The 140,698-nt window shown below is 40.8% G+C and overlaps 3 protein-coding genes across 5 annotated transcripts; all 3 read left to right on the forward strand.

Annotated features, from left to right (window-relative positions):
- The first annotated feature begins 16,040 nt into the window (after positions 1-16,040).
- MMAA (metabolism of cobalamin associated A) lies at positions 16,041-53,926 on the forward strand. 3 transcript variants are annotated; one of them, XM_064267547.1, is made up of 8 exons: positions 16,041-16,076; positions 17,879-17,922; positions 29,596-30,099; positions 32,905-33,027; positions 37,261-37,431; positions 40,896-40,981; positions 42,481-42,630; positions 53,553-53,926. In XM_064267547.1, exons 3-8 carry the CDS (start codon positions 29,655-29,657, stop codon positions 53,661-53,663), a joined length of 1,086 nt encoding a protein of 361 aa, XP_064123617.1. In that variant the 5' UTR covers positions 16,041-16,076; positions 17,879-17,922; positions 29,596-29,654; the 3' UTR covers positions 53,664-53,926. The 3 variants fall into 3 exon arrangements, with proteins under 3 accessions (XP_064123617.1, XP_064123615.1, XP_064123616.1); XM_064267545.1 differs by lacking the exon at positions 53,553-53,926 and adding an exon at positions 43,695-49,781; XM_064267546.1 differs by lacking the exons at positions 17,879-17,922; positions 53,553-53,926 and adding an exon at positions 43,695-49,781 and having other exon boundaries at positions 16,043-16,076.
- A 21,258-nt stretch (positions 53,927-75,184) lies between these two features.
- Positions 75,185-120,121, forward strand: C13H4orf51 (chromosome 13 C4orf51 homolog). The gene is made up of 4 exons (XM_023557101.2): positions 75,185-76,584; positions 94,793-94,869; positions 117,075-117,301; positions 119,946-120,121. The coding sequence occupies exons 1-4, from the start codon at positions 76,355-76,357 to the stop codon at positions 120,051-120,053; spliced, it is 642 nt and encodes a 213-aa protein (XP_023412869.1). The 5' UTR covers positions 75,185-76,354; the 3' UTR covers positions 120,054-120,121.
- Positions 120,122-120,297: 176 nt separating this feature from the next.
- Positions 120,298-121,063, forward strand: LOC135233038 (uncharacterized). The gene is made up of 2 exons (XM_064296151.1): positions 120,298-120,324; positions 120,413-121,063. Exons 1-2 carry the CDS (start codon positions 120,298-120,300, stop codon positions 121,061-121,063), a joined length of 678 nt encoding a protein of 225 aa, XP_064152221.1.
- The last annotated feature ends 19,635 nt before the right edge of the window (positions 121,064-140,698 follow it).

The following is a 140,698-nucleotide window of genomic DNA, read 5'->3' on the forward strand; positions in this document are numbered from 1 at the left end:
GAGATCATCATGAGTTGGAATTTACTCAATGGCAACTGGTTTTTTTTTTGTTTTTTCTTGGTTTTATAATCTCATCAATCCAAGGCAACAATTGTTAACTAGTTTTGCTCGTTTCCCCTAGTATATTTTTTTTCTAGAATTGTTTTTACATCATTGAGATCAATTTTATATTCCGACTTTTTCACTATTACATCATCTACATTTTCCATTATTAAAAACTTTTCATCAGTAGCATGTTTAAATGCTTTGATAACGTTCATTATATTCCTGCAATATTAGAATATAATTTCCGATGTCTTTGTATCATAAATCATGCTTCGATGAATTTCTTATCTTTCTGAGGGAACACCGTGGATCTCGAACTTTTCGGTGCTTCAGAAGCACCTGGAGGGCCCCATTACTAGAGTTTTTGATTCGATAAGTCTGGGGTGGGGCCAAATAATTGGCGTTTCTAACAGGTTCTGAGATGCTGATTCTGCTGGTCCAGGAACCACACTGAGAATCATGTAGGAACAGAACGTGTATTCTTGCTTCAATGAATGTCTAAAACATGATGCTTCTTCTGCCCAAGGTAGCTTATACCTTTGATGTTGAAGAAAAAGTAAACTAATACTTATCCCTGTTAGAAAACGAAGTAATGAGGCCTATTACAAGATTCTCTAAAATTTTCTAGGGACTGGTTTTTGCTGACCCATTTGTATTCCTGTGGAATCTTACTGAACAGTTGTCTGTCTGACCCTCCAGCTACATCATTATACAGCTGGTCTCATTTTTTTTGTAAGTCACCTGCTTGCATTTAATTCATTTCCTTTGGTGTTTTCCTTCCTCTGGGGAGTCTCTGACATCTGTCACACATACTTCCTTCTGAATACACAGGCTCATCTTTTATCTTTATTTTTGACTTTTATGAGTCAGTAACTCTTATCCTTTTTGTAGTTGTGATTTTTTTCATTCCTTAAGCTTCTAAAAGACGCTGTCGACTATGGTTCTTTGTGACTGCTTATTTTTTATTTTTTATGTGTTTATACCTTTGATTACATTCTGTTGACATTTATATTTAGCCTGAGCCTAAAGTCAAATACTAGTAGCACATGGTTGCTCACCTCATTGGCACCATCTTGTGGTGAAATTGTGTATCACGTGGGAAAATCTGCAGCCAGCACATAGTAAGACATGGTGCCATTATAGTACATTACATAGAGATAGGACTGAGATTGGAGCGGTGTAATAAATTGGAGAATCTGAAGTAATTCTGTTACTTTAGTAAGTGCACAGCAAAAACAGGAAATAGTAAAAAACAATGATTCAGTACGTGGACTCTGGAGTCTATTACATGAGCTCAAGCTTGGCTCCACCACTTGCTATCATGTGACCTCATCTCCTGAGCCTCAGTTTCTTCATAAGCGAAATGAGCATACCAGTAGTATCTACCTCACAGGGGTGTTGAGGGAAACAATTATTATTATGATAATAGCATAATGCCCATCATATAGTTCAATAATATCAGCTGTGATTTGGTAAACTATCATGGTTGGTTTTCCATTCATGTTCAGACCCAGCATAGAAAGAATACCAGAAAAGAAGACCTCTCCTGAAATTTTATATGGAATAACTATTTTTGGGATTGTCAGAAGTAGCATGAAGTTACAAACTGCAAAATGTAGTCATTGGACAAGCATTTATTTATTTATTAAGAGAAGGAAAACTTCTGGGAAAAGAGGTCTTCTAAAGTCGACTTACAAAGTGAAATTTGAAAATGATCTGGTTAAATTTACCAAAATTGATGGTCAAAATAAATAATTATGGGGGGAGCATAGTAAGTTAAGATTACTTTCTTTCAAGGGTGAAAGAAAACTTTTTAATATTAAAAATTATTTATAGTCCCAAATGCTTTCAAAGATCTTGTTGTTAGGTGTCGTCGAATAGGTACCAACTCGTAGAGACCTTATGTACAACAGAATCAAACACGGCCCCGTCCTGTGCCATGCTCACAATCGTTGCTATGTTTGAGCTCATTGTTCCAGCCACTGTGTCAATCCATCTCATTGAGGGCCTTCCTCTTTTTTACTGAGCCTCTACTGACCCTCTACTTTACCAAGTATGATGTCCTTCTCCGAGAACTGGTCTATTAAAGAGAAATTTATAATTTAAACAATCCTTGAAAGAGCCACACCTATGATAAATCTGGATGTTGAAATTTTTCCTATCAGAAAATTTAATTTTAATTATTCTATTGGAATAATGGATCCCTGGTGGTGCAGTGGTTAAGAGCTATGGCTGCCAACCAAAAGTTTGGCAGTTTGAATCCACCAGCCACTCCTTGGAAACCCTATAGGAAGTTCTACTCTGTCCTATAGGGTCGCCATGAGTCGGAATCGACTGGATGCAATGGGTTTGGTTTGGGTTTATTGGAATAACATAATGAAAAAGATACTTGAAATAAGTGAGAGTAGAAGAATGCATTTAAAGTGTTTTTCCTGCCTTTAATACCATGTGTCATCATTACATAGAATGAATGGGCAATCTCACCAGAACCAGAATCATACATTCAGTTTCCCGGCTGTCGTCTCCCCTAGATAGTTAGCACCGTTCAGTGAATTTTCATTATGCCATTACGCAAATTTAGTCTATGTTCATTATCTTTCTACTTATTAAATTCATAAAAATCTGTCCCGAAACAGATTTTCTATTTTGTCAACTACACCCACAGTCTTGCTCCCAGATTTTTTTAATCAGTATTTTCAGACTGTGAGGGAAGGAAAGCAAGATGTGGGAGTGATTTCATGAATTTTAAATATGTTGTAATTCTGTTTCAGTACAATCTTCAAGTATATAGCAACCGTCTGCAGTTGCTCCCAGCACACCCCAATCTCAGGGCAATGCCAGATTAGTGCAGTTGGTTAGAATGTGGCAGTGATACACCCAAAAGCAATTCCCCTGTGGATCAACTACTGCGCAGAGAAGAAAAATGTCTTCAATATCAGACTGAACTTCTAAGCCTAGCAGTCTGGAAAATCTATGATTTTAATTGTTGAGATTTGGGAATCTTCTAAAGGTCTTTCTATTATTATTTCTATTTTAATTTCATTGTGGTCAGAGAACATCTTTTTATGACTTGAATCCTTTTAAATTAATTGAGACTTGTTTTATACATCATAATACAATCTTTCTTGGTAAATGTTCTGTGTGCATATGAAAAGAGTGTGTACTGTGCTGTTGTTGGGTGGAGTGTTCTGTAAGTGTTAATTAGGTTCAGTTGGTTGATGTCTTGGTTTCTTAGTGCTGCTATAAGAGAAATACCAAAGTGGGCGGCTTTAACAAACAGAAATATATTTTCTCACAGTTTGGGAGGCTAGAAGTCCAAATTCAGGGCACCCATTCTAAAGGACGGCTCTCTCTATCTGCTCTAGGGGAAGGACCTTTTTTCTTTTCAGTTTCTGTTCCTTGATTCCTTGGTGATCCTCCTTTGTGCCTTCTTCTCTGTGCCTACTCTGCCCTTTTTATATATCAAAGGTGATTGACTTAAGCCACACCCTACACTGAATTGGTCTCATTAACATAACAGAGAGAATCCTTTTCCCAAATGGAATTACATGGGTTCAAGAATTATAACATATTTTTGGGGGACACAATTCAATCCATAACAGTTGCTAATACTATTCTTCTATATCCTTACTGATTTTCTGTCAAATTGTTCTATGAATTATCGAGAGAAAGGCACTAAAATCCTCAACTAAAATTGTGGATTTATATTTCTCCATGTAACCTTATCAGTTTTTGCTTTATGTATTTTGAAGCTCTGTTATTAGGTGCATAAGCATTTAGGATTGTTATGTTCTCTTGCTAAATCGATCCCTTTATCTTTATGAAATGACTTTCTTTATCCCTGGTAATATTCTTTGGTCTGAAATCTATTTTGGTATCATTATAAGCACACCAGCTTTCTTTTGACTAGTGTTAGCATCATGTAACTTTTTCCATTCTTTTAATTTTGTTGTGTCTTTATATTTAAACTGTGTGTGCACGTGTGTATGTGTGTGTCTGTGTTTAGGCAGCATATAGTTGAGTCTTGCCTTTTTAATCCAATCAATTTTTACCTTTTAATTGGGGTATGTAGACATTTATATTTTATGTGATTGTTCATATGATTAGGTTTAAATAAATTATCTTACCATTTGCTACTTGTCTCATCTGTTCTTTGTTCCTCCTTTCTTGACTTCTTTTGGGTTAATTGGATGTTTTTTATGATTCCATTTTATCTGTTTTATTGGCTTCTTAGCTATACCTTTCTGGTTATTTCAGTGGTTGCTTTGGCTTTATAACCAAACCAAACCTGTTGCTGTTGAGTCGATTTTGACTCATAGCGACCCTATAGGACAGAGCAGAACTGTCCCATAGGATTTCCAAGGAGTGGCTGGTGGATTCCAATTGCCAAACTTTTGGTTAGCAGCTGTAGCTCTTAACCACTGAGCCCCAGGGCTCCGTGGGTTTATAGTATATGTATTTAACTTATCACAACTTACCTTCAAGTTGTATTATACCACTTCGCACATAGTAAAAGAATCTTATATTTCTTCCCTCACAGCCTTTACTGCTATTGTTGCCATCATTTCATTTATATGTATGTATGTTATAAACCCTACCAAAAATCAAACTAAACCCATTGCTGTCGAGTCAATTCTGACTCATAGCAACCCTATAGGACAGAGTAGAACTACCCTATAGCATTTTTCAAGGAGCAGCTGGTAGATTTGAACTGCTGAACTTTTGATTAGCAGCCAAGCTCTGAACCAGTGTGCCACCAGAGCTCCATAAACTCCACAATACATTGTTATTATTTTTATTTAAATAATCAATTGTCTTTTATAGGAATTTAAATAAAAAGAAAAAAATCTTTATATTTATGTAGTTACCAGTTCTAGTGTTCACCATTTTTTTGGTACAGATTCATTTTTCCATATAGTATCAGCTTCCTTCTGCCTAAAGAACTTCATTTAACATTTCTTGTAGCGCAGGCCTACTGGCGATGCTTTCTTTCAGCTTTTATGTTTATAATTATATTTGCTTATATATTTTTATATATAGCTGAAAAAGTCACCTTGCTTTTGAAAAATATTTTTCACTGGGTATAGAATTCTAGGTTGACCTTTTTTTTTTTTCTTTCTTTCAGTACTTTAATGAGATTGCTCCAGTGCCCCCATGATGACGATGGGAGAAGACTCGGATTGAGGTGGACCAGAGGCAAATTCCCCATCTGAGCCTCTGGTTATAATGAAGGTGTGTGTGTGTGAGGGGGGCCCTGTATGGTTTCTAGTGGATACCAGAACAATCCACTCTGTCCTGACCAAGAAAAAGCCAGCCCCACCCCAACAAAACAAACTCTGTTGGTCATGGGAGTCTTGGTTAAGAGGGAAAACTCTCCCTTTCTCCAATCTCTAATCTGCTCCATGCAAGGGAAGTCACTAACACATTCTTTTCTCTACATGCCTGACTGTCCCATTCCCTTGCTGGGAAGAGACTTATTAAGCAAACTGCAAGCACAAATTTCTTTTGATAAAGGAATCATGGGGATGCAGGTACCACCACAGGATGGATGATGACTCAGATGGCCCTTACCACCGAATCACTCACCAATTATAGTGTGGAAAGACACTACCAAGAGCTGTAGGACTAGACATCAAGGACATAGTGGTCCCATGGGTATGGGCAAACAAGGTACTAGAGTGTGCCAAAAGCTCTGCCCCAGTGGTGGTCAAGCTCCTACCCGGCACAGTCCCCACCTACTTAAGCAATACCCCATCCTTGCAGAGGCCCAACAGGCACTAGGCAAAATCATCACCAGATACCTGAAACATGAACTGCTCAGACACCTCCATCCTGTTGGTGAAGAAGAAAAATGGAGAATACTAATTGGTTCAGGATCTGTGAGCCAACAGCCAGGTAACAGTCACAGTCCCCCCTGTACTTCCCAACCCATATACCCTTTTGTCGACCTTGTCACCCAGCTTTTCCAGGTTCACTGTGCTAGACCTGAAGGATGCCTTCTCTTGCATCCGAGTGGAGGATAAAAGTCAGAAACTCTTCACCTTTGAGTGGGAGGACTCAGGAACAGGACAGAAACAGCAGTTGTGGTGGGAAGTCCTCCTACAGGGCTTTAAAAACAGTCCAACTCTTTTAGGATCAGTTTTGGCCCAAGAAATGAGAAAACTGACCCTGACCTATGCTGTGCTCCTCCAATATGTGGATGTGGTGGTTAAGATTGTGTCAGCTTGGCTGGGTTATGATTTTGTGTTATATGTGATCACTCCCATGATTGAATCTGCTGTGAGTAGCCAATTAGTTGAAAGGGAGTTTCCTTGAAGGTGTGGCCTGCAACTGAAAATAAGCAGATGTTCTGGCTTTTTTGCTCATCCTGGATCCTGTGCTGCTTCCTGTTTATGTGACCTCTGGCTCTTGGGACGTGAGCTATCAGCTTACCTGCAGATCTTGGAATTCACCAATTTTCACAGCCTGAGAGCAGGAGCCCCACTCTCTGACATGCCAATCTTGTGTTCGCCAGCCCTGCAGCAATATGAATTGAGAGAAGTCTCTATCCTGATACACAGACTTGGGACATTTCTGCCTCTACAATCACACAAGCCATTTCCTTGATAAAAATCTCTCTCTGTGTATATTTATGCACTTTACTGGTTTTGCTTCTCTAGAGAACCCAGCCTAAGACAGTGGACAACCTACTCATCGCCAGTCACAGTAAATACGACTCAGTCCAGAACACCATGGAAGTTTTGAAATTCCTGGGAAATGCAGGGTATCGGGTCTCGGAAGAAAAAGCTCAGGTCAACCAAAAGGAGATGATTTATCTGGGTTTTAAAATCAGACTGGGAAAGCAAGAACTCCTCCCCACCTGAAAAGACACTACCTGTAGATTGGTGGCCCCTACCATCCAGAGACAGCTCTGAGGTTTTTTGGGAACAGCTGGTTTTGCCCCATCTGGATCCCAAATTTTGGACTTATTGCCAAACCTTTATACCGAGCCTTAACAGGAAGAGACACAGAATCCTTATGTCTTAGTCATCTAATGTTGTTGTAACAGAAATACCAAAAGTGGGTTGTTTTAACAAAAAGAAATTTTCTCTCTCACAGTCTAGTAGGCTACAAGTCCTAATTCAGGTCTTCGGCTCCAGGGGAATGCTTTCTCTCTCTGTCAGCTCTGGAAGAAGGTCTTTCACGTCAATCTTCCCCTGGACTAGGAGCTTCTCTTCGCAGGAACCCTGGGTCTATAGGATGCACTCTGCTCCTGCTGATTCTTTCTTGGTGGTATGAAGTCCCCAACTCTCTGTTTGCTTCCCTTTCCTTTTTATCTCTTGAGAGAGAAAACGTGGTGAAGGCCACACTCCAGGGAAACTCCCTTTACATTAGATCAGGGATGTGATCTGGTAAGGGTGTTACAATTCCACCCTAATCTTCTTTAACATAAAATTACAATCACAAAATGGAAGAAAATCACTGAATAGTGGGAATCATGGCCTAACCAAGTTAACACAGACAGACATTTTTAGGAGGACTTAATTCAATCCATGACAACAGACAATCACATAATACTGGGAAACATGGACTAATCAAGTTGACACACATTTTTAGGGGGGACACAATTCAATCCATAACAGTTACCCAACCTAGACTGGTTAAAAATCACTGATTGCTTTTACAGTGTCAATAATGATCATAGGTATATGCTCCTGCTGTTGTGTGCAATGTATTCCCACCTGCACGTCCTGGTTAAAAAGATCAAATGTTCAAGACCATGTCCAATATTTGCCCCCTCCCTGAGAACATGCCAAACAATTCTGAGCTGAGCTATGGTTCACAGTGAACCAATGTCCAAAAAGAAATGGAGGGAATAACACATAGGTCCCCAAGGTGCAGAAAATTCCATTGCCTCAAGCAGCTCACCTGGCACACCCTGTAGCTGTACATTAACATCCTGGTTCCCTCGGTTGACATGCCCCTAGCTTTACCTGGAAATCGGGGTTCCCCTTTCCTAAGCTGTTGCCCAGAACTTGAGGAAATCGGCAGAAACTGGCTTAGGTGCCATGTTGACATTCTGGATGACCTTTTAGCTCATTAAGTACTTCATACATAGTAGCTTTCTCGCCTCTGGATAGAGTTTAACTGCCATTTTCTAACCATGAGATGCATGAAGTTGTATGTAAATCCCATTGTGCCTGTGTAGTATGATTAAGCATGTTGCTGATGTAACTTGTATGGATTTCCTGCTTGTAAAAAGTAAAAAGTATCCTTCTCTCTTGCTCTCCCAGAGCAAATTTGGAGGCAGCAGCCCTGATTGTTCCCTAGTGCAACGAGAGAAACGTGCCTTTCTAATCCCACCCTGGCCTCTTGTTTATTGGCTGTAACGAGTTGGGCCGAGCAGAACCTGGGGTTTCCACCCAGCAATAGGAGCAGAAGCTCAAAAGAGACAAGTACCTTTCTCCAGAGGCAACAGAAAGAGGGCCTTCCACTACAGCCGGCACCCTGAATTCGAACTTCTAACCTCTTAAACTGGTAGAAAATACATTTTTGTTTGTAAAAGCCACCCATTTGTGGTATTTCTGTTACAGCAGCACTAGATAACTAAGATGGTACCAAATTATGGTTTCCAGTTCACTTATTTCAGCTTTGCTTTATGCTCCACTTGTTTAAGTATATCCAAAGAATTCATGTGGAATATGTTTATTTTTTTCTTAACCATATCTTTAAGAAACCAAGCTATTCAGACTATGAGAGCATAGTCTTTTACAAACCAAGCTAAACCAATCTACTTACACTGTGAGGGCATAACCAAAGCTGCTCACTTGGAGCCAAGTACCCCTATTTCAGGAAAACCGCTAAGGGAAAAATAACCAGCATCTTTTGTTTCCAGGGCTTGGCAAACTTAGAAAATAAAAGCAAGGTAAATGTCAAATTTCCATTTTCTTCACTAAATTTCAAGCAATGTATTCTACCAGGAACTGGCAGCAAGACTGACCTTCTTTTTGTTGTTGTTAGTTGCCGTTGAGTCAATTTCAACACGTGGAGCCCTATGGGTGCAGAGCAGAACTCCCCCATAGGGTTTTCAAGGCTGTGACTTTTCAGAATCTGATTGCCAGGCCTATCTTCTTAGGTGACTCTGGGTGGGTTGGAATATCCAACCTTCCAGCTAGTAGTTGAGTGCTCAATCATTTGGCAACCCAGGGATTCCAAGACTGGATCTACCCTACAGCAATCATTTGATGAGATAGTCTCTTTTCATTTGATATATGTAGTTCTACCAAATAAAAAGAAAGAACAAAAAATAGTCCTTTGAAAGCAGCACCCATACACATTGCCAGAGTGACAGATTACATTAAATTTTAGCAATAATTTACATAAAGTGTTTTAGTATCTTTGATATTATTTTTTTTACTAGTGTCTATCTTCCTCCTTTGCTTCTTTGGTTGCAAGGCCAATAACTTCTTCATTGCAAATATCTTTTTCAGACAACATAAATGGCAACCACACACGTGGACCCCTCCTGATGGGATAGGCAGGAATCAAATTGACTACATCTGTGGAAAGAAATGGTAGAAAAGCTCAATACTATCAGCCAGAACAAGGCCAAGGGCTGACTGCAGAGCAGACCATCAATTACTCGTATGCAAGTTTAATTTGATGCTGAAGAAAATTAGAATAAGTCACGAGGGTCAAAGTAAGGCCTTGAGTATATACCACCTGAATTTAGAGACGATCTCAAGGGTAGATTTGACATACTGAACACTAATGACTGAAGACCAGACAAGTTGTGAAATGACATCATCGACATCATACATGATGAAAGCAAACCCATTACCTAAAAAAAAAAAAAAAAATTACCTAGAGGTCATTAAAAACACAGGAAAGAAAGAAAAGACCAAAGTGATGTCAGAAGAGACTCTGAAACTTGCTCTTGAATATCGAGTAGCTAAAGCAAAAGGGAGAAATGATGAAGAAAAAGCTGAACAGAAGATTTCAAAGGGCAGCTGGAGAAGACATAATAAAGTATTATGACGGCATGTGCAAAGAGCTGGAGATAGAAAACCAAAAGATATTTCTCAAGCTGAAAGAACTGAAGAAAAAATTCAAGACTTGAGTTGCAATATTGAAGGATTCTATGGGAAAATATTGAATGACACAAGAAGCATCAAAAGAAGATGGAAGGAATACAAGGAATAATTATACCGAAAAGAACTGGTCGACATTCAATCATTTCAGAAGATAAACATATGATCAAGAATCGATGGTACTGAAGGAAGAAGTCCAAGCTGCACTGAAGACATTGGCAAAAAACAAGTTTCCAGGGATTGACAGAATATCAATTGAGATGTTTCAACAAACATGCAGCACTGGAAGCACTCACTCATCTGTGCCAAGAAATTCGGAAGACAGCTACCTGGCCAACTGACCGGAAGAGATCCATATTTATGCCTATTTCAAAGAAAGGTGATCCAACCAAATGCGTAAGTTTTTGAACAATATTATTAATACCACATGCAAGTAAAATTTTGCTAAAGATAATTCAAAAATGGTTGCAACAGTGTATTGACAGGGAACTGCCAGAAACTCAAGCTGGATTCAGAAGCGGATGTGGAATGAGGGGTATCATTGCTGATGTCGGGTGGATCCTGGCTGAAAGCAGAGAATACCAGAAAGATGTTTACCTGTGTTTAATTGACTACACAAAGGCATTTGACTGTGGATCATAACAGATTATGGATAGCATCTCGAGGAATGGGAATTCCAGACACTTAATTGTGCTTATATGAACCTGTACATAGGTCATTGAACAGAAAAGGGGATACTGCGTGGTTTAAAGCCAGGAAAAGTGTGCGCCAGGGTTGTATCCTTTCACCATACCTATTCAGTCTGTGTGCTGAGGAAATAATCCAAGAAGCTGGACTATATGAAGAAGGACAGGGCATCAGGATTGGAGAAAGACTCATTAACAATCTGCTTTGTGCAGATGCCACAGCCTTGCTTGCTGAAAAGTGAAGAAGAATTGAAGCACTTACTGATGAAGATCAAAGACCACAGCCTTCAGTATGGATTACGCCTCAACGTAAAAAAAAAACAAAGAAAACAAAAATGCTCACAACTGGACCAATAAGAAACATCATGATAAACGGAGAAAAGATTGAAGTTGTCAAGGATTTCATTTTACTTGGATCCACAATCAACACCATGGAAGCAGCAGTCAAGAAATCAAATGGCACATTGCATTACACAAATCTGCTGCAAAAGACCTCTTTAACGTATTAAAAATCAAAGATGTCACTTCAAGGACTAAGGTGTACCTGACTCAAGCCATGGTGTTTTCAACCACCTCATATGCATTTGAAGGCTGGACAATGAATAGGGAAGACGGAAGAAGAATTGATGCTTTGAGTTATGGTGTTGGCGAAGAATGTTGATTATACCACGGACTGCCAAAAGAACAAACAAACCTGTCTTGGGGACAGTACAGCCAGAATGCTCCTTAGAAGTGAGTATGGCAAGACTTTGTCTCACATACTTTGGATCGTTATCAGGAGAGACCAGTTCCTGGAGGACGTCATGTTTGGTAGAGAACACTGCCGTTGAAAAAGAGGAAGACTCTCAACAATGGGCTCAAGCATACCAATGATTGTGAGGATGGCCCAGGACTAGGCAGTGTTTCATTCTGTTGTATGTAGGGTTTCTGTGAGTCAGAACTGACCCGATGGCACCTAACAACAACAATTATCCTCCTTTTTTGCTCTCAGTACCACAAAGAGGTATTTGATATTTAAAAAAAAAAAAGTCTTGAGGAGACAGTATTGAATATAAGCATAGTAATTTTTTTTTTTTTAATTCATCACTTACCTGCATTCAGGAGAGATGGCTTGGAAATCTGAAGCTATCAGAAAATGAGCAAAATTTTGGTAACCAGGCACAGTTTTGTAATTCATTGTTGATGGACATTAACCAATTAATGGCTATGGAGAGTGTGTGTTTATCAATGAAAACAATATGTGAGCATAATAAACATGTAAGCACAAATAACACGTGAGCAAAATGGCTTACAAATGGACTTTCGATTTTGTGAGAGACAGCAATGAAGAACAATATTCATATGACTACATAATAAAATGTGGTCCCCAAAACTACACTCTTTGAACTAGTTGATAAATTGATATAAATTCCCACAATCTGACAGCAATACTTACCCTTTTTGCTCTCCTAGCTAAGCCAACACCCAGAACATTTACAAGGAAAAGACAATCACAGCAATTTCACTGTACCTCTTTTTTTACCTAGTATTGATTTGCTGCCACCTGCTGGAAGGCAGAAATGGGTTCCTAACGTCCTTAAAGGGCAAGGGTGAAAACTTTTAACTTGTAAAACTTTCCATATCCCATAAAATGAAACATAATTTAGGTACCTTTTGGCCGGAAAGAAATCAATAATTTTCAAATAATGAACTGCATGTAGAGGTGAGATTGCATTCTTTTCCATCTAAGAGAAATTAGATGGCATAGTTGCCATTTCCTGTGAAATGATTCCTTAAAATGGTAAGCTCCTCAGGTACAGATCATGTATTTGTATAAAGGTAATTAACCACTTCACTGGGGCTAACTGAGAAACTTAAGAGCTAAAGAACCTCTAGTAAATGGATATTAGTAAGACATAATAAGAAATCCGGTAACAGTAGTAATAATGATCGTGGTAGGCAGAATGGCCTCTCGGTGTCCGCGAACTAATTCTTAGTGTATGGAGAGTGGAGCCAAGAGCCACAGAGGATTATTCCTGGGCCTGGAAATTGAATGGAAATTGTCCAACTGGATTTTGAAATTACTTGGACAAGGGACTCCTTTTTTCCTTCCATTTTCTCCCTTTTTGAATGGGAATAACTACAACTGTTACTATACAAGACCCACTACTGTATTTGGGGAGCAGATAACTTGCTAGTTTCACAGGTCCACAGATGGAAAGAATTTTGTCCTAGGATGGATTATACCCTGAGCTTCACCCGTAACAATTTAGTTGATTTAGATGATGAAATTTGGTACTTTTGAGATTTAGATGAGATGATGCAAAGGGCTGAGAATCTGGGGGATATTGGGAGAGAATAAATGTATTTTGCATACTGATGGACAGGAATCTTTGAGGGCCAGGGAGCTGATCGTGGTAGGCAGAATAGAGGTCCTCCAAAGATGTTCATACCCTAATCACTGGAACCTGGGAACATGTTATTTTATGTGGCAAAAAGAACTCTGCAGATGTGTGGTTAAGGTTATGGAATTTGAGATGGCGAGATTATTTTGGATTATCTGATGGGCCCAACTTAATCACATAAATCCTTAAAAGCAGAGAACCTTTCTCAATCGTGAACAGCGTGATGCAATGTGAAAAGGATTTGACCCAATGCTGCTGGCTTTGAAGATGGAGGAAGGGGGCCATGAATCAAGACATACGTGCAGCCTCTAGGAGCTAGAAAAGACAAAGAAAGAGATTCTCCCCTAGAGCCTCCAGGAAAGAATGCAGCCGGCTGACACTTTGATTTCAGCCAGTGAGATCCAGGATGGACTTCAAACCTACAGAACTGTAAGAAGAAATCTGTCTTGTTTTAAACCCCTAAATTTGTGGCAATTTGTTACAGTAACAATTCAACACTAATACAATGATAATATTATTAGCTAGCAGCTACTACTGTCTAACGCTACTCGAAGTGTTTCTCATATAACTCACTTAAGAAAGGAATCTAAAGTACCTCTGAAAGCATACACCTTTTAGGAGAAAATATGTCCCTAAGATTAGTTCTTCCTTGGTCTTCTAAACTCACTACCCCCAATTCCTCTTTTTCCTATTCTCCCCTAAACCCGCCCAATCAGATTTCTGCCCCATCACTCTTTGAAACCACTGTGGAACTTCATGCTGCAAAATTTGTGACCTTCCAAGATTGACTTTATTCACCTGACTTTTGAACCACTCCTCTCTCTTGGTTCTTCTCCTACCTCAGTTGCCATTTTACAGTCTTCTTTGCTAAATCTTCCTCTTCCTCTGACCTGTAAAATGAGAGGTCTCTAGGGCCTGCTTCCTTTACTGGCTTCCTTGGTTGGTACAGTTTGTGCTTGCCTTCTAACCTAAAGGTTGGCAGTTCAAACCCACTCAGCAGCACCACAGAAGGCCTGGCAACCTGCTTCCATAAAGATTACAGCCAAGAAAACCCTATGGAGCAGTTCTACTCTGTAACACACATGGTCACAATGAGTTGGAATCAAATTGCTGGCAACAGTTTGTTTTTTTATGCTGATCACTCCCAAATTGAATGTCTAATAGGCATTTCAAATTTAACGTATCCAATTCCCACAGGCTTCCCCACTGCAGTGTGTTTGGTAAGGTGGAGGGTCAGCGGAAAAAGAGGAAGACCTGGAGAGGTGGACTGATGCGGTGGCTCCAACAGTGGGCTCAAGCATAGCAATGATTGTGAGGATGGTGCAGGACCGGGCAGTGTTTCATTCTTCATTCTGTTGTACATAGGGTTGCTATGAGTCAGAATCAACTTGATGGCACCTAATAACAACAAAACAATAACAAGCGACTCACTAAATATTTGCTGAAATACATGAACATTTTAAAAATTGTAACACATTGCCAAATTTCTATAAGAATTAACTAATGTTAAAATTGTAAGACAACATACACAGCATAGAGCAGTGATCATCGAATACATAATATACATTAACACCACTTTGATAAATGGGCCTTGGTAAGCAGCTTCAGCATGATGAGCCTTCAAGACTGAGGTCATTTCTCAAGTGATTTCCCACAGCTCTTAGATAAGGTACACCACTTCTTAAGGTCAGACTCTAAGAAAGCTACTATATAAATGAATTTTGTATTTTCTTATAAGTATGTTGTTGTTAGGTGCTGTTGGTTCCGACTCATAGTACCCTATAGAACAGGGTAGACTTGCCCCATAGGGTTTCTAAGGAGCAGCTGGTGGATTTGAACTGCTGACCTTTTGGTTAGCAGCTGAGCTCTTAACCACTGTTCAGCCAGGGCTCCCTGTAAAGATCACAGCCTTGGAAACTCCAGGGGGTAGTTCTACTCTATCCTACAGTGTGCCTTTGAGTCAGAATCAACTCCATGGTGAAGAGTTTTATCGCAAAAAAATATATAAAATAAAAATAAATTTTATTTTATTTAAATAAAGTTTTCCCTAAAAATACTATTAGAGTACACAATTCAGGTTTACTATTTATTACATAATCTTTTTTTTTTTTCCAGTTACTATTCTGAACCCGCAGTGAGTAGCAAATAATAAGCATGTTTGTTTTTCTCTCCATGTCAGGTAGAGCCTTTTCCCCTCGGGTGTCTCCCGAGAGCATACCCGCAGCAGTGAGAGTGGCACGTTAAAAAATATTAATACGAATGGCTGACTTTTAAGGAAAAAATAGTGGGTACTTCAGCCACTTAATACCACGCCACGGTTTAAAACCTTAAGCTGTATCTCGGCTGAACGTTGAGCATTTTTTCCAATGGGTTACAAGTGGCTTTGCAGAATTCGAGTGGCCCTAACTGCACCAGTTAGTTAGACGTTACTCGTTCGTCCACTATTTCACATTTTCACCGCCCGGTGAGCGGAAGAAGTGGCCACCGCGGGCTCCTGGAGGCTGCACTTGACTTCGTTTCACCGGGACGGCGAAACGCCAGGGCCGGGAGGAGGTGAACGTTATTTCTGAGCGTTGGAGGCGAAAGATCCAATCTGGACCTGCAGAAAGTAAAAGCAACCCCGAAGGCCGCATACCGCCCTCCCCGCTTCACTTTCGCGGGAACTTCCAAGTGCCCGGCTGACCTCCATGCCCGGCCGAAAGCCGGACTCTCACCGCAGCCACGTCTTCCGGGATCCTAGCCACGCCCCACGCCACCGCCAGCCCCCAGCCACACCCCTTAACCCGTGCGTCCGGCTGTCCGCGCTGCGCCTGCGCGCCTCCACGAGCGCGGGGCGGGGCGGACCAGGCGGAAGGGGCGGGGCGAAGCTGCCCTTCCGCGGCCTCAGGCGGGTGAGTATTGGGGGGCGGGAGCTGAGGGACGCGTTCTGTAGTTGGGGCCGCGCTCCCGCTTGGGTCGCGGGGGTGCGAAGGGGTAGTCTCGTTGTCGGGGGCGCCCTCTGCAGGATTGGGGTGGGGGAGGAAGAGGAGGATATTAAATAGATGATGTTGGGGGTGGTGCATAGTATGGGGACAGGCAAGTGTCGGCAAATGGGTTAAGAGGGAAAGTTCTTGTTTGGCTTTTCCCTAAAAAAGAAATGCCCTGTAAACAGTGTTTTAAATTTTCGTTACTTTGGGCAGGTTGATGAGCGGCTTTGGTAAGGAGACTCGTCCCTTGCCGCCCCCAAGCTCGGCAACTGGTTATTTTTAACCCCAGGCCGGGTTGGAAATGCACGGTAGTCCAGTGTTGTGTTGTTAGGTGCTGTCGTGTAGGTTCCGACTCATAGCGACCCTACAGGACAGAGTAGAACTGTCTCATAGGGTTTCCAAGGAGCGGCTGGCAGATCTGAACTATTGACCTTTTGGTTAGCAGCCGAGCTCTTAACCACTACACCACCAAGCCAATGTACACCAAAAAAACCAAACCTCCTGCCGTGGAGTCAATTCCAACTCATAGCAACCCTATAGGACAGAGTTAGAACTGCCCCATAGAGTTTCCAAGAAGCACCTGGCAGATTCGAACTGCCGACCCTTTGGTTGCAGCCATAGCACTTTACCACTATGCCACCAGGGTTTCCGAATCCAGTGTATGAAAGTATAAAAATACATGAGTATAATTCAAACTGGAAGCCACAAACAGTACCTCCAGGTTCTGTTATATACCGTGTTGGGGCAAGGGCTAGGTCACTTTCAACAGAGGACGTGCACTCATCAAATAGTATGTATTTCCGTATTTCCTCATTAGAAAATGAAAAGCAACCTAAGTCAAAATGATAGGATGGAATTTTTTTCTCATTTTATTACCTTAAGAGTAGTGTTGTATTACATATATTTTGGAAAAACAGAAATAAAAATTCTTCCAAGTAAGTAGAAAACTGAAAGTTTCCTGCAGGCTTGTTGTGTAGAATTCTTATTTTTGGATAGTCTACAAAGTCCAGAATATTCTTTTAAGTAGTAAACGCTTCATGTAGGTTTGTGTCCAAAGTGTCGTTAGGTCCTGTGAGTTCTTTTCTGACTCATCATGACCTGATGAACAACAGGATGAAACGCAGCCAGGTCCTGTGCTATCCTCACAATCCTTGCTGTTTGAGCCCATTGTTGCACCCACTATGTGTCAGTTAATCACATTGAGGGACTTCCTCTTTTTCATTGATTCCCTACTTTACAAATATGATATCCTTTTCCAGGGACTAGGCCCTCCTGATAACATGTCCAAGGTAGGTGAGATGAAATCTTGCTATCTTGGCTTCTAAGGGGCATTTTGGCCATACTTCCAAGACAGATTTGTTTGTTCTTGTGGCAGCCCATGGTATATTTAATATTCTTTGCCCATACCATAATTGAAAGGCATCTATTCTTCTTCGGTCTTTCCAATTCATTGTCCAGCTTTCACATGCATACGAGGCTCTTGGCTTGGGTCAGATGCACCTTAGTCCTCAAAGTGACATCTTTGCTTTTTAACACTTAACAGAGATCTTTTGCAGCAGATTTGCCCATATGCAATACAGCATTTGATTTCTTGACTGCTGCTTCCATGGGTGTGTAATTGTGGATCCAAGTAAAATGAAATCCTTGACAACTTCAGTATTTTCTCCCTGTATCATGATGTTGCTTATTGGTCCAGTCGTGAGAATTTTTGTTTCTTTTATATTAAGGTGTAATCCATACTGAAGGCCGCAGTCTTCTTCAATCTTCATCAGTAAGTACTTAAAGTCCTCTTCACTTTCAGCAAACAAGGTTGTGTCATCTGTAAATCACAGGTTGTTAGAATCTTCCTCCAATCCTGATGCAGCATTCTTCATCATACAGTCCAGCTTCTCTGATGATTTGCTCAGCATACAGATTGAATAAATATGGTGAAAGGATACAGCCCTGGCACATACCTTTCCTGATTTTAAGCCGCACAGTATCCCGTTGTTCTGTTCAAACAAACTGCCTCTTGGTCTATGTACAGGTTCCTCATGAGCACAATTAACTGTTCTGAAATTCCTATTCTTCGGAATGTTATCCATAATTTGTTGTGATTCACACAATCGAATGCCTTTGTGTAGTCAATAAAACACAGGTAAACATCTTTATTATATTCACTGCTTTCTGCCAGGATCTACCTGACATCAGCAACGATATCCCTCGTACCACATCCTCTTTTGAATCCTGCTTGAATTTCTGGCAGTTCCCTGTCTTTATACTGCTGCAACTGTTTTTGAATAATCGAGTGTAATTTTACTTGCATGTGATGTGAATGGAATTGTTAGATAATTTCCCCATTCCATTGGCTCCAAGTTCATCACTTACAAGTTCTACCTTCTACCAAACATTTGAACATAATTCAGACAGGTTCTTTGCCACTGCATAAAAAGCACAGCCCTTCCTCCCTTGTCCAATCACATGTTTATTATTTTCATTTAAAGCCTTACCAGAAGCACATTTAATGTTCACAATTCTAGCAGCACTCTGTTGCTGATCCCATATAAGACAGAGACTTTTCTCTATAGCTCTGCTCACTTCCTCAGAGCCCTTATCAGAGTCACTGTTGACATTCATAATTCTACCAACAGTTTCTTCAAGGCAATCTAGGCTTTTACTATTAGGTACCTTAAAACTTCCAGCTCTACCCATTACCCAATTCCAAAACCACTTCCACATTTTATGTATCTGTTACAGCAGCACCCCTCTTCTCGCTACCAAATTCTGTCTTAGTTATCTAGTACCGCTATAACAGAACTACCACAAATGGATGGCTTTAACAAACAGAAATTTATTTTCTCACAATTTAGGAGACTAGAAGCCAGAACTCAGAATGCCAACTCTAGAGGAAGGCTTTCTCTTTCTGTCTGCTCTGGAGGAAGCTCCTTGTCCCTTCAGCTTCTGCCCCTGCTTCCTGGGAGTACTGCATATGCCTCAGCATCTGTCTTACCCCATCTATCTCTATCCCCTCATTTGTTTAATCTCATATCGCAAGAGATTGACTCAAGATACACCCTACAGTAAACCTGCCTCATTAACCTAACAAAGACAACTCATTCCCAAATGGGATTATAACCACAGGCATAAACAAACAAACAAACCCCTTGCCATTGAGTCGATTCTGACTCATAGGACCCTATGGGATAGAGTAGAATTGCTCCATAGCATTTCCAAAGAGCAGGCTGGTGGATTTGAACTGCCAAACTTTTGGTTAGCAGCCAAGCTTTTAACCACTGCGCTACCAGGGCTCCAACCACAAGCATAGAGGTTAGGATTTACAACACATATTTTTGGGGGACACAATTGAATCTATGTCCAATATTGAATCTGTAACATAGGGTGTGGGAATTATTGGAGGAACTGGAGAAGAGTAAGGAGATCACATTCATGTTTCAAGATGAGTCTTGCTGTGAAGTCTGAGAGGAAGGGTTGGGGAGGAAGAAAGAAAAGTCCCTTACAGTTCATTAGCACCTGCTCAGTGCTGGTTCTGTGCCAGGCTGTCTCACACACACCATTTCATCTCATACTCATTGTGACCCTGATGTGTAGATCTTAGCGTTTCCATTTTGTAGATGAAGAAACTGACTATGAGAGACTGCCCAGGTCTAGGGTGGTAGCAATGGGAATCTAATGGTGATAAGATTTAGAAACATGGAAACTTCCCAAGCAGAAGAAAACCTAAAAGTAGAAATTGTAAAATCTGAGTCTTACTGGAAAAGTGATAAAAGGCGAAGTGGACAGAAAGCATTAGAGAATCCCTGCATGAATCCAGTGTGTGTTCTGTATTACTCTTATGTAACAGTGACCTATTTAAAACCTTGTTTAAAAGGCCACCCTACTCTACAAAAATTTCCTGAGATTATTAATTGAAAGGAGAAAGGAAAGCCTTCTGTGGGGGCAGTGGGAGATGGTAAAGAGATAAATGGCAGTTGACAGCTTCTCGTCAAGTCATGGTGATTAGAATGAGAAATGGAAACACATGGCCCACACTGCAGTGCCTCTGCATCGTGCTGCGACACAGACACTGACCTAATATATTGATTTTGGAAATCCTGTGTGCTTTTTCTTGCCAGAGTAGTTATTGAAATTGAGAATATTCATTGGATCAATTTCAAGACAAATACCCCAAGTCAGACTGGCTGCTGCTGAGCAAATTTTTAATGAAGGAAAACATCCATATATTGAAATCAGCCTTTGAAAAGAAAGCCCTGAAAATAAATATAAAATATATATATATATATATTTACTGTAAAATCTAGAAAAATGTATGTTTTCAAAACATTGATTAACTGACTAATCAGTGTAGTGGAATCATTGACCCATGCAAAATTACAGCATACGTTCATTCATTTCTTCTGTGAGCCATCATACACTGCGAATACAAAGATAACTCCCTGTCTAGAGAAAGACTGACATCTTAAAAAATGATCACAAAACTGTGATCAGCACTGTAATAGATTTGGCCAGTGCATGAAGGCAAGAGGAGGGAGTCGTGACTGGGGGTCGGAGAAAGGAGACCAGTGAACTATTAATAGAGGAGACTCTTGGTTCTTGAAGGCTGAGCAGGAATCTGTGAGATGATTAAAGGAGAGAAGAGCCTTCCAAACAAAGGAATATCAAGGACAATGGTCAAGGTGTATAAAAGAGTGTGACGTTTTCTGGGACCTTTGTGCAGATCAGAATAGAGCAATGTGGTAAAGGTGGGGGAGGAGAATGGATTAAGTTGGAGAGGTAGACAGGAGCACGCCTAGATAGTATGAAATGTTTATGTAATGGCTGTTTTCTTAGCTGGGTTGTAAACTTCACCAGCGTGTTACAAAGTGTGGCACAGTGTCTAGGATATAGTAGATTCTCAGTAAATATTTGTTGAATGAAAGGATGACTGAAATACAGAAAAAAAAATTTTTTTTTACCCTAAGGCAGAGGGAACCTTATAAATGTGTAAAGCAGAAGAGTAATATAATCAGATTTACATTTTATGAGGGTAAGTGGTGGTAAGGAAGATGAATTAATAATGGTTATAGAGGTGGCTGTAGTAGGTCAGAGTTTTTCAAGCTTAAGGTTATACCCATTGGTGGGTTGTAATCATCATTTTGAAAAATGGAATAGAATAGAAAAGACAGTATTAGAGTATCTAGCATGTAACAGCGGTAAGTATTGTTTTGTGAAACTTGTTTCAGTAATATGCATGTGTACTGAAGACTGGGATAGAAATGTGTTTCTTCCTAGGGACTGGATATACAATATATTTTTGAGGAAAACAAATGTTAATCTTAAAATGCTATTGTCCATGTGTACCTTCTTACAGGGGAGGGGACGCACTTACAGACCCACTTCAGTATTTTCACCTGCTTGACTATTAGGTTTTTTGTGACGTATTAATAAATTGACATCTGGTTTATTAAGAATGGAGGCCTGGTGGCACAGTCGTTAAGTGTTCGGCTGCTAACCAAAAGGTCAGCAGTTTGAATCCACCACCTGCTCCTTGGAAACCCTATGGGGCAGTTCCACTCTGTCGAATAGGGTCGCTATGAGTCGGAATTAGCTGATGGCAATGGGTTTTGTTTTGTTTTACTAAGAATGGCAGTGCTTTGAGGTATCTTACTGAATGTAGTAAATGCTACAGAACTTCTCTTGAATTTTGATAGTGCTCAGCTTACAAACTGTAGGATAAAACCAATACTTTCAGGAATCATGAAAATTAATTGAAACAGTTTGATTGGGTTATTGGCCAGGTTCTCTGATTTCTCGCCTTAAGAAAGCAGGGAAAGATAGCTTTGTTACGTGAGCTGGTGGGAATTCCTTCTTCCTACCTACGTGATATTGCCAGTTTAGCAGACTTAGTTTGTTCTGCCCTGTTGGCTTTTAGAAAATTTATGGGCTTCTTTAAAATCAGGTTGGTTGGATAAATTAGTGCATTTAAGTATATGATGAACTCACAGTTATCAGGTGTGAATTATTCTCTATGGAGTACAAAACAGATATTTAATTTGAAATGGTCCGCCCTGGCTCTGTCACCTAATACATTATTGGGATCTCCTACTGATAGATTATTTTTTCCTACTGATAAGGTTTGCAAGGCACTGTAACCTAATATTTCATTTTGGCTCACACACACAGAAAGTTAAAAAGATAAATAGCCTGCCATAATTATGGCATATTCAAATTTAAAGGGTTATTTATTTTCCTTTGTTTTGCCATGACGCCATGCCTCTTTTTTGTATAGAGCAGTCTAGAGTTGACACTATGGAGTTATGAAATCCAAAGTGTTTTCCAAGTGCCGTCACTAGTTCTGAGGCCTTGGTCACGCAACCTAATGTTGCCAAGCCTCACCTGGAACGGGATGTCATCTACTGTAGGATTGTTGTGAGGAAAGCTGAGGAAATGCATGCATAATGCCTTACACATAATAAGCGTTTTTCAGCGCTACTCTGCCATTACAGCCAAGAAGGTTTGGGGGCACCAAGAAATTAGCCCCCAGGCACAGTTTTGAAGGTGTCAAAACCTAGAATTATATACATCTGGATAGCATTTCGGTTTGGGCAAAAGAATGTTTAAAGTGGTATCAATTTCCTAGCTCTTTTCTTTTAAAGGCCTTTTAAGATTTGTATTGACATCAAAGGGCAGAGAACTTCACAATCCTACATTGTGATAAAGCCTGCAGCATGAAGTTTGTCAGATCGTTGGCATGAATTCCCTGAGAAAGACTGCAGTTAAATTTTTGTAAGAATTCACTGTTTTACATGTTAGAGCAATGTATGATACTGGTCATTAGCTCATTTTTATTCATCTCATTTATTTAGGGAGTGTTATTTGCTTGCATATTGTAAATGAGGCTCGTGTTACTGAATTTGGTTCTTTACAAACTTTCTGTTTTTCCGATTGGGGAGGTTGGTTAGATGTCAAAAAGTGCTTTGATTCAAAACAGGAAACTTAGAAGGCAGAATGTTTTTAGTAGAGGTTCTCAGATCACACAGGTTAAGATTGTTACTCAAATATAATGTATTCGATCAACGTAAGTATATATGCAGGGAGAGAGAGAGAGAGAGAGAAATTGATTGATTTTAAGAGACTGGCTGACGTAGCTGTGAGGGCTGGCAAGTCCAGAATCCAGAGGTCATAGAACAGGCTGGAAACTCTAGCAGTCTTGTGTCCAAAATGGGTGGGTCAGGTGGTGAGCTGGAAACTCCCACAGAATTTCTATTTATAGTCTTGTGTTTCTCCCTTGGGAAACCTCATTTTTTGCTCTTAAGGCCTTCACTTGACTAGAGGAGGCTGACCCACATTATGGACAGTAATCTGCTTTACTTAAGGTCAACTGATTTAATGTTAATCACATGTAAATACCTTTATAGCAATATCTAGACTAGTGTTTGACCAACTGGGCACCATAGCCCAGCTAAGTTGACACATAAAATTGGCTAACACAGTCCATCTCCTGTCTACATGGCACCTATACATATCTCCTTAAACCATATTCATCTCCAAATAAAGACAATAGCAAAGTCGTACTTCTGCCTACCATGATACAACTATCCTTTGTATAACTGAAAACGCACTGACACTTTCCCCAGGAAAGGATACAAAGTCTTTCGGTCATGTTTATTCTTCTCTTTGATATCCTGTAACTTAAATACTGTGAAGTAAAGTTAGTACATCTTATGTTATATGATAAGGGAATAAGAGAGGGAAGAAAGCAAAAATATTTGAGATTATATAAATATATGTATTATATGTAGTTGGTTGGCTGCTGTCAAGTTGGCTCCAACTCATGGTGACCCCATGTAAGACAGAGTAGAACAACTCCATAGGCTTTTTTTTTTTCCCTGAATTTTATTTATTTTGTGGTTGTCATTGAGAATATACACAGCAAAACATACACAAAGTCAACAGCTTCTACACGTACAGTTTGGTAACATGGATTACATTCTTCAGGTTACGCAGCTATTCTCACCCTCCTTTTCTGGGTTGTTCCTCCCTATCCCCTATCCCCACAGGTTCCTGTCTAATCTTTCAAACTCCATAGGGTTTTCTTGGCTGTAGTCTTTACAGAAGCAGTTCACCAGACCTTTCTTCCATGGGGCTGCTGAGTGGGTTGGAACTGTCAATCTTTTAGGTTAACAACCAATCACAAACTGCTTATACCAAACACACACGTATTTATACCTACACACACACACACACAAACATATTCATAAAAAATAAGGAAGAATAAATTGGTATAAAATTACACAACTGACCATTTCTCCTTCCAAGCAAAATGAACAACCAAGTGCAGTGCTTGAAGTTCTGCCCACTGCGGGGATTTTACTTCATCTCAAGGGGAGAGTAGTTATCTGCAGAGAATGACAGGGCTTTGCTTCAAAATCCTAAGGGCCTGCACTGTGATTTACCTATAGGGGCCTATCAAAGACTCCAAATACATCTCTATTGGCCGCTGACAACCCTAGCACCATTGGATTAGCTGGGTCATATGACCCAAGTGACAGAGCGGCTTACACGGCACCCTGGACCTGTTACAGAGTCTTCTCTCGTTCTGGGCCCCACTCAAAACTAACAGCTTTTCAGTTCGCTTGGTAAATGAGATAGAACAGTGAAGGTGTATTACTGGTCTTGCCAACTGAAACCAAATGCTTCTAGTGGCCTTTACTAACAGGAAATCACTACAGGATGGGTTCAGGGATCCACTGGACCCACTGTGAGATGGATCTGAGCTAGAACTCTATTAATAACTTGCCCTCCATATGCCTCCTACTCTGACCGGTGGACCACAGTCATGTTTTGCGTCTCCTGGGATTAGTGTCTGTTCAGAGCCAGTGTCTAGTAATTCCCTAAAAGTCTGATTACTTCCTTTTCCCCAGTGAACAGTCACTCTGGTGAAAGGTTGTAGATCCTTTGGGGGAAGACTGGGAGAAAGATTAATAGTATACATTTTTGGCAGTGTAGTGGGGTCCTTCCTCAAAGGGACCTGGCCTCCCCCTCATTCAAGAGATTGTGGGTTTGTAACTGGCTCAAGTCTTGGAATTGATTGAGGGGTCATGATTCTCTGTTTCAATGATTCACTGTTCACTTGATCTAGAACTCTTCTGCTTATTCAGACCAAGTAAATGTTTAGTATGCTTCCCATCTGTTTCATTTCTAGGGACACAGTGACCAACTTGCTAATACCATAGGTGTCTGCAAGTCAGGCTATTCTGATTACCTTTTTGTTTCTGATTACCTCTCTGTTACAATAACCATGCCCACCTTGTCATTGGTGCTTACGTGCTGCAACTTGGCCCCTGCCACCTTGGAATCCAATTATGTCCATTACATTTAGGTTCCTACTGTAATATCTGACCTCCAGAGAAGAGGGATCACAGAGCTTTTCACAGATGCTACAGCTCCCCTCACAAATTTATTCCTCGCAGTCACGTTAAAAGGTGTGTTATCTTGACACTCCAAGGGTAGATAGGCAGGTCTTAACATGATACATCCACTCTAACGTTCCAGTTTCCCTGAGCCTTTGGATACCTTCCTCTATAGTATACCAAGATAGTTCTGGCATTTCAACTTCATTTAGTATAGGCAACCTTTTGGTCCATGTTCCAGCCATCAAACCAAACTGTTAAGAGCCCTTCCTAACCCTTTGAGTTAATACATTGAATCCCAAATCTGCTTAATAGACCCATATCAATAAATTCGGCTGGATCTAACTTTATGTTCCTTTCACCATTATCCCACACCCTTAATATCTATCCCCACACTTATTCCCTGGATTTCTGTCTGTGTAAATTTTAAAAATGTTCTTTTGGAGTGTAGTGTACCGCCTCAGGGATCACACGTTGTACCTCACCTTTCCGGGCCTACTTTATTTATTTATTTATTTTTTCCTTTCTCTCAATATATCACTTTGCTCTTTTTTGAACAAAGCTTGTTTGGTGATAAGAGGTAGTCATGGTAACACTTGTTAATTAAAGAGCATATTTTAAATAGTTCTAATTTTCTCCTTGACTACATATGACAACAACTCCCTTATGGGCGAACAGGACTAGATTTAGAAATAGGGATCTTCTGTATCTTTGCCAGCATTCCCTCTTTTCTTTGGCTTCTCCTAATACCACCACCATCACTGTATAATGAAAACTTTTCTTACTCTCTTTGGGAGGTGAGGAGAGCTACTAATATGTTTCTCTTTTAGCCGAAGGACTTCTCTTTTATTCTAAAAATTTGTTAAGAAGGAATTCTGTAGTCAGAAGACCTGGGTGTAAGTTCTGGCTCTGCCAGTGGCTGACTCTGGTCACCTACCTCTCTCACTCTTCGTTTCCTATTCCAAGGGAAAAATAATTACTGTCCTACTGTCCTTACGGAATTGTTTAGGAGAATAAAGTATTTGAACTCTAGAGTGCCAGGCAATTGAGGAATAAAAAAAGTTCAGAACAGCAGCTTTTTTTGAGCAATTGCAATGAGCCAGGCTCCTTGTCAAGCTTTGAGTATTCTAACATGGACAGAAATGTCTTGAATCTGGCTTCTTTTTTCCATCCCTTAATGCCTTGCCTAAGTTCAAGTCCTTATTTCTTGTTTGACTCTTTGCTGGGGTTTCCTAAACTGGGGCTTGTGTTACCAGGGTCTCAATACTCTTGACCAGCTTCTTGAGTTTTCTCCTAAAAAACAAAGTTGATTATGCCACTCACCTCCATCAAAGTCTCTGCCATTTCCCCACTGCCAACAAGACACACTCTAGCCCATTGGCTTCATAACTTGGCCTCAGTTTACATCCCGGTCCAGCCACATCTGCTTTCACTAGTGCCATATACCGCAGGCTTCTCCCTCATTGAACTTCTCAATCTTTTCTGGTATGACTGGGAAAACAACAAATCCCAACCCTGCCTTTGCACATTTAAATCCTCAGCCTGGAAAGCCTGCCTCTTACTTCTTCAACTTATCCATTAAGACCAGACCTGACATTGACTCTTCCATGTTTTGTCCCTTCCACTTCCCAAGAAGAGTTAGTTCCTGTAATCTTTTGTATTCCTATAGCATTTTGTTCTTTCCTTGGACATGGTGTTTATTATTCTTTGAATTCTTGAACTGCCAGGATTATATTATACAGGATAAAATAATGAGGCAGTCCACCTAAGAAGGTATAGTGTGTTGAATGAGGGGACAAAAAGATATGTCCACATTCTAATCCCCAGGACCTGTGAATATAATCGTATTTGGACAAAGCATCTTTACAGATGTAATTAAGTTAAAGATCTCAAGATGAGTTCATCCTGGATTATTCCAGCAACCTCCAAATCCAATGAAACACACAGAGAAGAGGAGAAGGCCATGTGAAGACGAGACAGAGATTGGAGTTATATAGCCACGAGTCAAGGAGGGTGCTGGGAGGGGCGAGGAAGGATTCTCTCTAGAGCCTTCAGGAGGAGTGCGGCCCTGCTGACACCTTGGTTTTGGAATTCTGGCTCCCAGAACTGTGAGATTATAAATTGTTCATGTTTTAAGCTGCCATGTTTGTGGTAATTTGTTACAGCAGCCCTAGGAGACTATATAGACCAATGACTGGAACATAATAAAATGTCATTGTCATCACCATCAATACCGTTACCATCATCACTATTATTCTTATGACCTAGCGTGAGACCTGGAAAGTAGGATGCGCTCAGAAGATAGTGGTTGAATGAAAATACAGTTCTTGCCTATGAGCTTCTGGTATAGTGTTGGTGGCAGTGGTGCTGATGAGAGGAGTGCGCTTGAAGATGGCATTAGGAGAGCTTCCAAAGTAGATTCCCTCATAGTTTTTATGTTTTGTTCTAGATGTCATTTTGTGTGTTTGGGGGTAGGGGGTATGGATTTTTTAAATTGTTTTTTAGAAAAAAAATTTATACCTTTTTAATACATTGTCCTTTTAGCATAAGACTAATTTTGTAAAAGTCTTCAAAAACTGTGGAAGTCATAAAGTCCAAAAAACAAATAGTAAAAAAAATTTTCAAAGTTGTCTGGAAAACTGATGAGCAATTACAGTTTTAACAACAACAAAAAATCTTGACATATTTTTACTCTTTTCTTGTTAGTGTATTTATTAGCTAAAATTAATTTCATGCTGATTGGCCTTGAAGTACCATTTAGAGAAGTAGCTTAGAGCAATAATTTATTTTATTGTAGCTATGAAGTACTTGAAACCAAAATTTACAAATAATCATAAATCCATACTGGGTATTTAAAAAAAAAAACCATTACCATCAAGTTGATTCCAACTCATAGCAACCCTACAGGACAGAGTAAAACTGCCCCATAAAGTTTCCAAGGAGCCACTAGTGCATTCAGACTGCCGACCTTTTATATGTGTATTTGTCTGTAAATTTTAGCGTGCTGCAGGAAGCTAGATCTGTGACTTAATTATTACTAGTATTTTGTAAATTGGTGTTATAATAAGAGCTAATGTTGGTTGCGCTCTTATTATTTGTTGTATTGGGTACTATTCCGAGCCTTTTACATGAGTTAATTCATTTAGTTCTCACAGTCACCCTATTAGAGAGATACTCTTGTTATCTACCGTTTATTCAAGTGGAAACTGAGGCGCAGAGTGGTTAAGTAACTTGCCCAAGATCATTACAGCTAAGTGGCAGAGACTCATGGTGGCCGTTGCTGGAAACCTCTGCAGTATCCTGACGCTCAGTGCTCCGTGATACCATTAGAAGTGGAGAATGTCAGTAAATCTAAGTGAAGGATCCTCATCTGATTCCACAGTACTTCAAACTTCAGTGTGGTTACCTACGAAATTCTGGTGAATGGGACTGGGGATACGCCTCTTCAGTAAGCACCTAGGTGGTTCTCGTCATACCCTGAGATACACTACACGGCCCTCATGACTCACTTCACATGGAGGTTTTTTCTGATTGTTGTTTGCTTTAGCGAGGCCATTCTTTGCGTGTGTCTGTGGTCCTGGGGAAGTGTTAGTACCAATATGTATCTAAACTTATGCCTCAAGTACCCACACAACTAATGAATAAAAGCCAACACCAGAGAAATTGTTTTAAAACCCTTTGAATGAGTTTCAGAATAGAGTATATCTGACCTGAGGAAATAGTTAAGATGAATTTAAGGTCTATGTACAGAAGAAAATAAGCAAGATGTAAAATTTCTACCTGAATGAAGTTTTTTATTTAGGAGAACATTTTAATTTAAATTGCACTTTTACAGTGCAGTAGTAGTTCCATGTCTTGGGTTACGTTGAATATTAACTGTGGCCAAGAAGGGAGTCTTTCTTTAGTAAGAAAATTTTTTTATTGAACTACCATTTGTCCAAGAACCCTGAATACGTGTGTTTTGATAGACGGGAAAATATTATACTTAAAATTTACTGCTTAAGTATCTTAGTTGTGTATTGAACTGGTAAAAAATACGTTTTTCTTTCTTCTAGGGAGGTTACAAACCACATTGCGCCCAAAACTCCCAGTGTTTTCTTCGGACACAAACGACATGAATATTCCTGTGCTGCTACAACACTCTTACCAGCATCTCCTAAAAGGCCTTTTACGAACACCTTTCCGACGTTACCACTTCACCTTTCCCTCAAGTCCTTATCTTGGATCAGGAATCTTGTGTACTCAGCCATTTAGTTCTCTTGGATTCCATCATACAAAGTGGTTGCTGCTGTCAAATGGTGTAAAGAGAAAATTATGTGTACAAACAACCTTAAAGGAACACACAGAAGGACTTTCTGATAAAGAACAAAGATTTGTGGATAAACTTTACACCGGTTTAATCCAAGGACAAAGGGCCTGCTTAGCAGAGGCCATAACGCTTATAGAATCAACTCACAACAGGAAAAAAGAGTTGGCCCAGGTGCTTCTTCAGAAAGTATTAGCCTACCACAGAGAACAAGAACAATTAAATAAAGGGAAACCGTTAGCATTTCGAGTGGGTCAGTTTTTTTTTTTCTGTCACTCTGTCCAGTAAATATTACTTTAAATTTTCTCATCTTTTAAATAATTCTAGTTTGCCATCTAATGGGGAATTTTTTTTCATTTTCGAATGTTTGCATGAGTTTTAAATGCCTTTTCTTTGTAAAACATTAGTCTTGTTATGTTAAAAACAAAAACAAAAAACCATGACCATTTGAACCAAATATTTTAAGAGAAGAATATTTCTATTTTGGTGAGACTGTTGCTGTGGTTCCCAGGATGGAAAGATGCATAGGAAGAACTATTAATCAGTTTACTCATTATTTTTTGTAGTTTCTACTTAATAGCCTGCAGTAAATTTCTTATTTTTGTGGTTATATCAGCTACCATTATCCTTATCACTTTTCAAAATTTTATTCTTAGGTATTTCATTAGTCTTTCTATAGGCAAATCTCACTTCTTTCAAATACTTTCTATTAAGTATAAGAAACTCTGAGAGTTGTTCTAAACCCAGCCATCTCTATACCAAAATGTATTTTAAAGGAGAGACAATATCCACCTCCTCTCTTGTCTAAAAACATTGTATGGTCATTTGATTTCTTGAAAAATTGACTTGTTTCTTTAATTGTAAATCAGTTGTTTACATTTTTGGAATCCAGCATTTTAAAACAATTTATATATATTTGACCAGTGGGAATTAATAAGTCAGTTTGGGACTTATTAATTGAATGAGAGCTTTTCATGATCCCAACTCAGTAATTTGAACCAACCTTCCTGCTTTTTTTCCTGCTAGAGGGAACTTGAAATGGTAGACAAAGTGCAGAAATTTTATGGGGAATGAGTAAATACATTAAAAACTAACTGGCATTACATTCCCAGTAAAAAAAAAAAAAAAAAAACCCAGTGCCGTCAAGTCAATTCTGACTTATAGCGACCCTATATTTCTGTATTTTTATTTCAGGTTATTGGTGACACCTGCTGCCCTTGAGTTGATTCCCACTCATAGCAACCCTATAGAACAGAGCAAAACTGCCCCACAGGGTTTCCAAGGAGCAGATGGCGGATTCGAACTGCCAGCCTTTTGGTTAGCAGCCAAGCTCTTAATCACTGTGCCACCAGGGCTCCTTATTGGTTGATGAGCTATTTTTGAAATTATCTTTCAAGTGTTTATACCCTGTCACCCTAAAAACTATGGGGTTTTATTCGTAATACAGGGACTAAAACCTCATAGTTTTTAGGGTGACAGGGTATAAATGCTTGAAAGATAATTTCAAAAATAACCCATCAAGCAATATTTGTACTGGTCCACATTTTCCGTGCGTATTATTGTTCTGCCCCCACTGATGGGCACTTGAGCTCTTTTTGAGAACATTACATTGGGCAATATATAAATACATGCATACACACATATATGTATTCATTCTTTATGTGTCTAGACAGGCGCCCTGCTGGCACAGTGGTTAAGAGCTATGGCCTCTGACCAAAAGGTTGGCAGTTCGAGTTCACCAGTTGCCCCTTGGAAACCCTATGGGGCAGTTCTACTCTGTCCTATAAGGTCGCTATGAGTCAGAATCGACTCGACAGCAATGGGAAAAAGACAGAACAACAAACTCCCCAAGAGAAATTCTAGTTATGACAAAGTATTTATTTATCAGGTGTTAGGAAATCTTTGAAAATGTCCCAGAAATGTTTAGGGTCAGGCAGCCTCTAATTGCTAGCTGAGCTTGGGCTCATTGAAAGAAAGGGAATTCTTGGGGCAACTCACAAATTTGTGGTGCTATTCTGGCTCTTCCATGCTGGTCTTAGGAAGCCAAATAAACATGTGTCTTCATTGCAGTTATTTTATCACTGTCATAAACAACAGCGCCAAATGTTTATTCCCGTAAGATAGATGTTTAAGACAGGGACCTGCCCTGGGAATCGTGGTGAGGATTCAAGCGTAACCTTCCCATAGACCGTATGTACTTTGACTATAATTACAATTAAATGCCTATGGGCCCATGGTGTATATAAATGATTGAATATATGCTCTGCATCTCTTACTATATGCCAAGCAGTGTTCTAAACACAATGCGGGCATTAAATCGTTTAATCCTTACAGCGTCCTGAAGAGAGAAATACAGGCATTCTATCTATTTTATGGCAGAGGATACTGAGGCCTAGAAAGGTTAAGTGACTTGTGCCAGATTACACAGTTTGTAAGGCAGAGCTGGAATGAGAACCAGCTAGCTGGCTTCGGGGTTTGTGCTTTCACCTGCTGCGGTCTAACTCACCAAGTAGGGGGATTTTTTGCCTTTCTTTAGACTAATTATTTTTTTCAGGATTCAGTTTATATAATACTCCTTGCATTATGAGTGGAATAAAGGAAGAAAAAAAACCTTATGCATTATAAATATAAGATTATTTTCTTCATCGCTTGCAATTTCAAGAGTCATGAACTGACTTTCTAGCCGGAATAGAAAATGTGCAGAGTTGGGGTAGATGTAAGCGGCAGGCAGCTGCTGCAGAAGTTGAGCGCATTAACGGCATAAGCAGCGAAACCTATCCAGAAAGATCTACACTGTAGAGAAAAGGGAAAGCGTGTTTTATAATTTTTAAAAATAGATTCAGCGAACATACAGAACTCAAAATTATTTCTTTCCTAGATCCCTATTATTTGGGAATAGATACATGAATTTCATTTACTGCTTTGGGAAGCATTAAAATACATTAATGGTTTCAATTCGATCAATGAGGAAACATAGAAAGTAGTCAAAGAGTTCCTTCACTAGAACTTATCATAGTGCTAATCTCATTTGTTTCATTTAGTCCTTTTTCCATTTTAGGATTATCCGGGCCCCCTGGTGCTGGAAAATCAACATTTATAGAATATTTTGGAAAAATGCTTACTGAGAGAGGGCACAAAGTGTCTGTGCTAGCTGTGGATCCTTCTTCTTGTACTAGTGGTGGTAAGTATCGCTGGTTTTTTTTAATTGCAGAGCAGGGGGTAGGGGAGGGCCTCTGTCACAAGGTAGTGAGAATTGACTGAGTCGGGAGGCCTCTAATTGCTAGCTGAGCTTGGGCTGTCTGAGAGAAAGGTCTGCTGGGAAAGCTGGAGGCTGAGGGGGGGCCTGGGGAGCATTGAGCTCACAGGGGAGGTCAGGCTGTGAGTAGACCAGGAGTAGCCTGGGTGCTCAGAGAACTGAGAGAGCAGGTGCCAGAAGTGGAAGGTAATCAAAAGCAAACCCCAAAGCCCTTTAGCTGTCCTAAGGCCAGGCCTCTCCTTGCTCCTGCTGCTTTTCCTGGCTGCGTCAGCAGCCACTCAGTTCAGCAAACGGGTTCTTACTCATGCCTTATTCTACTCATATTGTTGTAATATCTCTTTTGCTAAACTTTAAAAAATAAAAAGTCTTACTGCTGTTTATAGCTTGTCGTATTAGCTTGCCATACAGCTTGCTCATATTATGTGTCCAGTTAAACAGAAAGCTCTTAGAAGGACCATCTAACTCACTGCTCTTTCCCTGACAGCAGTTACCATAGTACATCACACACAGTGTTCAGCAATTACTTACTGATTTGAGGTCATGCAGTCACTCAAAGTTTAATTTGCAGTATATCAGAGATGAAATGGATATAAGGTAGTCCCCTCATCATCCCCCCCGTCCTAGCCCCTGAAGGACCATTTAAAGGAAACAAAAACATACCGTATAAGTACCCAGGAAAGGTTTTTCTTCCCTTACCCCCTCTTTATGATTTCAGCTTCTTGTGTTCCAGTTGCTACTATAGGCAAGGCATTGTGCACAGAAGGTACTGTGTGTGTAATGGTGTAAGACACAGTCCTCCTGGCTTTATGGAGCTTCCTATCTTAGGAGGGAAACAGTCAAGTAAACACAGGCTATTACAATACAACATGTATTGTGAAGGGGTTGGGTACTTGGTAGAAATGTTTGGTTTGTATACTGTGGATTTAGTACTTAAAAATAAAGATGATGTAATCATATTTCAGGGGCTTTAGGTCATTAGAGCTAGAATCCCTGGGTGGTACAAATGCTTAAGCATTCAGCTACTAACTGAAAGGTTGGTGGTTCGAACGCCCCTAGAGGTACCTCAGAAGAAAGACGTGGTAGTCTACTTCCAAAAGGTCACAGCCATTGAAAACCCTATGGAGCGCAGTTCTATTCTAAAACACATGGGATCGCCGTGAATTGGCATGACTCAAGGGCAACTGGTTTAGTTTTCTGGTTTTAGGTCATTAGGGAGGTGGACAAGTCCTGTTACCACCCAGAGAGGAATTGAGCTCAGAACATTCAAAGCTTTGGGTTCACAGTAATAAAAAGTTAACTGTAAAATAAAACCTGTAGTCACACAGTTCAATGTAATGTCTAATTTATTTACTGCCTAAGAACTTAGTTAAAGGTAAGTATTCGAACAAGGAATTTTTCTTACAAGTGGCCCTCATTTTCATATAGGAGAGAAGGCTCTTTTTTTTGTACTTTTATAACATTCTAGAATACCTGCAGTAGAAAAAGAAAGTGATTACTTGAGAAAATAATAACTAGCAGGAGTGATGTCATAAGATAGTCAGTGATTAAAGTTGCATAGCTGTATGGTTTCTAACCTTTCTCAAACAAAAAATAAGGCCTTCTTTCTCAGGTAAGAAATATGTAGACTTTGAAAGAAAAAAAAAACACGAGAATAAACAGGGCACTACAAATCAATTTCTACCTTATTGGAATAGTACAGACATTTGAAAAATAATATTAAAATTTAAGAAGCATTAGTTTTTGGTCCATAGTCAATCCTTGCTGTGCCTTTGGGTTCACAGACCCCTTCTAATAACTTGGAGAACTCCCTGGGGGGTCTGCAGCCAACAGTTTGGAATTCACTGGCAGCGACAATTATATGGGAAAGTAACTTCATAATGTTTAGTTTAGTATGCTAGGATCTGTAGGGTAATGATTTAAAGTATAGCTTTGGCGGGTTGTTGACTTAAACAGAGATGATTTCATGCAGAAAATGAGTTTAGAAAAAAGTTTTACATAAAGTAAAGAAGATAATCGAGATATACGGTAGGTGTACGCTCTAGAATTAGAACCTATGAGAAGACTAATCTGGAGTCATAGGAGAAAAGGGCCTGTCTTTAGGGAGCTTCTCGATGTTTAGCATCAACTTCACGTGGACAAGTTAGCTCTTAAAACCCATTGCCATGGAGTCAATTCTGACTCATAGCGACCCTGGAGGACAGAGTAGAATTACCCCCACAGGGTTTCCAAGGAGCAGCTGGTAGATTCAAACTGCCGACCTTTTGGTTAGCAGCCAAGCTCTCAACTGTTGCCACCAGTTAGCTCTTAGGCAGAGTGAAAATAAAAATTCAGGCTCCTGCATCTTCAAATACATATGGCTAAAAAAAATGAATACTCATAGGGTTGCCATAGGTCCAAATCAACTCAATGGTAACTAACAACAAAGAAAAGAATAAGGGGTCTTCTCAGTAGTTCCAGGGCATTCAGTCTTCTAGAATTTACAAGTATTGATACTTGCTAAAATATAGCATTAAATCTTAAGACATAATCAGTTCTATTCCACTACTGAGTACGTACTATGAACACTCTGATGGGCTTTCAGTATACAAAATATGTAAGACCTAGTCTTACAAGCAAGGAATTTATGTCATGTTAAAGCAGAGTTTCTCAGCCTGGGCACTAAGGACACTTCAGGCTGGATGATTCTTGATTGTGAGGAGCTGTCAGCATTGTAAGATGTTTAGCAACATCGCTGGCCTCTACCTAGTAGATGCCAGCAGCACCCTAACCCCCAATTGTGACAACTACAGAAGATTTTAGACATTGACAAATGTCCCCTGGGGGGCAAAATCACCCCAAGTTGAGAACCAGTCTGTTTTCCATCCATTCACTCAGCTCACGTTGCTTTCAGTGGAGGCTCCAAAATTTTGAGGTAGTGAGGGCTTAAAGGGGTCCCTGAGTGGCACTGATTAAGAATTTGGCTACTAACCGAAAGATTGATGTTAGAGTCTACCTAGAGGTGCCTCCCAAGAAAGGCCTGGTTGTTCAATTAAACAGAAAGATCACAGCCTTTGAATAGCCTTTGGAGCATAGTTCTATGCTGAAACACAGAATCGACATAGTGGCAACTGTTAAGGGCTTAAAAGCAACAGACCAGGTGGAAGGGGCAACTTGAAGATGCGTTTGCCTAGCACTTTATATAAGGTTGAGAAAGTGTCATTTCTGCAAATAAAGGAATAGGGAGCAGAGAGTGCTGGTGGAGATGATAGAAGGGGAAGGGGACTTGAGTGCTCATTCACTCCAGGATGCTGTACAGAGATGGGCCTAGGGTAGGAGAGTTCCAGAAAGGCTTTATGAAGGAGCTAGGGCTTTAACTGATCATTGGAAAGCAGATAAGTTACATGTGTTTTTGGTAGTATCAGTTTTTGACTGATGTTCATTTGATTCTCCCAGTGGCTTATCTTTGTTATGTAGCTGAGGAAGGTGGAGTTTACAGGATAGTGAGGAATGGTGGAACCAGGATGCAGATGCTGGGCTTGACACATTTTAAATTACAAATGAGAAAAAGGACGAGATTACAGGTCTGGTGTGAGAGTGCAAACAAAGGATCGGAAGAAGTAAAGGTAACCATGTTAAGATGACAGTAAAGAGACCACCCTGGGTCAGTTTGGGACTAGTGGAAGTTGAAATTGGGAAGGTATGGTGGGGCTGGGCTCTGAAGGCCTTCAGTGCTAGGCCAAAGGATCTAGATTTGAACCTCTAGTCAGTGGGAAGCCATTGTAGGTTTTGAGGGACTTAACATGATAAAACATAGCCCTGGTGGCACTGTGGTTAAGCGCTCCACTGCAGAGGTTCCCGGTTCAAACCCATCAGCTGCTCCACAGGTGTGTGCTTCCATAAAGATTACCCCCTTGGAAGCTCGATGGGGCAGTTCTACTCTGTCCTGTAGGGTCTCGATGAGTCAGAATCAACTCAGCAGCAGTGGGTTTGGTTGGTTTGAAACATGATAAAAAGATTAATCTGGCATCATTGTACAATGTGAGTTGGAGAGAAAACTTAGTGATATCAAGTACAATTTGAGACTTCGGGAGAAATGTCATCAAGTACTTCCCCTGGGAACGGACTGACTGATTTTGGCCTTTATAACTCTTCCACGATTATAAAATGTATGTGTTTTAGGATCACTCTTAGGCGATAAAACCCGAATGACTGAGTTATCAAGAGATATGAACGCGTACATCAGGCCATCTCCCACTAGAGGGACTTTAGGAGGTGTGACAAGGACTACAAATGAAGCTATTCTGTTGTGTGAAGGAGGGGGATATGACATCATTCTTATTGAAACTGTGGGTGAGTGTGATTTTCTGTTTCATAAAAATAAAATACTGTTATAATGAAAGTTAAAGGTGAGTAACAAGTTCATTTTCTTCATTCATCTGATATTTATTAAAGGTATAATTAAATATAAGATATTATCCCAGACTCAGTAGGCTATAATCCCTATCCTCAAAGAGTTTCCCATTTAAAGGGTGAAAATAAGCCATGTATCTGAATAGCTGTTATACAAGGTGATATGTTATAAGTGACAGAGAACTATAAGCATTAGGATGACCTGTGGAAACAGTGCTTTAATACAACACCTATTTTGTTAGGAAACCCTGGTGGCATAGTGGTTAAGAGCTTGGCTGCTAACCAACGGGTCAGCAGTTCGAATCTACCAGATGCTCCTTGGAAACTCTGCAGGGCAGTTCTACTCTGTCCTATATGGTCGCTATAGTCGGAATTGACTCGGCGGCAACGGGTTTGGTTTGGGTTTTTTTTTTTTTTTTTATGTAAGCACATTTCACATGTCTACAGTATTCGCTAAGAAAATTAATATAGTTGGGTGCCTCTTGAACAATGGGCCTTGTTTTATTTCGTATTTGTAGCCCCAGAACATAGCTGTATGCAATGAGCGTACTAAGATGAAAACCCCAGGAAATTCACATGCTTGTGGAAAGACAAAATATTATGTTACTTTGTGTAAATGTTAATGACAGAGCCTAACCCAGATTTGGGGCATCAAGGAGGGCTTTCTGCAGGAGGTGACAACTGAGCTCCACTTTGAAGAAAAAAAATGGAGTTAAGCAAAGTATGGGATAAAGGGAATTTGTAAAGATGCAGAAGAGTGAGAAAACATAGCCCATTCAGAGAACTCGGGTTTGCTCAGGATACCTAGAACATGGCGTGTGAAGACAGGGAGTGAAGAGAGATGCGGCTGCAGCAGAAGGCCAGGGCCAGGTTGTCAAGGACCTTGCATGCCGTGCGTGCCACTGAGTTTGGACTTCACCCTGAAGTAGTGGGAAGCCATGGCAAGATTATAAGCAGGAGGGTAACAAAACCATGTATGCGTTTTGGAAAGATCCCTGGCAATAGAGTGTAGAATAATTAGAAGAGCTAGAGTAGAGTCAGGGAGACAGTAGGAGACTGTTTTACTAATCCCAGAAAGAGATAATGGGCCTGCACCAAGTAGTGGCAAATGGAATGGAGAAGACGAGATGGGTTGAAAAAACATTAAGGGTAAATGACTGAGGTCGAGAAGGGAGAGTGTTGATGTGTTGTGGAATTGTTAACCAATGTCATAAAACAATATGTGTACTAACTGTTTAATGAGAAACTAGTTTGTTCTGTAAACCTTCATCTAAACTACAATAAGAAAAAAAAAGGAACAACACCATTTACAATAGCATCAAAATTAAGAAATAATTTTGAATAAACTTGATAAGAACTATAAACAAGAAAAGAAAAAACAGGTAAATTGGCAGGACTTTATCCATGAATGGAAGAAGGAGATTAGGAAAGAAGAGGATAATAGAGAATTCTGGGGGAAAGGGCAGATTTGGAGAGGAGAAAATAATGAGTTCAATGGTGAATATATTAAATTTGAGGTACTTGTTTGATGTCCAAGTGACCGTGGGTCTCAAGAGAGAGGACTGAGTGAGAAATACAGATTTAGCAGTCATCAGCATAGTTCGTAGTGTCACAGTTCCAGCTATGAATTTGGTGAGACCAACAGGGGAAATATGTAGCAAAAACAGAAGATAACCAAGACTGGGACCTTAGAAATTCTGATATTTAAGAGTGGATGGGGGAAGAGATACCTGAGTGACAGTAGGAGAATCAAGGGACAAGGGTAGGGTCATAAAAACCAGTGTGTTACCTGAAAGTTGCATTTGGCTGTTTGTTTGAGAGACTCAAAATAGCAGTGGCTCAAACAAGAAAGGGGTTTATTTTCTCCTAAGTAAAAGAGGCCTGGAGACAGACAGTCCAGAGCAGGTGTGGTGGTTCTACCATGTCCTGAATGGTCCCAGGCTTCTTCTGTCTCTCTGTTGTCCATTCTTAGCACTTGGTTTCTATCCTCAAGGTTGCTCTTGGTTAAAAAGTGACTGATGAACGTCACTTCCATGTTCTAGGTAGAATTGGAGGAAGGGGGAGTAAGGAAGGCAGAGTAGGCACAAGAGGTTACCTCCCAGCTGGACTGGCCCTCTTTAAAGAACTTCCCTGGAAGCCCCAACTAATGACTTTTGCTTTTACACCTTAATCACCTGGAGGGAGCCTGGTGAGTGTGGTCATTCATCTGATACATTGATATTCCTAATAACAGTGGGATAAGAAATTAGGGAAGAATAGATACTGAACAGGGAGCTAGAAAGAATCCTCTGCCACACCAAGGAAGGAGAGAGTTTCAGGAGGAGTTTGTTGTGTCCGCAGTTTTAGTGGAGTGATCGATGTGGAAGCCAGATTTAAGTAGGTTGGAATTAATGTGAAGTGGGGAAGTGGAGACAGTGAGCATAAATTACTCTTTCCAGAAACTTGGCTATAAAGGGCAAGTGAGAAATATAGTGATAGTTAGAGGAGGATGTGAGTTTATGTTTTTTATCTTGTTTGATTTTAAGATGAGAAAGACCTGAATACAATTTATGTGGTGTGCCAAGGAATGAGAGTCTGTAGGCAAAAGGAAGGTTAGATAAAGAAGAATGAGGGCCCAAAAGAAGTGGAAAGGAAGGAGAGGTTACTCTTCAGCGGATACTTCCTACCCTGAGACAGGAGAGGAGGCGGTAAGGATGAGTTTACATTCATTTATCTGTGGAGCCGGAGAGGAAGAAGCTGAAGAAGTTTCTGCCTTCCTTCTGTGAAGTAGATGCCCTGTCATCAAGTGGGAAGATTATGGGAGAGTGAATGTCTCTAACAGCCACAGTGGGAAAGGAGACTGACTGAGGGCCTTTAGGGATTGCGTGTACCAGGCAGTGAGGAAGATGTAGTAGACGTTGGAGACCATGACTCTGTAGTGGCACCATTCACACAGTTGAGTGATTTTTCCAGCATGCTTTCAGAGGAGACAACACAGATGGTTGACTGATTAACATCTGAGGGTTCGTAGGGCTGGTGTAAGGATGAGGGGGCACAAAAGCTGAAAGCATTGACTAGAATGGTTTTAGATTAGAATCACAGTGTTCAAGCTGCTTAGTGATGAAAAGGAAAGCCAAGAAAGAGCTGTGAGAGTGAAGAGAGAATGGAGGGTGCTAGGTCCTCCATTTGACCAAAGAATGGGTCTCATGGGAGCAGGGGAAAGAACGAGCTAGGAAGGATAGCGGGCTTGCTGCTATGGAGGCATTTAATAAATTCTTCAGAGCTGGCGTATTTCAAGTGGTGACCAGGTTGAGGGTGTGACCGTGGGTATGAGTGAGTGAAGTGGAATGCAAATGATGGCCAGTGCAGTTGAGAAAGTCAAATAACTGAGTATTGTCGCGTATGGTTGTGATTTAAAATTTCAGGTGTGGGTCAATCGGAGTTTGCTGTCGCTGACATGGTTGACATGTTTGTTTTACTACTACCGCCAGCAGGAGGAGATGAATTGCAGGTAATTATTTTCTGGTTTTATTTTTCCAAAATGCAGAGTATATATCTCTGAAAGTACCAATTTCCAGAGTTGTATTTTGGTAAATAAAGTTGATAAAAGCATAGGGAAAGAAATGTCACTGGCTAAAACACCTGAGCCAAAGATAAATTCTGTATACTTTACATACATTAGTAGGAGAATGTACAACCTTGAACTAATCATAGAACTTAGATTTTTCCATTTGTAACATGGGAGTGAATGGAATATGTGGATAGCTCCAGCCAAAAGAGACCATGGTTGAATGGTTGTTCATAGTTGCTGTCAGTTTTGACTCATGGTGACCCCATGTGTGCCAGAGTAGAACTGTGCTACATAGGGTTTTCAGTCACTGATTTTTCAGAAGCAGATGGCCAGGCCTTTTTTCCAAGGTGCCTCTGGGTGAACTCAAACTTCCAGCCTTTCACTTAGCAGCCACAGGCCTTAGCTGTTTGCACCACCCAGGGATTCCATCTATGGCATACTTGGGTCAAAAGCTTCTCATAAGATATTACTTTGTTTTTAACTGGAATCCTACTAAAAAAAAAAGTTGCCATCAAGTTGATTCTGACTCACAGCGACCTTATAGGACCAAGTAGAACTACCCCATAGGGTTTCCAAGGAGCAGGTGTTGGATTCGAGCTGCTGACCTTTTGGTTAGCAGCCGCACTCTTACCCACTGTGCCACCAGGGCTCCTACTATCCTACTGTCATAGCTTATCTATTATAAAGTCGGATTTTCACTACAATCCCTTTGATTTGTATAATTTTAAAATAGTAACAGACAGTAGATGCTGTGATTTAGAAGCATTAACCATTGGGATTTAATGATTGAAAGTTGGGTTTGAAAACAATGTTTAATCTCAGTGGGGAAAAATCTGTATCTTCCAAATAAGGTGTGGGCTTTGGATTTCAGTCTTTATCTCTAATATTTTTATGCAACATAATTTAAAAGATTGGGGCATTTTTAGCCATAAGATTATTTTTCCTCAATTTGGAAATTGAAGAAAAAAAAATGCTATGTACCTTGAAAGAAAATTTTGAAGACTTTTTTTCAAGAAATGCACATTTTAGTGATATGTATGTTTTCTTTTTAAGCACCGTAATGATGGATGGTTGGTTGTGCAGCCTGCAGTGTTAGCTTGTGAGAAGTGGATCCATCATGAGATAATGTGAAGTGTCTCCTGTCATTCAATCCTATTGTGTGTTGTTGATACATTTATTCTAATTCTGAATGTATTTCAACATGTTAGCCTCTAAACCTGGAAGAAATATTACAGATGACTGTTCTAGTCCCAAAAGCCAGTGTTCTTTGAGTAATTGCTGTCGAGTAATTGTAGTCCCTGGCACCCAGGGCTTAAAAAGATGCAGAGAAAAAGTTCATGTAACGAATGACTTTCAGAATCTTAGCATTGAATTGATTGTCCCATTCTTATGCTGGTTATGATTAAGTTGTTTCTAGTGGCTCTACTTTTTCTCTTTAGGGTATCAAAAGGGGTATCATTGAGATGGCAGATCTGGTTGCTGTAACTAAATCCGATGGGGACTTGATTGTACCAGCTCGAAGGATACAAGCAGAATACGTGAGTGCCCTGAAGTTACTCCGCAAACGTTCCAAAGTCTGGAGACCAAAGGTTAGTTTGTATTCCATTCTGCATTTTCCCCCCGAGTGGACTGTGCCCATTCTAAGAGAGAATGTAAATCCCAAGCTTAACATATAATCAATCTTTGCTTGTATGTGAAGATTACAAGTTTAGAAATTATGACAAAGCCAGAGTGTGTAGTCATGATTTTAAATATAACTCTTCAACCGCTAGATGTCAAAAACTAGATGTGAGGTGATAGATTAGGGTGCTTCATGCTTGATTTGAGCCACTTGGAAGTGATAGCAAGTCCATTCTGAACAGAACCAGCCTTAAGATTATAGAGCTGTATGATTATAGAGCAATTAACGATTTGATTATCTGTGCTGGTGCTTGAGTAAGAGAGGAAAAGCTTGCAATATACTTCCCTTCCTGTTATGCTTGTTGGGTGCTGTTTTTAATAAGAAAAACCTGAAAAATTCTATAGCAAGTGATGCTGTAATATTAATGTGAACAGCTTTATCTGCAGGAGGATGCTATGTTATTAAAAAATAAGCTGTGCTTATGATGAAGACACTGATGGGGTGTCTTACCTTCAGCTCCCAGTTTTCCCCAGACACATTGTCTTTGTTGAGTTTGGAGCCATTTTATACATACAGATGTTGTTTGCTCAACTCTTAATACTTGATGGATCAGGAAATTTCGACAGAGAGAATGGGGCTATTTTTTCAACCTACCTTCATTCTCTGGTGCTCAGGTCTCAGGGAAACTTACCTAGCATTGCCCTTCTTATCTTCATGACTTTCAGAGTTCCTCCACAATGCCCCCTGAAGACCATATGAGCAATCCTAAATTAAAATAAATATCTGGGCTAAAAATTGGACCTTGAATCAGTGTCTTATATTTTCTATATACTTAGTAATCTTAGGAAAGTTACCTCGGTCTATATCTCAGTATATTTACTTTGCCACAGCTATAAAATGTCTCGCTTTTGTCACTTGACTATTTCCAGAGTCCAGAGAATGGAAAAATTAATTGGCAAATATCCGAGTTCCTCATAAAAATGTCTTCTCTCGTTTTAAGTAAAACGGTTCTGGTCCTTCCCTTTTCAATAGGTAATTCGCATTTCTTCCAGAAGCGGAGAGGGTGTCACTGAAATGTGGGATAAAATGAAAGAATTCCAGGACCTAATGCTTGCCAGCGGGGAGCTGACTGCCAGGCGACAGAAGCAGCAGAAGGTCTGGATGTGGAACCTCATCCAGGAAAGTGTGCTAGATCATTTCAGGACCCATCCCATGGTGCGGGAACAGATTCCGCTTCTGGAAGGGAGGGTCCTCAGTGGGGCCCTGTCTCCCGGACTTGCAGCCGACTTGTTGTTGAAAGCTTTTAAAGACAGAGACTAATGCAATTATTCTGTACAGTAAATTGACATGAGTTTCATAAATTATGTTAATATTAAAAATCACTTATAATGCTTATACTTTCATTCATTCTTTCGTAGTGCCCTTGGCTTCTTTATTTGTGAATGGCACTTGAAAACCTGAAGGAGGTTGACAAAGATTAGGCAGTCAGGCAATATTTATAAAGTACTGTTGTATGTTACTGTCTTAGTCACCTAGTGCTGCTATAACAGAAATGCTACAAGTGGATGGCTTTAACAAAGAGAAATTCCTCATAGTAAAGTAGGCTAAAAGTCCAAATTCAAGGCGTCAGCTCCAAGGGAAAAGGCTTTCTCTCTCTGTCGGCTCTGGAAGAAGGTCCTTGTCCTTAGTCTTCCCATGGTCAGGAGCTTCTCAGGCTCAGGGATCCAGGGTCCAAACGACACACTCTGCTCCTGGTGCTGCTTTCTTGGTGGTATGAGATCCACCACTCTCTGCTGGCTTCCCTTTCCTTTTATCTCTTGAGAGATAAAAGGTGGTGCAGGCCACACCCCAGAGAAACTCCCTTTACCTAGGATCAGGGAGGTGACTTGAGTAAGGGTGGTGTTACAATCCTACCCTAATTCTCTTAACATAAAATTACAATCACAAAATGGAGGACAACCACACATGGCCTAACCAAGTTGATACACACATTTTGGGGGGGGCGGATAATTCAATCCATGACATTACTGATTTTATTTCTTTCTCTTATGCCGTGGTGTGGTGGCCTGTAGGATCATTTCCTCTCATGCGTCAGGAGCAGAGAGAGCTGAGGAGGATAGGAAGATCACACACCTAAAATGCTTTCTTTGATTCTGTATTCTCTGAGATTTCAGAGAAAATGTAAGCAAGAGTGACCACATTTTTGATGTCTTACTTGAGGCCAGAATGATACACAGTGGGCTTCTAAGGGCTTAAAATCATGATTGGCATTTAGCGTACTAGACTATTCTAGCAGTTTCTGAAATGGCCATGTACATGCATAACAAAACAGCTGGAATGATGCAGTGATGTGAACATGACTTTAAAGTCTACTTATCTGGACTTGAGGACCCCCCCTCCCCAAGATAAGTAGCAGATCTAAAAGGGAACTGGGGAAATCAGCAGCAAATCACATGGATCCACTAATCTCCAAGAGTGGGAGTAAACCCCCAAGAGACCCAAGTGAGACTGGCATGATTCAAGGGTTATCAAGTTTGAAGATTATCAAAGGCTTTTGCCTCTTTTCTCCTTGGCTGTTTTACTTCATGGTAGCACCTTAAAAGTCTACTTTATTCTTGGTGGTGAAAAGTAAGTGTTGTCCTACAGAGGCAGCATGGCAAAGTGATTAAGAACTTGAGCTCTGGAGTTGGACTGATTGGGGTTTAAACTTTAAACCCAGATCAGTTGCCCGTTAGCTGTGTAAGCTTGGACAAGTAACCTAACCTCTGTAAGCTTCAGTTTCCTGTCCAGTAAAATGGAATTGATTAACTTCAAAGGGTTAATGAAGATTAAATAACTCAGGAAAATCACTTAGTCATTGTTAAGAATTGAACTGTGTCCCCCCAAAATATGTGTTGAAATCCTAACCCCTGTATCTGTAAATATGACCCTGTTTGGAACTAGGAGGTTTGTTATGTTAATGAGATCATACCAGAGTAAGGTAGATTTTATATCTAATCACTTCTAGTTATAAAAAGATCAGAAACACACACAGGGGAAAGACAGACACCATGTGAGGATTGTCTACAAGCCACCAAGGAACACCTGGGGCTATTGACAAGGAAGGAATCTGCACATTTGAAACCTTGTTGGACTTTTAGCCTCCAGAACTGTGAGAAAATAAATTTCTGTTCTTTAGCTGCTACTCTCGGTATTTGTATTACAGCAGCACTAGGCGACTAAGAGCTCATGCTGGTCCCTAGGTGTCATAGATTGACTCGCGTACCGCAAATACACACGTCGGCTTGGCTAGGCCATGATTCCCAGTATCATGTGGCTGTCCACCATTCTGTGATCTGATGTGATATCCTATGTGTTATAAATCCTAAACTCTATGATGTTGATGAGGCAGGACTGTTAATGAGGCAGCACTCAATCTACAGGATTAGGTTGTATCTTGAGCCAGTCTCTTTTGAGATATAAAATAGAAGCGAGCAGAGAGGAAAGGACCTCATCACCACCAAGCAAGAAGAACCAGGAGCAGTGTGTCCTTTGGACCTGGGGTCCTTGCACTGAGAAACTCCTAGACCAGGAGAAGATTTATGACAAGGACCTTCACCCGGAACTGACAGAGAGAGAAAGACTTCCCCTGGAGCTGGTGCCTGAACTGTGAGAGAATAAGATTATTAAACCCATCCACTTGTTGTATTTCTGCTATAGCAGCACTAAGTAACTAAGACAATAGGAAATACTCAAAGGCTGTTTGCTATTATTATTACTATGTTACAGTTATGAATACCTGAAGCTTCACAAAACTTGAGTGTAATTTCAGTTTTCTCCCTTGATCTTATTACTAACATCATGCTCTTGTGGTATTTTAGGATTGCTTTTAAACACATGGTCTAGTTAATTCTTTGAATGTATTTTATACTGTTTTGGTTTGTTTTGTTTTTTTAATGGTAGTTATAACTAAATATATAATATATGACTATATATGGAGCCCTGGTGGTTCAGTGGTTAAGAGCTATGGCTGCTAATCAAAAGGTTGGCAGTTGGAATCCACCAGCTGTTCCTTGGAAACCCTACTGGGCAGTTATGAGTTGGAATCAACTCGATGGCAGCAAGTTTGGGTTTTTTTTAAATAATGATATATGTTTCAATAAGAGGATTTCTAACCATGAAATTTCTCCATTGTACAAAATGTCTTCCCAGAAATTTCAAACATATTCCATTCTGAACCCTTTAGAATATTTTACACAGTATCTCAGCTTTCATTATTACTTGCCCTACTATCTGGAATCAATTTCCTTGAGTATTATTTTAACAAATATTCCTTTACGGTTTTTAAAAGAACTTTGTGGTATTGGCATACCTGTATCATATATGGGAGCCCTGATGGCATAATGGTTAAGAGCTCGGCTGCTAACCCAAAGAGTGGCAGTTCAAATCCCCAGGTGCTCCTTGGAAACCCTATGGGGCAGTTCTGCTCTGTCCTATAGGGTCACTGTGAGTAGTTGGAATCTAGCAATAACAACAGCATATCACATATGAGGGTTAGGAGAAACTTTGAAACGTTATCCAGTCAATTCTCCCAATTTCAGAAAGAACTACTCTCTTAGTCTAGGTTCTCTAGGGAAGCAAAACCAGTGAAATGTATATAAAAATATATAGAAGGATTTATTTCAAGAAAATGACTCACACAACTCTGAGGAAATAGTTCACACAATTGTGGAGGCTGGCAAGCTCCAAATCTGTAGGTCAAGCAGCAGGCTGGAGACCACTGCTGGCTCAGGGTTGTAGGGGCTGGAGAATCCAAAACCTGCAGGTCAGGAGGCAGGCTAGAGGCCTCTGCAGGCTTACGTCCCAAGAACTGAAGGTCAGGTGATGAGAAGAGTGCAGGGTTGAGAGAGTGAGCTTTGTTAGACCATTTACATACTGGTGGCAGGCCACACCCCCAGAGAAACTCCCCTTTCGATCCATTGGCGGATCACATCACTGAAGGTGTACTACATTGTGGAAGAGTATCCAGTCCAGTATCTGCAAAATCACTGAGAATCATAGCCTAGCCAGTTGACACATGACATTAACCATCACGACCACCATTATACTACCCTATCACACAGGAAATGGATTTTCAAAACCTTCCAGAGAAGGAATCTCATAATTTTCCTCAGTAAACTGTTACAGGGAATACAGACCTTTTGCCATTATGCTACAACGTTAAGTGGCCAGGACTATATACACACTGCATTGTAAAGAAGGTATAGAAAGCATGACTTTTGTTAGCCCAAAATTTAGCTGTGCGTTTCTTCTTAGTTTGAAGCTGCTTTTATGTGTTATAAATACAGTCATAAAAAGCATTAGAAAACCCCCTTGTCCTCTTTATTGTTGTTTTTGTACCATTGGCTATGATGTACAGACCAATTTCTAAGATATTTTTTGCCTTTATTTCTATTATTTGTAATACCAGAGGCAGTATATGTAGGCCTTTTTTTTTTTTAATTCATGCTCTCTTTTGTTAAATTAAAAAATGCCATTCCCTTTCCCCCATCTGAGATTCTGCTGTTCTGGACCCCTAACCTGGTTAAAAGCATAGGTTTTGGGTCGCATGGAGGGTCAAACCCCAGCTCTAACATTAACCAGCGGTACGATTTGGGACAAGTTATTTCTCCTGTGTATGTGCTAGTTTCCTTATCTGTAAAATAAGGTAAAATAGCTACCTTATAGCTTACTGGGAGAATTAAATAAGAAATTGTAAAGTACTTACTGCTCAATAGTTGGTAGATGTCGTTATATTACACATAGACTCTTATGACAGTTCTTCCTTCTACCAGACATACTAGCATCACTTAATTTCAGATTAGTCAAGTTACTTAATCTCCCTGTGCCTCAGTTTCTCACTGTAAAATGGTGCAATAGTGTCCACCCAGAGTTGTTGAGAAGACCATCTTATACACATATAGTGCCTGGCATACAATAAGTACTATATGAGTATTTGTTTAATAATAACTAGCTCCTATTTCACAGGATTGTTGTGAGAATTAAATGAGTTACAGTCTCCATCTTACAAGGATAATTCTTCCCTGAAAGAATTCTTATAGGGAGAATTCTCCTTAGTCAAAATCATAATTACCATTAATTTCTGTAGGTAGAAAATATATACTGTGTGCCAGAGCTCCAAAACTGACACATATTTATGCTAAAACAATACCAAATCTCATTAAAATAAGTAGTTACTTCAATAGTTAACATTAGCAATCACAGTGCAACCCACCAAGGCATTTTCTCTGCATTTATCACTCTATAATATGGCTGTTTACCTGCTTTCCCCGAGCACTTTTAGCTATTACCCAGCATACACTGAAGACAACAGCTAATGCACAGAATATAGCTGTGATACTCAACGTTTATATAATTCAACCTCTAATACAAAAACAGGGAAAATCAACTCAAACATTACACTCACCAGTGGATTGCCACCAGAGAAGTCATGTTACTACTCCTAAAAACCAGTTAACTTCAAGGACTCCAAAAGAAGAAGCAACTCACGTGATCTACACATTTGTGCAGATGGTGGAGTTCTGTTTTTCCTAAGACCTGAGAAACTGTATGGGTTTTCATAAAGTCAAACTTTATGAAACTCCTCATAAAGTTGAATTTTCATAACCTAAGTGGGCATATCTCCAGATACCACTGGAATTCATGTAGCATGTTAGAATCATCACTGGCACCAATACGCACTAGATGTTAGCATGGTCATTCAGGTAACAAAATGATGAGCAAGTCAAACTTTTCCTTGAAAAAGAACAATCAGAAACAGACTACTATATTTTCACGCAAATAACATTCACCATCTGCGTTTGTTTACCAGCTGCTTCCTCCCCACACCACGAGATATTTTCATAAGCACGGCTATGCCAATTTTTTTACGTGTTGCTGTAAAAAATTAGCATGCTTATGAAAATACCTCATGGGAGGAGGGAGTGGTTGGCAAACAAATGTAAAAGGTCCGTGTTATTTGTGTAAAAATACAGTAACCTACTTGGGTTTTTTCTTTTTTCCACTGTAGTACTTTGGTTAGTTAGTTATTAAATTCATGGACTTTACATTTTTTTATCCCACTTCAAGTGAGTACTTGGTGGTAATTCCCTCCACATGAAGCTTATATAAGTTCACTTTTTTTTTTTTTTTTTGCTAATTGTATGCTTGATAACAAAATATTAGAGTGGCACAAAAACAGTTCTAACACACTGCTTTTTTCTCAGAAAAAAATTTAAACTTTGAACTATAAAATATAATTGATGCTAATGTTTTAAGTGAGGCAAAGTATATTAGTAATTAGCAGCGACATAAATAGCCATATGCATGCCTATGTTCCCTGCAGCATTATTCGCAATGGCAAAAAGATGGAAAGGACCCAAGTGCCCATCAAGAGATGAACAAATAAAATGTGGCATATGCATACAGTGGAATACTGCACAGCTATAAAGGGTAATGATGAGTTCACAAAACGTCTTATAGATGAATCTGGAGGACATTATGCTGAGCAAAAAAATTCAATCAAAAAAGGCCAAATATTGTATGATCTCACTTTTATAAAAAGACAAAAATAGGTATGCATACAGAAATCAACATTCTTTGGTGGTTACCAGGGTTAGGAGGGGGAGGGAAGAGGATAACCTCTCTAGACAGTAGACATTTGTTATTTTTGGTGATGGGAAAGGCAATACCAAATGTGAGTGAAGTGTGTACAACTTGACCAAGGTTAATGATGACACTAAGAAATAAACAAGAATAAGGGCCATTACTGCTAAATGGTACAACATACACAAGTCTGCAACAACAGTAGTAACAACCAAAAAATGTGTGAGTGATTACATACGTAGATATGTATGCACATATGTGTATAGGAAGGTATATGTGTGTATATATGTGTGCGTGTATAGGTGTTTCTGTAGGCATATACATATACATGTTTGTGTGTGCAGCACATATATTCATATATATAAAAGTATATAGGAGCACAGTCACTGATACTTCCCAGACATAACCAAACACCTCGAGGGATTGGTTTATTGAAGACTTAGAACCATACTCTCGTGAGACAACTCAGTCAATTGGCACAACAGTCCATAAAGTTTACGCTGTACATCCTAGTCTGGTAAGTAGTGTCTGAGGTCTTTAAAATTTGTGAGCAGCCATCTAAGATATAATTATTGGTCTGTACTCCTGTGGAGCAAAAGAGAAAGAAGGAAACCCAAGACTCAAAGAGGATACTAGTCTACAGGACTAATCGCCTATACAAACCGTGGCCTCACCTGTCCTCAGACCAGAAGAACCTGAGAGTGGCCAGCTATCACCACCTGCTCTTCAGGTCAGGGGCACAGTAGATGGTGCCAGGTAGAATGGGAGAAAATCGTAGAACAAAACTCAAATTTTTAAAAAAATGCCGGACTTACTGGATGGATAGAGGCTAGAGGAACCCCCAAAACTACTGTCCTGAGATACCCTTTAAACTTTGAACTGAAACCAGCCCTTCCAGCTAAATAACAGATTGGCTCATAAAATAAACAGTATCATTCAGGAGTACTGCGCTCCGTTAAAAAAGAAAAATAGCTATGAGACCAAATGTCCAAGCTAGATGAATGGAAATGGAACAATGGGAGGTGGAAATAGTCAGGATGTGGACACAGTGTGGGAAATGGGGCCGCTGTCACCGAACGGTGTGTACAGAGATTATTAATGAGAACCTAATTTGCTGTGTAAACCTTTGGCAAAAACACAATAAAATATTAAAATTCAAAACAAAAAAAGTATATTAGTATTTACCTGCAAAATTGGTGTGTAAGAGGTAACCTTGGGGCAATTGATTTTGCTTAGCCGCCTCTGCTTTTGTGCAATGAGGTAAGGGAATATGTAAATTAAGAAACTGTTGTACTCTTAGGAAGGCTAAACACTTAATCTAAATTAGTGTTGCTTTAACTAAATGGAGAAAATCACATGACCTCATCTTCAAAATTCCATAACATCCACCCAGCCAGTCTTAAAGTGTGGATAGAATTCTATAGAGTCATCTTAAGATCACAATAAAGCCATTTATCAGGCTCATATTTAGGTGCCAAATCCTGTTACATATGCAACCCAAATATTTCAAAGATCAACATTCTCATCTTAGGAGTAAAGTCACATTAGCATTTATACCCAAATATCACTGACTCGGGTTTCCACATCATGCAGGAATTCGTCCCCTGAAAAGCTCTTTCCCCAAGTATTTTTTGGAAGTGCCAGGGTTTCCTCACTGATTCACAAATAAGTTCACACTTTCAGATGCAGCCTACTCCTGCCAGTCTCTGATGGGCCTCTACTACTTCAGCTGCTCCCATTCCTGTAGGAGAATGCTGCCCTGTTTAGATGTTCCCAAACTGTAAAAATTTAAGTTGCCAAAAATAGTGCTGTGTTCCCAGAACATAGGATTCATGCCTCTCTTCCCATAGGAAAGGGTTAACCCATTGAGTTGGGATAGAGACCAACTACCATAACACCCTCTCATTCTTCTTGGCTCTCCTTAGCTTCCCCCAATACCTAAGCGCATAACCTCTGAATAACGCTTCCCCTGCACAAGTTCACTTTTCAGAATGTCAACTCCTGCAAATAGATGCCTGGGTAGTTGGCAGTCCCCTTTTTCTGGCAATACGATCATCACCTTAGGTTGAGTCATGATCTCCTAGCTTCATATATATGTGATTGCCAATTCTGTCAACAACTGCACAAAGTCTTTGTTTTAGGCTTGGTTCTCAAAAAAAGTAAAACCCGTAAAAATTATGAATATATAGAGAGATTTATTTTGAGGAAATGGTTGATGAGGTTGTAGAGGCTAGAAAGTCCCAAGTACATGGGTCAGGCTGGAGGCTGATTCAAGTAGCCACAGGGCCTGGCAAACCCAAGTTTAGCAAGTCAGACAGCAGGGTTCTGGCTTACAGTCTGTAAAGACTGACAAATCCCAAGATCGTCAGGCAAGACTGCAGGTAAACTGCTAGCTTCAGTCCCAAGAACCGGAAATCAGATGAACGGGAGCCAGCTGCAGGATCCAGTGTGAGCAAAAGCCCCTGAGCCTTGCCAGGAAGTCTACCTCTATTGGATAAAGGCCACACCCCCAAGGAAACACTCTTTCAACTGATTGGCTACTCACAGCAGATCCCATCATGGAGGTGATTGCATCCTATCAGAACTCTTCATGGAAGTAATCACATCATCACAACTGCCAAACTACTTCATAACTGCCGTACCACTGAGAATCATGGCCCAGCCAAGCTGACACACAACTTTAACCATCCCAGTATTATTACCCCCATTTTACAGAAGAGATTGAGCATCAGGGATATTAAGAAATTAATCTAAGTTCACCATTCCTAGATGTGATCCATTATACACATTAGATTCAAACAATACTATTTTCCAAGTTGCTCCAACCTCATTTTATGAATTTGATGTCTCCACAAGACAGTTTGGTGATACATATTAACTTCATTTATAGATGCTTCTGTGGTATAGATAAGGAATTTGTGTATAATTCAAGTGTTAAGATCCTGCTCAGTGTTTTATGGCCTTTTTTCTATAACTTGCTATCTTCTGGAGAATGGTGCCTCAAGGTATTTTTTCCAGTAGACTTCTCAGTTTATATTTGAAGATAATATTTTAGACATTAGAAAAAAACTTTGACATCAGCTTCTACATCAGCCGGGACTCTTGGCTAAAGATGACAGAAACCTACTAACTTGGGCAAAAAGGGTAATTTTTTGGCCAACTGATAATACAGGAAGAAGGGTAGGGGTGCTGCCAAGCTTCAGGGACACAAATGATGCTAGGATTCTCCATGTCTCACATCTCCCTCTCTGGTGTTCATTTTCCCAGATTTCCCTCCACATCACTGAAGATATGACAACCACCAGCAGAGGAAAGACTTCTATCTCCATAAATCCAATTCTGAAAGTCTTGGGGATGCACTGTAACTGGCCTTCCTGACAGGTCATGAGTCCACCTCCACGGCCGGGGTATAGGGTACTATGGTTGACTCTCTTCACTGGAGCTACTTGGAGGAAGACCAATTCCCCAAAATAAGTGGGTTGCTATTCGCTATGAGTCGGAATCAACTCGACGGCAGTGGGGTTTTTATTCATAGAAGAAAGTTGGATGCCAGGCAGACAAATGTCTACTACATATACTTTAATCCATTTTGGAATAAAGTGAGATATAAATAAGGAAATGGTATGCTGTATTAAAAGATGTGATCTTCATCAAAATGATTAATTACCTAATTATTGATAATATACCACTGAAACACACAGTGAAACTCATATATTCCACTGTCATATTTAAATTTATCTGGTTATAACACTCTTATTTGTTAGAAATATTTTTCCCTAATCCAATTTTACAAATATTTTTTCCTCTTTTTTCCTCTGTTAAATTATTGTCTTTGATTATAGTGAGGATGCATCCAAAAACAGGAAAGGATAAGTAACTGAGGAGGAATGGTTAAACACAGCATGGTATCTTTTAGGTACTATTTCTTTTATGTCTAGCTTGGTTAAAGGAAGAATTTAGAGTTCTTTTGACCTAACCACCCCCTTTATACAGTTGAAGATGCCCTTTATACAGCTAATGGTAGGCAATAAATTTTATTCATACGTCTTTCCTTTGCATGGTTGGCCTACTCAAGCCAACTCAAGAGAAGATGGATTTATTTTAAGTGTACAGAGAGATCCATAAGAATCTAAAGTAAGGAGTCAAAGTCCAGCCTTCAAGAATGGAGGCAATGGGGACACCTACTTTAATCTCCAACATAGAAAGAACTTGGAAGTTGTCACTCTTGTCTTTACAAGAAAAAGCTGGACAAACTGAAAATCAATGACTTTTCCTGGACCAATAGAGAACAGAGATTGTAGGGGAAACCACTAGCCTGAAATCTGGAGAGACAGGTGCATCCAGAGAGTCAACAGCCAAGATTTGCTTATCTGGAGCAGACATCACAGCAGCCATAAACTGGTAGGAGCGCTTAAACAGTTATTTTGAAGATTTACTAGAGGCTGAGTATGGACTAGTGTGAGTGAGATAGTCACTCCTGGGTGGTGCAGTTGTAGGGAACCATCCACACTTTCACGGACTTTGCCTGCAGGAGCCCTATCAGATTCTCATGGTGAAGATCTGAGAAAGATCCCCTCGTGGGAGGGGGGAAGTAATTATTGTGTAATATGCCCAGAGCCTTCTCCATAAGACCTGCTTTCAAGGAGAAAAGATTTTTCAAAAGCCTTAACCTAAGGAAGGGCATTCCTCTCACTTCAACACCCTCTAGTTTTCTTGTTTTACTTGGGAGAGTAGTTAACAGGGGTCAGGGCTCCAAGTAAATAGATTGGGAGTTGATTGGGAATGTAGCAGCCAGTGAACGGAGTATGGAGCAAGGCGGAAGAAGGTAGCTATACCTCTGGAGAACTCTTGTGAAAGTCACAGGCCAAGGACTTATGCCTTCTAAAAGACTTAGATTTACTTATGCAATTATAGAGTGCTCCCTCTCTCCCACATCTTATCACCATACCAACAGGTGTCCAGTGTAATAGCAGTGCATAACTGCTGGTAAATCTTCAATACATAGACTCTTTCTGAGGAGGGATACTTAGAGACACTCAAGTCAAGAGGGGAGATAAAAACAAGGACACTAGAGGAGTTTGAAGCCTCTGGCACTTATGGCTACAGAAAACATTAAATACAGCCCAACTCCTAGCTAAGATAACATACACTCTCACACTAAAGGCCTATTTACCTCACTTCCTGCTACTCAATACATGTCCAGATTTCAACAAGAAATTACAAGGCAAGAAAAAGTGCAGTCTGAATACACAAAGCAATCATCAGATATGACACAGATGTTTGAATTATCAGACAGGAATTTCATAATGTTGTTGCTGTTGTTAGGTGCCATCAAGTTGGTTCCAACTCATAGCAGCCCTATGTACAACAGAAAAAAACACTGCCTGGTCCTGCACCATGCTCATAATCATTGTTATGCTTGAGCCCGTTGTTGCAGCCACTGTGTCAATCCATCTCATTGAGGGTCTTCCTCTTTTCCAATGACCCTGTACTTTACCAAGTGTGATGTGCTTCTCTGGGGACTGATCCCCCCTAACAATATGTCTGAATTATGTAAGACCCAATCTCCCCATTCTTGCTCCTAAGGAGCATTCTGGTTGCACTTCTTCCAAGACAGACTTCTTCATTCTTTTGGCAGTCCATGGTATATTCAGTATTCTTCGCCAACACCACAATTTCAAAGACATCAGTTCTTCAGTCGTCTTTATTTATTGTCCAGCTTTCGCATGTGTATGAGGCAATTGAAATTATCATGGCTTGGGTCAGGCACACCTTAGTCTTCAAGGGGATGTCTTTGCTTTTAACACTTTAAAGATGTCCTTTGCAGCAGATTTGCCCGATGCAATGCGTCTTTTGATTTTTTGACTGCTGCTTCCATGCATGTTGATTGTGGATCCAAGTAAAATGAAACCCTTGACAACTTCAGTCTTTTCTCCATTTACCATGATGTTGCTTATTGGTCCAGTTTTCAGAATTTTTGTTTTCTTTATGTTGAGGTGCAATCCATACTGAAGGCTGTGGTCTTTGATCTTCATTAGTAAGTGCTTCAAGTCTTCTTCACTTTCAGCAAGCAAGACTGTGTCATCTGCATAACGCAGGTTGTTAATGAGTCTTCCTCCAAACCTGATGCCCTGTTCTTCTTCATATAGTCCAGCTTTTTGGATTATTTGCTCAGCATACAGATATAATAGGTATAGTGAAATGATACAACCCTGACCCACATCTTCCCTGACTTTAAACCAGGCAGCATCCCCTTGTTCTGTTCGAACAACTGCCTCTTGATCTATGCACAGTTCCTCAAGAGCACAATTAACTGTTCGGGAATTCCCATTCATCGCAATGTTATCCATAATTTGTTATGATCCACACAGTCGAATGCCTTTGCGTACTCGATAAAACATGGGTAAACTTCCTTCTGGTATTCTCTGCTTTCAGCCAGGATCCATCTGATATCAGCAATGATATCCCTGGTTCCACATCCTCTTCTGAATCCAGCCTGAATTTCTGGCAGTTCCCTGTCAATATACTGATACAGCCACTTTTCAATGATCTTCAGCAAAATTTTACTTGTGTGTAATATTAATAATATTGTTCGATAATTGCCACATTCAGTTGAATCACCTTTCTTGGGAATAGGCGTGAATATGGATCTCTTCCAGTCAGTTGGCCAGGTAGCTATCTTCCAAATTTCTTGGCATAGACGAGTGAGCACCTCCAGCACTGCATCCATTTGTTGAAGCATCTCAATTGGTATTCCGTCAATTCCTGGAGCCTTGTTTTTCCCCAATGCCTTCAGTGCAGCTTGGACATCTTCCTTCAGTAGCACTGGCTCCTGATCATACGCTATCACTTGAAATGGCTGAATGTGGACCGATTCATTTTGGTAAAATGGCTCTGTGTATTCCTTCCATCTTCTTTTGATGCTTCCTGCATTGTTTAATATTTTCCCCATAGAATCCTTCACTATTGCAACTCAAGTCTTGAATTTTTTCCTCAGTTCTTTCAGCTTGAGAAATGCCGAGTGTGTTCTTCCCTTTTGGTTTTCTATCTCCAGCTCTTTGTACTTCTCAAGTCGCCCTTTGAAATCTTCCGTTCGGTTCTTTTACTTCATCATATTTTCCTTTTGCTTTAGCTGCTTGACATTCAAGAGCAAGTTTCCGAGTCTCTTCTGACATCAATTTTGGTCCCTTCTTTCTGTTCTGTCTTTTTAATGACCTCTTGCTTTCTTCATGTATGATGTCTTTGATGTCATTCCACAACTCGTCTGGTCTTCAGTCATTAGTATTCAATGAGTCAAATCTATTCTTGAGATAGTCTCTAAATTCAGGTGGGATATACTCAAGGTCGTACTTTGGCTCTCATGGACTTATTCTAATTTTCTTCAGTTTCATCTTGAACTTGCATGTGAGCAACTGATGGTCTGTTCCACAGTCAGCCCCTGGCTTTGTTCTGACTGATGATATTGAACTTTTCCAACGTCTCTTTCCATAGATGTAGTCAATTTGATTCCTGTGTGTTCCATCTGGTGAGGACCATGTGTATAGTCACTGTTTATGGGGGTAAAAAAAAGGTATTTGCAATGAAGAAGTCATTGGTCTTGCTAAATTCTATCATGCACTCTCTGGCATTGTTTCTATCACCAAGATCGTAGTTTCCAACTATTGATCCTTCTTCTTTGCTTCCAGCTTTCACATTCCAATCACCAGTAGTTATCAATGTATCCTGATTGAATGTTCAATCAATTTCAGACTGTAGAAGCAGATAAAAATCTTCAATTTCTTCATCTTTGGCCTTAGTGATTGGTGTGTAAATTTGAATAAGAGTTGTATTAACTGGTCTTCCTTGTAGGTACATGGATATTTTCCTATCACTGGCAGCATTGTACTTCAGGAAAGATTTTGAAAATTTTTTTTGACCATGAATGCAACACCATTCCTCTTCAAGTTGTCATTCCCAGCATAGTAGACCATATGACTGTTCGATTCAAAAGTGGCCAATACCAGTCAATATCAGCTCATTAATGCCTAGGATATCGATGTTTATACATTCCATTATTGACGGTTCCCAATATTACTAGACTCATACTTCGTACATTCCATGTTCCAACTATTAATGGATGTTTGCAGCTGTTTCTTCTCATTTTGAGTCGTGCCACATCAGCAAATGAAGGTCCCAAAAGCTTGTCTCCATCCATGTCATTAAGGTCAACTCTTCTTTGAGGAGGCAGCTCTTCCCCAGTTGTATTTTGAGTGCCTTCCAACCTGGGGGACCCATCTTTCAGGACTATATCAGACAATGTTCCACTGCTATTCATAAGGTTTTCACTGGTTAATCATTTTCAGAAGTAGACCGCCGGGTCCTTCCTAGTCTGTCTTAGTCTGGAAGCTCAGCTGAAACCTTTCCATCATGGGTGACTATCTTAGTGATCTAGTGCTGCTATAACAGAAATACAACAAGTGCATGACTTTAATGAGGAGAGATTTATTCTCTCACAGTCTAGAAGGCTACAAGTCCAAATTCAGTGCTTCAACTCCAAGGCAAGGCTTTCTCTGTCGGCTCTGGAGGAAGATGCTTGTCATCAGTCTTCCTTTGGTCTGGGAGCATCTCAGCACAGGAACCTTAGGTCCAAAGGACACCCTCTGCTCCTGACACTCTTTCTTAGTGGTATGAGGTCCCCGTGTCTCTCTGCCTGCTTCTCTCTTTATATCTCAAAAGAGACTGGGTCAAGACACTGTCTAACCTTGAAAGCCTCATCAGTATAACAGCCACCAGTCCATCTTATTACATCATAGTGATAGGATTTACAACACATAATGGAAATCACATCAGAAGGAAAAATGGTTGACAATCACACAATCATATCAGGGAGTCATGACCTAGCCAAGTTGATAGACATTTTGGGGGGGCACAATTAAATCCATTACAGTGACTGTGCTGGTATCTGAATAATGGTGGCATAACTTCCAGCATCACAGCAGCACACAAGCCCCCAAAGTACAACCAATTGACAGACACGTGGGGGATTAACACGTTAAGGGCTCTAAAGAAAAAAATAAACACGCAAAAACAGATGGATAACGTAAGTAGAGAGATGGAAACTCTATGAAAGAACCAAAAGGAAATGATAGAAATCAAAAGCACTGTTACAGAAATGAAGATTGGCTTTGACGGGCTTATCCGTAGACTTGACATGGCCAAGAAAAAAAATCAGTGAGCTTGAAAATAGGCCATTAGAAAGTCACAAACCAAAGTGCAAGAAAAAAGACTAAAAACATAGTAGAACATGCAAGAACTGTGGAACAATTTCCAAAAATGTAACATACAAGTAATTAGAACACCAGAAGGAAAAGAGAGAAAAAAGCAGAAGAAATATTTGAAGTAATAATGAATAAAAATTATCCAGAACAATTGACAGGTACCAAACCAAAGATTCAGCAAGCTCAGAGAACACCAAGCAAGAATAAAAAAAAAAAAAAAACACCTTCACATGTAACTATATCATGCTACATGTAACTATACCAAACTACAGAAAACCAAAGACGAAAAGAATGGAGGCAACCCTCCAGCTTGAACCAGAATGTCTTAGTCAAGGCATTTCTGCTTCTCTCTTCTGTCTGCACTGTTTTGGACTGTACTCTCTAGTAGCTCTTTTCACACAGAACATCAAGGGCCTTTCCAGCTCATTTTATCTCATTACCTTACAGGTTTATTCCCACTTTAACACTTCATATTTTCTTCGCTGCCAATTTCAAGTTCCTGATAGAAAGATGATTGACCTGTTCAGTTTTTGGAGGCAACAGAGATCACTAAAGAGGGAGCCCATGAATAAGTTTCCTAGAATCAGGTGCCCTCTCAATCCAGGTGCCTGTGGTTTGGGGGATGGTATAATAATGTATAAACATGGCTCCTGCTTATTTAGTAAGAAGAGTTCATAAGACATTTTTTCTGGGCATTTGTGTGTAGGGTAGACAGTGATCTATACTTCCACCACACAGTAAATTATTAGGTAGATAAATGAGTTTCAGAGGGGTGAAGTGATTTGTGTAAGTAGTCGGTATGACTTAGGCTCCAATCTACCTCTCCTAACTCTTTACGCAGTGATCTATTACCAGGATTAGAAACAAGCTATTAAGAAAAATATATTGCCAGTTATCATAATCTTTTAGATTATTCCTGCTCTTCTCTTTGAAAGTTATCCATCAATTTAATTCTAGAAACATCACTGTTTGATAGAGATCTGCTACACATATGACATCTTTATTTAGGATTGAGAATCTAAGAAATCACACTCCTTTCTTTTTAAAACAAATGATGTTGCTGGTTCCAGAAACTTTCTTCCAATTAACTCCAGTAATTTGGGGCTCTTGGAATAATACAGGATACAGAGACCATTTTGCTCAATAATCTCAGAACAGTTTATTGCTGTGGGGTAAAGGACTAGTTTTATCCTTGGTGCCAGAGAAACAACCCTTAAAGTAATTGAGGTGTCTTGGTCTGGGATGTCCAGGCCACAACTGAGAATTTTCACTGGCAAGTAGGGGCTGGCCAGACCAGAAAACACTTACCTGGGAGGCTGATATCAACTAGTCTCAGGAGGAATGATTTAGTCTATCATGTAGGACTGGCCGATAAAAGCCTGGAACACGAAGGTCAGAGAGCTTCCTGGTTGATGAGAACATCTGTCCCTTAGGACTGTAGTACAACCCTTGGGACATGGAAGACTGCGTTGGAAACCCTCCCAGATCTCTCTCTAGGTATTTCTTCATTTGTATTCTTTTTGGTTATAATAAATCTGTAGTCATAAGTATGGTATACCCTCCATAAATTCTGTGAGTCATTTCAGAGAATTATCAAACCCAAAGGGGGTTAGGAGCCAGCAGGTCAGAAAATTAAGGGTGTTTTGTGAACTCCTGAGCTTTCAGCTGGCATCTTGAAGGAATAATGGGAAACCAGCCCCAAATTTATGGTGAGCAGGTCAGAAGGTTGAGGTGTCATGTGTACCCCCTAAACTTGAAGCTGGTGTCTGCCTACTTGGCCATCTGAAGGATGGTTCCTTCTTAACTTGTGAGCTCTGACCTAGTGCAGATGGCTAGGGCCAGAGAGAGAAAGAGTGCTACAGGGGTGGCTGCCAACAAATGATGAATCTCGACATTTTCAAGATTGGATTCAAGTTGATCCTTACTGTACAATTACCCACATGGTATCATCACAGACCCCCTGTTCTATCCTGACTCAAAGAGGGAAACTTCTACAAGATTTTATAACCTCCCCAAATAAGAATATATTATTTTACCTCCCAAATCTGCCTTCTTTCAGCGCCTCGAAAACCCATAAAATGAAAGGAACACAAGATTACTGATGTTTCTCTTGTCAAGATACCTTTCCTTTTTTTGATAATCCACAATTTATACCATACCTTGGCACTGAACTCAGTATTGTGCTTTGAATATCCCAAAGGACCTAAATTTTACAGGTCTGTGAGATTGAGTTCCTATAAGACAGATTCAGGAAATTACAGTGGCATTCTAAAGCAACTGGAAGCCATACACAACAGAAAAGCCATTAGGAAATGTATGGCCACACAAGGCTGTTCTGCCTTGAGGAGATAATGTCTGATACCAGCCAGAGAGTAGGGAGGGAACAGAATACGTGAAAAGTCTTCTGCCCTTATAAAACTCACTCCAGTAGTGTTCTTCTATAATGTGTAATATATGTTTTAAGTTTTTATAATATGTATTAAGATTCTCTATCATCAAATCTTATTGTATTGTGCAATACAAGCTTTTGCCCAGTAATTATTTGCTCAAAAATTGTACTTAGTGTTTGTATCTCAAAATGACAAGAAAAATCACTTTGCTGTATGTACTCGGTTTACCTACTTTCCAAGGAAAGTAGGAAATATATCCAATTAAATTTGTAGCTGTTTATGCTGCCTTTTTACACAGTTCCCTCCTTAAACAGCTCTTGGTTGGTGAACTAATTCTAAGCAGGAGGACAGGAAGAAATGCTATTAAGTATAGTTTACACCATTCAAATGTATTAATAAGGAGTAGACGCATATGGTGGGAAATAATAAATGGTGCTGTTCAATAGCCTGGAGTAGATGCACAATAAATATTTATTGAATGAATGGATGAATGAGCGAGTCCTGAGCAAAGCCACATATACAACAGTCCCTATAAAGAACGGCACATCCAAGAGCAGGAATATATTTAATTAATCCAGTTCTTGGGAATACCCTAAAACTGCATTTATCAGGCTACCCAAATTCCTGTAGGGCGAAAACACAGTTGTGTGTCTCTTAGCTCCAAGTATCTCTCAGCATAATATTGGAAATATAGAAACGGGTGTGTAAATACGTGTGCAGATTAGAAATTCAGTCATTCCGTTAAGTGCCCAGTGGAGGTGCGGCAGTGTATTGACCTTGATCAGCCTGGGGTAGCTTGTTCCCAGGTTTTATGCACTTTCCTTCTGTGTACCCCTAAATTTTGAGACCGTATCAGCACATAGTGAGATTTAGTAACAGAGGAAAGGGAATAGAAATGAATATATCTTGACTTAGTCAACAACATAGGCAAATAAACTCCCTATGGTAAATTGGGAGGGATTGAAGGGTCTGTTAGCTAAATCCTAAAATGAATTACCCTCTGGTCTCTGTTCACCAATATACATGCAGTAAGTGATCCTTTCAGCAGTTTTATTTTATGCCTTTTCCTCATCCTCACCATGACCTTCCAGGAGGGACTACACTTGTTTAAATCCTTGAATTCATCTACCTATTATTTATCTTCCCATCACCTAGAAAATGTAATCCTCTATTAGGGTTAATTTCTTTTTACCAGAGAATTTTTCAGAAGCCCGGTTAAGAAATATACCATGGGTGATAGCTTCCTAGAACCTCTCCTCTTAGCTTGGACAGTTTCTAGGGTTCTGAGGATTTTTGCATATTAATACTTAATTGATAATTATTTCAAGTATGGTTCTTAAACTTAGTTTCAGAATCTTCAGAGTATTTAAATCATGCTAGTAACAGCGATTTTTTTAGTAACAGCAGGCCATATATCTCTTTCCTTATATACATGCCTGTGGTCTTCAGCCTGGGAACACTAGATAGTCGTACATTTAAAAAAACAGAGACTGTTATTCATTGGTCTTTCTTTGCAGGGCACATTTATTAGATTATGGTTGGCAGCTCCTTTGAATATGAAAGTCAGCAATGCACAGGTTGTTGCGGATGTGTTTGGACTGAGCTAAGGAGAAGGGCAGTAGTCAGCAGGTGTGGGACCAGACAGAGAGGGAGAGGAGGACATTGGGCTGAGACAGGCAGAAAACCACAGATACAGATACAAAGTTAAAAATGAAGAATTAAGTAGACTAGACAGTCCAAAGTTTGCAGTCACATTGCTGAGTTTAAACTCCAGTTCTATCACTTCCTATGATCTTGGGCAAACTTTCTGTGTATTAGTTTCCTCTTCTATAAAAAGGTGGTAATAATAGTACCTTCCTCATAGGGTTGTTGTGAGAATTAAATGAATTATTGCATGTAAAGGGCTTAGAAAGCATATATATATATGTATTTGCTTCTATCATCATCATCAATTACTATTATATATAGGAGACTCTCTTAAGATTCAGGAAGTTACTTAAAAACCCTTTCAAGACCCAATTATTTTCTGCTTTGAATTTTTTGTTGATAACATGTGTTTTCATTAATAGAACGCCTACTGAGTCACTGAGTGTGTTTAAACTTTTGGTAGGTACTACGAACTTTTTCTTGCCTCATCTCACCAATCCTACCCTCAGAGCCCAGAGGGACATACATGTCCCACTAATTCTATGCCCCACCCCAAAGTCCAGTGGGACATGTGTCCCAAAAAGCTTTTTATCAAAATACATATTTTCTTCCCAAGACCATTGATTCAGCACCAACTCATATGTTGTTGTTGTTAGGTGCCATCGAGTCGGTTCTGACTCATAGTGACCCTATGCACAACAAAACGAAACACTGCCCGATCCTGCGCCATCCTTACAATCGTTGTTATGCTTGAGCTCATTGTTGCAGCCACTGTGTCAGTCCTCGTTGAGGGTCTTCCTCTTTTCCACTGACCCTATACTCTGCCAAGCATGATGTCCTTCTCCAGGGACTGAACCCTCCTGACATCATGTCCAAAGTATGTAAGACGCAGTCTTGCCATCCTTGCTTCTAAGGAGCATTCTGGCTGTACTTCTAAGACAGATTTGTTTGTTCTTTTGGCATTCCATGGCATATTCAATATTCTTCGCCAACACCACAAGTCAAAGGCCTCAACTCTTCTGCGGTCTTCCTTATTCATGGTCCACCTTTCACATGCATATGATGCGATTGAAAATACCATAGCTTGGGTCAGGCACACCTTAGTTTTCAAGGTGACATCTTTGCTCTTCAGCACTTTGAAGAGGTCCTTTGCTGCAGATTTACCCAATGCAATGCATCTTTTGATTTCTCGACTGCTGCTTCCATGGCTGTTGATTGTGGATCCAAGTAAAATGAAATCCTTGACAATTTCAATTTTTTCTCCATTTATCATGATGATGTTTATTGGTCCAGTTGGGAGGATTTTTGTTTTCTTTATGTTGAGGTGCAATCCATACTGAAGGCTGTGGTCTTTGATCTTCATTAGTAAGTGCTTCAAGTCCTCTTCACTTTCAGCAAGCAAGGTTGTGTCATCTGCATAATGCAGGTTGTTAATGAGTCTTCCTCCAAACCTGATGCCTCGTTCTTCTTCATATAGTCTATCTTCTCATATTATTTGCTCAGCATATGGAGTGAATAGGTATGGTGAAAGAATGCAACCCTGACGCACACCTTTCCTGACTTTCAACCAATCAGTATTCCCTCGTTCTGTCTGAACACCTGCCTCTTGTTCTATGTAAAGGTTCCTCCTGAGCACAATTAAGTGTTCTGGAATTCCCATTCTTTGCAGTGTTATCCATAGTTTGTTATGATCCACAGTCAAATGCCTTTGCATAGTTAATAAAACACAGGTAAACATCCTTCTGGTATTCTCTGCTTTCAGCCAGGATCCATCTGACATCAGCAATGATATCCCTGGTTCCACGCCCTCTTCTGAAACCAGCCTGAATTTCTGGCAGTTCCCTGTCTTTATACTGCTGCAGCCATTTCTGAATGATCTTCAGCACAATTTTGCTTGTGTGTGATATTAATGATATTGTTCTATAATTTCCACATTTGGTTGGATCACTCATATAATAAATTGTAAAAACTAATTTGGGGCACACGGCAATTTTTTCCATTTCAAATTGTCAAACAGGTCTCAATCTGCCTGCAGCATGCACTATCAGTGGGAAAACAAGTTTCCAATAAACCACAGAGGTGGGAAATATCCCAACGGTCATGAAAAGTTTTAAGCAAAAATAGAACTTTGAAATATTTTTTATATTCTTCTCGGTGATGGTTGATTATTTTAATAATGCAGTCTATGTAAGACTGAGATTTTTGCCCAAGCAGAATTGTACAATGAAGGTGTCAGAACCGCATGGGGGTGGGGCCTGACCTCTTCTAACTTCACCGGGAGGAAGGAGACTCGAGATCAACAGCCGAAGGCTGATTCTTACAAGGCAGGGTCAGACATGCCTCCTCTCTCCAACGTCTTTACCAGTGCTGACGCCAATGTCCCTCCCACGGCACTCTCTACCTCTGTGCTGGGTTTGCTAATTCACTGCGATGGCCACGCAGAACTCGCAGACAATGCTCATGAGTCTGGGGCTTATTAAAGAAATAACAGCTTACAATTCAAGCTCAGGAGCACTCAGGATACAGTTCTTGCATCAGGACAGCCTCTTCCCAGCTGTGCCACAAACACTCTGGCAAGCGTTACAAAGCTCTTTTAGCTCTGCAGATAAGTGCCCCCAAGGCACCGCAGTCCAGCCAGCAAGCCTCAGACCAAAGGCGCACAGCTCTAGATCTAGGGGCCAGGAAGCCCACTGTGCCATCTCCTGCTGGTCTCTCCTGCCTTGGTGGTGATGGGATCCTCTCTCTCTCACTTCTGGGATGGCTCATCCCAAGCCCAGCAGGGTGGCAAAACTGACCACCCCCTTGGTGTGCCACAATTACCCTATTTGCACAGTCTCACCCATCACTTGGGTGGGAGTTACAAGAGAAAGACCACACAAAAGTGATCCATTGCACTACAAAGGAATAATTTCATAGTGTGGGAAAGAAGGGCCAACTCCACTTGTTAAGTCTGCTTCCCCCACCTTCTCCTGGGAGAACTGGAATCAGCCATCGCTATGTGCTGTTTGTCCCAGGGGCCACCACAGTGAAATCCAGGAGGCCTGACTGTTATTATAAGTCGCCTTTTGATTTTATTTACTATGAGTCTGTTTATTTGAGGGTGTTGGGACATAATTCTTAGGCTACCTTGTTGTGGGTATCTATGAATAGACAGGGTCTTCTTGGAAAACAGGAATCATTCATTCAAGTTTCTTCACTTTAACGTCAACGTGTATACCTTGATCCCTTCCTCAGTAGACTCCCATATCTTTCCCATCCTATTTCCCTACCCCGCTCCCCACCCACCACACACACACACACACACACGTGTGCACGCACACACACAAAGAGCTGTACACCTTGTTCTTTCCTTGCCTTTGATTATTGGACCCAGAACTAGAGGGAGAGAAAGTTTAAGAAGCATCGTATTTGATTGAATTGACTTCAATCTATTTAGAGCTTTTTTGTTGTTGTTAAGTCTAGCCTGTAGAGAAAAATGAAAAAGTGAGAAGAGTAAATGCAAACCGAAAATAGATTCCTTGCAAGATTTGAGATCGATTCTATGTGACTGCATTCCATTTGCTTTACTTTTTGTAAAATAAAATTTTAACCCTGCATTTGTTACATATATTAGTTCTAGAAAGTTTAGAAAGTAAAAAATGGAGAATATAAAAATTACTTAACTCTCCCACTCAGCTATAGTGAATAGCAACATATTTATATATAGTCCTTTGGGATTTTTCTTTTATACACACACACACAATTTTTTTTTTAATTTCATTAAACAAAATTGGTATCACAACGTACATACTGTTTGTAATCAGTTTCAGTTTTCAAATAGTACATGTAACCAAAAATCAATGTCAGGAGAGAAAAGAAAAAAGATGGTTTCATTTAGGCTTCTCCTCACTAATTTTATCAATTTCCTGTTCCTGTGCAATGTACCCTTTTTTATTTCCATCTAGTCCCGTTGCCACTGGTTCCTTATATCCTGTATCCTTTAGACCATGTATCACACAGTTTTTGATAAGCATATTACTAAACATTTCCAAATCACTGGGTATGCATGAAGAAATTATTCCCAGATCAAGCACTGAGAAGAAATATTGTGACTGACAGATGGAAACAGTTATTAATTATAACACATTGTGTATACTCATTCAGATGTTATCCACACTCATCCAAATACTAGAATTTGGCACCTTATGGGGAAGAAACGGGTTCTTGTTGAGATGAAAGGCTCAGATTCACACGGGGTCTTTTTTCTCAAAGGAATTCTGCCTTCTCTGGCCTCTACGTTCTTGGTTTCTTCCTGGGTTCCATCTTGCAGGGGCATCAGCCAGTTTCTGCCTTCACAGAAGCAGCCTGAAACATCCGGTCTCTGGTGCTAGACGCTGAAATAGTGGTTACCTCCGTGTGTGTGTGTGTGTGTGTGTGTGTGTGTGTGTGTGTGTGTACATGTGCAAGCACTGCTGTTTTGGCTGGAAAGGGGCAAGAAGGAGCCTTCTAGAGTGCTGGATCTGGGTAGTGGTTACATGAGTACGTACATGTATAAAAGTGCATCCGGTAATACATTTTCGACCTTTACTGTTTCACGTTATATCACAATTACAAAAAAAAAATGCTGCTTGAGCCACATTCTTGGCCAGCTGTCAGTGATTTAGACTGGAAATCGAGTCAGAATCTAACTAACCAGTTGCTATCAAGTTGATTCTGAGTCACGGCGACCCCATGTATTACAGAGCAGAATGGCATCTAAGGTTTTCTGTGGCTCTCACCTTTAGGCAGCAGATCACCAGGCCTTTCTTCCAAGGTGCCTCTGGGTCTAGTAAACTCCAGAGATTGCAGCCAGCCATTGTCTTAGCTACAGCCTTAGCTAGCCTTTCCAGTTCCCAGACTGTTCCACAGAACAGCAATCCCTAGGGATGCTCCCCACAAAAAGAAGTTTGTGGTCATATGGGTTTAGGAAATGCTGCACAATCTAGTGCCCCTTTGGAAAATTCACAATGCCCATTAAACTACTAAAGGCTCTGAGAAGTACAGGTCACTGGTGGCACAAGCTGTTTGCCATAAGCTACTAACCTAAAGGTTTGCAGTTCGAACCCACACAGCAGCACTGTAGAAGACCTGGCAATCTGCTTCCATAAAGATACCAGCCAAGAAAACTCTACGGAGCAGTTCTACTCTATAACACATGGGGTTGCCAAGAGTAGGAACTGATATGACAGCAATGGGTTTCATTTCGGTTTTGGTTTGAGAAGTCCTACAGCAAAGAAACACATTTACCTCAAATTGTCATAAACTTACTTAACCATGAAACCCTTTTAATTAATACCTAGATGACACAAACCTTGCTTACTGAAAGCAAAGAGGATCTGAAACACTGATGAAGATCAAGGACTATAGTCTTCAGTATGGATCACACCTCAACATAAAGAAAATAAAAATCCTCCCAACTGGATCTATAAGCAACATCATGATAAGCAGAGAAAATAATGAAGTTGTCGAGGATTTCATTTTACTTGGATCCACAATCAACGCCCACATAAGCAGCGGTCAAGAAATCAAACGACATGTTGCATTGGGCAAATCTGCTGCAAAAGACCTCTTTTAAGTGTTAAAAAGCAAAGATGTCTTTTTTAGGACTAAGGTGCACCTCACCCAAAAAAACAAAACAAAAACCAAACCCATTGCTTTGAGTCAATTCCAACTCATAGTGACCCTGTCAGCGTAAAACTTCCCCATAGGGTTTCCAGGGAGCAGTGGTGGATTCAAACTGCTGATCTTTCAGTTAGCAGCTGAGCTCTTAACCACTGTGCCTCCAGGGTTCCACGTGCCTGACCCAAGCCATGATATTTTCAGTCACCTCATATGCAAGCAAAACCTGGCCAATGAATAAGGAAGACTAAAGAAGAATTGTCATTGTTGTTGTTAGGTACCATACAGTTGATTCCAATTCATAGCCACCTTGTATACAACCAGACAAGACACTGCCCAGTCTTATGCCATCCTCACAACCATTTTTGATTGTGCCCATTGTTGCAGCCACTGTGACAATCCATCTTGTCAAGGGTCTTCCTCTTTTTCGCTTTTTACCAAACACAATGTCCTTCTCCACGGATTGGTCCCTCCTGACATGTCCAAATTACATGAGACTAAGTCTCGCCATCCTCACTTCTAAGGAGCATTCTGGCTGTACTTCTTCCGCTACAGATTTGTTCATTCTTCTGGCAGTCCATGGCATATTCGATATTCTTCACCAACATCATAATTCAAAGGCATCAATTCTTCTTTGGTCTTCTGTATTCATTGTTCAGCTTTCACATGCATATGAGGTGATTGAAAATACCATGGCTTGGGTCAAGCACATCTTAGTCCCCAATGTGACATCTTTGCTCTTCAACACTTTAAAGAATTCTTTGCAGCCGATTTGCCCACTCCGATACATCGTTTGATTCCTTGACTGCTGCTTCCATTGGCATTGATTAGGGAATCAGGTAAAATGAAGTCCTTGACTACTTCAATATTTTCTCTGTTTATCCACTTGTCATGATGTTTCTTACTGGCCCAGTTGTGAGGACTTTTGTTCTCTTTAGGTTAAAGGATAATCCATACTGAAGGCTGTAGTCTTTGATCTTCATCAGTAAGTGCTTCAAGTCCTCTTCACTTTCGGCAAACAAGGCTGTCTTATCTGCGTATTGCAGGTTGTTATTGAGTCTTCCTTCAATCCTGGTGCCGAGTCCAGCTCCTAGGATTATTTGCTCAGAATACAGATTGAATAAGTCACCAAGGGTGACCCTGTTGATATTCGAAATACTGGTGGCATAGCTTCTAGCATCACAGCAACAAGCAAGCCACCACAGTATGCCAAACTGACAGATGTGTGGGGGAAGAAAAATTGGTGCATTTGAATTATGGTTTTGTGAAAGAATATTGAATATACCACGGATGGCAAGAAGAACAAACAAATCTGTCTTGGAAGAAAGACAGCCAGAATGCTTCTGAGAAGCAAGGATGGAGAGGCTTCGTCTCATGTGCTTTGGTCATGTTATCAGAAGGGACCAGTCCCTGGAGAAGGACATCATGCTTGGTAAAGTAGAAGGTCAGGGGAAAAAGAAGACCCTCTATGCGACAGATTGACACAGTGGCTGCAAAGATGCGGTCAAAACATAACAATTGTGAGAATGGCACGGGGCTGGGCAGTGTGTTTCGTTCTGTTGTACACAGGGTTGCTATGAGTCAGAACCAACTCAATAGCACCTAACAACAACAACAACAAGGGGTCCTAGTGGCACAACGGTTAAGCACTCTGCTGCTAACGGAAAAGTTGGTGGTTTGAACACAGCCAGGACTCTGAGTGAGGAAGACCTGGCAATCTACTTCCATAAATATTATAGCCAAGAAAACCCTATGGAGCAGTTCTACTCTGTTCCGTGGGTCGCAATGAGTTGGAATCAACTCAATGGCGCACAACAACAGCACTTCATTAGAATAGTTAGACTATCTTTAGATAGAAGCCTGGTCAAGGCCAGTATACCAAAGTCTCCCATGAGCCAGGTGATATGTATGCCTCCTGCTGGTTTTACTGGGTATGAGGTTACCTACTAGCCAAGCTTCTATTTTCACTAAATTGGTTTCACAATCCAGATTTCATTGTCACAGTGCCCTTGATTAGGTTTTTATCACATTTAGCATACTGGGACCTGACCAACACAGCTTGCCATAATTCAGTTACAAAAAGGAATTTGTTAGTGCAGACTCCAGAAGTCAGCCCACACAGGTCGACACTGGATACCAGTGCCCAGGAGAAGTGAAGGACCTGATAAAATGTGATATGAAAGAATGAGTATGAGGTCCTTTAGAATTCTAGGATTTTATAGATTAGACAGTTATGGTAATAAATCCAATTAGCCTGTTCTATTTATTTTCTAATTTGAAGTTTGATTTTATTTTTAATACTTGTTCAACATATATTAGATTAATGAAATAAACTATAATTCCAACTAATCCCAATATTAGACATTTTTGCTTAAATTGTTAAATTTTACCACTCTTGGGTCTTGAGGTTATAATTGCTAAAAAGATGTCACAATTGATTCTGGGAGAAGGAAACAGGTATAAAATAATATCCACTACCACCAGTTGCCTTCAAATAATTTCCAAATCATGGCAACCCCACATGTGTCAGAGTAGGACTGTGCTCCACAGAATTTTCAATGGCTGGTTTTTTGGAAGTAGATCATCAGGCCTTTCCTCTGAGGTTCTTTTTTTTTTTTTTTTTTTACCTCTAGGTGAATTTGAACCCCCAACATTTTGGTTAGCAGATGTCTTATTTATCTAGTGCTGCTGTAACAGAAATACCACAAGTGGATGGCTTTAAGAAACAGAAATTTATCTTCTCACAGTTTAGGAAGCTGGAAGTCCAAATTCAGGTTACCAGCTCTAGGGGAAGACTTTCTCCGTCGGCCCTGGGGGAAGGTCCTTGTTGCTTGGCTCCTTGCTGATCTTTGTATGGGTTGGCATGTGTCTTCCCACATCCCTGCTTCTTGAATGCTTATTTAATCTCTTTTATACACCAAAAGAGACTGACTCAAGACACATCCTACACTAATCCTGTCTCATCGACATAACAAAGACGACCCATTCCCAAATTGGATTATAGCCACACGCATAGAGTTTAGGATTTCCAACACATATCTTGGGGGGACGTAATTCAGTCTTTAATAGCAGACAAGCACTTAGCCATCTGTACCACCCAGGAACGTCATAAAACAATATTAAAAAATAAATTGTTGCTGTCGAGTCAATTCCACTCATAGCGACCCTATAGGACAGAGTAGAACTGCCCTGTAGGGTTTCCAAGGAGCCGCTGGTGGATTTGAACTGCCGACCTTTAGGTGAGCAGCCATAGCTCTTAACTACTGCACCACCAGGGCTCCTAAAACAATATAGAGGACAGGAAAATTTTAATAAAGCACTAACATCATTATTTATTTTTAAAAGATCTTTTTTTTAATTTTTATTGGGCTTTAAGTGAAAGTTTACAAATCAAGTTAGTCTCTCACACAAAAACTTATATATACCTTGCTACATACTCCCAATTGCTCTCCCCCTGATAAGACAGTCAGCTCCCTCCCTCCTCTCTCTCTTTCATGTCCATTTCACCAGCTTCTAACCCTCTTATCTCCCCTCCAGACAGGAGGTGCCAACATAGTCTTAAGTGTCCACCTGATACAAGAAGCTCGCTCCTCACCAGCATTCCTCTCCATCCCATTGTCCAGTCCAATCCCTGTTTGAAGAGTTGGCTTTGGGAATGGTTCTTGTCTTGGGCCAACAGAAGGTCTGGGGGCCATTACCACCGGGGTCCTTCTAGTCTCAGTTAGACCATTAAGTTTGGTCTTTTTATGAGAATTTGGGGTCTGCATCCCACTGCTCTCTTGCTCCCTCAGGGGTTCTCTGTTGCATTCCCTGTCAGGGCAGTCATTGGTTATAGCTGGGTACCATCTAGTTCTTCTGGTCTCAGGCTGATGTAGTCTCTGGTTTATTTGGCACTTTCTGTCTCTTGGGCTTGTAATTACCTTGTGTCCTTGGTGTTCTTCATTCTCCTTTCGTCCAGGTGGGTTGAGACCGATTGATGCATCTTCAATGGCCACTTGCTAGCTTTTAACACCCCAGATGCCACTCTCCAAAGTGGGATACAGAATGTTTTCTTAATAGATTTTATTATGCCAATTGACTTAGATGTCTCCGAACCCCCGTCCCTGCTACGCTGATCTTTGAAGCATTCAATTTATTCAGGTAACTTCTTTGCTTTTGGTTTAGTCCGGTTATGCTGACCTCAGCTGTATTGTGTGTTGTCTTTCCCTTCACCTAAAGTAGTTCTTATCTACTAGTCCTCTCCCACCTTTCCTCCCTCCCCCCTCCTGTAACCAACAAAGAATATTTTCTTCTCTGTTTAAACTATTTCTCCAGTTCTTATAATAGTGGTCTGATATAATATTTGTCCTTTGGCACTTGACTAATTTCACTCAGCATAATGCCTTCCAGATTCCTCCATGTTATGAAATGTTTCATGGATTCATCATTGTTCTTTATCGATGCGTAGTATTCCATTGTGTGAATATACCATAATTTATTTATCCATTCATCCGTTGATGGGCACCTTGGTTGCTTCCATCTTTTTGCTATTGTAAACAGTGCTGCAGTGAACATGGTGTGCATATATCTGTTCGTGTAAAGGCTCTTATTTCTCTAAGATATATTCCAAGGAGCGGGATTCCTGGATCATATGGTAGTTCTATTTCTAGTTTTTTAAGGCAGCACCAAGTAGATTTCCAAAGTGGTTGTACCATTTTACATTCCCACCAGAACTGTATAAGTGTTCCAGTCTCTCCATAACCTCTCCAACATTTATTATTTTGTGTTTTTGGATTAATGCCAGCCTTGTTGAAGTGAAAAAGATCTTGTTTTAATACATATTTGTCTATAGACTTCCACAAAATTTGAAAAGAAAATTTAAAAATGTTTTCTACAAATAATCTTTCACAACCTGTTCTACTGGTTTTCCTCTCTTAAAACAAGATATTGCTAGAAGAGATTTCTTTAAGAGAAACCACCGTTTTTTGGCTAGAATAGATAAAGGTTAAAGTAAAGAAGCAGCAGCTACCTGATACTGGGTGGGTCGAAAAGAGCTGGGCAGCCCAGTTTTCTTTTCTCTCCTTCAGTCCCTATCTTCCTCGTCTTCTTATCTTACCTGGATTTCTCCAAGGAGCCTTCAACTACTTGGGAAAAAGCAGCTCCGTCTGCAAACAATTGCCTAATCCTGCTCCTAGAGCAAAGATGCTTCTCCTCCAAATTTCAAAATTTTAAGGAGAAAAAACAAACTCTAAAATACTAACAATTATTTGCAAATAATTTTATACTCAGAAAAACTTACCAAATAGTGTGTCTCCCTTTCTTTAAAAGACTGTTTAAATTAAGCTCCCCGAGCTGTGGCCCCAGGATCAGTTGCATCAGACTCACATAACTGATAATAAAAATGAAGATTCCTGGGCTTTGCCTCAGATGGCAGTCTCTAAAGGCAGGGCTGAGGGGCCTGCATGTTTATGTACCCCATACAGGCTGATCAAATCATCTATGGAAGTTTTTGTTTGTTTGTTTGTTTTTAAATATTGATGATGTTTCCACCCCCAGAGATGCTGATCAATAACTCAAAATGGAAGCATGGCATCTGTTATGGATTGAATTATGTCTTCCCATAAAATATGTGCTGGAATCCTAACCGCTATTCCTGTGGATGTAATCCCATTTGGAAATAGGGTTTCTTTGTTATGTTAGTGAGACCATATCAGTGTTGGGTGTGTCTTAAACCTAATAATTTTTGAGATACAAAAAGAGCAGATTGACACAGAGCGACGCAAACTAGCAGAAATAGGGGAAAGATAGATGCCACACAGAGATCACCAAGAAGTCAAAGAATGCCAGGCTAAAGATGCTGAGACAAAACGACTCCCTCAGAGCTCACAGAGACAGGGGGACTTCCCCTAGGGCCAGTGCCCTGAATTTGAAGTTCTAGCCTCCTGATCTGTGACAAAATAAATTTCTGTTCATTAGAGCCACCCACTTGTGGTATTTCTGTCACAGCAGCACTAGGACGCTAAGACAGCGTCTATATTTATAAAGACACCCACTGGTTGGAGCCCTGGTGGCAAAGTGGTTAAGTGTTTGGCAGCTGCAATCCACCAGCCTGTCCTTGGAAACCCTATGGGACAGTTCCACTCTGTCCTATAGGGTACCGATGAGTTCAAATCCACTTGGCAGCAGTGGGTTTGGTTTCTTTTTGGTTTTCTACTGGTTTTTTACTGGTTACTTGAGTGGGTGCTGAGGTTTAAGAACTCCTAAGAGTTGATCAAAGGACGAGTGTTGAAAGACCTCTATTTCATTTCGATTTGCCAACGAATTGTTCATCTGGAGACGTGAGGGGCATATCAACCAGATGCAGAAGAAAGATCAGTGAAGGATGGAGGAAGTTACATGACTAAATGGAAGAGTGAAAGCTATGACTTCTCAAATTAAGAAAAGAGTCACAGTCACACTTCGAAGACTACAGTTCTTAACCCTGGCTGCTTCTTAGAATCCTCTGAGATTAAGCTTTTAGAAAATGCTGATGCCTGGGCCCTGCTCCAGACCAATTAAATCAGAATTTCTGGGGCTGGAGCCTGGGTATCTGCATACTTTAACAGGCCCTGGGCTGACTTGATGTGCTGCCAGCTGGGGCACCGTGGTTCTATGACATGTAAGAACAGCTTGAGTCACAGGCCATTGGTGACATCATAAGCAGCTCATGTTTGCTTCCAGATATTTGAAGACTACGTCTTCTGGGGAAATGAAGGATTGGTGCCATCTTTTTATCTTGTTTCCATTTCTTCAGCCACCATCATTTGGGTTCACTTCTTTATTTATGATAGCACTAATATTACAAATAATTTTATCACCTGATTTCTTGCCATAATTATGTGGCAGTGTATCATTTAGGGCAAAGACCAGAAGGCTATATAACCTAAAATTTGTCAGCTAAAATTTGGGGCATAGGGGAGATGGGCAGGATAGTATTTGTGGAATTTTGTGATCCGTTGCTTGGCAACCATACTAAGACAATTAAGCTTTTGCACTGTGGTGAACCGTTTGAGTTACAAAGTTTGGTGAGCCCAGTCAACGTCTTCTGGCTACCAGAGGGAAATCACTAATTATCAAGAGGGCTTGGAAAGTTCTCATTCAGAGCAGGCCATCCAGAGCTATGTCCCACTACTTCTACCTGACACCGCAAGTCGTTCTGCCCTTCAGCCCTCTGACTTCTGAAGAGTTTGATCTGATCCGGCACAAGGCTGGAGCATCTTGGCAGGATGAAACGCAGTGGACAAAATCTTCTCTGACCACGTACACCGGGAGTTACCGGAAGAAAAAACTGGATGAGTCCACTTGCAGCCGACTGTTCAAAGCAGGACCACAAGAACCTGAGTGTAAACAGTAAGAGGTCTTTGAGATTTGGACCTGGGTGTGTCAGTACAAATAGTCAAGAACACTTAGAAGGGGCGAGGGGATTGTAGATCTTGAAAGAGGCTTTAGCCCTGGGTATTTTCCAGTGTAAATGTCAGTGCGAAGAGGAGCTAAATGTCAGTTACCAGCCAAAATGATGATTGCTCTCTCTATTTACCACTCATAAAATTACCTGTAACGTCTACTCCTGAACGGACATAAATATGAGTATTTGACTAAGCAGTGGACATTTTGTATTCTCTCTTCAGCCAAAGGTGCCGTTGAGAATTTTGCCTTGTTTCCTGTGTAGTTTTTCCACTTTCAGGAGTTAGAAAGTTGGCTCAGAGCAGGAATGAAAGTAGCCTGAATCTTTCTCTATTCCCCACCTTTTGATGTCTGTTGATGCATGCCGGGGCTGCGGGCCCAACAGACATTGTTTGAGTGTTAACACTAAGCCAGGCCTTTTGATACACCCAAAGCAAAAAAATTAAGTTCAGTTGAATATGGTAACTGCAGCTACAGGAACAGGTAATGGGTTACGAAAGAGGGAGATGTCACCAGTGTCTGTGGTCTGGAAGGGGTGTTCTGTTTCTAGGAAGATCTTAGTAAAGCAGGTTTCCCCTGAGCTGGTTTGGAAGACGGAGGAGGTGGAGACTAGGAAGGTGTGCCACATGGAGGGAAGAGTCAGTACAAAGACAGAAAAACAAATTCAGTTGCCATCAAATCAATCCAACTCATGGTGACCCCAGGTGTGTCAGTGTAGAACTGTGCTCCATAGGGTTTTCAGAGGCTGATTTTTTGGAAACAGATCACCAGACCTTTCTTTTGTCCAGCCTCAGAGTGGACTTGAAGCTCCAACCTTTTGGTTAGCAGCTGAGGGCATTAATCTTTTCCACCACCCAGGGACTCCACTCAAAAAAAACTCAAAGGCAACCAAAAAAAAAGAAACGAAACTCATTGCCACCAAGTTGATTCGAACTCATAACAACCCTATAGGATAGGGTAGAATTGCCCCACAGAGTTTCTAAGTAGCGTCTGATGGATTTGATTTGCCAACCTTTTGGTTAGCAGCCATAGCACTCAACCACTACACCACAAAGGCAAAGGAATATTTAATCCCAAGCACTGTTAGGGAACTGCAAGTAGCTTGGTGAGTCTGAAAGATAAAGTCTAAGTGCAAGTGTGAAAAATATGAGGACTCATTAGGAAGTATGTTCCTCTGAAGATTAATTGGCAAATATCCTGTGCAAATTGTGGAAACTTGTTTGAAAACTAATTGGATTATTTTATTGCCTTTGACTTCAGATACCACCTATAACCCAAATTCAGTAAAACTTGTGAAAGCTGGAATCCGTGTAAGGTAGAAGCCTGTCAGAGAAGTAAAACATAAATATTTTCCACTAATAAAGAAAGATAGAAAAGTGTTAAGAGTGTACCCTGTCAAGGGTGAGACCCAGAAAAACAAGGCAGTCTTGTCCAGTTTTGGCTCTTCCAGTTTTCACTGTTTTACATTGTTTTCCAGGTCTTTCCAAATTATCAAAACAAAGTACTGAAACCTAAAATGTCTTAAGAGTACTTTCCAACTGGGTGCCTTGCTTGGTTTATCCCAATAAACTGCAATCTTTGCACTTTTAATAGCTCTCTGTTATGTTGACACTTCAATTAGCTTTGGAAGCCCCTTTGCTAATCCTGTGAATTTTGAGACAACTCTTAGCCAGATAGGGAGGTCTTCAGGCAATGCTGGGGTCCTTGAAAGCTGCAGATTTGTTCACCAGAGCAAGGGGGGAAAAAAAAGATATTTAATAACTCTGAAAAAAATGCAGAAATATGACACCTGGTAAAAATGGACAGACTCTTGAATTGGCTTCTGAATGCGATCACTACGTCAGTCATTCTGACCAAGGCAACCTGCGACATTGCAAACCATAAAAGAACACAAGCTTGTGAGGTTTATCTGTTTTTTTGGAACCTCAGAAATGAAAATACATTCTTTGCATAACTACTGCTTATTCTACTATAGGACAAAAAGAAGCAAGTGTTATAAGGGAAGATGAAGGGCGGGTTCAGCTCATTTTGAAAGTACCAATTATATATTCTAAATTTGCTTTTATTTTTAATCTTTTTCTTGGTTAATTTTAGCCCCAAGGACAAATGTCTTTTTAAGTTCTGAGCAAAATCTGTTTGATTAAAATTTTGTAAGGCTATAAAGAGACATTTTTATACTGCTTAAAATCAGAATGGTCCAAGAGGGATTATTGGGATAAAACATGAAATGATTAATCATTTTAAAACGTGTTTAGTCAGGAAAATATTGATGTAGACAAAACAGTATTTTTTTGTTCATCTTATTTAATATACATTGAATACCCATATTATGTGAGACAGAAGGAATTTGGTAGATGTCTTGATCATTTGGTTCTGAATGAGTTTTAGCAGCAAATTTGTAAAATTCATAACCATGCAAAAAGAAGAACCCTGCGTTAGGAGAGTGGAGATTATCGTGCTATAGGACTTGAAGCTATTCTGGATAGCGGTGTCAACCCCAGTTGTCTGCCGAGGTTAAAATAAAGGAAGAATTGCATTTCGGAATTCCTAACACAGGGATATTTTCGAAGTGTTGATGCTTTGTCTATTCATTAAATTATTCACTTATTCATCCAGTAATCAAGTATTTCTTAAGTGCCTACTATGTGTACGGTCTTAGGCTAGATGCTGGGGCTGCACCAGTGATCAAAACATATATGGTGGCTGCCTCCATGGAGTGTGTAGACTGAGGGAGACAGTGACTCGGGAAACAGTAAACTATTTGTTCTCTGAAGGAATCAGATAGGGACCTTTGTTAAAAACAAAGGCAGTGGTAGTGGCTGTTTCTTATATAACTAAACATGGTCTTACTATCCAATCCAGCAATCGTGTTCCTAAGTACCTGATTTAAAAACACATTCACACAAAAAACTTGCATGTGAATGCTTACAGTAGCATTATTTATAATTGCCAAAACTGGAAGGAACTGAGATGGATAAGAATACAATGGTATATCCATACAATGGTGTATCATTCAACCATAGAAAGAAATGAGGTATCAAGCCACAAAAAGATACGGAGTGATCTTAGATCCACATTTGTAAGTAAAAGAAGCCAGTCTGAAAAAGATACAATATAATTTCAATTATACAACATTCCAGAAAAGCAAAACTAAGACATTAAACAAGTCAGTGGTTGTCAGGGAATAGGAGAGTGTTGAAAAGGGAAAATGCAGGTGTTTTTTTTTTTAAAGGTGGTAAAACCATTCTCTATGATACCGTAATGATGAATACAAGACATTAAGCATTTGTCAAAACCTGTAGAACTTTACAGCACAAAAGCGAACCTTAACGTATGCAATTCCTAAAAAAAATATTTAGAAGGTTGGGAGATCCCAAGATGAAATGCAGAACATGACAAAAGCATCTAACTGTGTTACAAATGTGTGAAACAACCTCACTGAAGGGGGTGTGGGAATAAGGTAACGTTGGAAATGAGCTGTGTCTAGAAGTATAAAAGAACTGTACATAGGCACTGTACTGTCATTGATAAAGTTATTTTCTATGAGGGTATGGGTTAACAATTCTGAACTACTATACATATATCCTGGAATTGAACCATTAAGTAGATGGATGGCAGATGGTAGGAGCCACATTTCTTACTATTAGAGTGAGAGATTAAAAATAAGCAAGTAGAAAAGTCTAGAATGATCCAAAAGGTAATGGATTAGAGTTGGAGACATCAGTGTGAGCTTAAGTGTAGCTTAATATAGATACAGGTAGTTGCATATAGAAATATTTATAGATATGTGTATACACACAGGTTAGTATGTTGTTTTCGTTAGGTGCATCGAGTTGGTTCCCACCCATAGTGACCCTATGTACAACAGAACCAAACACTGCCTGGTCCTGAGCCATCCTCGCAAACATTGTTACACTCAAGCCCATTGTTGCAGCCACTGTGTCAATCCATCTCACTGAGGGTCTTCCTCTTTTTTGCTGACCCTCCACTTTTCCAAGCATGATGTCCTTCTCCAGGGACTGATGCCTTCTGATAACATGCCCAAAGTATGTGAGACATAGTCTCTCCATCCTTGCTTCTAAGGAACATTCTGGTTGTACTTCCTCCGAGACAGATATTTTCATTCTTTTGGCAGTCCATGGTATATTCAGTACTCTTTGCTAACAATATTCAAAATAAACCAAGAACACCTTTTAGTGCCAGAAAGGAAGAAAGTGAATAAAAAATAATTATGGGGTATGTCAAAGTGACACAGGATCCAACTGAAAGAGCTCCTCATGGCAAAAGCTGGAACAATTTGGGAAACAAAATAAAACTGTATTGGATTATGATCCAAAGTATGAAATATCCATGAGTCCATACTGATATGAGTAAATGATTGAATAAAACCATAAATGGGGGAGAAAGGACAAATCTCCCAAGCAGAAGAGTTCCAAAAAACTTAGGTGGTTGCTTTACCCTCAGGAAGGTGGAGCACAATTCACCATTCCTTAAATGTAAGCTGCACACACTGAATTTAATCCAATGAGTACGGAATGGTGGAAGAGTAACTTTATGGTGGGGAAACCTGAGAAACACTACCTCAAGCCAACTGATCAAGGTTAACCTCAACAGTGATAAGTCACTTCGATTGTCTGCATCCTTGATATGATGTGATAAGAATGGTACTTCGCTTCTGTGGTTTTCCTTCCCAAAACACATTACCCTTGTCTGATCTTTTGAAAAAACATCAGGCAGATTCATATTAAGGGACATTCTACAAAATTCTTGACCAGTAGTCATCAATATTTCATTATAATACTTTGATTTGTCTTCTCAAGCTGCCCTTTGAAATCTTCTCTTCAGCTCTTTTACCTCATCATTTCTTCCTTTCGTTCTAGCTACTCTACTTTCAAGAGCAAGTTTCAGAGTCTCTTCTGACATCCATTTTGGCCTTTTCTTTCTTTCCTGTCTTTTAAATCACTTTTTGCTTTCTTCACGTATGATGTCCTTGAAGTCATCCCGCAACTCATCTGGTCTTCTGTCATTAGTGTCCAGCGCATCAAATCTATTCTCGAAATGGTCTCCAAATTCAAGAGGGATGTACTGAAGGTAATATTTTGGCTCCTGTGGACTTGTTCTAATTTTTTTCAGCTTCAACTAGAACTTGCATATGAGCAATTGATGGTCTGTACTGCATTTTTTTTTACTGCAGTCAGCCCCTGGCCTTGTTCTGGCTGATGATATTGAGCTTTTCCATCATCTCTTTCCACAGATGTAGTTGATTTGATTCCTGTGTTTTCCATCTGGTGAGGTCCATGTGTATAGTCACCGCTTATGTTATTGAAAAAAGGTATTTGCAGTGAATAAGTCGTTGGTCTTGCAAAATTCTATCATGCAATCTCTGGCATAGTTTCTATCACCAAGGCCATATTTTCCAAATACTGTTCCTTCTTCTTTGTTTCCAACATTCCCATTCCAATCACCGGTAATTATGAACACACCTTGATTGCATGTTTGATCAATTTCAGACTACAGAAGTTGTTAAAAATCTTCAATTTCCTCATATTAGGCCTTAGTGTTTGGTGCACAAATTTGAATAATAGTCGTAATACTTTCCTTGTAGGTGTATGGATATTATCCTGTCACTGACAGCATTGTACTTCAGGATCACACAGAGGATAGATCTTGAAATGTTCTTTTTGATGATGAATGTGACACCATTCTTCTTCAATTTGTCATTCCCAGCATAGCAGACCAAAGGGGAAGAACAAGCTCGGCATTTCTCAAGCTGAAAGAACTGAAGAAAAAACCCAAGCCTCCAGTTACAAAATGGACAAAATATTGAATGATGCAGGAAGCATCAAAAGAAGATGAAAGAAATACACAAAGTCACTGTACCAAAACAAATGTATGAACATTCAGTCATTTCAGGAGGTAGCATATGATCAACAACCGATGGTATTAAAGGAAGAAGCCCAAGCTGTATTGAAGGCATTGGCAAAAAAACAAGGCTCCAGGAATTGACGGAATATCAACTGGGATGCTTCAACAAATGAACACAGTGCTGGAGGTGCTCACTTATCTATGCTAAGAAATTTGAAAGACAGCTACCTGACCAACTGGCTGGAAGAGATCCGTATTTGTGTCCATTCCAAAGACAAGTGATCCTACAGAATGTGAAAATATTAAACAATGTCATTAATATCACATGCAAGTAAAATTTTGCTAAAGATAATTCAAAAATGGTTTCAGCAGTGTATCGACAGGGAACTGCTGGAAATTCAAGCCAGATTCAGAAGAGGACATGAAACAAGGGATATCATTGCTGATGTCAGATGGAACATAGCTGAGAGCAGAGAATACCAGAAAGATATTTACCTGTGTTTTATTGACTATGCAAAGGCATTCTACTGTGTGGATCATAACAAATTATGGATAATATTGAGAAGAACAGGAATTCCAGAAGACTTAATTGTGCTCATGCAGAACCTGTACACAGATCAAGAGGAAGTCACCTGAGCGGAATAGGGAATACTGCAAGGTTTAAAATCAGGAAAGGTGTGTGTCAGGGTTGTATCCTTTCACCACACATCATGGATTGAATTATGTACCCCCCAAAATGTGTGTACTAATTGGGCTGGGCCATGATTCCCAGTATTATATGATTTTCCTATATGTTGTAAATCCTGCCTCTATGATGTTAATGAAGGCGGATGGGTGGCAGTTGTGTTAGTAAGGCAGGACTCAACCCACAGGATTGGATTGAGATATAAAAGAAAAAAGTCACTGGAGAGCCAGGGGGACCTTATACCACCAAAATGCAGCACCGGGAGCAGAGTATGTCCTTTAGACCTCATGTCTCTGCGCCTGAGAAGCTCCTTGACCTTGGGAAAATTGAGGACAAGGACCTTCCTCCAGAGCCTACAGAGAGCAAAAGCCTTCCTCTGGAGCTGACACCCTGAATTTGGAATTTTAGCCTGCTTTACTGTGAGAAAATAAAATTCTCTTTGTTAAGGCCATCCACTTGTAGTATTTCTGTTATAGGCAGTACTAGATGACTAAGACACCATATTATTCATTCTGTATACAGAGCAAATAACCCAAGAAGCTAGACTATACGAAGAAGAATATGGCATCAGGATTGGTGGGAGACTCATTAATATGTAGATGACACAACCTTACTTGCTGAAAGTGAAGAGGACTTGGAGCACTTACTGATGATCACTATGGCCTTCAGTAAGGATTACACCTCAACATAAAGAAAGCAAAAAGCCTCATGACTAGACGAATAAGCAACATCATGATAAATAGAGAAAATATTGAAGCTGTCAAAGATTTCATTTTACTTGGATACCCAATCAACACTCATGGAAGCAGCAGTCAAGAAATCAAACGATGTATTGCATTGGGCAAATCTGCCACAAAAGATCTCTTTAAAGTGTTGAAAAGTGAAGATGTCACTTTGAAGACTAAGGTATGCCTGACCCAAGCCATGGTATTTTCAATTGCCTCATATGTGTGTGCAAGATGGACAATGAATAGAGAAGACCAAAGAAGAATTGATACCTTTGAATTATGGTGTTCGTGAAGAATATTGAATATACCATGGACTGCCAGAAGAGCGAACAAGTCTGTTTCAGAAGAAGTACAGCCAGAGCGTTCCTTGGAAGTAGGAATTGTCTCCCATACTTTGGACATGTTATCAGGAGGGACCAGTCCCTGGAGAAGAATGTCATGCTTGTTAAGGTAGAGTGTCAGCGAAAAAGAAGAAGACCTCTATGAGATGGATTGACACGGTGGCTACAACAATGGGTTCAAACATAGCAACAATTGTGAGGATGGTGCAGGGCCGGATAGTGTGTTGTTCTGCTGTACATAAGCCCACTATGAGTCAGAATCAACTTGACAGCACCTAACAACAACAGTTCTCAACATTCTCAATGTCAAAAACAAGAGAAGTCTGATAAACTGTGCCTACCATGAGGAGGTTAAGAGACACGACTATGACACGTAACGTGATATCCTAGATGGCATCCTGGAACAGAAAAAAGACACCAGGGGGAAACTGAGGAAATCTGAATAAAGTATGAACTCTTATAAATAATGTATCATATTAATTCACTAACTGTTACAAATATACCATACTAACCTAAGAAACTAGAAATAGGGGAAACTGTGTGTGGGGTGTAGAGGACCTCTGTGTACTATCTTCACAATAATTCTGTAAATATAAAACTGTTCTAAAATAAACATTTTATTTAAAAAAGGAAGTGAAGTGGTAAGGAGAAGGGCTGCCTTAGAAAAGATGGTCAGAAGGCAAGATTATTAGAGTTAGGAGGGATATTTATAATGATAGAAAAAAACTGTTGCTGTTGAGTCGATTCTGACTCATAGTGACCCTATAAGACAGAATAGAACTGCCCCATAGGGTTTCCAAGGAGTGGCTGGTGGATTCAAACTGCTGACCTTTTAGTTAGCAGCTGTAGCTTTTAGTCACTGTGCCACCAGAGCTCCATAATGACAGAAGGGTCATCCAAATAGGAAGATTTAACAGTCTTAAATTTGTCCACATCTAATAGCGTAGTGTGAAAATTTATTGGGTAAAACTGGCAGAGTTAAAAAGAGAAATAAGCAAATCTAAAATCATAATTGAAGATTTTAACACATCTGTCAGTTACCAATGGAACAAGCAAATAATCAGTAAGGACACACCAATTTTGGACAACATAATGAAGACATTTGACCTAGTTGGCATATCTAAAGTGCTGGATCAACCAACTGCAGAAAATACATTCTTTTCAAGAGCTTATGTGACATTTTCAAAAATTGATCATATGTTAGGCCATATAAAAAACCAACACATTTCAAAGGATTGAAATCATACAGAGAACGTTCTCTGACAAATGTTGCTAAGCTAGAAATCAATGACAAAAAAGAAAATATTCAAATATTTAAAAATTAAATAATACACTCCTATATAACCCCTGTGGAGTCCTGGTGGCATAGTGGTTAAGAACTTGGCTGCTAACCAAAAGGTCGGCAGTTCAAATCCACCAGCTGCTCCTTGGAAATCCTATGAGTAGTTTTACTCTGTCCTATAGGGTCACTATGAGTTGGAATCGACTCAGTGGCAGTGGGCTTGGATATATAATCTCTGGGTTAAAATGAACTAATAATGAAAATCTGAAAATATTTTTAATTGGATGGTAAATAAAATAAAACATAAAAATTTGCAAAGGGCAAGACTTCTAGAATGCAGAGTGAAGAACTCTGGGAATCTATTCCTCCATAAAAGCAAAAAACCACTGGCAAAAATTGTCAAATTCAACTTTTTCAAAACTCTGGAAATTACCAAAGTTGTGCAACAATCTGAGAGTGGGTATTCAAGAAAAACTGCAAAACTTGGTAAGAATAGCAAGGCTTGTGACATCGTAACTTGACCTCTCCCACCCCTCTTTCTCTGTTCCATAGTAGCTGTGACAACCAGCAACATTGCAGCTACCAGAAGAGCCAGGCTGGACTTGGAACTCCTCAAAACATCCCAGCCCCACTCCATTTGACTTATCTCACAACTCTCTGGAATAATCCCCTTTCTAGGGAGTTGTCTTATTTGATCTGACATGGAACTTGAGGAAAAGCCGTATCCTTTTAGGGCATTTCTAAATTCAATGGCAATTGCTTAATATCACAGCTGCCTAATTGGGGTAAACAAGAGCCTGGGCAAAAACTTAAAAGGAGGATCTGAGAAGTGAGATGTCCATAGGGGGCTTTCAAACATTCTGACATGTTCCTGGAGATACAGACATTCAAGCACATATGCAGGGCTGTATATACGCCCAGGAAAGAGTTGACAGGACCCTGACCTTTCACTTCAGGCTGACACCGAGGCTCTGTGAAAGCAGTAAGTAGAAGCTAAGGGAAAATCGTAAACTGAACATTGCAGACAAGCCCCAACACACAGAGAGCCCCTTAGCAAAGGATGGAAGACTTACTGTTCAAGGCATTTTTAAAAATGGCCAATCATTAGCTGACCATTAAGTACATTGAGCTTAGACTTCAGAGGCTGCACACTACATGGAATACAGACTTAACAGGAAATCACTAAGCAAACAAGTACAAACAAAACCAACAGCAACACTTTTTTCCTACTTGCTGTTCACACTTCAATCTATTCCATTGAAGCTTGTTTCCATCAGTCCATCAAAACTGCTTTCACAAAAGTCACCAATGATCTCCATGCTTCCACGTCCATAGGATATATTTCTGTCCTCATTTACTCGTTCTCTCAATAGCTCTCAACCCAGTCAACTACCTCTTCTTTCTAGACACATGCTTCTTTCTTCATAGCACATCTGTTGTGGATTGAATTGTGTTCCCCCCAAAATACATGTTGTAAATTCTAACCTCTATGCCTATGGTTATAATCCTATTTGAGAATGGGTTGTTGTGCTGTGTTAATGAGACAGGTTACTATATATGTTAATGAGACAGGTTGCTATAAGGTGGTCTTGAGTTAATCTCTTACAAGATATAAAAGAGTAGATTAAGCAAACAGAGATGGGGAAAATAGATGTAAAGCTTCATGGAGATCTCCAAGGAACCATGAAGCAGAAGAGGAAGAGACAAGGACTTTCCTCCAGAACTGACAGAGAAAGAAAGCTATCTCCTAGAGCCAGCACCCTGAATTCGGAGTTCCAGTCTCCTAAACTGTGAGAAAATAAATTTCTGTTAAAACCATTCATTTGTAGTATTTCTGTTATAGCAGCACTAGAAAGCTAAGATGACATCCTTCTGATTTTATCCCTATAATATTGGCAACTCTGGGAAGAGGAATCTGATTTCCAGAATTGCTGCATTATATTATGGAATGTCCAGTTTTCAAAAACAAATTACAAAGCATACAAAGAAATAAGAAAGTATGGCCTAAACACAGGGGAAAAATGCAGTCAATAGAATCTGCCCTTAGGGGGACTCAGATATTGCACTTAGTAGACAAAGGTTTTAAATCAACTGTTGTATGCTATTGTCTTGGAAGAAGTACAACCAGAATGCTCCTTAGAAGCAAGGATGGCAAGACGACATTTCACATACTTTGGATACGTTGTCAGGAGGGATCGTTCCTTGGAGAAAGACATCATGCTTGGTAAAGTAGAGGGTCAGCAAGAAAGAGGAAGACCCTCAACGAGATGGATTGACACAGTGGCTGCAACAATGGGCTTAAGCATAGCAACAATTGTGAGGATGGCACAGAACTGGGCAATGTTTTGTTCTGTCATACATAGGGTTGCTATGAGTCAGAACCGACTCAGTGGCACCTAACAACAACAACATTGTGAACTGCGATCAAAGACTGAAGAAAAAAATTAAAAATAATCACTACTGACCTATTCTGCTTTAGTATTCAAAGGTACTTTTCTTTCTAGTAAATGATACATATTAAGGAAGGTTATTATGATGAACTAAAAAGAGGCATATATACGAATAAAGCTATTTTTAGTGGGCAATATGTCTTAATTTATATTTTCTTTGCTCCTGTCTATAGTGGCCAAAATACTAATTTTCTAACACAGCATTCCTCCCTTCATGGAAATAAGATGAGGAAATACAGGAAGGCCCAGGCCTCACGGTACCTTGATCAATCATTATAAGCAGCTTCCCTTTATTTTCATAACCTGGAGGTTTTCGCAACCTAGGGCAATGCATCAGAAAGATTTGGGGTAAACAATCTTTTTTTGATTTGATTTCTGTTAAAATAGGAGAAGGGCTATTGTGAACTCAAGAATTCTCAGGCAAGTCATTCTTGGCAGTGAGTTCAGGATCTGAAAAATAATTGTATATGAATCTCCCATTTTAGAATTACCACAGAAAGTTAACATATATATCAGTTGAATTTTATTGAAGCAAGCAACCAAATAAATCTGGAACTTCAAAGGGATTATCTAGTTTAGAGATACATTTTCTGAATTGTTAGTTTAGGGATGATTTTTAAAGTTATGGAACTGGATGAGATCACCAAAAGAAAGACATGAAATAGAAAAGAGAGACCTGGACAGAACCCTGAGGAATTCCAACCTTTAGAGATTGGACAAAGGAAAAGTTAAAAAACAAAAGAGAGTGGCCAGTAATACAGGGATAAAATCAGAAGAAGGTACAATGGAGAAATATGTGTCCAGAAGGAAGAGGTAGCCAACTGGGTTGAGAGAAGGAGTAAATGAGGACAGAAATATATCCAATAGATGTGGGAGCATGGAGATAATTGGTGACTTTTGTGGAAGCAGTTTGGTGGACAGATGGGCACAATCACTGGAATAAATTGAAGTGTGAACAGCAGGTGGGAAAGAATAAAAGGCCTGTGACAACTTTGGGAGAAGAGTCAAGGAGGTTTCGTTCTGTGTTGTTTGTTTTTGCTTGTTGTTGTTTTCTTTTGTTTGCAAGATGATACTTATTGGCACACCATAGTTAGTTGATGGGAATGATCCAGCAGAGAGAGAAATTAACGATGCAGGTTGTTGTAACAAGAGAGAAGGCGGAAAAAATGAGTGCAGATATAGGTAGTTTAGTTCATCTGCTTACAGGAGAATGAGCTTTCCTGTATGGTGGTTTCTTTTTTTTTTTAAAGTCATTTTTTGTGGGGAATGGGGTCTGAATTGGTACGGGAGGATTGAAGAGTGAAGAACCCAGAGAGAGTTGAGAATGAGAAAGCCACCTTATTTGGGAAATATAGTAGGATTACTTGACGGTGTTGGGAGCCCATCTGAGATTTATAATCAGTACTTGACAGCCTCATGTGGAATTTTTCTCCAACAATATTCAGCTGTATGGAGAAAGGCACAAAGAAGAGAGATTGTCAGAGTTAACTCCCTTTGGGTTTTTACAGGCTAGGGTGAAGGAGAGAGTGAGGAGTAAGGAAGCTGAAGGGATTTTCAATGGAGTGATTATAAAGATTGCCAAGTTGGAAAGGAAGACAAAAGAAGGGCCTGGTGAGAGTTAGAAAAAGGGAAACAAACACTTGGCATATGACAGTCAAATATTTATTGAACACCTACTACATACTCAGTGGTATATCTTGATAGCATAATCTCCAAAAAAAAGAAGTGAATTTTGCTGAAGGGAAGAGAAATGGTCTGGAAGCAGAAACGAGGAGTCTCCAGGTCCTGTGCTGTGAGCGGTGTGAGGAAAAACAGAGGCCTTTGCTGAGAGAGTTTCAGAGAAGGCTGTGCTCTCAAGGGACAGCTGGTTCCCTTAGAGCAAGAGGAAATAGTAAGTTTCCAAAGGGGATAGGAATGAGAGCTGGTGATGTAGAGGAGTTTTTGGATAAAACTGGAAGTTCCAAATGGAACAGTGGATGAGTTGAGAGGAGAAGAGACCTTGGGGGGTTGGGCCAAGAGGTTGATGAGATCAATGTGAGGATTATTATGGAGAATATTAATGCCTGGGAAGGCCTGCCTGGTCTTCTGGCAGTGACTGAGATGCATTGGGAAGTGAGGCTTGATGGAGCCAGATCGGATGGTCCTTAAGAGCAATGGTTGCTACACTTGTTTGATTACGAAAATTATCAGTTCTTGCTAAAAATTAAGATTCTCAAACCTCTCTTCTCAGAAAGTCTGATTAGGAGGCATTGATGTGTCTGTATGTTTAACAAGTGCTCCAGGTGATTCTTATGATCAGAAAACATTGGGAAACATTGCTTTGAAAGACAGAGAAACATGGCGCCTAATACCAAACCTGTTGTTGCTTCAGGAGCTTCTATCCGTCACTCTTTCAGGAGGCACTGGACGTTATGGTTTTGTTCTCTAGTTTCCATTACATCCTAGGGCAAGCCTTGCTTCCCCATCTTAACCTTGGACTCCTCGAAGGGGCCTCATTGTCAATCAGGAGAAATACAAACCCAAGAAAGATGAAAAGCTGTGATAAGATGACTGGATCTTTCAGGATAATTCCATACTATTCAAAAAGCAAGGATTTTCCTTTCTGAATTGGTACTTAGACAAATTCTGAGCAAAAAACGAACAGCATGTTGAGTCATGCTTCTCAAATGTAGCAACACTGTGTTAGGGCTAACTAGAAGTCGCAGGATAAATACCAAAATAAACCCAAACCCATTGCCATCGATTCCAACTCATAGTGACCCTACAGGACAGAGTAGGACAGCCCTATAGGGCTTCCTTCCAAGGCTGTAATCTTAAAGACAGCAGACTGCCACATCGTTTTCCTGCAGAATGGCTGGTGGGTTTGAACCGCCGATCTTTTGGTTAGCAGCGGAGCACTTAACCACTACACCACCAGGACTCCTCACAGGATAAACAGGGAGTGTTAGTTTGTTACATGGGGGCGTTGGTGGTTCGGTGGTAGAATCCTCACCTTCCTTGTGGGAGACCTGGGTTCAATTTCCAGCCAATGCACCTCAAGCACAGCCACCACCGATGTGTTATGGGAGGCTTGTGTGTTGCTCTGATGCTGAACAGGTTTCAGCAGAGCTTCTAGATTCAGATGGACTAGGAAGAGAAGCCTACCAGTCTACTTCTGAAAATAAATCTGTGAAAACCTTGTAGGTTACAATGGTTTGATCCACAATTATCATGGGGATGGCACAGGATCGGGCAGCATTTTGTCCCCTTGTGCATGCAGTAGCCATGGGTCAGGGCCCAACTTGATGGCAGCTGTCACAACAACAGCAAGTTTGTTACAGCACCAATAGAAAAGTAATACTGGTGAAAAAATAGAAACTTTTTATAATAACGGAAAATGTAAATATAGCATGATATAAAATGTTCATGAATGTTTAAAATAGTAAATATATAAGAAAATTAGTGTTTACTTGTAACCCATAAAAAAAATGCTACTTACCACGTTGTTAAAATATGTCATCTCTAGGAATAAGTATAATAAAAGATGTACAAAATCACACAGAAAACTATAAAATATCAGTGAAAAAAACAAAGCAGATCTAAGTAAATGGAGAGATAAACCATGTTATCATGTTTGTGAAGGATATTGACTATACCATAGACTGCTGAAAGAATGAACAAATCTGTCTTGGAAGAAGTACAACCAGAATGCTCCTTAGAAGCAAGGATGGTAAAACTTCATCTCACCTACTACGGACCTATTATCAGGAAGGACCAATCCTTGGAGAAGGGCATCAAGTTTGGTAAAAAGCAAAAAAGAAGAAGACCTTCAACAAGATAAATACACAGAGGCTGCAGCAATGGGCTCAAACATAGCAATAATTGTGAAGATGGCACAAAACCGAGCAACAATTCATTCTGTTATACACAGGGTCACTATGAGTTGGAATTGACTCAACAGCATTTAACAACAACAACAAACCATGTTCATGGATTGGAAGATTATTGCAAAAATGTTAGTTCTCCCAAACTTATTTCTATATTCAATTCACTCCCAATCAAGATTCCAATAGGTGTCTTCGTGGAACTTGACAAAATTATTCTAAAATTCATATGGAATTCAGAAGACCGCAAAAGAGTCAACACACTCAAAAAAAACAAAGACTTATTATATATGACAAGATAACAAGGCTTATTATAAAGCCTCAGCAACTAAAGGTGGTGTTATGGAAAAAAGATAGGCAAATAAACCCATGGAACAGAATAAAGAGCCCAGAAACAGACCCATACATATATAGACGGCTTATGACAAAGCTGACTAAGCAGCAGAGAAAAGCTGTGTTTTCAATTCCAGGTAGATTAATTCCTAATTAAAGACCTAAGTGTAAAAGGCAAAATAAACTATTAGATAGTAACATAGATAATATCTTGATGATTTTGAAGTTGGCAATGATTTCTTTAATAGAATGTAAAAAGCACTACCTACAAAGAAAAAGATAGATGCCCTAGTTATCTAGTGCTGCTATAACAGAAATACTACGAGTGGGTGGCTTTAATGAATAAAAATTTGTTTTCTCACAATTTAGGTGGCTAGAGGTCTGAATTCAGGGCATCAGCTCTAGAGGAAAGCTTTCTCTCACTGTTGGCACTGGGGAAGGTCCATGTCTCTTTTCCTTTTCTGTTCCTTGATTCCTTGCCAATCTTCATGTGGCGTGACATCTACCATCCCCCATCTGTGCCTACCGTTCCCCATGTGTGCTTCCTTGCTTTTGTGTCTAATCTGCTCTTTTTGTATCTCAGACATGATTGGTTTAAGACACACCCTACACTGATATAGCCTTATTAATATATCAAGAAAACCCTATTCCAAAAGGGATTACATCCACTGATATACCAAACTCACTGCTTTCATGTTGATTCGGACCCATGGTGACCCCATAGGGTTTCCAAGGCTGTAAATCCCTACAGAAGTAGACTGCCACATCTTTCTCCTGCAGAACCTATGGTGGTTTCAGATCACTGACCTTTTGGTTAGTAGTTGATCACTTTAACCACTGTGCCACCAGGGCTCCTTTCTGAAGATACAGGGGGTAGGATTTACGACACGTATTTTTGGGGGACACAATTCAATCCACAGCAATAGAAAATAGATTGGACTACCTTAAAATTAAGTGCAGCAGTTCTGTTCAACGAAGTACACCGATAAGAGAATGTAAAGACAAGCCACAGAGAGGAAGAAGGTACTTCCAACTCAGTGACTAACAAAGGCCTTTTGTCTATGAGAAATATGAAGAATTCCTAAAAATTAATATGAAAAAGACCAAACCCGCTGCCATCGAGTCGATTCCAACTCATAGCGACCCTATAGGGCAGAGTAGAACTGCCCCATAGAGCTTCCAAGGAGCACCTGTCGGTTAGCAGCGATAGCACTTAACCACTACGCCACCAGGGTTTCCCTGAAAAAGACAACCCACTAAAAAAATGGGAAAGACTTTAATACGACGCCCAATAAACCAAGATATCCAAACAGCCAATAGCTATTCAAAAGAGTGATCAACCCCGTTAGTAGTCAGGAAATGTAAGTTAAAGCTACAATGAGCTAACCCTCCACACCCTCCTAGAGAAGTTAAAATTAAAAAGACTATAAATACTAAGTGTTGGTGAGAATGTGGAACAATGAGATCTCATATTCATAGGACAACAATTTGGCCTTATCTTTTAAAGTTGATGCTGTACATACCCTGACTTAGCAATTTTGCTTCCAAGTGTATGTCCAACTGAAAAGCATGTTCACCTGTGCACCAAGAGACATGTACAAGAATGTACATAACAGCATTTTTCACAATAGACAAAAAAACTGAAAACCAAATGTAGAATACTTTTCATCTACAGTAGAATGGATAGAAAATCTATATTCATGCAATGGAATACTATATAGCAATGAATATGAACAAACTATGGTTACACCCATTAATGTCACAAACAGTGTTGAATGTTTTGAGTCAGAGACAGTATATTCCATATAATTCCATCTATATATATATATTTTAATATATATTTTTTAAAAGCCCAAACCAAACTATAGTATTTGGACATTTCTGCTTAGGTGACAACAATATAAAGAGAGGCAAGGAAATGATCCCATAAAACCAGGAAACTGGCCCACTACCTATATCAGAATCACCTACTCCAAACCTATTGAGAAATAATTACTGAATGTTGGACTTAGAAATCTGCATTTTAAAATAAATACCCACAGGTGAGTTAATTGATTAATTTTTCCTGTTCCTTTCATGTTGCTGTAGTTGTGCGCCGTCAAGTTGATTCTGATTCACAGCCACCCCTAGGCTGAAATCTTTACGGGAGCAGATTGCTAAGTCTTTTCACCTGTGAGGACACTGGTGGGTTTGAACTGCCAACTTTTCATAAGTTAGCAGCTGAGTACTTAACCTTTGCGCTACCAGGGCTCCTTGTTCCTTTCACAGCACTTATCTTATTTTGAAAAGAACTCTCTAGAGAAACATTCACAAGTCTGTTAAAACAATTACGAACTTTAATGCTTGAGCCTTTCATGCACATATGTGGAAAATTTTACAACAAATCAGAGAGTGAACAAATCACTAAAGATAGAATGAGAATGTTGAACCAGGATTGATTTAATGAGAGTGTGGAGTTATGGAAGGGTGTGAAGAGAAGGAAAGAGAAAAAGCAAAAGCTTAAAAAATGAGATGAAAAGATGAGTGAAAATTCCTCTAAGTCCATAGGTGAGGTGTAATTTATAAACCCATAAACTTATAACTTGTTTCTTCTACTTATTTCTTCAGGATGTCATTGCCAAACAGCTCCGCCTATAATCCTCCACTCTACCGAGCTGGTACCCAAGAGACTACAGATGTTAAAGGTAATGCAGCATATCAGTTCTTCTGAACATAACCGTTTTGCAAGGTTGCTGTGTTTATAACTTTCAGGTTCTTGGTTGTACTACATATGGTTTCCATTTGTTTCCTAAAGGCAGTGGTGTCTTTAGCAAGGAAACAAGCATGACACTATGGAAAACCGTATGGCAATTCCTTAAAAGCTAGAAATAGAAATACCATATGACCCAGTAATCCCACTCCTAAGTATATGCCCTAAAGAAATGAGAGCCATGACAAGAACAGACATATTCACACCCATGTTCATTGCAGCATAATTCAGGACAGCAAAAAATGGAAACAACCTAAGTGCCCATCAATGGATGAATGGATAAACAAACTGTGGTACATACACACAATTGAATATTACACAATGATAAAGAATAAAAATGAATCTGCAAAACATCTCATAACATGGATGAATTTGGAGGACATTATGCTCAGTGAAATAAGTCAACCACAAAAGAACAAATATTGTAGGAAACCACTATTATAAAGAAACATACACACACAAGAAAAGGTTTACATACAGAAAAAAAAAATTTTTTTCTTTGATGGTTACCAGGGATGGTAAGGGGAGGAAGGAAAAGACAGGTGCTAATACTGGTGAAGGGAAAGGCCGTACATAATATGCGGGAAGTCTGCAGAACATGACCAAGGCAAAGGAAGACACTGAGAGGAATGCGAGAATAAACGGTAACCATGGTAATTACCATAACATAGACAATCGTGCAATGAAAGCATTAACAAACAATAATCTATGAGGGGGTACATAGGTATATAGGTATGCTAAAGAGGTGTGGAAGGGTGTAAGGGAGCACACCCACTTGCAAATGTAGGTTTGGTGGTGGATATTTCTGCATACATAATTATAGGTGCTGCATATATATTAATACAGACATAGAGCACACAAGGGGCACAGTCACAGAAACTTCTTAGATATAACCAAACACCTTGTAGGACAAAGTTCCTAGGCTCTAGGGTGAAGGACTATAGACTCAGGGGACATCTATATCAATTGACGCAACGTAGTTCATAAAGACAATGTTCTGCATCCTACTTTGGCGAATAGCGTCTGTGGTCTTAAAAGATAGTAGCCATCTAAGATATAACCATTGGTCTCTTCCCTTCTGGAGAAAAGGAGAGTGAAGAACACCAAAGACTCAAGGGAGCAATTAGCCCAAAGGACTAATGGATGACATGAACCAAGCCTACACAACCCCGAAACCAGAGGAACTACCACTACCACTGCCGACCACTCTGACTGGGATCACATCAGAGGTTTCCTGACAGAGTGAGAGAAAAATGTAGAATGAAAAATCAAATTCAAAAAAAGGACCAGACTTACTGATCTGATAGAGACTGGAGGAACCCCTGAGACTATGGCCCTAAGACACCCTTATGACCAGGAAGCCATTCCTGGAGAACACCTTCCAGCCAAACATTAGACAGGCCCATAAAATAAGCAATAACACCCAAGAAGAATGTGTTCCTTAGAACAATCAGTCATACAAAATCAAAAAGACAACATTTGCTCAAAACCAAAGATAAGAAGGCAAGAGGGAGTTAGAAAATCCAGACAAAAGGAAACAGGGAACACAGGGCAGAAATGGGAAGAGTCCTGACACATTGGGGGAAATCCAACCAATGTCATGAAACAAAGTGTTAATGTGCAAACTATTAAATGGAAAACTAATTTGCTCTGTAAACTTTCACTTAAATCACAGTAAAAAGCATTTTTAAAGAGGAAAAGAAAACAAACATGTTCTACTCAATCTGTTGCTCTTAAAAAAGACAGTTATTCTAGGGCAAAAAAATGTTCTCCTCCATATTAGTCCCAGAATGTATTCCACTAGAATTTGGAGCTCTAGGTAATGTAATCAGAGCTCTGATGGTGCAGTGGTTAAGAGCTACAGCTGCCAACAAAAAGTCAGCTGTTTGAATCCACCAGCCACTCCTTGGAAACCCTACGAGACAGTTCTATTCTGTCCTATAGTGTCGCTATGAGTTAGATTCAACTCGACGGCAATGGGTTTTTTTTTTTAGGTAATGTAGTCTGAGTTTTACTGGATACACCAAAGAACTAAGAAGAGAAATCAAAGTTATAAACCATAAACTAGTGAACTATATTTACTAATTTGTATCTGCCTTTAAAGGTTCTGCTTTCTACCCTGTTAGTTAAAGTAGGTTAACACTTGTTTGCTGCCATTGAGTGGGTTTCAACTCATGCACAATAGAACAAAAGCTCCCCAGTCCTGCACTATCCTCATGACAGGACCGTTGTGATCCTTAGGGTTTTCACTGGCTGATTTCTGGAAGTAGATTGCCAGGCTTTTATTCCTAATTCATCTTAGTCTGGAAGTTCCACCGAAACCCATTCGGCATCATAGCAATACGCAAACAACCACTGACAGAAGGGTTGTCCCATATGGAAGGTGGGAATTCTACCACTGAATCACCAATGTCTTATATGTTAACACTAGCTAATACATGCTGCTGTTGTTAGGTGTCCTTGAGTCAGTTCTGACTCATAGTGACCCTATATATAAGCCCCCCCAAATCTAACTGCTTTAGTGCAACACACAAATTTTTTTTCTTCATTTAAAGGTCAAGGTGGCTGTCCTGCAGGCAACCTTCCATATGGAGACTTAGGGACACAGGCTTCCTTTATCTTGTGGTTCCATCATCCCTTGGGGCCCCCAGTCCTTTGTCTCCATCTGGCAGATGGGAGATGAAGGCACGCACAGCACTTATGCTCTCTTTACAAGGGAAGAAGTAGTCATGAGGCCCCACCTAGATGCCAGGGGGCTCAGAATTAGATTCTTTGACTGGTCGGCCACTTCCTAGCAACAAATGCACACTACAGAAGGGAAACTCAAATGGTTGCCAGCTGGCCCTCTCTGCCACACACTCAGATTTTGAGGAGGAAACAATATGTTTTTCCCATATAATTCCATTTCTCAGAGTTAAATCTTTAAAGGTTTAAGAAGGACTGATGGTTATAATCTCAAGTTAGGATTTTCAGCACTTTTCAAAATATGCTGGTAATGTTTGCACATTTGTATTTAAAAGTTTAATGTGGGGAGGGAAGTGGAAGGTGGATAGAGTTATCCTGCAGCCTTACAGCATTTTCCTAAATAATGGAGATAAAGGTTTTTAATGGTTGCCTTGGAAGATCACTACTCTGCTGGCTTTCCTAACAAAATTTGATTTTATAGGACTAATGCATTTGAGATGGATTCTATGTGTCTGTTTTGGATCACATAACATCCCTAAAACTATGTGTTGTAAATCCTAACCTCTATGCCTGTTGTTGGAGCCCTGGTGGTGGCAGTGGTTGAGAGAGACAGCTGCTAACCAAAAGGTCAGCAGTTCAAATTCACTGGCCACTGCTTGGAAACCCTATGGGACAGTTCTACTCTGTCTTACAGGGTCGCTGTGAGTTGGAATAGACTCAACAGAAAAAGATTTGTTTTTTTTGGCACGCCTGTGGTTATAATCCCACTGGGGAATAGGTTGTCTTCGTTATGTTAGTAAGGCAGGATTACTGTAGGGTGTATCTTGAGTCAATTTCTTTTGACATACGAAAGAGATTTAGAAAGTAAGTGAGAGAAGCAGAGATGGGGAAAGAGAGATGCCAAGCCTTCTCTCTATCTAAAAATTTCCCAGAAGCAGAAACTCAGAAGAGATAAGGACCTTCTTCCAGAGCTGGCAGAGACAGAAAGCCTTCCCCTAGAGCCAGCAACCTGAATTTGGACTTCTAGCCTCCTAAAAAGTGAGAAAATAAGTTTGTGTTTCTTAAAACCACCCACTTTTGGTATTTCTCTTATAGCTGCACTAGATAACCAAGATAGGATTTGATACTGAGAAGTGGGGGTGCTGCTGTAGCAGATACCGAAAACATGGAAGTAGTTTTGGAATTGGGCAATGGATGGAGGTTAGAAGAGTTTTAAGGTGCCTAAGGCGAGCCTAGATTTTCTTGAAGAGACTGTTGGTAGAATTATGGACATCAAAGGAAATTCTAGGAAGGGCTTGAGGAAGTCAGGAGAGCTGTAGAGAAAGTCTCAATTGTCTTAGAGAATACACATGGTGAAGCAATACATATGTTGCTAGAAATGTGGCTGTTAAATGTGCTTTTGGTGAGGCTTTAAAAGAGAATGATGAACATGGGATCGAACAATGGAGGAAGAGCGATGCTTTTCATGCAGTTGCAAAGGACTTGTCTGAATTATGTTCAGATGTTTGGTGGAAGGTAGAACTTGTAAATGATGAACTTGGATATCTGGCTGGAAAGATTTCTAAGCAAAAATTTAAAGGGGCCGTGTGATTTCTTCTTGCTGCTTGTAGTAATATATGAGAGGAAAGAGATGGACTTAAAAATGAACTGTGCAAAATGAAAACAGAACTTAAAGATTTGGAAAATTCTGTTGTACAAACTAAGGACAGATGTCTTAGAATGTTCACCAAGGACATGACTACACAATCTTTTGTTAAAGAGATCCAGCCTGTGACTGATGGATCTAACCAAATACCACAGCAAAAACTCTATCAGCTTAGACTGAAGGGAACAGAGGAAAAGGAAAGAGCACTGTCTGCCTCTTGGAATTCTACAGGCAGGAAAGAGGCCAAAGGAACTATATCTGTTGTCCTCTAAGAAAAGAAAAGGTCCATCCCTGGAGCAGCTTGAAGATCAGCAAAACTGTTGGAAGGAGCATCAGAAGCAGGACCTTCTTGGTTTCAAATGTGGGCCATGGTCTCCTGGATCTCAAAGGGTGGGACCATAGCCTCCTAGGTTTCAAAGAGTCAGATCTTTGCCAACTTGGTTCTGGAGTGGGGCTGCCATTAATGTGTGCCAGGGGGATATGGCTACCACCCAAAGCTGAGGGGGCCAGACTGCCAAGCCCAAGGGGCAGAAGAATGGGGCCCACCAAGGCTGAAGGGGTGGAGTCACCACTCAGATGGACTAGGAGAATGGGGCTGCCCAAAGCCAAGGGAGCAGAGTTGTCACCCCAGTAGGTCTGGTAGGTGGAACTGAAGCCCAGGGCTGAGCAGCCTCCACCCAGAATCCAGAGGGCACAGCCAACACCTAGAGTCTGGAGGGCAAGACCATTGCCCAGATGGTCTCAGAGAACAGAGGATTATTTTCAGGCCTTGAGAGCTAATGTAAGTTGTTTTGCTGGATTTTGGAGTTGTTTGGTATGCGTTATTCCTTCTTTCCCTCAAATTTCTCCCGTTTATAATGGAAATGTCTACATTGTGCCTGTTCTACCATTGTGCTTTGGAAGCAGGTAACTTCTAATCTAGATTTCACAGGTTCACAGATGTAGAGGAATTTTACCCTAGGATGGAATATGCTCAAATTTTCTCCCATATTTGATTTACACGCTTCAGAAGATGAGATTTGGGCTTGGCGTTGATCTAAGACTTTTGCGATGACGTAATGGGATAAATGTGTTTTGTATGTGGCAAGGACATAAATTTGGAGGGCCAAAGGGTAGAATGTTACAGATTGAATTATGTACCCCCAAAATATGTGTTGTAAATCCTAATCTCTGTGCCTGTGGTTAAAATCCCATTTGGGAATAGGTTGCCTTTGTTAATGAGGAAGGATTAGTGTAGGGTGTATCTTGAGTCAATCTCTTTTGAGAAATAAAAGAGATTAAACAAGTGAACAAGAGAAGCAGAGATGGGGGAAGAGAGCTGCCAAGCCACATGAAGATTGTCCAGGAACAGAAGCTCAGAAGAGATAAGGACCTTCCTCCAGAGCTGGCATAGAGAAAGAAAGCCTTCCCCTAGAACCAGCACCCCGAGCTTAAGACTTCTGGCCTCCTAAACTGTGAGAAAATAAATTTCTGTTTGTTAAAGCCATTCGCTTGTGATATTTCTGTTATAGCAGCACTAATTGACTAAAACAGTGTCCCTCTATGGTTTCTTGAGACAAGGAGACAGGACAATTCACCCTTTGCGCTATTGTCAAAATCTGGAAAGACCATGTTTTTTCCTCCCCTTTGCAATAACGAGCATAAAATTGAAACACACTACGTAGGGTAGAGACAAGTCTGAGCTAGTGTACGGGAAACTGAACAGCCTGATCACATCATCCAAAGTAAGTTAAGGTGGCAGTGCATCTGATCTGGGTAGCACCAAGTACAATTCTATTACATTTATATTGCTATTTGTGCCCTTCGGAATTCTGATGAACCCCGCTAATCACCTGTGGCCTGCTAGAGCTGATAACCCAGCAGCCCAGCAGTTGGATGGGTGGGAGTATTTGAAGGGTAGTAAATGAGCAGCAAAAGCAATAGTTTACTACTTTACAATAGATGTTACTTTGTTTTCCTATCTCCTTTCCTGTTTGAATAGTAGAGTATTGGTAGGAGGAAAGTTAGAAAAGACACAAGTGTATACATTCATAATGATGTTTATGAATGGATTTTCCCCCATGTTGCCCTTTTCACTCTTCTCAAATGGTCATTTTAATTTAATTGATGGCTATTGTCTTTATTAAGAAGGGACAGTATATCAAGGCAGAGTTATTCGGCCAAATGAGAAATTCTTCTTGTGTTTCTTTTCAATTTCCATGTGTGATTTTCAGATCATCAACTTTAATTGTGCTGAAAGCCCCTAAAAGCCCCTAGTGAAGCCAAAAAAATAAAACATGAAGCCAAAGACCAAATTGCCAATACTAGCCAGCTATATTAATTTGCTCACCATTACTGGACATGGGTCTGTTGAATATCCCTTTGTAGACACTTACCCATTCATAGATGGGCAAATCAGACGAGCTGTGCTGAAATGATGATTCACAATCATCACAGGGAAAATGAATCTCAAGATCTGCTTCACAACTGTCTTTCAAAGACTTCAGTCTATTTGTTCAACTTTTGTTTTCCTTTTGGATTGCTGTTAATTTTCTTTCTAAGTGTCTTACCTGGGTTTGGTGGTGGCTTCTCTAAGCCATTTCCCTCCTACGGCCCATCGCATGTTTATCTCTCACACTGAAGAAGTACAAAACAAAAGTTAATAAAAAGTATCATAAAACTACAATACAATCAACAAATGATTAAACTGAATTCATCTTTCTCTCCATTTAAAAATTCTGCAAAGACAGACTCCAGCAAGTTGTGTTTAATCACAAAGTTTCTCTCGACCAGAAGAAATGTTATAAAGAATGGAATGTGGTGGGATGCAGGCTGGAGTCTTAATGTGGTAGAATGCAACACAGCTAGGCCTGCCCTTCCTCTTGTCCTTTGCTCCATACCTGTGTCCCACACCTGCACCCTATTCCGATGAACCCAAATTAGCCTTGCCAAGGGATGCACGGGCCTGAGATAAAATGCATGCTGGGAGGAGGTTTTATACGGGATGACCAAACATTACAGATGTGACAACACGTTGTAAGATCCCCTTGGGGTGTTGCTTAAGCACAGATGACAAATTCCAAGTCCCTGAAGCAGCCACCTGGAACTGCATTTATGGTATACAGCCTTTACAAGGAAGACAATGTCTAGGAGAATATGGACAAGAACCAAATAATATTCTGAGAAAAGTGGATGTAATGTAATTTCCAGAGTGTTTGTGTCCAATTTTAACAATTTTTAATATCCTCCTTTTTCTCCGGCTCCTTTATTCCCACCTTTATTCTTCTGTGAAATCTCGCCCAAACCTCAGAAGACTCTCTAAAAGCAATAGGAACTCATCAGACTACCCCATAAGTCGTGCCTTGTTAACCCAGTCCATTCTCCATAAATGAGATGATGTCACCGCTCATAAATATGTAATGTAATTCTGATTCTTTACCAAGGCCTTTCCCAAATGTGACACCGCCTATCATTCCAGCCTCAGTTCATGCCTCTTATCACTTTTTCTCACTCTATTCCGGTTACATTGGCTTCTTTTTGTACTGGGAAATGCCAAGCCCCGGTACATGCTACAATATGGATGAACCTCACTCTAAGACATAGTTGTTGTTCTTGTTAGGAGCCATCAAGTCATCTCTGACTCATAGTGACCCTATGCAAAACAGAACAAGATGCTACCTGGTCCTGTGCCATCCGTATAGTCACTGCTATTTTTGAGCCCGTTGTTGTAGCCACTGTGTCAATCTCTTTGAGGGTCTTCTTCTTTTTTCGCTGACCCTCTATTTTACCAAGCGTGATGTCCTTCTCCAGGGACCGGTCCCTCCTGTTAGCATGTCCACAGTATGTGAAGCAAAGACATCATACTGAGTGAAATAAGCCAATCACAAAAGGACAAATACTGTATGATCTCACTTATATAAAATAACAAGAAGAGGTAAATATGTAGAGACCAATGGTTATTAATGGTTACTAGGGGCGAGTCTGGGGAGGGAGAGAGGGAATCAGTCTCTGGGAAGTAGTGAGTTTTTATCTATGGTGATGGGGAAATTGGCATCAACTAAGGGCAGTGGTTACACAACGTGACTGATGTACTGATAATCAGTACACCAGAAAAAGGGCAAAATGACAAATGTTGTGTTATATGTCATTTTATAAAACAACAAAACCAAAAATAAAAAATAAAAGTGCAGCTGTTGACACTATTTAGGTATAACCAAATACCTCCTGGGATTAATTTTCTTGGTGCTTAGGGTCACGGTTTCATGGAACAACCCAGTCAATTGGATTGTTTTTAGAGTTTCTCTTCTACCTCCTAATTCAGTGAATAGTGCCTGGGATCTTAAAAGCTTGTGAGTAGCCACCCAAGATACTACAATTGGTGTCTATTAGCCTGGAGGAGCAGCAGAAGAAAGAGATCCAGGAATCAGAAAAGGAATTGGACTGTAGATCTAATTGCCTCCTTTGCCACAAAACCAGAAGAAATGGATGGTGCCCAGCTACTATTATTGAAGATTTTGATCAAGGACTCAATAGATGGATCTTGATCAAACAGGGGGAAAAATGTAGAACCTAATTTCAAATTCCTATGGAATCCAAACTTACTGGACCCACTGAAACTGGAGGAACCCTCAAATCTATTGCCCTGAGATAATCTTTAAGCCTTGAACTGAACCTATCATCTTTAATTGAACAACTGTTCAATTCAATTATGAAAAATGTGTACCTTGTGCATTATGCTCTTTTAAAGAATTATCTATATGAGATCAAACTGACAACAGTAACTCTAAAGCATAGACGAGAAATGTAGGGGGCAGTGAATCTAAGTTAATGGGGGTGAAATAACTTGAGTAATGTCATGGATTGAATTACGTTCCCCCAAAAATGTGTGTATCAGTTTGGCTGGACCATGATTCCAGTATTGTGTGATTTTTCTATATGTTGTAAATCCTGCCTCTATGATGTTAATGAGGGAGGATGGACAGCAGTTGTGTTAGTGAGGCAGGACAATCTACCAGATTGGGTTTTGTCTTGAGGTATAAGAGAGAAGTGAGCAGAGAGACACGGGGACCTCAAACCACCAAGAAAGAAGCACCGGGAGCAGAACGTATCCTTTAGACCCGGGGTTCCTGCACAGAAAAGCTCCTAGTCCAGGGGAAGATTGACAAGAAAGACCTTCCTCCAGAGTCAACAGAGAGAGAAAATCGTCCTCTGAAGCTGACGCCCTGAATTTGGACTTGTCACCTACTAGACTGTGAGAAAATGAATTTCTCTTTTTTAAAGCCATTTACTTGTGATATTTCTCTTATACGAGCACTAGATAACTAAGACAGAATTTGGCACCTAGAGAGTGGGGTGCTGCTCTAACAGGTACTTAAAATGTGGAAGCGGTTTTCAAACTGAATGACAGAAACGGCAGCAGCAGGGAACCAGCAGCAACAGAGCCAGGAGACCAGCGCGAGAAGGTGCTGGAGCCAAACCTTGAAGCAAGATAGCTGGGTGCCTGTGTACAGACAGCAGTGAGTCTGAGTTAATGGGGGTGAAATAACTTGGGTAGAGATAGCAAGAATGATGCAACATAAAGAATATAACCACTGTCACAGAATTGTACATGTAGAAATTGTTGAATGAGTTTGTTTTGCTGTATTATATTTTCACCAAAAATAAAATAAATATTATTTTTAAATGCCTAGCCATTTCCTGCCTCAGGACCTTTATATGTGCTCTTCCCTTTACTGGAATGTAATTCTTCACCCCTTTAATGAGCTACACCTTCTGGACTTTCAGGTCTCAATTTAAATGTTACCACTTTGGACAGGCCTTCCTTGACCACCATGTTTAAAGTAAATTCTCCACACTCTCTTCCCACTTATTTTCTATCTTGGAGCCTAGTTTGCTTTCTACGAATCATTGTATTTGTTTGTTTACTTATTATCTCTTTCCCCTTCTAGAATATAAGCTTTATGAGGGCAAGAGCTTGTCTGTCTTGTTTGTCCTTGTAACCCAGCACCAGTCACAGAGCTCAACACAAAACAGATGCCCTCTAATTGTTCAAAAGCATTTTGAGAAAAGGACTGGTCAGTGGGGGGGAGAGAGATGCTGATGAAGAGTGAGCTAATTAAATCAGGTGGACTCGGGAGAGTGTGTTGGCAACTCTTGACTGGAGGGGGGATGGGAAGATAGAGAGAGAGGGAAGACGGCAAAATTGGCACGAAACGAGAGACTGTAAGGGCTGACTCAATAGGGGGAGAGCAAGTGGGAGAAGGGAGTAAGATGTATGTAAACCTACATGTGACAGACTGATTGGAATGGTAAATGTTCACTTGAAGCTTAATAAAAATTAAAAAAAAAAAAAAAAGCATTTTGACATTTTCTTTCCCACCACATAGTTCCCCCTAGAGGCAGGTTGTTATTTATAACTTGCCTTCCAAAAGTTAATTTATAGATTACTGCTCTGGTGGTATAGTGGTTAAGAGCTCAGGCTGCTAACCAAAAGGTTGGCAGTTCAAATCCACCAGCCGCTCCTTGGAAGCTCTATTGGGCAATTCTACTTTGTCCTATAGGTTCACTATGAACTGGAATCGACTGGATGGCAACGGGTAATTATAAATTAGAAGTATAGTTTTTATAGAAGCAAGGTTTGAGCAACTTGTGCTTCGAACACAAAGTTGGCACAACTTTGTGCCTTTTGAATCTTATGTAGTACACTATAGAAGTGCAGTCCTTTAAAAATAGAATGAGCAAATCACACATAGCACTGTTGCCCATGTACATGATTTTAGTTGCATATGATCTTCCATCCCCTACCCCAGGTTCTGTAACGGGCTAAGGAGATACAACCAGGCAAACCCCAAAGCTGAAACATCATGTGTGAAAATATAAACAAGTAACTGCAGATGTGATTTGGAGTTTCAGGGACAGGGAAGAAAGACAGTAGGAGAATCATTGGTACCTGTAGAATTGGGGCTCAAGGCAGGGGAAGGTACTTTCCATTTCTTAGCAATGTGGATGTGTGTCTTGTGACATCCAAGCTTTGTTAATCTTGCTTCCATAATGTCTCAAGGATTTAACCCACTTTTGCTGTTTTGGGATTATTTTCAAAACTTATTGTTCCTCAAGTTTAGGGACCCAGGGTAAAGGTGGGAACACAGGCGTTTCGACATGCCTGAATAGGGGGGAGGGCTTTTCCCACAAGTTCTCCAGTCTGCCTGAGAAAAGAACTAGAGGTTGGCCTGGGCTGAGATCCTAAAGGGGAAAAAGCAGCCAAACCAGGCAACCTGCCCCAGGTTTCCTGGGAAGAAAGCTTTCACACCCTGGCCAGCAGAAGTGTTGCCGGGTAGAAACCCCAGGTTCTGCTCGGTGCCAGTCGTCTCAGCCAATAAATGAGAGACCAAGGTGGGAGAGTGGAAAAGTACCTTTATTCATTGTGCAAGGAAAGGAAACAGTCTGGGCTGCTGCTACCAAGACTGCTTGGCTAGGGAGAAGGGGAAAGTTACTTTTAAGGGGTTTACAAGTAGGGAGTTCATAGACGTTACATCAACAACATTCTCAGTCATACTGTGCAGGTACAATGGGGTTTACGTATAACTTCATTCAAGAAAGTTACTATGCATGAGGTCTAAAAGGTTATCCTGAATGTCAACATGGCACCTAAACCGGTTTCTGCCAATTTCCTCTAGTTTGGGGCAGCAGTTAAGGAGAGGGGAAACAGGATTCTAATAGTAAAGTTATGGGCATGCTAAGCAAAGGAACCAGGATTCTAATGTAAAGCTACTGGGTGTGCCAAGCAAGCTGCTTGAGGCGGTAGAATTTTCTGTAGCCTGGGGACCTGTCATAGAGGCATCAGGGGCATCCCCTCTCCAAGGCATCCTCTGCTCTGAAATCCAAAAGTGGGGCTAAAAGACGGCTCTCATCTCCCCCTCGGCTCTACAGGGAGAAACCCTTGAATGAAACCCATTTCCCAAAGAAGCAAAGTAGTTCTTAGGCATCTTTTTCTGTGTGTGAGTCCAAAAAATCCTCTACTCATTATTAATTGAGTTTTTTCTACGCTGAGGTCCCACCCTTTTCACTCCCACCATGTACACTGGGCATGTTCTCCTCACCCTCCCTCTACCATCTCCCCACACCTGGTGTCTCGAGGGAACTGACTTTACCACTCCCCTCTTGGTACAACTCTCACAGGTCCATTCTGTCCAAGGCAGGGGAGGACTCAGAAAGGCCTTGTCATGAACAAACACCCTCATTGTTTTTTCCTAGGGCCACCCTTGTTTGCCTTCCATTGTTAACCACAGAAAGCTGCCCTGGAGATATTTGAGGGTTAGACTGCAGGCTACTCCCTCCCATAACCACCATCTTCACCCTTCCTCCTACCCTCACGGTAGGACTTAACAGCCTCGGGCTTCCCAGGGCATGCAGTGAAGGGGACAAGGTGACTTGGAACAAGCCTCCCTCATCACAGGGTTCCCACCCCCCACTCCTAGTGTGGTTGTCACAGACAGTCTTCTCATACTGGGGTTTATTTTGTTTACTGGCTAATTTGTATGCCTTGCTATTGTAAGTGCATGCATTTCTTATAAACTACAGAAAGAACAAGATCATATTGGTCACCAAGAAATCTAGGTGGCATGACAAGCACTTAGCCTGAGATTGAACCTCATCACACTAAAAAGTACAGAAATGCTGAATCATTGCTGGCACACCCTAAAGAGCCCAGAAAGTTCCCCTGGATGCAGGAAATACCAATGTCCCTTCCAGGTGTTGAGAATTCCTCTCTCTCTCTCTCTATTTTAAATTAGCAAACAGCCTAATAAATGGTTAAATGTGTTTGCCGGAAAATATTCAACTGTAAGGCAACAGTTTCCAAATTCCCTGCAGAGACTGGACACAAGGGATCATTGGCAGCCAAGCCTGTTATTAAGAAGGTCACAAGATACCATCTGTTACTGTGTGCACTTTACTGTTCAAGCATAACATTAACTAGGAGGTGGCTGCAATTGATTTTGCCTGTGAACTCAAAAGACAGCACTAGAGTGGGCAGGACGATGATTTCAGTGGACTTGTGTGAACACACCATGAGTCTGCCTAAGGCTAAGGCATGGCTGGGGTTATGTGGGGAGAAGACTGGAAGACGGCTAAGCATGGCTTCCAGGTCTGTCCTCAGCTGTAGCTTAAATGTAATTCGGGATGCTGCTGGCTGACTTTGTTAATCTTTTTGTGCCTGCTTGAGCCATCTATAAAGTATGAAAAGAGCACTGCCTTCTTCACCTGGGTCAGAGAAAAATTAAATAATATATACATACTTTACTTTTGAAATTAAGGCAGATAGATGAATGCCTTGTTCTTTCATTCACTTAAAAAAATGTTTTTTTTAATCTATAGAAAAGTTGAAAGAATAGACAAACAAGACTCACATACTCTTCTAGATTCACCAGTTCTTAACATTTTACCACAACTGTTAACGTTTTCTTTATCATGGTATGTTGGTAAAAAAAAAAAAAACCCAGTGCCATCAAGTCAATTCTGACTCATAGTGACCCTATAGGATAGGGTAGAACTGCACCATAGTTTCCAAGGAGCACCTGGCAGATTTGAACTGCCGAGCCTTTGGTTAGCAGCTGTAGCACTTAACTACTACACCACCAGGGTTTCCGGTATGTTGGTACCTGTATATAATTCTTTGCTGAACCACTGAGAGGAACTTACAGACATCATAACAGTACATGCTTAAACACTTCAGCAGTATCTCCTAAGAACATTCTCTTACATAACCATGATATTATCATACTCAAGGAATTTAACACTGATAGGCTAATTTTTATCTAATATCTAATACCCATCTTTTAAAATTTGTCAGGAAAGAAATTTCCTATGTAATCTATTCCCGGGGGCAGTGATACTTCAATGGTAGGATTCTCACCTTCTGTGCGGGAGACCCGGATCAACTCCCAGCAAACACACCTCACGTGCAGCCACCGCCAGTCTAGCAGTGGAGGCTTGCATGTTGCTATAACGCTCAACAGGTTTCAATGGAGCTTCTAGACCAAGACAGACTAGGAAGGGAGACCTGGTGACCTACTTCCAAAAATCAGTCAGTGAAAATCCTATGGATCACAACAGTCTGGTCCCATTGTGCATGGGTCACCATGAATCGAGGGCTAACTCAACGGCAGCTAACAACAACGACAATCTATTCTAGCAGTTAACAATGTTCTTTTTAAAACAGTAATGCCTCATATTTTGGGGGACCTTTGAAAAATAAAATGAAAGCTCTGGGCCCTATCTTCAGATAAATATTTATAAAGGTACGTATACATGCAAACAGTGCAGACATCTTGGATTCCTCCAGAGTGCCCATGGGCTCCAGATTAAGAGTTGCTAATGGTTGATCTGTTAAAACAAAAATCATATTAAGCCAATGATAGAAATTGATTGAAGTTTACTGAATATACGATTTGCAAGTCAAGGTAACATTTCCGCTAAACAAACAAACAAACAAACAAACCAAACCTGTTGCCATTGAGTCAATTCCGACCCTATAGGACAGAGTAGAACTGCACAATACGGCTTCCAAAGAGTGGCTGGTGGATTCAAACTGCCGACGTTTTGGTTAGCAGCAGAGCTCTTAACCGCTGTGCCACCAGAGCTCCACATTTCCACCAGAATGTCAGGAATGTTTTGAAGATGAGAAGAACTTCCAAAATTCTTATACAAAATCTTATCGGCATTACCACGGACAAACAAGTGGGAACAGAACTGAAAAATTTGTGGTCAAAAACAAAACCAAACTCTTTGCTGTCCAGTCCATTCCAACTCATAGTGACCCTATAGGATGGAGCAGAACTGCTCCACAGGGTTTCCAAGGAGCTGCTGGTGGATTCAGATTCGAACTGTTGACCTTTTGGTTAGCAGCTGAGCTCTTAACCACTGCACCACCAGGGCTCCAATTTGTAGTCAGGAAGGATTTTCACACAGCATCATCTTGAAGAACAACTGAAATAATTACTGATTTGCCTTAAACAGTGCTCCCAGTCTGAAGTCTGTTTCCTGAAACTAACTGAATTCTTCAAAAGAACACAATGCCTGAGGCAAAATGGTCTGACTGGTTTATCTAGGGCATCGTTTCACTCAAAAGTGGCTTTTAGGCACAGTTTTTTCAAGGCTCAAGGTTCAAAAGGACATCTAAGGACAATGGCCTGTGTGAATTACCTCAACTTCCATGAAAGCCAGAAATCCAGGAGAATTAAAACAATTTTGCCAGATCTAAATTCTGCTCCTCTGGTGTGCATACAATTTAAGACCACAGTACTCCAGAAAGATGGAGAGCTTTTTGTTTTCACTTTCCAACATTATATTTTGTGTTCACGAGGCTTCATTTCAAGGAACTTGAAGTTTCAAGGAACTCGGAGATGGGAAGGTGAGAGATAGAATTATCCCTAGTCTATTGAAGGGAAACAAATAAGGCTGAGAGTTGTACTATGACAGACACCCAGCAGGTGGACTAAATAATTAGAATAGAGGACCTAGAAGAAACTTCCAAACTTGAGCTTCTGTGATTCTGTAAGAGCTGAAACTCATAAGCCTACACTTGTTTTCTTGATCATTTACCTCTAGAAACCAAATACCTACAGCAACCCATCAGAGTTGCCCCAGTGTTTTAAGGACCTAATACCCATACCCAAGGGTAGTGTCTTAGTTATCTAATGCTGCTATAACAGAAATACCACAAGTGGGTGGTCTTAACAAACAAGTTCATTTTATCACTGTTTAGGCTAGAAGTCCGAATTCAGGGTGCCGGCTCTAGAAGCCTTTCTCTCACCGGCAGTTCTGGAGGAAGGCCCTTGTCTCTTTTCAGTTTCTGCTCCTGGGAGATTTTCATGTGGCTTGGTATCTATCTTCCCCCATCTCTGCTCGCTTGCTTTGTTGCTCGTGTACCCTACACTAATACTGCTTACTAACATAACAAAGAAAACACATTCCCAAATGGGATCATAACCATGGGTATAGAAGTTAGAATTTACAATACGTATTTTTGGAGAACACGATTTAATCCGTAACAGGCAGAAATTGTTGGAAGTTATTAACATTGTTAGTTTCATCAATAAAGTCACCCAATTTGGTTACAGTTCTTGGAGGTGGATACATGCTAGCAAATTAGGGTAACATTAAATGTCCTTGATTAAAATTTCAAACTGAAACTGCCGTGGTCAAGTTGCATTGTGGGTTCTATTTTATCAACTGTGTTCCTTCGAAGAAAAATCGTTAACCATATTCCACCATTTGTGAACTTACTGGTGTTCCTCTCCAGAAACACACTAAGGAAAATGAGAGACATTTTTAGCTCAGAAAAATGACCAATTTTGACTAAAAGAGGGACGTAAATGTGTACATGTCTCATGCTGTGGTCTAGCACAGCGTCCCTGTGTGATACAAATGGCGGCTAAATGAAACGTTGGAGATTCGAGTCCACAGAGGTGCCTCAGAAGAAAGTCAATCTACTTCCGAACAATCAGCCACGAAAAACCCTGAGGGGCACAGGGTTGCCAGAAGTTGGAGTAGACTCAGGGGCATCTGAAAGGAAAAAATAGTCTAGCACAAATTTTAATCTTTTTTTCCATAATGCATCAAATGACTGAATATTACTTTCCACAAAACTTTAATATTACAGAATTATATAATTGACTGATTAATAATTAGTATAATTTTCAAAAGAATGGGTGACAAAAAGCTAGTTAACGCCTCTGGAAGGACTATGGGATTTATAGAAGTCCTACAGAGCTTTGAAAAGCTAAGAATTCATGGCCAATAGAACAATGAGAGCTAATTGTACAGGATACACTTCTTATTCACTTGCTTTTATTGCAGCTATGAAAAAGTGAGTTTTTCTTGAATTTAGTTAGATAATTATGAAAACCTTTTTTTTAAATTTACTTTTGCTTAAGAGACTTGGTTTAAAAAAAAAGTTTATCAGCATAAAATAGCAAAAATAACAATGAGGAATCGCCAAAGGCTATCCAAGTATACACTTAAAATAGGTGGATTTTACAGTATGTAAACTATACTTCAATAAAGTTTTAAAAAATACACCAGAGCTTCTCAAGACCTTGAGAAAAATGTACAGTCTTAGACTTTTCAGCATAGCCTTGGTTCGCTGTGATCCTGAGTGAGCAAGCTGTATACTGTGGTAGCACGTCCCAGGCATAAAAACCTTAGCCCCTCCCAGTAGTTCCAGAACATTTACTATGAATTTAACTTTTAGTCACAGTCTGGTCTCACCTGACTGACTGTTGCTCTTCTGTTGGTCAGATTCTTAACGGAAACAGGGATGAATGTACAATTTGTTGGTGATAGCTGAATTGGGAATGTAAGAAATTTCATTTTAACCCTGAGTTTAACCTTGGTCTTCCCTCTTAATTTGCAATTCAGGACTATCCCCTGATAGAACCGGTTCCTTTGGAAAGTCACTTGATGTCAAGCATAAGGTGGTAAGTCCAACATTTTCCAAGTAATCATTTATAGGTAGAGTGCTTAAATGATTGCACACTGTATTATTCATGAAAAAACAAAGTGGGTTGGAGTTATTTTTTAATAATATTCATTCATCAAATGTTCGTTTCTGAGGGCTTATCGTGTGTGTGGCTTTCTATCAGATGAGGGGGATACAAAGACAGCCGAGGTTATGAATCGGGAACAACTAGTGATGCTGTGTTTTTATCACAGTCACCAACTTTTCTTTCAATCCTTTCTCTTTTCCATGCATGACAGTAATTACATATAATATACTGGCAATTAAAAACAAAACCAGCTTTTCTCTGATTATAAAAAAAATCCACGATATTTGTAAATTTTCAAATAATACAGAGAAATGGAGAGAAAAGCAAAATTTATCAAAATCTCCTCCCCCTGCACCTAGATAATCCCCATTAACATTTTGGTGAACTTCCTTACAAACATCTCTTTATGTTTATGTGTATATAAAGACATACACCCACGCATTGTTTTTTTCTGAACCATTGGAAAGTCGGTGGAGACATCATGCTCCTTTACCTCTAAACATGTCAGTGTCTGTTTCCTAAGATCAAAGATATTCTGTAATAGAACCACAGGACAGTTATCAAAATCGGGAAATTTAATATTGATGCAATACTATTGCCAAATTCCAGTCCATATTCACTTTGGTCAACTGTCCCAATAATGTACTTAAGCTATTTTTTTCCTGGTCCAGGATCCAACTCAGGATCACACATTGCATTTTGCTTTAATGTTTCTTAAATCTCCCGTAATCTGGAACAGTCTTTCAGCATTTCTTTGTATTCCTTGAGCTTGACATTTTTGAAGAGTACAGGACAGTTATTTTGTAGCATGTCATTCAATTTAGGTTTGTCTGATGTTCCCTTGTAAACAGATTCAGGTTATGTATTTTTGGCAGGAATACCACTGAAGTGACATTTTGTTCTTCTCAATTGGAGCATATCAGGAGGAAAATTATGTCAGTCATAATAACTTTGGTCTTTTGGTTAAGCTGGTGTCTACAGATTTTATTATTTTATCTATTTTGCTTTTGTCTTGCCACACTGAAGATTATTTACTTTTCAACACATTTTCAAAACTATATAAGATCATCTACATTTTACCTTAAGCTGAGTATTTAATTCCTTGGCTGAGCCTAATATCGTCTAAGAGCTCAAAAAATCCATCACTTTCTCTTTCCAAATCATTTATCAAAATGTTAAATTCAACCATTTCTAGCATCAGACTCCGGAGAATCTTACAGTTGTTATTTCTCCAGCTAGAGAAGTTTGATCTTTCATTCTACCCACTAAGCCATGCCATGGGATGTCGCCAGGTTAAGAAGGTAGTGGTTTCCTTTTTAACATTCTTCTCAATAAAGACCTCTTGTTTTATGTCAAGTCTCAAGGCACTTATGCAGATGTTTGGGGGGCTCTTTCCCTGTGTAGTTCCTTTCTTTCTGTACTCTGCCCCTTAATTTCCAGGTGCTTCAGTCTCCCCAAACTCTGATGTCTCTCTCTTCAACTCATTAAGACCATCATGTTCTGCTTGCCATTCCTCATGGTGCCATAGAGCAGAACATGGTGCAATTGTAGGGCTCACTTCATTTATTGTCTTTCTGTCATCATCCTGTGATGCTTATTGTCCAATATCTCAATAATTTATTTCATATATCTTTTCCAGTTTTTATTTTCTTATGGTAGAAAGGCAAGTCTGGTACAAATTACTCCACCATGACTAGAAACAGAACCCATAGCCATCAAGTTGATTCCAACTCATACAGCCCTGTAGGACAGAGTACAACTGCCCCCATAGGGTTTCCATGGCTGTAACCTTTACAGAAGTAGACTGCCACATCTTTCTCCCATGGAGCAGCTGGTGGGTTTGAACCGCCAACCTTTTGGTTAGCAGCCGAGTGCTTAACCACTGTGGTACTTCTGTTACAGCAGCACTAGATAACTAAGACAGCTAGTGTAGGTCAGAGAACCAAAAACTTTGACTAAATGCTTTCTGGCAGGGCAATGTGGGAAAATACCACAGAACTAGTAAAATTAAATTAGCAGGGACTTCTAGCTGTCTTAGTTATCTATCTAGTGTTGCTATAACAAAAGTACCACAAGTGAGTGGCTCTAATGAACAGAAATCTATTTTCTCACAGTGTAAGAGGCTAGACATCTGAATTCAGGGTGCTAGCTCTAGGAGAAGGCTCTCTCTCTTTCTGCTCTGGGGTCCTCGTCTCTTTTCAACATCTATTCCTTGGCAATCATGTGGCAGGCAACTTCCCCTCTGTTTGTGCTTGCTTGCTTAATCTGCTCTTTTATATCTCGAAGGAGATTGTTTTCAGACATACCCTACACTAATATGGCCTCATTAGCGTAACAAAGTAGACCCATTCCCAAATGGAATTATAACCACAGATATAGAGGTTAGAATTTACAACACTTATTTTGGGGGGACACAATTCAATCTATAACACTAGCCAATATCATGCCTAAATTTTGCTATTACCTGCAACTTGCAGAATGTAAGCTCCATGAGGTCAGGCGATATTTATCTGCTCTGTTAGCTGTTGTATCCCCAGCACACAGAATGCCGCTTGGCATGCAATAGGGACACAAATATTTGTTGTTAAATGGACTTCTAGACTATGGCAAGCAGAACGGTAGGGCAATGGTTGGGGTCTAAACTGGGTTAGCTCTGTTTACTTCTTTTATTCTCTTTACGCTCAGCTTCCACACATGATCAGAAATAGTAGTTAGAGACAGGTTTACACACTTGTTGGTAGGTAGAATTTCTTGGGGGAACTGTTATAAAGAGTATAAGAATATTCAGATTAATGTATGAATTATTGATAGGAAATAGTAAAATACTTTGTTCTCTTATGTGGTTTTAACTTTTCTCTATAATCTTTCTAAAAAATATAGAATAATTGTAATTTGCTTAGAGTATCATTTCATTTCTACAAATGTAAACAAATATACAAATGTAAATATCTGCTCATCTCCTGCCAGAGTTATCCTAAAGTTATCTAAATGAGTGGAATAAAAATTCATTATAGTTCCTATTTCCGTGTTAAATAAGAAACTTCCAATTACCTAAATAAGAAGAAAAATAAAATGAAAGAACTTCATTTACATTCAGTTTTGGAAAGCAGGCGTATTTTACTTTTCCATGCATCAGTTCTCTGTACCACTATAACCGTATGGATAGGATAACAATAGCTGCAACAATAGCCTCAAACATACCAGTGATAGTGAGGATGGCCCGGAACCAGGCAAAATTTTGTTATACAAGGGGTCTCCATGAGCTGGAGCCAACTTGATGGCAACTAACATCAACAACAACAAGCTTATCTACTGAGTCTCCTGTTAGCTTCCAGGCACCTGGCTGGGTAAAAGTGCCAGGAAGATTTGAATCAGATTTGTGAAAGGTGACTATATTTTGTTCACCTTCAGAGTTGTCTCCTAAAGAAAGTGCGAATCTGAAGAACGGCCAAATCAATAGTCTATTTTCTTGTGTGAATTAAACCCCCCAGATTATGAATTTGATGATCCTAACGTAGCAGTGCAGAACCCTAGTGGCGCAGTGGTTAAGAGCTCCGCTGCTAACCAAAAGGTTGGCAGTTTGGATTCACCAGCCGCTCCTTGGAAACCCTATACCTGTTGCCTTCAAGTCGATTCTGACTCATAAAGACCCTATAGGACAGAGTAGAACTGCCCCATAAAGTTTCTAAGGAGCACCTGGTGGATCTGAACTGCCAACCTTTTGGTTAGCAACCAAAGCACTTAACCACTATACCACCAGAGTTTCCTGGAAACCCTATGGGGCAGTTCTATTCTGTTCTATAGGGTCGCCATGAGTCGGAATCGACTCAATGGCAAGCAGTTTTTGATTAATGTAGCAGCATCCAAAAGCCTTTTGAAAGGGGGCAGGGGGAGGAGGGACAACATTGGAAAAAGAATTTTATTAGATTTCTATTGTCATGGAAGTGGCTGGTAATTTCTCTTTGTAGGCACACCAAATTCTCTTTGCTGACTCTATTGCACCTACAAATTCTGAAAAATCACGTAAGTCCCGTCCTAAACTACCACTTTCTGCCTTTACTTTAATTATGATCTTTAGCTGATATTTTCATACCTTCAAGTCTGAGGCCATTTAAGGCTTTTGGCATTCCGCTCCCCACCCCCCCCACCCCCCCTCCTCATTTCCTGGCTATCCCTGATCTAACAACCAGGAAGTTAGGATGAGGAAATGAAAGGAGGCAGAAATCCAACAGAGACATTTTGCCACTCAGCAGTAGCTCGGAAGAAGTGAATCTACATGAGAAGGTCGTGGTGGTGGCAGAGGTGGGGATGTCAGGCTTTGGGGTCTACTTAGTAAACAAAGGTTTTGGGATATGAGTACGTTTCATTTATTCATACTAACGTGGATTCTGTTTACTACAGACACTTACACCTTGACCGTCTGTCTCTTCTCCCCAGATGTGAGAATTAAAAAGCCAGCATCTGAAAACCTGACGCACTTCACCCTGCGAGGCAAAGGCTTCCTGACCTACGTAAGAATCCTTTTTCCTTGTCCTCAAACAGTGGATCCCTAGGGCAGTGTCATAAGCATCCTTCTGTGTGTCTCTGTGTGGCATTGAGTGGTGGCGACTGAAGGTTTAGAGTTGGTGTGAAGGTAATCCCTGATTTATAGTTAGGCAAAAAGTAAAGCTGTTTTGGTAAGCAGTCTTCCTTAAAGCCTCATGAACATTTTCTTGTTTAGATCTGGCCAGTTATTTTGGAAACAAACCTCAAAGAGGCTTCAAAAGACTGGAATTTCTGTTGTACCGTCAAAATTTACCTCAGTGATATCAGTAATTTGTTGGGTTCTGCCTCTTGCAATAGAGTCGTTACGAGTTGGAATCAACTCAGTGGCAGTGGGTTTGGTTTTTTCATTTCGGCCTTTTGTAAAAAAAAAAAGCACTAAGTCCTCAGATTGTCCTTCACTGCTGGGGACCCAACTGGGTGCCCAGCATCCTGGACCTGCCCTGCCTACATAGCTGTCCTCATGTGCCTGTCCTGACACACAGCATCTACTGTCCTGTCCTTGTGACCCTGACTTCGCCCTCTAAGCCAGGGGCTCTCTCTGTCTTGCCTGATTAAGTAATTTTTCATAGAAGGTAAAAGGGGGATTCTTTTTATTATGTCATAGTGTCTGGAGACTTCCAGAGAGTGATTTGAAAAAAAGAAACTGGTGTTTGCAAGCACCCTACTGACTTCAGCTCATTTAATATAAAAGTGACACCTATTTTTGCTATACTGCTACTTTTGCTTATTAAGATTTCTCTTTAAATTGCCTTTTTTTTTTTTTAACTTACCCTCACTTGGTATGCTATTTATGTGTATTAGGGGGGAAAAAAAAAAACCCTGACCACTAAAACACAAAAATGTCATTCAAGTACCACCTAACATTTTATAAGAACTACCAGTTTGTTTTTTTTTTTTTTTTTAACCAGTTATACGTACATTTCATTTTGGAAAATGTTAGTCTATTGGGCCCCAACTAGCTAATCTGATAAACTTAGCTAATAGGACAGGATTGGATGATCCATCTTGGTTAGTTTCCTAGTATTGCCATTTTAAAGAGCAGAATTTTGATTTCTCACAGTCTGGAAGGCTAGAACTCCGAATTCAGGGCACTGGAGCTGGAGGAAGGCTTTCTCTGTCAGCTCTGGGGGAGGGTTCATATCTCCCAGCATTCCTTGGTTCCTTGGCAATCTTCACATGGCATCTCCCTTCCCTCAGCTTGTGTTTGCATGTCTGTGTGTCTATGCTGCTCTTTATAACTCTGAAGTCATTAGGTTTAGGACACATCCTTCACTGAGATGACCTCATTAACATACCAAAGAAAACCCTATTCCCAAAGGGGATTACATCCACAGATACAGGGGTTAGTATTCCAACAGTTATTTTGGGGTTGGGGGGACACAATTCAATCCATAACACCAGGTAACCGATCTATTTTCGTGGTGGCCTTCCAGAAATGGTGCTTTTTCTTCATTTACTGCTTTTGGACCCAGTGACTTTCCCAGAGAGCATTTTGAGCACGGAAAGGCCGTGCTGTGACAGGCAGTGGAGGGAGTTCTTTGAGGGCATTTGAAGCCATGCAGTCCACTGAGAGCTGTATTGTGTGGGCAGTCAGGGACCTCCCTCCATTATAGAGCTAGTTTGTGCTTCTAGGAAGGGTAGCCAATTTCCTGAAAGTGTCTTTACTGCTGGCTGGCCTCCTGGGAGTTGCTTGGGAGGATCATTAACTATTGTTAAATAAATAAATCCCTCTTGCTACATGGAGTTGTACCGGTGCCAAGCAAGTCCACTGCCAATCAGGGTCTGCAGCTGTTCTGTGAAGAAGCTGCCTTTCTCTTTGAGGGGCTGGCTCCCTCTGCCCCTCCCCTAAAGTGAATTTTCTATACTCACAGTAGCCTCTTTGAAGTCAACCATTCACAACGAATTCATCACATTACATCCGCTGTTGTTTTGATGATGCAATAACAGGCTAAAAATACACACACACAATGAATATGGGACACTTATTTGGGAAACCTTGGGCCTAGAATCCTGACAAAAAATAAATCATGACAGGATGCTTTGTTAGATAAGGCAAAACATTAAATCCTTTTGTAGGCACTGTATTTTGGGGAGAACAAGCACTGAGATGTACAAAGTACAAATTCTGCATTAGCAACAAGTAAGGACTGAGTGAAAATTTCAACCATCCACAATATTCTTAAAGCATTTGTTTGATGTCTAACATCTTTGGTAACCATCCTCCAAATATTTATATTTCTCGGTTTTCTGGATCCTAACTTCAAGAAGTTCACCATGTAAAACTGGAAAGCTGAGACATTTACACCCAGGAATGGCAGGAGCAGAGGAAGGGGGGAAAGACAGGAACATTAGAGAAGCAGTGGGTTTGGTTAGTGATTCCAAGGGTTCCTTGCCTTTTTTTTTTAATCTCCTGCTTATTGATCTGGCCTTCCACTCAGAGACACAATACATGAAATAGAAAAGTTAAAAGAGATGGAAGAAAATCTTGGAACAATCCCAACTTCTGCTCATGAGTGATGTCTGGCTTGGAAAAGGCGATTTAATTCCTAATTCTGCAAAAAAGTAACCCGTGCAGATGGGAGTGTTGACAACCAGGTGATTTTTCTCCAGTTTCAGGGACAATGTGATTCTGAAAGCAAAGTTAGCTCCTCAGATGACTCAGAAGTTGATCAATACTTCGATTGTGTGCTGGGAGGACCGTTGTCATCCTTTAGCTGAGCTGGAAACCGAAGCCACCCGCTGCAGGCCCGGAGTTTGCTTAATAAACGACTTTGAGGTATGAGAGAGCCCGGGAATATCTGGACTTTGGCAGACTGGCTTCCCTGGGCAATTTCCTGGGCTCCAAACACCTCGATTCCCCCCCCCCCCCCCCAGTTAGGAGGGACAAAAGCTATGGTTATAATTGTTATTTTGCCCCTTAAAATAAATACTTGGAATTACATTTCTCAGCAAAACCACCGAAATGGTGTTGTGGCCCCAGGAGCTGTGGGCTCTGGCCTCAAAGAACCAGTCCCTCTGATCTGAGAGACCCCGGGAGGGCACAGGGCGTGTGAAAGGCTTTTCTGTCTTCCGAGCAGTGGCCCAGAAGAGCCGGAGCCTTCCCGGCCACGTTTTCCTCCGTGCGAGGCGCCGCGGTGAGCAAACTGGTTCGGGCGGTGGAGTGGGCGCCCCGGGCAGGCGGAGTCCCGCCCTTCGCGCCCGGCTCTCCTCGCCGTCGCCGAGCCTCCCCGGGGCCCGCCCCCGGCCCTCCTGCCCCCACCCCACCTGTCTCCCCTCACCCTAATACGCCTCTCCCCCACCGTCCGTCTCCCCCCACCCTGGTACGTCTCTCCCCGCCCCAGCCCACCTCCCCCCGACTCACTCTGCGGCCTCCCCCACCCCCGTGGCCCGTCTCCCCGCCCACCCTAGCCGGCCTCTTCTCCCCAGGCTGTCTCCTCCCCACACCCGCCCCCGGCCCGCCTCCACCACCCCACCCCCACCCCCACCCCACCGCACCCTCCCTTACTCCCCCCACGCCTTCCACCCCCCCAGCCCGACGCCCCCCTCCACTGTGCGCTCTGCCTGTGCGGAGCGCGCTGGAGGGAGGGCCGTGGCGCGGCGGTGGCACCCAGAGACTCAGGGTGCGGGAAGGGCCCGGGAGGAGCCCGCCGCTGCCCCGGGCAGCACAGGGTCCCACCAGCTGCCGTTCTACCAGGGGAGGCAGAACTGCGTCTCATCCACGAAAGTAGCCGCTTCCATCTCCCTTCTTCCTTCCACTGCTGCCCCTGACCCCATTTATGCTCATTTATCAAGACTACCCTTCTCTGTATGATTTTTGTTGAATAGAAAAGGGTAATTAAAAGTTACACACACACACACACACACAAAAACACACACACAACACACACACACACACACACACACCACCTCCTTCCCAGTGGCTATTTTTGTTCTTTAACCCAGGTTGGGCTAAATACATTCCCGGTGAGCCATCTGGTCTGATTCCCGATTCCTTCGTATGGTTTCCATTAAGCTCGCCAAAACCACGCATTGAAAATGTAGCCCTGGAGCCACTCAGGAACCTCCAGGTTTTTGCCCTGGCCAGCCTAGTTAGAGAATGTCAGGCGAAGGGGTATAGGGCTCTGTTTAAGGTCCTACAGCAACTCCAGTTCAGAGTCCAGTACCTAATGATCGGCCTTATGCCGTAATTAATATGCTTTATTACTCCAAGAATATACAATTCTCCATATTAATGGTTATCTATCATTCATACATTCATTTATTTTTTACTCTGTGCAAGGCATAACTTATTAATCTTATGTTCTCATTCTAAAAACGTTAACAGCTGTGCGGATGGTTTTACAAAATAACCTGGTCACAGAAATTCAGTTCACCAGCAACATTTGTATGGTTGGGTCTACACCTCCCTTGCCCGCCCTCCACTTCCTTACCCCCAAAAGGCAAAACTCAAATACTAGCTTGTGGAAAAATACTCCCTCACACATGGTTTTGGTTTGTAGGGCAAGAAAAGGGAATGGGTTTCCAGAATCATAGAATGTTAGAGCTGGAATGTTCCCTAAGGTTTATCTAGAATAAACCTGTCACATTATTGAAGAGACTCAGAAAGTGAAGGAGTTCATGGAAGGTCAAGTGACTTATGAGCAAAGTACTCACTCTTTTAATACTGTGGCCTAATTTGGGCATGTTGGTTCAGAGGAGACCTGGACCTTAGGCTCTTTATCATATACAGCAAAAAGGATTTTGGCCAAACTCAATTCATTTGTAGCACCTCCTGTCTTTCTACTGCCCTTTCCTCTGCAGCTCCATCTCCGTCCTGCTCTGGGTCCTGCCTTCTTGGGAAGTCATAGCCCTTTTTACCTTTCCCTACTCTAGGTTTTGCTCTCTTTTTCCCTTTCAATTTCCTTCCCCCCACTCCTCAACTGTGAGATTTTATTTGGGTTTTTAAAATGAAACCAGGTGCTGCATAAAACAAAAGCAAAGTAATAACAAGGGAAGACTATTCAATGCCTGAGGAATGTGCTGAGTTTTATGACTCAGGCTGTCCTGGCAAAGAAATCCGACTTACATGAAGAGGTGGGTGGCACAGAACACAGACCATACATGGCAGCCCTCGCCTTACCAGAGAGGCCATGGTCAAGCCTGCCTGTGACTCATTTCACAAAACCAGAGACTTGTTCCTTGTGGATCAAGACTTCCCAAAGGTTAAAGCCAACCAAGCAACTTCACCCCGGCTGGGTCAGTTCAGTCTGATATTAACTGGGGCCACCCTAAGATTTGGAGGGAGAGACTGGGCAAAAGGCCATCTCTGGGAAAGACACAGGCCTGATGGTCTTGGGCAAGGATTTTGTGGTGCACTGTGGAGACGAATACCATGTAAGCAGCAAAGGGACGTGAAAATTAGCAAGTATTTTGTGGAGACAATGGCTGGGGAGCTCCAGGTCGGTCGCAAGATTGCCACAGAGCCTTGGAAGCGGGGAGTGTAAGAAGGCTACTGGGTGCAGAGGGGAGTTTACTCTTTACAGCAAAACAAAAAGCAGGAGAAGCTTGTCAGATTCTGGCGGGGGTTCTTGGGTGCCATTCCTAAGGAAAACCGGAGGAGTAACTGAGTACAGGAGGGGTGGACTTTGCATAAACACCCAGGCAGGCACACATCCTCGCATTCCGAGAATTCTTTTCAAATGAGCATAGTATTGGGGTGAGGTGTACTTTTTTTTTTTTTTTCTGTTACTAAGAGACAGGCTGAGAGAGCTGAGTGTGCTCAGGAGATGCCTCTCCTGGCAGAGGTGGCAGGAGGAGTCAGGACTTGGGTGACAGGAATCTGTTTGCACCCTTCGTTACACAGGCCTGGTTTGAGCAGCACTGGGAGTCGTCCTGCTGGTTTCCATCACCCCAGAGAAGGCTGTCACTTTCTGGGTGAGAATGAACCTTGACTGGCATAAATGAGATCTCCATGCCGCAGCCTCCTGGAATGGGAGCTCGTTTGTCCTTCTCATACTTGGTTCTTTTTCCTCTTCGTAGAATGCCCGTTTAGAAAACAACTGCGACGACTCCATAATTGCAGGAAAAAAAAAAAAGCTCTGCTTAACTTTTTCATTAAAGCCTACTTACCTGGAAAAAGAAAGTCTTTTAAGGACCATGACTTCATAAATATTTATAGTGTGAACAGCCGTCTCTCTGGTTCTGGGGGAGAATGGGCTCATTCACTTTTATTTATGATGTGACACCCAGGTGAGTGACATCCGTCATCTGGGTCGGCCCTACACTCTGTTCCACTGAAGCATGTTTATAGAGTGATTATGCTGGCAAATATTTGCTATATTTAGTCCTTCTCCTCCCCCTAACCCCCTCTTAGCACTCTGAATCCCCCAAACCAGCCAAAAGCCAAGATTATGGTCTAGGGAAGATTGGAACCGTAATGACCAGCTACAGAGGTTTGAACAAGTGCCGTAGAAGATTTTGACGAGTTGGGAGGCAATTAGAGTGGGGACAATGACTGTTATTATAGCATCCACAAACTGAGGGAGTTGGGTTGGGTCTATCTCTCACAGGTGAGGCCTCTTGCTGCTGACTGGGAGGGTTTTGACAGGGGATGGGGCACAGGCCTGAGTGATGAATGCAGATGGATGCTTATGAAATGTTTTCCTTCCCAGGCACTGCTCGTTCTCTGGAGAGGGTCTCACAGCCACTCGGATCTGTCACTGTGGACCCCAGGGCTCTGGGGACAGGGCTGATGAGGGCTCTGTGACCTCGGCTGGGTCAAGGTCTCCAGTGTAACCTGAGGCTTCCCCCTGTCAGCCACACCTGGCTCCTGGCTGTCCAGCTGCACATGCCCTGCTGAGCTATCCCGACAGCTTCAGGGTTCAGTCCTTGCCTCTGGTCAACTTGGCCACCTATTATTTACTCTGGGAAGGGCCAGGTCTTGGCACAGGGGCCTGAAGCATTGCCAGCATTTTATTTTTAGAGACAGGAAAATGTCTGCTTTTTGGCAGCAGTTCTTTTTTGGCACACACCAGGGATGGGGTAAAAAAGTTCAGGTGAGAGATTCCAAGCCCTAAATTCATGGTATATGACGTAGGCAACAGCATCACGAACCTCTCAACGGAAGCCTTTGTAGAGTCTAAACTCTTTAATTAGAACACCCCCTCAGCAGAGCTGTGGCCCTCCTGCTATACCCTGGGCCGTAAGAGATCTCTTGTCCACAAACTTCATAGCTCTGTCATCTAATGGGTACCTGTCATGGATTGAATTGTGTCCCCCCAAAAAATACGTTGTCAACTTGGTTAGGCCATGATTCCCAGTATTGTGTGGTTGTCCTCCATTTTGTGATTGTAATTTTATGGTTTAAAGAGGATTAGGGAGGGATTGTAACACTACCCTCACTCAGGTCACCTCCCTGATCCAGTGTAAAGGGAGTTTTGCTGGGGTGTGGCCTGCACCACCTTTTATCTCTCAAGAGATAAACAGGAAAGGGAAGCAAGCAGAGAGTTGGGGACCTCATACCACCAAGAAAGCAGCACTGGGAGCAGAGCACGTCCTTTGGACCCCAGGGTCCCTGTGCCTGAGAAGCTCCTCGACCAGGGGGAGATTGTGGAGAAGGACCTTCCTCCAGAGCCGACACAGACAGAGAAAGCCTTCCCCTGGGGCTGACACCCTGAATTTGGACTTGAAACCTACTGGACTGTGAAAGAATAAACTTCTCTTTGTTAAAGCACTAGATAACTAAGATAGTACCTTTGGAGCGTGTCAGCAAGTCTGAAATACTGTTTTTACCTCCATTCATCTCCTTTCCTACCAGTCCATTTGATCTAGTCCTACTTGGCAGGCAGAGTAAGAAAAAGAAGCAGTCTGCTAAACTGTATGTTCATCAACCGTCCCTCCTGAGGCCCACTGACATTGTCATCGTGATAATTGGTGCCAGGTGACCAGCTTCTATGGCAACAAGGGCATAACCAGACTCAAGGATTGTATTCCCAAATTTTATTGGAATTGTTATTCTTCCCAAAGTGATTGCTCCCAAAACATAATTTCGTAGGTCCTTTGATTCTGTAAAGAATTAAATTTTAAGTGTTTCCAACCTGTCTCCCCAACTTAAAAAAAAAAAATTACTTTTTAATTAAAAAAAAAGATACATTTTTTCTTTGTTACCTGTAACCCATGATTACTTTTTGGATTCATTTTTCCTCATGCTGGAGTACATCCTTTGGTAGGTTTTCTTTTGTTCTCCCTCTCTACCATTTCAGAGAGTGTCTATAGGTAATAAATAGTTCTGAAGCCTTGCGTGTCTGAGAATTGCTTTATTTCAGTTTCTCTCTTGAGTATTAATTAGTCTTGTTATAGAATCCTTAAGTTCAAATTTCTTTCTTCCTAAGCATTTCTAAGCTATTCCATTATTTTCTTGAAACCTCTGTGATTGATAAGCATCCTTCTCTTGAACTCGAAAATCACTCCTTGTAGATCATTTATCTGTATCCCATTGTACCTTTTAGGATTTTTTTTTTTCATCTTGATGTTAAGGAATTTTATTATGATATCTCTGTATGTGGAGCCCTGGTGGCACAGCGGTTAAGAGCTTGGCAGCTAACCAAAAGATTGGCAGTTTGAATCCACCAGCTGTTCCTTGGAAACCCTATGGGGCAGTTCTCCTCTGTCCTATAGGGTCGCTATGAGTCGGAATTAAGTCAAAGGCAACGGGTTTTGTTTTGTTTTGGTTTATATGTCATTTTATTTTTAAAGTTGATGCTCCTTGAAACTGACAGGCTCTTCCAATCTGTGGGATCTGGTCTTTCTCTTGTTCTAGAATGTGGAGTGGGGAGGAAGAAACTAGAAAGGTTAAATCGATCTATGCAATAACTTGCTGAGGTAGAGAGGAAAGGGACTGTGAGACCCTGAGTGCTGGGAGGAATTTTTAGGGGTTATAGAGAGAGGGAGGGAGAGCCATTGCGGTGCAAAAGGTTAAGCGCTCGGTTGCTAACCAAAAGGTTGATGATTCAAACCCACCCAGCCACTCCCCAGGAGAACGACCTGGTGATCCGTTCCCATAAAGATTACAGCCAAGAAAACCCTGTAAGCAAATGAAGGCAGATGCTACAAACAAAACTGAATTATGCTTGTTGTTGTTGTTGTTTTCCAGGGGGCCAGTCTTAGGGGTCCACTGAAAATGGAGAGCAGCTGGGTGAAAACAGTTCACCTGAATTCTCAAGGGAGCTTGGTAGTTTCTTGAAGTTGCCATCAGCATTTCTTCTTTTCTGGGAATGCAGGGTTTCCTCCACTTTGTATATACACTGCTGTACCCAGCTCCAGAAAGGGGGCAGTGCTTCCAAAGCATAGATGTACCTGCCTTTTGCCCAAAAAAATCTTCTTTACAAAAGTAACAGTACGAGGATTTTAAAATTGTATTTTACAAAAGAGAGAACCATGCATTTACTTTATAATTTCAAGGTGCTGTATTTTCATTTTCTGGTTAATCTATAATTGAAGGTCCTTGTGTGGTACAAATGGTTTGGGATTGACTGCTACCCTAAAAGTTGTTGATTTGAACCTACCCAGTGGCAACTTGGAGGAAAGGCCTGGCGATCTGTCTCTGTAAAGATTACAGCCAAGAAAACCCTATGGAGTATAGGTCTACTCTGTAACACGTGGGGTCGCCACGAGTCTGAATCAAGTCAACAGCAACAGGTTTGGCTTTTGGTTATAACTGATTGTGGCTCCTAACTCATTATATTTCCTATTTTCCCCTTCATTTATTCGTTTTCCACAGCCTTTATGTTAAGCAATTAGTGATCTATACATTTGCATGTAAATACCCTTCTGGAATTTGGTGCCCAATGGCGGAATCCATTTTTAAAAAGGTTTCTGAAAAAAATAACACCCCCTTGTTTTGAAAATTTAGATCTTCAGTTTTTAAAGCAGGCTCACCTCAAGAGAAACATGCGACAAGTGTCTAGCAGATGTCATTATTGCAAAGTACTCCCCTCAAAAACCTTGAATTTTTACTCCCTTCTGGATTTGTTGCTGTAATGGCCAAGCCCACCATGGTGACACCTTACACTCCGCTTCTCAAAACGTGGTCTGTGCAGCTCTGCCAGATGGTCTCCTTCAGAAGAAACACTTTCAATATGATAATGTTTATATTTGTGTTTCTGGCATGAATTAATACTTTTCTCATGATATTTAATAAAAAAACAGATTATTTACATTTCTGTTTCATAAATCCCAGTACCTTTCTTTCCATTATTACTGATGAGAATTTTTTTTTTTTTTTCCTTTTGGTGAAGGGGCAGCGAGCGTGGGAAGGGTCGTTGATCTGCAGCTCTTTCTCCCCAGGTGAAATGGTGTGTAGTCTTGACATCCACTCTTCTCCATGAACCGGGCAATGTTTCTTCACGATATACATAGGGTTGCCATGAGTGGGAGCCAACTCAACGGCCACTAACAACCTCTTCATAAAGGCCAGGTTTGGAATGCATCAGAAAGGGAGAGTTTAATCAGGGTAACATGAGACCAAGGCTCCAATATAAATAACTTCTTTTAAGCTTCAAAGTCTACCTCGTTGGTCTAATATTCTGGAATTTGGTGACTGAGTCTGTGCTCTTGGACCATATGCATCATGTTTTTCTTTCTTTCTTCCTTTTTTAAGAGTCCTATCATATTCTCTTCTAAGCTGTCATCTTTCCAGACTGGAATTCTCCTTTTTTAACTCTGGTCACAGGAGAGACCTTTCCACCCCTTGGCCATTGTGTGTGCATTTCTTTAGACTTTCTTATTTAGGAGCACCTCCCACCCCCCCCCAAAAAAAAAAAACCCATTGCCATCAAGTTGATTCTGACTCATGGTGACCCTATGGGACACAGTAGAACTGCCCCAAGGGTTTCCAAGGAGCACCTGGTGGGTTCGAACTGCCGATCTTTTTGTTAGCAGCCTAGCTCTTGACCACTACACCACCAGGGTTTCTGTGCAAATCATTTCCTGTGAATGTCCCTGGCTACAGAACGTGGTCCTGGCAGACAGTAACTTCAGTGACAGTATGAGGGTGTGGCAGGAGGAATTGCATTCCTCTCAAAGGATGAATTATACCTAAAAGGATATGGAAAATGGGTTTGATGTGTGGCTGGATATTGAAATGTCAGCAGCTTGTGCCTCTTTGAAGGAATGTGAAGTAGGGAATAGGAAAAGGTTAGATTTCCCTGAGAGGAAAGGGAAGATTTGATATCTTTTAGCAAGAGCTAGGTATTCTGGGTGGTGCAAACGGCTGCCTTTTCAACTACTAACCAAAAGGTTCACAGCTCAAACACAGCCAGGGGCACCTTGGAAGAAAGGCCTGGCAATCTGCTTCCAAAAGGTCACAGCCTCAAAAACCTAATGGGACACAGTTCTACTCTGATGAAAATGGGCTCCCCATGAGTCAGAACCAACTTGATGGCAACTGGATAAAAACAAAAAAATTTGATAGGTTTATAATATTTTTTCTTTCACTATCAAACTTAGTTGTCGCCAGCACCTTACCACCAACTCATTCTTTAACCTCTTGAGAATTGGTTTCCACTCTTAACACAGTCCCTAAAACTGCATTTGTGAAGATCACCATGGACCATGAAATTGGTAAAGGCTGTGAGATTCAGCCTTACCCGACTCATCCTTCTGTAGAATTTCACACAAAAGTCTCTCCATCCTTGGCTTCTGCAACAATGTTCTGCTTGTATATGGTCTTCTCAGTCTCTTTGTTAGCTTCTCTTCCTTCATTAAAGTTGGCATTTTCAAAGGTCCTATCTTACAATCCTTCTGCTGGCTTAAATATCATCTTTGCACCTACAGATCTAGCCATGGATTTTCTCCTGAGCTCTGGAATGCGTGTTTATTTCGCTTGTCTTTTCTACACACAAATGTCCTAGTCAGAAAGAAAACTACTGTGATACAACAGATGAGGGATGCTAAGGACCTGCACCAGGATACTATGAATGGAAGATGCAGGATAGATTCATAAAATATTTGACAGACAAAATAAACAGGACAGTTTATCTTAGTTGTAAAAAGAGAGGGAGGAAGAAAAAGAGAAAGGGGCAAATTTGACTCCAAGTTTTGTAGCTTGTCTAATTTGGAGGATGGGTATGCCCTCATTGCAGCTAAGGAGTACATGATGGGGGCAGTTTGGAGGGAGAAGATGATAATGACCTCAGTTTAGGACATTTTGTACGTACTAGGTGTATTAGTTTCCTAGGACTGCTGTAACAAAGTGCCACAAAGTGGGTGGCTTAAAACAACAGACATGCATTTTCTCATAGTTCTGGAGGCTAGAAGTCCAAAATTAGAGTGTCAGCAGGGCCACGCTCTCTTTGAAGGCTCTAGGGGGAGATTCTTCCTTATCTCTTCCAGCTTCTAGTAGCTCCAGGTTTGTGACAGCATAACTCCAATGTCTGCCTCCATCTTTGTATGGCTCTCTTCCCTCTGTGTCTATGTGTCTGTCTCATCTCTTTTTATAACCTGAAAAAACCAAACCCGTCGCTATCGAGTCAATTCTGACCCATAGCAACCCTGTAGGACAGAGTAGAACTGCTCCATTAGGTTTCCAAGGAACACCTAGTGGATTTGAACTGATGACCTCTTGGTTAGTAGCCAAACACTTAACCGCCGCACCACCAGAGCTCCCTCTTTTTACAAGGACACCACTTACATTGGATTAGGACTCAGCCTACTTCAGTATGACCTCATGCTAACCTAACTGATAACATTTTCAAAGACCCTATTTCAAAACAAGGTCACAGTCACAGGTACTGAAGGTTAGGATGTCAACATATATTTTGGAGGGAAGCATTTAACCCATAACACTAGGTCTCTCTACTTCTGGTCTCTTGCCTTTCAAGTCCTCCTTTGTTAATGCTGCTAGAATTATCATGTAGAACACTTTTCAGATCATGCCATTCTTCTCCTCAATTTTTTTTTTTTTTGGTTAAAAAAGAAATTTTTTTTGTTTTTTAGCTCTTATTAAATATAGAGTAGTTCTGTCATTTGGTCTCCTTAACGAGGGTCTTGAAGCTCCACCCAAGCAGGCTTTGTTTAGCTTTGTTGTAATCGCCAGAATAACAGAACCCACCATGCAGTCACCTTCTTGTCTCTACCCAAGTTGTTCTCTCAATCTGGAATGGCCTCCCCACTCTTCCTGCCTGTGAAAATCCTACTCATCCTTTAGATTACAGTTTGCAAGCTGCATCCTTCATGAAACTTCTGTCCACTCCCGTTAGAATTTGTAGCTCTTTATTCAATACATCTACAGCAATTTATGTATATTTTTCCTTGTATTATAATGCATTTGGAGCTATGGGTGGTGCATACAGCTAAGCACTCGACTAATAGCCAAAGGGTTGGAGGTTCAGACTCACCCACAAATGCCTCAGAAGACATAGTGCATTTGCTCCAACAAGCATCTTCTATTGGTTGGTAAACTCTGTAAAGATAGGAAATGTATCTTATTTATCTCCACTTCTTACCAGCTCCTAGCACATGGCTTTCCACATATTTTTTGCTCATTAAATGATGAATGAAAAGGAGAGAGAAAGAAAGAAGTGGGTCAAGGCTAGAATGGAAGAGCAATCCAGGGAGAGAAGTGGTGGGGGGAGTAGGTTTGGACTTGCTTTTGAATATGGGCAACTAGGACGGAAGCTTTGGGGTGTGAAGAACAGGTGTGAAGAATGTTCATGATGTAGGCAATGGATTATGGGTAATGTGAAGTGCTCATATTTGAAGACAGGATCCTGTGACACAAAATAGCGGATGCACACGACTCAGCCTTTTTTGCATAAGCAAACCAGCAAAAACCAAAACAAACAAAAAACAGTTGCCATGGAATTGATTTGACTGATGGCGACCCCATGTGTGTCAGAGTAGAACTGCGCTCCATAGGGTTTTCAATGGCTGATTTTTGAGAAGTAGATCACCAAGTCCACCTCTGGGTGGACTCAAACCAACAACTTTTCAGTTAGCAGCCGAGCACATTAACCATTTACACCACCCAGGGAGACAAACTGAACTGTAAAGTCCTTCATCAGCAGGAAATTATTTTTCTACCCATTTAAAAAGATACATGGTCTATTCATGTACCCAAAACTCCTGTATATTTAATCACTGCTGCTACTATGTCTACTGTCTGATACCATTAAAGATGGGACCTTGACTGATAGTATGGTGATGACCCATTGTTGTTGTCATTGTTGTTAGATGCCCTTGAGTTTGCTCTAACTCATAGCGACCCTAAAACAACAGAACTAAACACTGCCTGGTCCTGCGCCATCCTCACAATTGTTTCTACGCTTGAGCTTGTTAACAGCCACTGTGTCAATCCATCTCACTGAAGGTCTTCCTCTTTTTCCCTGACCCTCTTACTTTACCCAGCATGATGTCTTTCTCCAGGGACTAGTCCCTCCTAGTGACATGTTCAAAGTACGTGAGATGAAGTCTCACCATCCTTGCTTCTAAAGAGCATTCTGGCTTCTTACAAGACAGATTTGTTCGTTTTTCTGGCAGTCCATAGCATGCATATTCAATATTCCTCACCAACACTGTAATTCAAAGGCATCAGTTCTTCTTGTTGTTGTTGTTAGGTGCCGTCGAGTCGGTTCCGGCTCATACCGACCCTATGCACAACAGAATGAAACACTGCCTGATCCTGCGCTAATCCTTAAAATCTTTGTTATGCTTGAGCCCATTGTTGCAGCCACTGTGTCAATCCACCACATTGAGTGTCTTCCTCTTTTCCGCTGACCCTGTACTCTGCCAAGCATGATGTCCTTCTCCAGAGACTGATCCCTCCTGACAAAATATCCAAAGTATGTAAGATGCAGTCTTGCCATCCTTGCTTCTAAGGAGCGTTCTGGTTGTACTTCTTCCAAGACAGATTTGTTCATTCTTCTGGCAGTCCATGGTATATTCAATATTCTTCACCAACACCACAATTCAAAGACACCAATTTTTCTTCGATCTTCCTTATTCGTTGTCCAGCTTTCACATGTGTATGATGAGACTGAAAATACCATGGCTTAGGTCAGGCACACCTTAGTCTTCAAGGTGACATCTTTGCTCTTCAACACTTTAAAGAGGTCCTTTGCAGCAGATTTACCCAATGCAATGCATCTTTTGATTTCTCGACTGCTGCTTCCATGGCTGTTGATTGTGGATCCAAGTAAAATGAAATCCTTGACAACTTCAATCTTTTTTCCGTTTATCATGATGTTGCTCATTGGTCCAGTTGGGAGGATTTTTGTTTTCTTTATGTTGAGGTGCAATCCATACTGAAGGCTGTGGTCTTAGATCTTTATTAGTAAGTGCTTCAAGTCCTCTTCACTTTCAGCAAGCAAGGTTGTGTCACCTGCATAACGCAGGTTGTTAATGAGCCTTCCTGCAATCCTGATGCCCCGTTCTTCTTCATGTAGTCCAGCTTCTCGGATTATTTGCTCAGCATACAGATTGAATAGGTATGGTGAAAGAATACAACCCTGACGCACACCTTTCCTGACTTTAAACCATGCAGTATCCCCGTGTTCTGTCCGAACAACTGCCTCTATCTGTGTAAAGTTTCCTCATGAGCACAATTAAGTGTTCTGGAATTCCCATTCTTCGCAATGTTATCCATAGTTTCTTATGATCCACACAGTCGAATGCCTTTGCATGGTCAATAAAACACAGGTAAACATCCTTCTGGTATTCTCTGCTTTCAGGCAGGATTCATCTGATATCAGCAATGATATCCCCGATTCCATGACCTCTTCTGAAACCAGCCTGAATTTCTGGCATTTCCCAGTTGATACACTGCTGCAGCCGGTTTTGAAGAATCTTCAGCAAAATTTTGCTTGCGTGTGATATTAATGATATTGTTCTATGATTTCCACATTCGGTTGGATCACCTTTCTTGGGAATAGGCATAAATATGGATCTCTTCCAGTCAGTTGGCCAGGAAGCTGTCTTCCATATTCCTTGGCATAGACGAGTGAGCATCTCCAGCGCTGCATCCGTTTGTTGAAACATCTCAATTGATATTCCATTAATTCCTGGAGCCTTGTTTTTTGCCAATGCCTTCAGAGCAGCTTGGACTTCTTCCTTCAGTACCATCAGTTCCTGGTCACATGCTACCTCTTGAAATGGTTGAATATCAACTAATTCTTTTTGGTATAATGACTCTGTGTATTCCTTCCATCTTCTTTTGATGCTTCCTGTGTTATTTAATATTTCCCCCATAGAATCCTTCACTATTGCAACTCGAGGCTTGAATTTTTTCTTCAGTTCTTTCAGCTCGAGAAACGCCGAGCGTGTTCTTCCCTTTTGGTTTTCCATCTCCAGCTCTTTGCACATGTTATTATAATACCTTACTTTTTCTTCTTGAGCTGCTCTTTGAAATCTTCTGTTCAGTTCTTTTACTTCATCAATTCTTCCTTCTGCTTTAGCTGCTCGACGTCCGAGGGCAAGTTTCAGAGTCTCCTCTGACATCCATCTTGGAATTTTCTTTCTTTCCTGTCTTTTCAATGACCTCTTGCTTTCTTCATGGATGATGTCCTTGATGTCATTCCACAACTCGTCCAGTCTTGGGTCACCAGTGTTCAATGCATCAAATCTATTCTTCTGATGGTCTTTAAATTCAGGTGGGATATACTCAAGGTCATATTTTGGCTCTCATGGACTTGCTCTGATTTTCTTCAGTTTCAGCTTGAACTTGCATATGAGCAATTGATGGTCTGTTCCACAGTCGGCCCCTGGCCTTGTTTTGACTGATGATATTGAGCTTTTCCATCATCTCTTTCCACAGATGTGGTCAATTTGATTTCTGTGTGTTCCATCTGGTGAGGTCCATGTGTATAGTCGCGTTTATGTTGGTGAAAGGAGGTATTTGCAATGAAGAAGTCGTTGGTCTTGCAAAATTCTATCATTCGATCTCCGACATTGTTTCTATCACCAAGGCCATATTTTCCAACTACTGATCCTTCTTCTTTGTTTTCACCTTTCACATTAAAATCACCAGTAATTATCAACGCATCTTGATTGCATGTTCGGTCAATTTCAGACTGCAGCAGCTGATAAAAATCTTCTGTTTCCTCACCTTTGGCCCTCGTGGTTGGTGCATGTATTTGAATAATAGTCGTTAACTAGTCTTCCTTGTAGGCTTATGGATATTATCCTGTCACTGACAGCATTGTACTTCAGGACAGATCTTGACATGTTCTTTTTGACAATGAATGCAACACCATTCCTTTTCAAGTTGCCATTCCCAACATAGTAGACTATATGATTGTCTGATTCAAAATGGCCAATACCAGTCCGTTTCAGTCCACTAATGCCTAGGATATCGATGTTTATGCTTTCTATTTCGTTTTTGACGATTTCCAATTTTTCTAGATTCATACTTCGTACATTCCAGGTTCTGATTATTAATGGATGTTTGCAGCTATTTCTTCTCATTTTGGGTCATGTCACATCAGCAAATGAAGGTTCCAAAACTTCACTCCATCCATGTCATTAAGGTCGACTCTACTTTGAGGAGGCAGCTTTTCCCCAGTCATCTTTTGAGTGCCTTCCAACCTGGGGGGCTTATCTTCCAGCACTGTGTCAGACAACGTTCTGCTGCTATTCATAAGGTTTTCACTGGCTAATACTTTTCAGAAGTAGACTGCCGGGTTCTTCTTCCTAGTCTGTCTTCATCTGGAAGCTCAGCTGAAACCTGTCCTCCATGGGTGACCCTGCTGGTATCTGAATACCGGTGGCATAGCTTCCAGCATCACAGCAACACACAAGCCACCACAGTATAAGAGCATATGAGGCTATTGAAAACACCACGGCTTGGGTCAGGCCTAACTTAGTCCTCAAAGTGACATCTTAGCTTTTCAACACTTCAAAGAGGTCTTTTGCAGCAGATTTGTCCAATGCAATGTGTCATTTGATTTCTTGACTGCTGCTTCCATGGGTGTTGATTGTGGATCCAAGTAAAATGAAATCTTTGACAACTTTAATATTTTTTCCATTTATCATGATGTTGCTTATTGGTTCAGTTACTAGTCCCATTTATTTAAGTGCAGATAAGATGGGCAAGGGAGTATTCTGATTAATGAGATTTAATGATCCTTAATTATTCTTTTCACATGTTAGACTGTTTCATCAACTTGTGTTTCTTTTCAGACTCACAAAGGAAAAATGAAAAATACTGCCTTTCAATACTATGAATCCCAAAATAATAAAATTCATGGCCTTCCTTGTGGCTGTTTATGCACACATTTACATGTTTGTTACGTTCATACCCGTGTTATGTATATACTCTATGCACTCTTTATATATGTTCCGCGTCTCTCTGTTACTATTCAGCCATCAGCCCATGCTAAGTCCAGTCTTCCATTAGTAAAGGACTGTTAGAGGAGGAAAAAAAACAGAGATGAATATTTCGATTTCAGTCAGCTGCTTTCCATGAGGACAGCTACCTCCCCATCCAGTCCAAGGGAGACATATATACAGAGAAAATGACAGGCAAATGTAATCTTTTTATTCCTAGCTGGGGCTCTGGCCCCTAACCCCTTTGTTTGAGCATCGGTCCTGGTAAGTTGGGACATGGGAGAACCACCAGAAATCCTTCTCCTTGGGCTCGAGACTACTCTTCCTTGGCCTGATTTGGGCTCTCTTGGCTGAGTGATGCAAATGGTTACATTCTTGGCTGTTAACCCAAAAGTTGGTAGTTTGAGTTCACACAGAGGTGCCTTGGAAGAAAGGCCTGGCAATCTACTTCCAAAAAATCAGCTATGAAACCTTAGGGAGCACAGTTCTACTTGGCGCACATGGGGTCTCCATGAGTGAGAATCGACTTGACAGCATTTTTTTTTTTTTTTTGGTGGCTTTCCTAGGCTAAGGAGGTTCTCTAAGGTGGGAGGCTGTCCACGTCCCTGTCAGATAGCTCCCCCCATTGGAGTCCTAGAAGAGCTCTAGAATATTAGAGAAATTAAAACACAAACCCCAAGGAAGAGAGGACTCTAAAAGAGATCTTGTGATACAGATGAGAGAGCCTTTACCTGCTTGTCATATGCCATCTCTTCCATTCCTTAGTATCATGATCAGCGCTGTCCTTGGCTCTGCCAAACTCGAATCAGTCTTTTTTGGGAGTTGATGGGGGGTGGAAGGATTAAGAGCTTCAATTTAACCCAGTAGGTCAGGTGTGTAGCCATCATTGGGTTAGAGGCTAAAGAGACGGCAACATTACACCATGTATGATCATTTTATCAAACATCTGTAGTTCCCTACCTCACAAACTCATAGGTCACCTTCTTACTCCAGCCTTTGCTACAGCATCCAGCTATGATCAGGTATAGCTGACAGCATCTCACCTCAGATTCACCAAGTAGCTCTTGCTTCCTGCCCCAGGACTTCTTTGCCACCTCTGTGACTATCTGTGGGTACCTACGTAGCCATTCTAGGTCATGAACAAACCGGGAAATGCAGGGGAGCTAACATCCTCTGGGGCTACATAGCCTTTTCCTCCTTCTATCCCTTGTCAGTTCTGAGATACACTTTACACAGCTCCTCCTGAGGGTCCCCAGAGGGATTTCATACTGGTGTCCACAGCAATGACTAGCTTGCTAATGCACCCTGGGATTGGCTTTCCACTCTTACCCGTTTTACTCTGTCTAGTTCTCCCCTTTTGTTCTTGGACTCACTCCCCGAAATACATGGCTGCACACAAACCCTTCTCTGAGGCTTTGCTTTTTGGGGGAGCCTAGAAAATAGACAGATGGATAGATATATAGAAATGATGTACATAGGGAAGAAGAGAGAGAGAAGGATTGAGAAAGAAAGGAGAGAGATTTGCTATCTGCAACTGCTGATCAAACACATCTCATGGAAAATGTTCTAACAAACATTCTGCTTTGAAATGTGTGTGAAGGGAACGGGTTTGGTAGTCCTTTATGACATAACACTGAAAAGTTTGTGGACCGCTGACTAGCAATTGCAATTATAATAAAAATAAGAGCCAGAGCCTGAAGCCAGGTAATGGTGTCTTCCTATCTAGAAATATTTAAGATCTGAGTGATACCTTTCTGGGATGGTTTGGATGGAGCCCAACATTCAAGCCTTTGTTGTTCTTATTTATTGTGGAGTCAGTTCTGACTCAAGGCAACCTCATGTGTTTGGGGTACAACCGCTCCGTAGGGTTTCCAAGACTGTGACCTTCTGGAAGATCACCAAGCTTGTCTTCCAAGGTGTCACTAGGTAGGTTCGAACTGCCAACCTTCCAGCTAGTAGTCGAGTGCTTAACCATTTGCGCTATCCGGGGACTCCTGCTCAAGCCCAAGGATGGCTAAATAACGATCCCTGCTCCTGGCCTCCGGTACACTCTCTCTGCTTTACTTGTTTTTAAATTTTTTTTTTAAAGTTTTTTTGTTTTTTTAATTGTGGTAAATACACAGGTAAGAAAACATCTGCCATTTCTCTAATCTTGACAGGTAGAGTTCAGCAGCATTAATTATGCTCATCACGTCCAACCATCACCATGAACTGTTTCTGAATTTTCCCTTCGCCCTTAACAGAAGCTCAGGGTCCCCTGTCTGCTCTACTTGTGTGATGACACGGACATCACATGGATAAATTGTAAACACGTGGAGCCTTCCATTGAATGCATGTGCCTGGGAGATCACTTTCACAACGCGCTTAGAGTCCTTGGGGTCAGAATCTTTCTAAACAAGTGGTAAAATAAGAATATCTAGTACATGCTTTCATCATAGTACAACTAAAACTTCTTTCATTATGTCTGTCAAGAGGAACCATTTGCTCTTCTACAGAAACCTGAACATTAGAAGGTTGTGGGCAGAGAGCTGTGCGCTTCACAATAGCACGAATGCCCACAGGAGGCTGGGAGCAGTCGGGTGGTGGGAGAAGGGAGGGACGGCATTGGAGAGATGCAGACAGACGGGATGAAACCTTTCTAACCCCTCACTCATTTAAGCAGATGAAGTACCCACAGTACCCCTCACTCATTTAAACAGGTGAAGTACCCACAGTTGGTAAAATATATTTAAGCTCTCAAGATGACCGCAGACAGTCCAAGCATAGTACTATGGCTTTTAAACAGGAAACTTTTAGACCTCCAAAACCCTGACGTGTGCAGAAAAATAATTTTAGTCTTTTTTTTTTCCTCCCCTGAGCCTGTTGTGGATTGAAAACTTTGAGGTGCCGTTTTTGTCATAACGACCTTGCAAGGATTTTGTCTTGCAACTGCTTCTGCTTCAAAAGGCTGACTTTTTCTTGTTTAGAAAGAGCCATAGAATCAGTGTCTTCGGTTCGGAAGGGGTCTTAGAGACTATCTAGATCAACCTGTTTTTTGGGGGGGGTGTGTGTGTGTGTGTGATAAAATACGTGTAACAAAACATTTGCTGTTTTACCCATGTTTTAAAGTGCACGATTCAGTGACATTAATTACAGTTACCTTGTTGTCCAACCATCACCACTATCCATTTGCAAACGTTTTCATCCCCCTAAACAGGAGCCCTGGTGGCATAGTGGTTAAGAGCTCAAGCTGCTAACCAAAAGGTCAGGAGTTCAAATCTACCAGCCACTCCTTGGAAACCCTATGGGGCAGTTCTGCTCTGTCCTTTAGGGTCGCTATGAGTTGGAATGGACTTGATGAAACACAACAATAAGAAGCAGAAACTTAGTACCTCTTAAGTAGTAACTCCGTATCTCCCCCTCCCCCCAGCCCCTGGTAACCAATAATAAACATTTTGTCTCTACACACCTACCTGTTTTAAGTATTTCATAAAAGTGGGATCATACAGTATTTGTCTTTTTGTGTCTGACTCATTTTACTCAGCATAAGTTTTCAAGATTCACCCATGTTGTGGCGTGTGTCAGGGCTTCATTTTTCTTTAGGCTGAGTAGTATTTCATGGTATGTATATACCACATTTTTTAATCCATTCATCTGTTGGTGGACCCTTGGGTGGTTTTCACGTTTTGGCTGTTGAGAATAATACTGCAATGAACATTCGTGTACAAGTATCTCCGTGAGTTTCTGCTTTCAAGTCTCTTGGGTATATACTCAGGAGTGAAATTGCTCAGTCGTATGGTAATTCTATGTTTAGCTATTTGAAGTATTGCTAAACTGTTTTCCACAGTGGCTGTACCATTATATATTCCCACCAGCAGCGTTCTGATTTCTCCACATTCTTGTTAGCACTTGTTATTTTCCATTTTTCTGATATTAGCCATCCTAATGGTTTTTTTTTTTTTTAATGGGTATGAAGTTGTATCTCAGTGTGGTTTTGATTTCCACATTCCCCGTGATAATGACTCGACGGCACTGGGTTTAGTGATAATGAGGAAACCCTGGTGGGGTAGTGGCTAAGAGTTGCTAACCAGAAAGTTGGCAGTTCGAATTCACCAGCTGATCCTTGGAAACTCTATGGGGCAGTTCTACTCCATCCTATAGGGTTGCTTTTTAATGATAACGACATTGAGCATCTTTTCAGGTGCTCAAGCAGTCTTTTTATAAGATGCTTAATGTTCGAGCCCTGGTAGCCCTGTGGTTAAGTGTTGGAAACTCTGGTGGTGCAGTGTTAAGAGCTATGGCTGCTAACCAAAGGTCAGCAGTTCAAATCCACCAGGTGCTCCTTGAAAACCCTATGGGGCAGTTTCACTCTGCCCTATAGGGTCACTATGAGTTGGAATCGACTCAACGGCAATGGGTTTTTTGGCTTTAATATTGTTGTTAGGTGCTGTCAAGTTGGTTCTGACTCATATCGACCCCTTGCACAACAGAAGGAAACGCTGTCCAGTCCTGTGCTGTTTTCACAATTGTTGATATGTTTGAGGCCATTGTTGTAGTCACTGTGTCAATCCACATGTTGAGGGTCTTCCTCTTTTTAGCTGACCCTATACTTTACCAGGCATGATACCCTCCTCCAGGGACTGGTCCCTCCTGATAACATGTGCAAAGTATGTGAGATGAAGATACTTAATTGTATGTCATGATCACCCCTTCTTTTGTATCAGAAGTAGGCTTCAAATCCAGGTAGTCTGCCTCCATGGTTACGTCCCTCGTGGTTGGAAAATACTATGGTAATCCAGATGTTCTCATTAAACAAGGTAGAAAGCCACCTATAGGGACTGACTTAAGGGAAATTAATTTTGAAGTGTGAATTGAGGAAGATTCTTTGTTCCAGGTCTATACTATTGAAAACCAAGAATTAACTAATATTTAACTGTATCAAAAAGGAATCTCAAAGGGATACGGCAATTGGTTTTCCTTCTCCCTTCTGCAGCTCCTACCACTCTGAACAGGATTTTCATTTGCCTGTTTTACAGATACAGCTGTCAAGAAAGAATTATGACCTAGAGATCTACTACTTCATATAA

Source organism: Loxodonta africana, chromosome 13 (genome assembly GCF_030014295.1).
Source record: "Loxodonta africana isolate mLoxAfr1 chromosome 13, mLoxAfr1.hap2, whole genome shotgun sequence".
In the NCBI taxonomy this organism is placed as follows: domain Eukaryota; kingdom Metazoa; phylum Chordata; class Mammalia; order Proboscidea; family Elephantidae; genus Loxodonta; species Loxodonta africana.

What these genes read in the sequence shown, in the direction of transcription:
- MMAA (XM_064267545.1), top strand. Translation starts at nt 29,655, where the DNA reads ATGAATATTCCTGTGCTGCTACAACACTCTTACCAGCATCTCCTAAAA. An exon ending in TTCTTCTTGTACTAGTGGTG is followed by an intron (nt 33,028 to 37,260) that starts GTAAGTATCGCT and finishes TATGTGTTTTAG; the next exon opens with GATCACTCTTAGGCGATAAA. An exon ending in CATTCTTATTGAAACTGTGG is followed by an intron (nt 37,432 to 40,895) that starts GTGAGTGTGATT and finishes TTAAAATTTCAG; the next exon opens with GTGTGGGTCAATCGGAGTTT.
- C13H4orf51 (XM_023557101.2), top strand. Translation starts at nt 76,355, where the DNA reads ATGTCCCACTACTTCTACCTGACACCGCAAGTCGTTCTGCCCTTCAGC. An exon ending in AGAGACTACAGATGTTAAAG is followed by an intron (nt 94,870 to 117,074) that starts GTAATGCAGCAT and finishes CTACATGAGAAG; the next exon opens with GTCGTGGTGGTGGCAGAGGT. An exon ending in GCAAAGGCTTCCTGACCTAC is followed by an intron (nt 117,302 to 119,945) that starts GTAAGAATCCTT and finishes ATTTTTCTCCAG; the next exon opens with TTTCAGGGACAATGTGATTC.
- LOC135233038 (XM_064296151.1), top strand. Translation starts at nt 120,298, where the DNA reads ATGGTGTTGTGGCCCCAGGAGCTGTGG. An exon ending in TGTGGCCCCAGGAGCTGTGG is followed by an intron (nt 120,325 to 120,412) that starts GCTCTGGCCTCA and finishes TCTTCCGAGCAG; the next exon opens with TGGCCCAGAAGAGCCGGAGC.